Consider the following 137,973-nt stretch of genomic DNA (forward strand, 5'->3'; position numbering starts at 1 on the left):
AAATGTTTGTAAGTGTTGATGAACTTTCTTCACAAAATATACATGATGGACACACATGCAGTACATGGGTCTGCAAAGGTAGCCTAGTAATGTACTGGAATTTACGGTGAGCCCCGAAAACAATTCAATTCAAAATCTAACCGTCAAAAAATGTACTAAATGTTACCTTCCACTTTCAATACTTTATGGGAGTTTTTAAAATGATATTCTCTTCAACATACCACTGTATTTATACAACTCTTCATTTAAGGCGTGCAAATGGGATTCCCTACCTTTAAGGGTTTTTGTATGGGGGTAAAGATGAGGAGTCCTGATTGGTGTAGGGATGAAAAGTTTATTCGGGGTGAAGGGTGTTGACCTAGACTGACTGTTAAGTCAGTCACCTGCAAAATTGTCCAACAAGCCCAGATTCGCGTAAGGTCATGCTCTAATAAAGTACATGGCAGATAATACTGTGCATACAATGCATGCGCAAATACAAATTGTAGAAGATGATTAAAACTGTAACAGACAATTGTAGTGTGCATTAGCTGTGCTGAACTCTGTATCGTGACATGTAGAGTGGCACATTGTACATAGACTCATCAAGCACACCAATTTATTCTCAACAAGAATACCTCGTTTGACAGTCTGGTACTCAATGTAGTTTCATTCAAGGGACATGTCACATTGCCTTCGTTGATGTATGAAGCTGTTTCTTTCTGACAAAGCTGTTTCTTTTCCTATTTTTCCTTTTATTTTCCTTCTATTTGTCAGTTGTTACATTGACAATGGAATCCCTGAAATGAAATGATAAAGAAGTGGATGGAACAAGAAAACGCAACAAACAAAGACAGACTCATAAAAACACGATAATGGATGAGCATTTAATGGATAGATAGGCAGGATTAGGTAACTTGAAGAAGATAAGTCTTGGATATTTCTTTGTATTGTTTTTAATTCTGTTGATAATGCATTGTCTTCAGATAATATGAGTCTACAAATCTACTCTTATAATGTATCAAGGTTGCTTGATCTGAGATGACTTTGTTCTTGTTGTCGAGGTGATTACAGGAAGGCATTGTGTGGTGATGGTTGTAGAATCCTGCGGCTTTGGTTATTATGCGGTCTTGACAACTTCCTGTCCATGACCATTTAAAGGACAAGTTCACCTTCATAAAGATAAGGATTGAGAGAATGCAGCAATATTAGTAGTTTGAGGAAAATCGGACAATCCGTTGAAAAGTTATGAATTTTTGAAGTTTCTGCTCAGTCACTGCTGGATGAGAAGACTACTACAGCTGATGATGTCACATGAGTACAACAGTATAAAGAAAATTTAAAGAAAATTCAACATATTTTCACTTTTTTCGCATAATAAAAGAGCACTTGACTTGCCTCTTTCTGAAGGCAATGGGAATAATATTACCCATGACATATGTCAGTAACAAGTCATGGGAATGTGTACTTTTTTCAAAAGATGAAATTTTGTGAACTTCTCTTTATATTTTCCTTATATTGTTTTACGCATGTGACATCATACACTGCAGTAGTCTTCTCATCCAGCGGTGAATGCACAAAAACTTCAAAAATTCATAACTTTTGAACAGATTGTCTGATTTTCCTCAAACTTTCAATGATGTGTTCTACTAATATTGCTACATTCTCTCAATCCTTATGTTAATGAAGGTGCACTTGTCCTTTAACTTCAAGGTAGCAAGCAGCAGTGATAAGTTGGTTTCATAATGCATATTACATCTGTTGAGTGCATTTTTCCAACTCTTTACGACGGGCAATCTATATAAACTTGCCGTTGCAAAGAGTTCCAATGTTACAGGTAGATAAAATTCAGTCCAAATGATCATTTTCAAAACTATCAAAAAAAAAAAAATTGAGACTGCACTATGATGCTTGTGTATAAACATGTATCAGAAAGTATTTACTTTCCAATGAATGCAGACAGCAGACCTAATTATTTTATCCTTCTTACGGTAGTTTCCCTGTGGCATTTACCGTCAGTGTTACCATGGAAACTTGTTTTAAAGAGATACCATAGTGCAACACCTGATACATGTACAACAACCTCTTTTCTTTGGTCTGAATTAAACAATTAAAAATTCATGTAGTTTCATTGCCTTCAGATACTGATATGACAAATATGACAAATTCTTGTTATATACTGAATAAAATCTCCCAAAGTCTAAAGGACCTTGTACCGAGTTACTGGTGCACAGCCTACTTCTACTGCAAAACTTTTGCTCAATTTTAGGGATGTGGTGGAAACTTTGTGCAGGGGAAAGCCACAATATTCAGAGAAAGCGCAAGCGGGGAAAGATGATTATTCAGTAATCTGATACATGTTACCATATTACAAAATGATTTATCCAAGCTGTTTAGCCGGAGCGGACCCAACCCGCTATTTTGGTAGCCCAGTTATCCGTGACCGGTGTTTGATTGCCTGGCGCGAGCGTCGTTGGATCGCGTTTCACCCGTGATGAGAGGAATTACTTCGCCGGAGATAATGAGTCTGGTGCGTCCTGCGTCACAGCTTGTATTCACAGCCAACCGTGGCATTTCCCCCATTTTTTTTTTAAAGGACAAGTTCACCTGCATGTGCATGTGGAATGAGTGAATGCAGCAATATTATTAGAACACATCAGTGAAAGTTTGTGGAAAATCGGACAATCCGTTTACAAGTTATGAATTTTTAAAGTGTCTGTTCGCTCACCGCTGGATGAGAAGACTACTATAGTGTATGATGTCATATGCGTACAACAATCAGGAAAATATAAAGAGATTTTCACATATTTTTATTTTTTGAAAAAAGTGCACATTTCCTTGACTTGTCACTGACGTATGTTAAGGGTAATATCATTCCCCCTGCCTTCTGAAAGAGGCAAGCCAAGCATTCTTTTATTATGTGAGAAAAGTGAAAATATGTTGAATTTTCTTTTCTTTTTCTTTATGTCGTTGTACACATATGACATCTCAAGCTGTAGTAGTCTTCTCATCCAGCAGTGACTGAGCAGAAACTTCAACAATTCATAAGTTTTGAACGGGGTGTCCAATTTTTCTGAAACTCTCACTAATTTGTTCTACTAATATTGCTGCATTCACTAAATCCACATGTCTATGAAGGTGAACTTGTCCTTTAAAGGGACTGTACAGTACTGGTTGAGGTAAGGGATTCATGTTTTGAACATTTCTAAGTGAGATAATGAGAAACCTCTTCTGAAATTTGAAAGAGCATGTAATTTTAAGAAGGATTCAACGTTTATTTGATGAAAATTGGTTTTGAAATGGCTGAGATATCCAAAAAAGTGATAATAATAAAAGGCGACAGGCCACAACTTTATTAGGATCTCTTTGTTTCACCTTGTTTTTGGATATCTCAGCCATTTCAAAACCGATATTTATCAAATAAACTTTTGATACCCTTTAGAATTGCATGCTCTTTGACATCTCATAGAGTGGTTTCTGAATATCTCGCAAAACGTTAAAAGCTAAATCCTCACCTCGACCAGAACTGTACACACCCTTTAAGCCATCCTGGTTGAAGAGTATCATAGGACAGGGAAAAAATCATTTTATGGTGTTTGATAGTGTTCCAAAATCAAAAGGGAAGTTATAAATGGAAAATACTACTCCGTGTTCAAGTTACACTGCAAAAAGTCCAGTGTTAAATAGTGAACACCGAGCTGGTGTTAAATTTTTGGTGCTCATTTATGGTGTTAAATTAACACCTGCGGGTGTCATTTCCAAATTTTAAACTGTTTTTTGAAGTGTTTCTTAGTAACTGCACTTCTTGTTGATTTTTAATTTAAACAAGACGATCAAGAATTTTACATTAAAATACTAGATTTTTGAAAAAATGTGAAAATAAATTTACACCAAAGTAACACCAGCTGGTGTGGTCTCTTATTGAAGCTGGACGGGTGTTAAACCATTGATATTAACACCAACAAATATCAAATCAACACCATGTGATGTCATTTTTGAATTAACACCAGTACAGTGTCAAAATAACACCAGGTACAGTGTCAAATTAACACCACGAAGTGTCAGGTGAACACTTTTCAACACCATCACAGTGCATTTTTAACACCTGTGGGTGTGGTCCTTTATTGAAGTTTGATCGGTGTTAGATTTAACACCTGTGGTGTTAAATCTAACACCGATGTTTTTACAGTGTAGATTTCATGATAGGCATAACATCAAAGATAATGTCTGAAGTTCATAAAGAAAAAAGTGGATTAAGATATGAAAGGACTTCATCAAATTTTATAGTTTAATTTGTTTTGCACCAAACAGTGATCAATATTACATGAAATTAGGTGTGGATACGTCTTCACCTTACAACTTTCTTGTTAGTTTGAAGGATCATGTGAAAATATTACTGCAAAGATAGTTTTTGTGTGATAAAGCAAAACTCTTAACCACCTTCTGAGTCAGTGATGCATATAATATATTTCTTTTAAAATTCTGATATAATCTAATACAATATGTTTTTATTAATTAGGGGGGCATTTCATGAAGCATTTTGGTCTGATATTTTTCTGACAAACTGTTACAAGCTACTGAAATCTTTGCATGTGATTGGCTGAGAGCGAATTTGTCCGACAACTTTGTCGGACAAAATGCTTCATAAAATGCCCCCCTTGTGTGTAGAAAGCAATATTAAGTGAGATTGGAGTGCAGGTCATTGGACTTGAGATGTGATGAAATCTTCACCTTAAATCAAGTTCTGTTGTTTGTTATAGTGACTAACTATTGGTGTATGAAAAACATGGTATGAAATGGTATTTAAACCAGACACACTATATCATGGCATTACCAATTCACCAACAAAAATGTTGTTGTAATACATTGTATACAATCTGTGGGCCTGTTTCTCAGATTTTCAGAGAAATAGGCATTCTTAGTTCTGGACTTGATTGAAAAATCTGATATTTTCTGTATTCATTTGACTATGACTTTTTCCATTGATGTTATTACAAACTTGTCCTCATTTGTTGTATACAATTGTATTTTGATATGTAATAATAGGTAAAGAGTCTTATATGTGTAGACTAGTCAAAGCCCATCACTTTCCACCTAATGGGCGTTGACCCTTATGTGTTGTAGTGGCTTGTCCCCCTTTTATGCAGCATCTGCGGCCCACTCTTACCTGGTCGTCATCATCATCATCACCGTAGCCATCATCCTCAATCCACAATCCATTATCAGGCTGGAAGATGGGGCTAATGACTGGAGGGGGGGGGGGGGGGGGCAGGAGGGGTGCTACAGAAGTGAAAAAGAGGACAGTGGTATTAAAAGAAAGCCTCAGAGGAATGGAACCATTCTAGACAATGAGGAAGATAGTGAGACACAACGGGACTGAGGAGACTTTGAATTTGTAGGAAGATAAAGAGACAGACTGCAAAATAGAGAGAGAGAGAGAGAGAGAGAGAGAAAGGGGGGGGGGGGGAAGAAGAGAGAGAGAGAAAAAAATGAATGCAGAGATACGAGTAATCAACGTTTGATTTTACTTTCCAACCTCCGATTCCAAAGCCAGACACTCCAATTACTTCTCGTGTCTGGACAGACAGGCTGGGTGCTGGATTAGTCTCATTATTCAGACATTTGATATTGCTTGATCTAATTTGACTTCCTATTTTACAAAGTGTGTAACAAAATCAAGGCAATCTCAACCCCCCCCCCCCCCCTCAAAAAAAAGGAGAAAAAAAAGGCAAAAAAAAAAAGGAGAACAGATAACTAACAAACTGAGAATGTGCTTCTGGATTTGTTAAACCGGCAGAATTGAGGCAAAATTTTGCAGTTATTTGACAATTTCATGAGAAAAGGCATCAGATGGAATATGATGAGTAAACATTTATGAAAACCCATGCCAAGGCCAAAAATATTGTATGGGGCATACCTCTTTAAATAGTGTTGAGTCATGCGTTAAAGTTGCGACAGGAACACTATAAGAAGATGTATGTTTCACCTGGCATTTTTGTTGTGTTCCCATTTTAAACCTAGCAATGGTGACTTCCAGGGTTAAAGATCCCGTTTACAGTTGCGAGGCTCGGCCGTGTCACGGCCGCAGCCCAGTCCGCCTTCATTTCAGTGTTAACGCGCAAACGGCCAAATGCAAGGCCAAAATTGGCCTCGCATTCGGCCACGCTCTGGAGGTGGTCTCGGCCGCGGCTCGGCTGCGGCGGAGCCCGGCCTTTTCTCAATGTAAACGCAAACTGGGCCAAGTGCGCGGCCAATTTTAGTCTGGTTTCCAAACCCTCTGCCTGTACTATTTCGCTGTTGAAGATATTAACCCCCTCAACGTCAAAAATGAGTATAGTTTAAGGTGGTTTTGTCCTGCAAAGGATTTTTTCCTTCGGCAAAGGCCTTTACCCGAATGGCGACTTTGTTGCCATGGAATTCATTTGGCAAAGGGTCTGAAAACCAGACAATACCAAATTGCGTTTGTTTACAAGCAGAGCGCCACTACGACAAAATATCGAAAGGTTTGTGCTGGAACTGTTCTGACTGTATTTTGCTATCAAGTCAAATCTAAAGCCCTTTTGATACTCCAGTATTTTCATCTCCTTTTGGTTTTGCCTCATGCAACTGCCCAAAACGGTGGAGGTCTTGTCTGATTGGGTTGTGTATTATGAGGACTGTTGCGAGGGCCATCCTCGTCTGGCAAATCCCTTTTAAGATAGAAAAAGGTTTCGTTCCCCTGTTCACACTCTTTGTCCAAACACTGGGATGCCTGGAAATGTCACGGTGTTTCAGGCACGGATGGTTCATGCACAGCTCTGGCCGCTTGTATAAAGGTGACAACCACGCACAAGGAGACAAGAAATGTCGAATGTCAGAAGGAGAAAAGACGAGGCGATTCCATGCGACAGTATTTGTGCTTTGCACAAATTCACTCATTGCTGAAAGATGAAAGATCTCGATCACAACTGATGTTGTCTCTTTTATTATACTCCACCAAATCACACTGAAGACAATCATAACTCGTACAAATGGTAAGAAATAAATTCCACTGATTACTGGTGGAAAAGGTCTGCGGTTGGTAAGACTAGGGGCACACTCTCCCACTCCCCCCCCCCCCTCCTCCTTTAGTTTGGACGTCTGAAGGCCTGTGAGGTGAAATCAGACCAGACGTGCCGTTAATTTTAGATGTGCGGACGATAATTTGGGGTGTGAAGTATAATCGTGCTGGGAAATCTGAGCCTCGTTGCCTATGGTTGTATCAATTATTAAATCTGCTCTCCCCCTCGAGTCATGGTTCTGTCTCATTCACTTTCTCTCTCTCTCTCTCTCTTTCTCTCTCTCCTCTCTCCTCTCTCTTCCTGTCTCTCCATATACCTCTCTCTTACTGATCTCTTACACCATCACTTCATCTCTTTGTATCCCTTTTCCTGGTTTCTTTCTCTCTTTCCATAGCTCTCCCCTTCTCTCTGTCTCTTATACCATCACTTAAAGGGATGGTGTAGTTTTGGTTGAGATGGGATGTGAGGTTTCCAACTGTTTTTGTTTGTGAGATAATGAGAAACTTCTTATGAAATATGAAAAAGCATATATAATTCTAAAAGGAATTCAAAGTTTATTAATTTTTGATGAAAACTGGTTTCGAAATGGTTGAGAAATATCCAGAACAAAGCATTTCTAATAAAAACAGGTTGGACCTACCTTGTATTAGGATTGCTGTGTTTTTAAACATCTCAGCCATTTCACAAGCTATTTTCATCAGAGCAATTTAAGCTGAATTCTCATCTCAACCAATATACCATCCCTTTAATCTCTTTCTATCTCTTCTTTGTTTTGTTTTTTTCTTTCTCTATCTGTTTGTCTCTCTCCCAGCTCTTCCGTGTAATCTAATAGTCAGTGAGATTCAAAATGACACCGTGAACACAAAGGTGTTCAAACTATGTGTCTGCCTCCATGTTTGTGGTTGCTATTTCTCCCTCTCTTGGGAAGGATGTGAATAGGGCATGGTGTTAAGAAGATAAACAAAGAGACTCTTTTGCTGATGAGGAACATTTATTAACTGCAATATTTTGTTGTCACTATTGCTCAAATTCCTCTCATGGTCAATTACTGTATACGCTATAATTTTCGCGTACATAAATTTTCGCGAATTGCCGCTGTCACACATTTTCGCGAGTGGTTAAATTCGCGATTGGGGGACCAGAAAAAATATGAAGTGGCAAAGAAAGTGTGAATTTTCAACTTACTAGCAAATAAGAATGATACTAGTTATACACTGCATGAAAAAGACTTGCCAAACTCTGCGAACTAGTAAGTTAGAATTCAACATTTTTGAAGTGGTTAAGTCCATCGCGCTAGATTTCTGACGAGTAGTCCCCTAGATTTCTGACGAGTGGTCCCCTTGCAATAATGGATTGGCTCTCTATTTCGTAAGTAGACGTGGACGTGCGTAAACGAGCTTAGCCAGTATGGTCTGTTCGGTAAGCCGTGACATGGTATACTAGTACTGAAATGTTTGTATCATCAAGGCAAGGGATTCATTTTGGAAGGTAATATTTTCGCGTGTTGTTAATTTCGCGAATAGCTCCCGACTCGCGAAATTCGCGAAAATAAAACCCCCGCGAAATATATAGCGTATACAGTAACTCCCTTAGTACCATTGATGATTATTTTGTGTACAATGTCACTGCCATTTGGAGGCACTGCTCCTAAATAGGGTGTAGAGGCCTAAAAATATATTAACCCCAGTAAACTATGTTTCCTAAGGAGCAGGATTCAGTTGGGGTGGAGCAAGGGGTGTGGTAGGAGGGGGGTCTACCAAGCTGCCAATATCTCTGTGTGGAGATAAGCACTGTATTCTCTTGTGTTTTGATTCCAATCTTCCTCGAAAAGAAAAATGCTAGAAGAAAGAATGTGAACAGTCTTCTTGTTTCTGAAAATGTATCAACCCAAGTAAACTCTGTCTTAAGGAGCAGGGAGCAGGTGAGATGGAGCAAGGGGTGTGGTCAGTGGGGGTCTACCGAGTTGCCAGTGTCTGTGTGTGTAGTACTAGTATGTATGTTAGCATTCACTCTTGTTAATAATTTAAATGTCCCTTAAAACCAAAAAGAGCACTGGAAGAAACTGTGTGAGCAAGCATATTTCTGTTTCTTGCTTCTGTGTTGCCGTTGTTTTGTGTTTGTATTATATCAAACGCTGAATATTATCAAAGTGATGCATCTTGGAGTCTAGCAAAGGGACACACAAGATATTTTGCAGTGCCAGAGTGGTTTGTAATGTAGTATGAAATGAATGTAATGCCAGCATTTCATGTTGCAGGCTGCCACACACACAAAGTTCTTTCTGAATTTTTGTTCTGTCTCCATCCTGTCTACCAAGGACCCATGGATTTCTTTGTCTGCATTCCCATTTTCGGGGATGACTCACTAAACAGATCTGATGGAGCAGTCTCCATTTGCTTAAATATCACTGGCGGCACATAGAAATGCCATTAAAAATAGTATCATTTTGATTATTTCCTCAATGATTGTGGCCATAAACTAGATGCTATAGTGTTCAAGGTCTGTTGAATGTCTGTAAGTTTTATTCTACTAGCAGCACATAGAAATGACATTAAAAAGTGTAATTTTGAATATTTCGTCAAATAATTGTATGCCATTTAAAACCAGATGCTATAGTATGCGAGGTCTGTTGATATTTGAGAACATAATCAAATATACTCTTTAATGTAATTTTTATGTGCTGCTCGTAAGATGAAATTTGGCACATATTCAACTTGAATGTCTGAATTCTATCCTACAAGCAGCACATGAAAATTACATTAGAGATTATATTTGATTATTTTCTCAATTAATTATGCCGTAAACTATACACTAGTACTGTTCAAGGTATGTTGAATGTCAGTGAATATTTTTGAGTAAATCTAATATCAACCACTTCAGTATTTGAGAACTTACACTGAGAAAACCCCCTTTTTAAGTAAATAGATGAAATATGATATATTTACTATCTTTCTTTTGTGCACTCACATATCAAAGAAACTTATATTCATTCAAGAAGATTTAAAAGTTATTCATATTTCTCTTCTTTCATTAAAGTTGAAGAGTATTGAAGTCTAGTGTTTGTTGACCTGTAGCATTGGACATCCATTGTTTCACCTTACCCAATGTGTTCAACATATGTATTCATTTCTTTTCCTTTATGCCACTATTCTTCCAGTGGTATGCTCTGAGATTAATTGACTTGACCAACAACTCTTTTAAGGAATATCAAGATAGGGAAAAGTTCAGTTAAGGACCTGCTTTCTTATTTCTAACAGCATCAGTTGTTCTGCTAGAATGTAGTACTTCTACTTCTACCAAAGATATTGACATTCTATTTGATTATAGCATTCAATTATAATGACTTTTTTCTTTTTCTTTGAAGGTATAAAAGAGGATCATTTATGAAATTGTGATTGAAATATTACATTACTTTTAACCACTTCAATTTCTGTGTGATTTTATCATATTTTGATTGACTTAAAATATTCCATTAGAAGTAGAATGAAATTACCTGACGGCTGAAAAGCTTTGATACTGTGCCAATTTTTTTTTTTTTTTAACATTTCATTATTCAAGCTTATATTTCAGTATCATATTCATCTCATGAAAAACCACCATTCTCGCAACTGATGGTATTTCATTATCATATCAGCCTCATGGAAAAACCACCATTCTTTAGAACCGAATAAATGTCTTAGTGTCTCCCGTATGTCTGTGTCAAACTTTCTTGTTTAAGCAGTGCATTTTGTAGTTCAAACACATATAATATATGTCTTTAAACACAAAAGTGCAAAGTATCAAAACAGCTAAAACTTGGAGATACTGTGGCATATTCTTTATCAAGGGAAGTTGGAATATTCCCCTTCCAAGGTTGACTTAAGTCCCTGGGATTTATCTGAGGATGTTGTTACATACAGTATATATCTTTAAAATAGCTTTCTTTGTATTCTTTCTCAACAGAAAGGGAAGATCACCAGTACTGAGCTTCATTCTCCTTTTTATTTTGTTAACTTCAAAAGTACTTTACAAGATAAACACAGGCACATTTTCTCTGTGTGTACGTGTGTGTGTGTGTGTGTGTGTGCGGGCGCGTGCGCACATGATGGCGTAAGGGAAAGTTTGATATGAAGACATCATGGGCGGAAATATATATTGATCCAGAGGAAATCTGAGAGAATTATGATGTGCATTGTGCTTGGAATTAATACCAGTAAAGGGAAGGAATTTTACATGAGATCTTGTTTTCATATATATGGGCAACAGTTGCTTAATAATGTCCTATGGAGCTTCTGATGCACGCTGCAGAGAGGCTGGCTGGGCAGTTGTATTTAATCTGGGGCAGCTCCTTCAAGAACAATGGCATTTATATTCAGAAAGTACTGGCAACACAGACTTGATGATTTATGCACTTAATCTATTCAAAACTTGTAGTGATTAATATGAGCAGTATTAAATGCTAGTAATGATGAGACACCATCCACTGTGTCATTACATAATATTCTCTTTTTATACAGCTGGGCATTATTTGGAGGATATTGTCATAGCAACAGACGCCTGTACCATTGAGAGCTTGTGCATTGAAGGCATTATTTGTGAACATCAGGGAAGTTTGGCTTTGTCTTCTTGCAAACAATGGGAGTGGTTTTGCATGATGGTCTTAAGGTCTTACATGCTGGTAACACTTCAATATTGCCACTTGCAACCTGTTTCATTGTGTGCTAGCAATGCAGAACTCATAGATGGTAGTGTCACAAGATTTAGAAAATGAAAGGAGTTGGACGGTATGATATGAAATGATGCCTGCCACTTAGAGATGACCTTCTATTTCTTGTTCTCAGGGTGCGATTCTCTGTCTAGATAGACACTAAAAAGCTGTTATTCTATACTGTATAGTTATGACTGTCTGTACCAGGTAAACAGGCAGTATGGTTTTTAGATCATGTAATTTCTGCCCATTCACCTTGTCATAATATGCACATTTAAGAACATTGAAGTATCTCCTTTTCACTTGATGATTGACCCAAAACATGATTTTGATAATGTGCACTTACAAAGCTAAATTGAGAGCTGAAAGTTGATGACATTTGTTCAGTATAACTCCTAAAATACTTGTAGTATATCATGTTGTACTCTCTAAAAAAAAATCGAGTGAAAATATTCACTCTTAAAAGAGTGAATACAATTTACTCTTAAAAGAATGAATACAAAAAAGAGTGAATTTAGAGTGAAATTGGAGTGAATTTTTAGTGAAAATGTTCATTTTCACTCATTTTGGAGTGACCTCAGGGATCACTGGAAGATTTTGGAGTGATCCCTGAGGTCACTCTAAAACGAGTGAAAATGAACATTTTCACTCAAAATTCACTCCAATTTCACTCTAAATTCACTCTTTTAAGAGTGAATATATTCACTCGATTTTTTTTTTAGAGAGTAGATCAAATTTCTATCAAGCTAAGGAGGACAAGGGTAGAGTACAAGTTTAGAGGCTTTAAGAGTTAACCAGTGAGAATGGGTGACAAATTTTTTCCTGTGTTTAGGGTCAGAGGTCAAAGTAGTTAAATTTCTAAAACTTTGAAATACTGTGCATGTAATTTATCAAATGATCCACATGCTGGAAACATAACTAGAAATCTCACACACAGTTTCAGTTTCAGTTTTAATAGTTTACTTTGCACCAAGCATTAAAAATATACAGGACATACAATAAAACAAGAAGACCACACGTACAAAAAGGTACACATGCACACACTTTCCAATGTGAACCTGGTCTTGAATGAAATGAAATTTATTCCTCACCTTTCATATGCTCAGTAATCATCCCTGAGCATGAACATGTGCTTGCTTGATGAATAAATACGCTAGATATTGAACTGTTACTGTATTTGAGTCGACTTTTGCTTTTTATTTGAAAGTTATATCTTCTGTTCAACGTGAAGAGTAAGAGGGTTTTGTAAATGCACTGTACAAAGTCAGTGGAGGTTAAAGCCATGGTAATGTTGGAAGCATGGCTGGTCCCATTATAAAATTGATCTTCACTCACTACCCACCAGGATGTACATTAAAAAACCATGAACAGCACTTGCCGGCTACAACGTGTCAGCAAATAAATGTGTATGGAAGCGTACGCTAATTGGTAACAGTCAACCCCAGTGGAGATTCTTGGACTGTGTATACATGTATTTACATAGAAATCAGTGATAAAGCTGTACGCAATTTGTTACAGGGATTCTTGATGATATCCGAGCTGGGCAAACCTTCCCACTCCATGGTATCCCCTTGCTACCGGATCTTGCATTAACGCCCTTCTTCCACTCATGGTAATGACCACAGCAGCAAGGGTGATGGTCGATTCAGGTGCCACTTCCAGCCGATCCGAATTTGATGCGGTCCCCACGTGACACTTTTAATATGTGATATGACATCAGTTGCACTGTCGAAACTCATGACAGAAACAGAGTCAAAATCTGATTTTGCGCTTGACACAGTTTGATTATCTGGTGATGTCACCTGACTTTAATATTCTTACCCCCCCCCCCCATCTCACAAAAACAAAAAATAAAATCATCTTTGGTAGCATGGCACTAGAAGGGAGGTGTCATCAGCACTTTGATGCACTTTTCGAAATCTTGAGAGCAGTTACATTGTAGCTTTACAGCCTGTATGCTGTGGAGTGCAGTAAAATGCCCTATTAAAGATGGCCCTTGTATTCAACTAGGAGGGATTATATGAAATTTTGCCTTGATGATGGCAATGGACTTTATGATGACTCTTTGACGTATAAAACAATGATTTCATATCTACATGTAAATGCCACATTATGCTGATGTGAATTTGCCAGCGATGTTAACCCTTGCTGCGCTTTGTTCACTGATTGCGAGTTCGCACACAGGAAACTAAATAGTTGTCAGTAAATAGAGATTATCTAATCCCCCTAATCCCAATTGTGTCACCATGGCCTCCCTGCTGGACTGAGGCACATTGCAATGCCTGAGTGGGCACACTTATCCCAAACCAAGTCAAATTTGAATTGATTACTACTGATTTTACAAAAGTAGTTGATGAATAAGCTTGGCAAGTTACAAGCGTTAAAGAGGTCTGAGAGTTTATCTACTTTTGCGCATCTTTGTGAAAGCATATAGTTACATTATACATATAGGAAAATTCATTGAAGATGATATGGCTTCTTAAATAGGCGCATTATTGACAAAATAAGTACTGAAACTATCAAGAGTGTGCAAAAAAAAAAAAAATAATTCTGATTACTTTTGATCAAATCAGAAAGATATCCAGAAACATCTGAAATGATCCCACATGTTGATATTCTCTTTTTCTTGAAGTTTTTTTTCTTTCTAATTACATGGATGTATTTTTTTTTATTAGAATGTCTGAATTTGAGTTTTTTTTTTTCTTTTTAGCAGTATTGCCATTCAACACAGAGCCATTAGAGAACTAGTATGCCCATTTCAAATACCAGTTAGGAAAAGCTAAGCTAAATTAAGCTATTCTAGCTCCAATAGACTCCCATCACCAAAATTGTAGCAGACCTTAAAGCAATAAGAAAACATATTGTAGTCTGCCCAAATGGAAGACAAAGTGATCTTTTCATTTTGTCTGTCATAAGAACATAAGAGGCAGGTTGATGTCTGTGTAAAGAAATGAATTTCTTTACATGATTATCGGAAATGTTATTAAGTTTACTCTTTGGTGCCATTTAACATGGCATAGCATGCATAGCTCCACATAGTGACTCATCAAGAAAAAAAAAGAACAAATTGTAAGATCGTTAAAAACCAGCTGGAATGTTACACGTTGATTGGGGAGACAAATTATCTTTACCGCTTTATGATATGTAAAGCTAATGATGTAATTAGCATCTAATGACCTGAAAATTCTGTTAAGTTCAAATTTCCTGCTCTACTCATTTTGTCAGCTAATATCTGTCTGTGTGTACGTGTGTGTGTGTGTGTGTGTCTGTGTGTGTGTTGCATGACTTCTCTTTCCTCGAAGAGCCTCGCGTTATCGGGTTGATGCGCTTTTCGGGGCAGCAAAAATCTTGTGTTTTTCTCATTTTCTGCCTGGCTCATTACGGATGCCTGCAGAAGGTGATACGGAATACATCGGCAGCTACAGCGTACCTACCTCCGCCGAACCCTGCAAGCCTGCAGCCGCAAGACCTTTTCTGGGATGGCGTAGTGACGTGCGCCATGGAAATGCAATCAAATTTTGTCTGCGTGTCTTTGCATCAATACAAAAATAAGAAGACGAAAGAGAAGAAAAGAGAAAGAGACAGAGAGAGATAGAAAAGGAGAGCTGAGGAAAAGCAGTAGAACATGTAACTCTTTCCAATCGGACACAAGGGGGGCACGCAAAAGTTTCAGCCTCTTGAGGTTGACATTTTGATTCGTTCATGTGAAAGATTTGTTTGCTTAAAGGGATAGTACAGTTTTGGTGGAGATGAGAATTGGGTTTTGAACTTTTTGCGAGATACCAAGAAAACACTTATGATATAGTACAGAACATACCATTTTAAGAGGAATTCAAAGTTTATTTGACGAAGATCGGGTTTGGAATGACTGAAACATCAAAAAACAAAGTAAAACAAAGCGATCGTAATAAAGTGTGGGTCCCACACTTTATTAGAATCGCTCTTTTTTGATATCTCAGCCATTTCAAAACCAATTTTCATCAAATAAACGTTGAATTCCTCGTAGAATTACATGCTCTTTCACATTTTATAAGAGGTTTCTCATTATCTCACCAAAAAATGTTCGAAACCTGAAATTAGGTCTCAACCAAAACTGTACGATCCCTTTAATATCTTTCTTTCCAGCTGTTGGTTTCTTAAAGGGATCGTACAGTATTGGTTGATCGGACCTAATTTCAGGTTTCTAATATTTTTTGGTGAGATAATGAGAAACCACTTATGAAATATGAAAGAGCATGTAATTCTATGAGGAATTCAATGTTTATTTGATGAAAATTGGTTTTGAAATAGCTAAGATATCCAAAAAGAGCGATTCTAATAAAGTGTGGGACCCACACTTTATTAGAATCGCTTTGTTATACTTTGTTTTTAGATGTTTCAGTCATTCCAAGCCCGATTTTCATCAAATAAACTTTGAATTCCTCTTAAAATGGTATGCTCTGTACTATATCATAAGTGTTTTCTTGGTATCTTGCAAAAAGCTAAAAACCCAATTCTCATCTCCACCAATACTGTACTATCCCTTTAAGAGGCCGTTGAATAGTTGCTCAGTTTTATGAATTCATTAAAGCAGTATTAATGCCCAGTCAGAAAGCAAATTCATCTGCCAATGACAAAACAGAACACCCCTTTCTACAAAAAAAAAAAAGGAAAAAGGAAAAGAAATATCTAAAAGTTCATTGCAAGTTCAGGCAGAGAACATTTGTGTCTATGTCTGTTTTAGTGTATGTGTGTGTTTTGTCTCTGTGTATTCTCTAATGCTTTCTATAAATGTTTGTTAGTCTCTCTTGCCGTGCATTTGCTTCCCCATGTATGATATTCATGTTTTATTTCACTTGTTGTTGTTCTCTGCATAGCTTGCTGTATAAAGAAAGCCTCTTATGGGCACTTGTCTTACAAGCACCCATCAAGTCAGTTGAAGAGACAGGGGGTTTAACTGGAGTGTGGAATCATGCAAATTGTATGGGGGTCATTGCCCTTTCTCTTTTTTCCTGTGGAATGATAGCTGAACTCTTGGAGAGGTTTGAGTCCTCTGGCTTCTGTCTTGTGTATTAAAGTGTTTTCTTAGCAGACATCAAGTTCTTTGCCAAGAATACACATGATTTGCATTATTTTTCAAATTGATTTTTGAACGACCTGGACTGAGGTAAACAAAACACCCAGCTACGAGTTTGCCAGGGGGATGGAATTGATGATCTTTTTTATTTTTTCAGACTGATCAGATTTGAAGCACCTTTCATAAAAGAAAAAGTGATTGTGATATTGATGGCTGCTTTAGTTCAAGATATGCAAGTAAACTCATTTCCAAATCTTGAACAAAAGAAATCTACCTTGTAACTGCGTCAGCATGAAACCACACTACAGGAGGACAATATGAATATGTGATTACTAATCGTAGATAGACACAATATACAGGGAGACAAAAACCAATGTGACATATCTGAGTGTTTTAGTACAGAGCATTCTGGGGATCATATTTATAGCAAAAGGTTTCTGTCTCGGGGGTTAAAGGTTAGTATTTTTATAGTATACACCTGAAAAGGTATATCATAGAGTGCATTGTTTCATCTGCATTGAAGTTTATTCAAGTCGTTTGTAAAGAAGGTCTGTGTGTTTGGTTTTTTTTTCCACACAATCTTAATGTTTTGATGCAGTGAAACCAAATGTCTATCCATGTTTTAGTTTACATTTGCTGTAAACACTATAGAGAGACATAGTGATTATCTTTCTCTTCATTCTTTATCTCCTCTCTGCAGAGACGGTGCAGGAGATCACGGTGACTCCGACGATGGGCAAGTATCACAGTACCTTTGTGCCTGCTACCATGGCGACCAAACTTTCAACCAATCAGCCACCACACTCTCCCCAGCTTCTGCCTTCCTCCAGCCCATCTCTGCATGCTGCATGGACATCATCCACATATCATTCTATGCCATCCACCCCTTTCCTCCCGTCCCGAAGTCCGGAGGAACCTCCCGAGAAAAGACCTTCTGAGCTGATTGGAACCCTTCTCCCATCCTCGATTCTTCATTTACACTCCTTCAGCGTGCATGATGTTCTTGTTGCCAAGTCGGTCAGCTTGCATGACTCTTTAATCTCGCATGACGTAACCAGCCGACATTCAAGTTTGACCATTAATAGCATGGTTCCAACCCGAACCCTTTCGGACAGTTGGACCCACAGTCACACGTTAAAACCCTTGTCATCGCATTCAATCAAAGACACTGGAAGTACTTCCCCTTCCTTGCATCATCCAATGAGATCAGTCCTTTCAGACAGTAGACCAATCAGTGCTAATCCACAAACTTCAGCCATGCATTACACTCGGATTGCAACACAGTCATTAGACACGCCCACAACTGTAGCTCCCTCACTGATGATGCCAATTTCAGTTCTTGACGTTTCTTCTAATCCGACGCATGAATCTTTGCATGCCTTTTCTCATGTCGAGCATACCCGTCCGTCCTCTGCCGAGTTGCCTGTGACTAATCGCTTTGCTTCTTCACGTTCATCCCCGACTAATTACCTCACTGTAACCGATATCCCCTCGCAATCTGCCACAGGAGACATATTGTTTCTTGAGAGTTTCCCCTCAGAGCTATCGCCAACATTCCAGCCAATGACCAGCCCCGACGTATTCTCCCCTCGCTTCCAGTCCACCAAACGGGCCAATAGTGACCGATCTATCATTCCCACCCAAGCTGCTCTCCTGTCAGATGAGACAAGCATCTCCGCGTCATATTTGCAGCCCTCAGTCGATGGAATTAATCTGACCCGAAAATTCTCATCCCAGATAATGACTTTGTCAACAGGGCTTGCGACTGAGAAATACATCTCTCACTCATTTGTAACACCTGTCCCATCCCCGGCGATAATTGCCAGTACCCCCACTCGAGCCCTCCTGTCATCAAGAGATACTCTGCTGCCGGCAAGTCCACCCAATCCCTCATTAGATCACTCATTGCCATCCCTTAACCACCACTCAACTCCGGTTGTTGACACAATGCCAACTCCTCTTCAAGTCGGAACTCTCCCGGTAACCACCTCTGCCCTGTCCCCATCCCAACTCCTCTCATCATCTTCTCCTCAACCCTCATCTTCCCTTGGGGACGGCCTCTCCTTTACATCACTCCTCCCCACGCAAAATTCTTTTGCCACAGTCCTGCAATTGCCCACTGTGGCAGGCTTCAATCATTCATCCAATTTTGGCTCTCTGAGTTTTGTTGCCATGGCAACTGTTTCTTTGTCATCCACTGAGGGTGTTCAATTCCCACACCAGATTTCAAATAGCATGCACTACTCCTCAAACACAAAATCCTCAACGAATGTCAGTGTTCAGAAGCCTTCACAATTTCACACATCCAGCACTGTCCTTTCATTAGGACAGATATCATCCTCATATCTCTTTGCATTTTCATCATCATCATCATCATCATCGTCGTCGTCATTGTCATTCTCATCATCATTAGCATCTCTTGGGTCACTTCCTCTGTCACTCGACATTTCAGCATCACTCCCAGTTTCCTTGGCAACTTCATTTGCAACAGTGCCATCTAGATCTGCCAGGTACTTTCCTGTATCGGGCATTAGCTCATCATTAGACACGCATGAAATCATGCCTTCACCACTTGCTACCCATGTTACGTCTGCTTTGCCAGTCGTCCATGAAATTTCAACACTTTCTGCTTCGGTCCCCGCATCTAATTCCTTTGCTCTTCGACCCAATAGTGACTCCGCATCCCTGGAAAACTCTTCCGCTTCTGCCACACACCCTCTCACTCTGACTAATGCAAATGTTCCTCTCCTCAGCCCAGAAGCGCATGCATCTGTGGCTGCCACGGTAACCATTAAAACCACTGGTCTGAACACTCTCCCAACAAAGCCATCCACACACATGTCATTCCCTGTCACCTCACCCCATCACGTTCACACTGCAATGCCAAATGAGTATCCCTCGTCTCCTGGTAGTACTCCACCCCTCCCAAGCTCCAGTTATGCGTCCTCTCTCTTGACGAGGCATGAAGCCGCTTCATTGCCTTTTTCCGGCTCATTTACACATAAAAGCAATGGCTCCTCATCAACTCTATCTAACATGAGAGATTTGTCATCACCATCAATGATGCCCTCTTTCCAATATCATATCACTTCTTCCGTTCCTGCTGGTCCCCTCACCGTAACTAATTCTCCCGTCTTCTTGAAACCAACTGTAGACCACACCCATACTCCTCTGATAGAAGTATCTTTGCTTGATACAACCTCTATTCTTTCTCCTTCCCCCACATCACCATCATCATCATCGTCATCTTTAATATATTTCTTGTCTGATGTTGTCATGGCGACAGGAGGCCTCATCACCAGTGACTCGAACCTCTTTTTGGCAGACGCTGCTGTCAGTCATCAGACTTTGACTAGCTCGGCAATCTCAAGTGTGAACATTCCCCAAGCATCTGCAATGGCCAACTCCCCTCTGTTTCCATCTGCCTCCTTCACACCAGCACAATTGTCATCAGCAAGCGAGTCAAGTCTGTTGTTAAATTCTTCAGTCACAGATGGCATCACTGAGCTCTCTCATTCCTTGAGGACTCTGAGCAGCACACCCGAAAGTCAGCTGTTCTCCACCCTCTCGAACCAAACATCGAGAGTTCATATGACGGCAGCAACTCCCTCACAGTCGCCATACACGTCAATGTCATACAACTTCCAGACTTTATATTCCTCATATATAGAGGATATTACTATTGCATTTCCCCCTATTTCAAGTGACTTTGTAGTGCCTTCTCCATCTGTGGTAATACCAAAGGCCACAAGTGTACTAACCATGTCTCACCCACCAGTGACTGACCCACTAACTCCGGCATATTCTTCTAATGTGCTTACCCTTTCTGTTCCTCATACATCAACAATAACCTTGCAATCTGGTCCTTCTGTCATAGAGCTTATTTCAACAATAGAAGAAACATATTATCAAATAACAAATTCCAAACAAACTTCATCAGCTAGCATGCAAATGATGTCAAGGTCTGCCATTGTGACATCATCATTATGGACAAGTTATCGCTCATTCCCTCTACCCGCTTCGCATTTCCCTACTGGGCTTCCCGCGACAGCTGCCCTGTCGCCAGGGTTCACCCGATCCGTCAATCCCACCTCCCGCGAGATTACCCCATCGCCAAGTACGTCCGGCATGTCAGCTTCACGCATTCCTGGCCACGGGTCAACCCGCTCGATGCATGCTTTGCTTTCGTCTGTAGCTAGAGTAGCTAGTGATGCCTTATCCCCATCCAGCATGCCCCTCCCGGCTCCTGTTTCCACGGAGATGATTATGTTAACCCTGACATCTGATGTGACTGTTGATGTGACATCTCCCTCTCCACCTTCGTCTGCATCCCGCCTATTGGTTAGGACCTCTCTTGATTATGATCTTACTCTCTCATCAACAGAGCCTGCATCACCTGCGACTATTCTGCCGACGCCAATGCCAGATAGTGAACTGATGCATTCTCCACCTTCATCGTCATGGAGATGGGCATCCAGTGAGAGTGTGGGTGCCACGCCCACTCCTTTACCACCCTCCGGCAGTTTCTTGGAGTCCACCCCATCAAGTAGCGTCACCCCAGTGCTTTCATCATCTGTGCAATATCTCACAAGCAGCATTATTTATTTTGAAAATGCCACCTCACCTCTCCCTACGCTTACCACGAGCGTCGCCGATGAGACAAACTCATCCGGTGTGCCATCCTATGCAATGACCTTGACACCTTTTGTCGTTCCGCCAGTCAATAGCTTGAAAAACTCAGATGTCGTTGGGACAATTTTGCCCACATCAGTGAGTGTGAACTCATTGCTCTCGTCACCCGTCATACTATTGCAGACAAACTCAGAAACTTTGTTTTCAACTGTCGCCCCCATGTCGGCGACCGATCTTGCTCCAAAATCACCCATTGCAAGTCGCAGTGTAGAAATTGTTCCACTCTCATCATCTGGCTTTGAGGAAGCAGTCCAAACATCGACAATCATGTCGTCATCGACTTTGCCGACTCCATCATCATCATCTGCTGGTCAGATGACTCCCCACTCCTCATCAATTGGAGGAGGAAGTCCCTCTCCATCCATCTTGCCACCGCTTGCCCCGACACCTTCATCAATGGCATCATATGCCAGTGGAGTAGCGGATGGTGCCACAGCCACGCCCAGTCTTCCAGCACCAAACAGCATCCTACTGCAGTCAGTTTCCCCAGTGTTTTCAATGTCAGGCGTTGGCATGACAACCCCATCAGTGCAACCGGAGTTTTCATCCACTTACCCTTCGGTTGTGAGTTTACCCATACTACACTCACTTTCATTTACGCTCGCATTGACATCTAGTGCAAATGCTCCAATGAGTAATGGAATTATTGTTTCAGAGTCTACGGTCGCAACACCTTCGGCAGCCATGATGGCCTCAGAGTCTCAAACTTTTCCACCATCATCAACGATGGCTGGTATCACAACCGAGTCCAATGTTGCAGAGGAATCCTCAGCTCCTCCAACAACAACTGGCCCGCAGTCTGCGACATCCATTTCATCGACCACCGGACTACGGACAACCGACTCACCAGAATCTCCTTCCACAACGGAGAACCTGCAGCAGTCATCGTCTGTTTCCTTGGCAACTAGCTCAAATCCATCGACAACTGCTTCACAGGAAACTCCTACTGTGACGACCAGTGGGCCAGCGCAGGCAACACCTCCTTCTGTCCACGCAGAAACCAGTGCGACCACCATCCCAACAACCGTCCGGACGACCAGCTTTGTTACCACCAGGAAGATGTCCACCACACTGGATACGTCATTTGCAACGAGCCCTTACTGGTTAAAGATGGGTGAGTACAATCAAAAGTTATAGTATCAGTTGAAAGTGGGTGCTCTATAGAGAGACAGAGTGAAGCTGAATTTCATTTCATCCATTAAATGCACAAAAAAAGAGTAAAAGTGCAATGCCACAATGAGTTCAAGTTGGCTTCATTCCATAGTTTACAAATTTACAAAGTTTTTATTGACCTGCATAAAATCTCTACTCAATTTCCTTGTTTTTGACATTAAATATTGAAAGTGAAAAAGAGTTTGTATCTTTTTCATCAATCATTGCAATCTTGTAATAGCCTTGCAACTATGATGTTTGAGGGAATGGGGTTTTAATTGCAAAATTATTCACCAAAAATTTTAGGTTTAATGATATTTTGCGCAAACCAATTTGCTTAATGTGGTTGTTCCTGGCACCATTGTTTTGATGAAAACATGTGAAGTATTGAAATCCTCTAACTTTGTCATTTGTCTTCAGTCGTTGATGAAACTTCTTGCATTTTGTTTTAAAAATAATCCGATCAGACTCTTTTCAGTAGAGTCAAGTCAAGCATGGCATAGCATTTGTGCTGTAATGGCCTCACCAGTACATGCATGGACATCCATCCCTTGAGGCTTTGTGAATATTTTGCAGACTTTAAAGGGGAAGGCTAGTAACTGATCAGTGGGAATCAGTGGAAATGCTGGGAGATGATTGTTCCAATCCTTATGGGATTCATTCAAGAGTTCATTGTATATCTATTGTTGTGTGAAAATGATTTGATTCAGAACGGTCTCATATTCAAGTAATGTGCAGATTAATGCTCCGTCACTGACCAGGGACGCTAACCTGGAAGCATTAAACTGCACATTACTTGAATATGAGACCATTCTGAATCAAATCATTTTTACACAACAATAGATATACAATGAACTCTTGAATGAATCCCATAAGGATTGGAACAATCATCTCCCAGCATTTCCACTGATTCCCACTGATCAGTTACTAGCCTTCCCCTTTAAAGGGATGGTGCAGTTTCGGTCGAGATGGGGCTCCATGTTTCCAGCATTTGTTGATGATGATTTTGAAGATAATCAGAAACCTCCTATGAAATAAAAAAGAGCATATAATGATTTTCATCAGATAAATTTTGAATTCTTCTTAGAATTGTATATTCTTTAACATTTTATAAAGTGGTTTCCAAGTATCTCACAAATGGTTCAAAGCTGAATCCTCACTTCAATTTATTCTATACCATCCCTTTAAAGGGATTGTATAGTTTTGGTTGAGACCTAATTTCAGGTTTCTAACATTTTTTTGGTGAGACAATGAGAGACCTCTTATGAAATATGAAAGAGCATGCAATTCTATGAGGAATTCAAAGTTTATTTGATGCAAATTGGTTTTGAAATGGCTGGTATATCAAAAGAAGAGCGATTCTAATAAAGTGTGGGACCCACACTTCATTACGATAACTTTTTCTTTAAACTTCGTTTTTGGATGTTTCAGTCATTCCAAACCCGATTTTTCATCAAATAAACTTTGAATTCCTCTTAAAATGGTATGCTCTGTACTATTTCACAAGTGTTTTCTTGGTACCTCGCAAAAAGTTAAAAGCCCAATTCTCATCTCCACCAATACTGTATCATCCCTTTAATGTCCGATAATAGCACAACCCCATACCCTATGGAGACGGACAGTGATTGTCCGTCACCTGAGAGCTTGTGGCTGCAGATGTTGTGGTTCTTCCTTCAGAAGCAACCAAATTTTGCTATTCACCTGCCTTGCTTGCGGTCAAGCCAGGAGAAGATATTGATGGGGGCGACATTTTTTTGTGTGTTTGTCCTGACTATGCACCATTTGCTGCTTTTTGTATTTCTCTTTTTGTTTTTTGATTTTTGCATTTTGAGACTAGTCTTCTGTCAAGGATAAAGATTTTTTTTTCATGTTTTGAAGCACATGAAATGCGTCAATGCTCTCTGTATGTATTGTAAGATGCTTTTCTGCAGAAAAAACTGTACTTTTTTGTGTTTGTGTTTTTTTTTTTTTTATTCAGATACATTTATTCCAATCAGGTCTATCACAAAATACAGGGGTACATTTATATCTATAACATGATAACCAACAGTAATTTGATGAGGAGGCTGTGGCTTGAGAATTTACACATAACATAGTTGTATTGTACCCTTATGTAAAATAATAGTGTAAATAGAATTTATACAAAAATGACGCACACACACACACACACACACACACACAATTAGAATAGAAAAGAAGAACAAGAAGAGAAAGGGCAAGATACATGTTCACAGATTTCCATAGAATTAATGTACATGTATGTGTGTGTGTGTGTGTGTGTTGCCTACCTTGAATCAACAATTCTGGCAAATCTCACCTTTTCAAACGATGTAAACATGTCTTAGTCTCATTTCAATCTATTCCAGTGGAGATATTGTTTATCACTTGGACACACACCTCCCAACAATATATTATTAATCTTTTTTTTTTTTTTTACTGATCTTTCTTATAATGTCCCTTCTCTCCTCCCCCTCTCTCTCTCTTTCTGACTTCATTAGATTTATCATGTGTCAGTAAAAATATTGCCACTTCACACGCACACCCCCGGAGTGGCCAAGTCTCATTTTGAGCACGCAAGGCCATACATTGATACGTTGTAATTGAATCTTGGGAGTGAGCTAGGGCAGATTGATACTGTTTGAGACTGTGACAAAACATGCCGTGTAAAATCACGCCGAGCACGTCACCGTGGATTTAGCCGAATCCCTACCGTGGGCAGGCATTGCAAACGAGCAGGATTGCTAGTTATGTAATTGGCCATGAGATTCATTAAATATGCAATTGTTTTGTTCTTGCTTTTTTTGTTGTGGATTTTTTATTTCTTTTTACCATCAGACAAATAATCAGTGCTTGGTCAACAACACTGCTCTTGTATTTAATACATTCGCAAAAGTCATCCACGTATGTCCTCATGGTATTGATCTCATACTTCAGGCATGATTTCTCCAATATCTGACTTGATTGATTTTTGAGAATTTATGTAACCCAACCGGAGGCCACATTTGGGCAATGTATCATGAAGATATGATACTCATATGGATGTACTATATTTGCAGTGAGGCTGATTATTCATATGATCTTTTCCATTTATCATGCTCCCGCTGGGAAAGACAGGATAATTGAGTAGGTATAACTCTGTGTGGCTTTTATTGCGTGAATACAAAACAAAACTTAGTGAGGATCAGAGACCATAGTGTGATGTTTTGTGTATTAAAAGAGAGTTAGAAGAAGTTGGCATCCAACAGTAATAAAATGACAGCTAGAGATATGAATCATGGGCATTACATTCTTGCTCCCTCTTTGATTTGATTTGATTTGATTTGATTCAGAGGATGCATTAATTGAAGAAATGTTAGGACCATTTTCAAAATGTGCCCGTTTTTCCCACTCGTTGGAAAAGAAAAATCAGATAAATTTAATGAACAAATCTCAAGTTCCTCTGTACTTAATTGTTTTTTTAGTATTATTATGTGAGTACCAAATTGTGTGCAGTCTTTCGTGGAGAAGTTGTCCGAATGATTTTAGAGATTCTGCTGTTTTTAAAGTCTTGTTCATTTACATACTCCTTTTCATTTTACATCAAATTCACATGCAATAGGGTGACATTCTCATGAATAGCTGCCATTATTACCAAACTGCTAATATAGGTGGTCATTAATCAGAAGAAGTAATTGGAATAATTGGATGTGAAATGTGGTTACCTAGTGGCAAAATCAACAAATATTCATTTTAGTAGAAGTATGTTTGTATTATATTTGAATACATAAATGCTGATGCATGTAAGATATGTCCACAATTCAGCCTGCGGGCTGCAAGGGATGTTATTCAATAAAATACCTTTCAAATCAAATCAAATCAAGTCAAATCAAAAGCATGTTATTTATGAATAATATTTTGTAGATGGTAACATAATGGCAAAATCAATAGTTATATACATTACCCAAAATCAAAGCATTTTATTTAACCTTACAAATGATATTTCTAGATCAATCTTTTCAATCCCGGGAATTGAATGGTGCTGTGTGTCAATGGAGCAGGTCTGTTTGACAGGCACTCTTGTATGAAATGTCTCACAGCTACCGGGAAGTTATGTAGACAGTGTCTGGTATTAATGTGTATCAAAATGTCAGATTTGCAAACAAGGTTCTGGTAACTGTCAAACCAGCGCTGAAAAATACAGAGAAAAACAAAATCAAAATGCCCCATGCCTTCAGGTCTGATTGGTAAACCATTCGAGTCCATATCTATGTCCTACTTTACCCCCAACTTGCTGCCTTCCTAGACCTACATATGGCACATTATGATGATGTTATGAACATTTATTTTTAGATACCATACTGTGGAAGCATCGGTGATACAGATTAAGAGAGGGAAGGGGTATGGAGGGTGGGGGAGGGGGAGTGGGTGAAGATGAAGAGGGATAGATTGTTGGAGTGAAATATGAAGGGAGAGAAAGAGATATGAAGATGGGAATGAGAGAATATAAGAATAGTAGTGGAGAGACATATAATGGGGTGAAGAATGCATAAATATATAATGAGAGAAAGAGATAGAGACTGAGTGTAGATGAAAAGAGTAATAAAGATAGAGTGATAGAAAGAGACAGTAGAGTGAGGACACTGCAGAGATGACTGAGAAAGAGATGGAGTGATAGAATAAAAGAGTGATGAGTATAGAGTGATTAGAGAGAGAGAGATAGGTCGGTATGGAAGAAAAAGAGTAATGAAGAATGGGCAATCAATGGATATAGATATAGATACAGACTGTTTGGATGAAGATATTGAAGAAAAACAATAAGGTATAGAGCAGAGCATTGGAGGAAAAATGATCAAGGGAGATTGATGGAAACATATATGGTAGGAAGGAGAGATATAGAGAAAAGATGAGAGAGAGATATAAAGCTCAAGTAGTACTATAAAACTCATGAAGTCATCATCGCATTACTCAACAATCACGTAAGATGGTGATATGTCAAAGGTCCTAATGTTTTCTCAGCAGTCTCTTTTTTTAGATATTTTGTTGACTTTCAGTGTAAGTTGACATTCACATATCAAAGTCATCAGATTTTCTCTGGACTGGTGCGTGTCGACGTCACTTATGTGAGGTTTACTGTATATGCAAAGAGTGATGGAAATAGCTAGAGAGTGATGTTGAACTGAAAATAGAATGTTAAACAGTCAGAGGTGAAGATTGGGGGGGGGGGGTGATGAAGAACGGGGGTAGATGTGATACCGGTATATGGTTGATAGAAACAGGGAAAGCAAGATGATGATGAGAACGAAAAAGAATTTGAGTGATAGATAATAAGGAAGAAAAGATGTGATATGTAGTCAGGAATAAGAGAAAGAGGAATAAATAGAGAGGGGGGGGGGGAGAGGGCGGAGATCAATTATGAAAAGGATGCTGAGAGAAGAAGGGGGCACAGGTGTTGGAGAAGAGAAGAGATATTGGGTGCTCCATTAACCCCATTGTAGCCAGAGGCACTTAGCATCTTCAAATGACTCTCGAGAGCAGTTGGCATTGAATCTTAAACAGATCAGGGACTGCCTTCTCAAAATACTACTGACATTGTGCATAGATGAGCTGCAGATGGAGAATATCAAACTGTTTATAGTTAACCCATTATTTACTGAAGCAGGGTGTGCCATGTGTCATTCCCTGTGGCAATTACAACATCTATTAAAGAAGTAACTGGTTTAATATGTTGAATCTGAAATACTTGGGACGTGTTGATTCCCAAAAGATTTGATATGTATACATGGCAGACATGATTTCCACATGCAATGGGGGGAAGTCAACATTATGATAGTGCAAAATCTTTACAAAACACAAGATCCTGCAATGGAACTTAAATCTGAACAGTTATAGTCAAGGGTCCTATGATGTGAAATTACCAAAGAGAAAAAAATTCTGCTTACATTTGCTAACCATGATAAAACTAATTGCTGTTCAATCAAAAAGGACCATTACTCTGAAAAACCAATGACTTCTCATGAATGATGATTGCTAGTGATAATGTTGGTTGCATTTACCGCGTAATTCAGTGCTATGTTCAACTTGAAAGTTTGATAAGGGGAGAGTGAAACCCAGCAAAAAGTGTGTGAGCAATATTATGGAAGTATAGACATGAAAATAAAGTAATAGAAATTCAATGTTCTACAGTTTTTAATGGAGTCATACAAATGTTAATTTGGCATCACATATGCAAACTAGCTGGGGTGATGATGTCATCAATTCAAATCTCTCATTGGTTTATAGATTCACAGATATATTGAAGAAAATAAATCAAGTTTTTGGTGGATGATTTATCAACTACAACCCTTCGCCTCCTTGGGTATTGCAGCAAGACGTAAATTTAATGTAAGCAATATGGGTTTGTCTTTCTCATTTCATGTCTGAAAGGGAAATTTTCTGAGGATTTTTGTATAGGTTAAAAGTCATTGAGAGACTCCTGAAATTGTGACGTCACTACCACAAATCGAAGTCCCATGACCAGGATAGCTGTCAATTTAATTGTTTCATGGAAAAGTGTAAAACCCACAAACTCACAAATTCCTCCTACTTTTCAATTGTGGGTCCAATTCTGAAGAAATCTGTAGTGTTCTTGTTCCCTTTGTCTGTAGTTTACTCTATTTGCTGAAACCAACTTGAACCTGGCATAGAGTTGCACTTTAAAGGACAACATCACATGATCAGTGATGGGACTTGTGAGCTATGTGCATCCCCCTTTAAGTCGTCCCATCTCTCGGCGCATCATATCGGCTATTTCAGACATTGGAGTCCTTCCCTGATTCATCTCAAGGCCTTTTCTTTCTACCTGGTGTGCTGCTCATCGCTTATCGGATCCCTTGAAGTAGGGGGGAAAGCGTCGTACAAGGCCAGCGTGGCGGGGGCTTTGTCATACAGGAAATTGTTTCTGCATACAATCAGATTCCGAGCGAGTAACCGCCGTGGGGACGGAGGAACCCCCCAGATAGTTAGCTTGACCGACATTCAGGCAATGAGGATGGAAATAGAAACTCGGGTGCAATATTTATAGAGTCATCTACAATTGATTCCATTCTTATCATAGAAAGTTGACATGTCCTATATGTTACATGACTCTAATATCTGTTTTATGATGCCCATTGTCGATCCCAATCATCACATCACTTTTTTTGACAAAGAGAAAGATATCTCACTTTAAAGATAAAAGAGTTACTGTTATATGATCTTCATCAGTTGATTTCCCAGTTACCATCAGCTAGTAAGTTTGATATCCTATCTTCACAGTTACATGTGTTTTTGTTGTTAGTCAGCCTTTATCTTTTAGATATTAATCATAAAGATACAAAGATCTTTGTTTACCATATTGCTTTCCTAAAATATGATCTGTCTCATAATTCATTTCATTGTGATGACTGGTATTGTCATTGGAAATAAAATGTATTTATGGTATCCAATTCTATTATTGGGCTTTGTGGAAAAGTCGTGGATAGTGACAATAAGTTTAGATACGGGTCTCTCAGATGTATGCTCCATACTAGCAATGCTGGGCATCTTGTGTAGGTCTAAACATGTGTGTAATATTCTGGTGTCTTAATGATTAGACAAATGGTAAGGATGATTGTGGTTTATATTAAGTCACTTTCCATACCACTCAGCCTGAGAAAATTTTAGGCTCCACTGTCTTAAGGGAACATTATATCTGGAGCCCAAGAGGACAGGGGGACAGCCCCTCATGCCAATCACACCGTTGTGTTCTCCTGCAGGGGAGCATTTCATGAAGGAACTTGTCGGATAAAATATCCGACAAGTCTCTTTTATCCGACAAGTTTTGAGAAATTCTTTAGTCTGATTGGCTGATTCCTCTGAACTTGTCGGATATAATTGATTTGTCGGACATTTTATCCGACAAGTTCCTTCATGAAATGCCCCCCTGGTCTTCACACGGATACCTCGACCCCTGACTTAAGTTCTTCTTCGTGCGAATATTGAAGTATGGCATGTTTACATATATAGATGGTGTCTACTAAACACTGCTTTCTTCAATGCAAGGAAAAAAACTTTTTAAAAAAGTACATTTTCAATAGTATCGTTCTCATACCTTATGAGGCAAGATGAGCCAAATCCACCTGTTAACCCGTTGAGGACGGACTGATTTTGCTACAACATGCATTTCCCATTCTTGATATTTTCCTTACATCATTCTACACATGTGACATCACAAGCTGTAGTAGTCTTCTCATACAGCAGTGACTGAGCAGAAACTTCAAAAATTCATAACTTTTGAATGGATTGTCCTATTTTCATCAGACTTTCATGATGTGGTCTAGTGATACTGCTGCGTTCACTCAATCCACATGTCTATGAAGGTGGACTTGTCCTTTAAAGTATTAAACTCTGAAATTTACTTGGCCCCCTTTCCTACCATGTACCTGGTATCGTACGTGCCTTGCTTCTCACTCAAACAGACATCGGCATCCCGACTGACACCAACGACAAGGATCCGACGTTCCGTCTGGAGCTGGAGACGAACCTGGCCAGGATGTACGCCGAGGCGGAGCGGAGGAACACCCAGCGCGAGGCGGAGGTGGAGCAGCTTCTCCAGGATCTCAACCCGGAGAACAACCCCGCCCTGGGCCCCGCCCTCCGCAGGAGGAGGAGGGCTGCCACCGTAGACTCCAGCACGGCACAGGTGTGTTCCTTCGTCTACAATGAGCTATCGTGTTGTAAAATATACCCATCAAGTCCTGGGGTGATTTTTACTGTGTCACAGTAATAAGATCACATTTTCTTCACAATATTATTTTTTTTTTTCATTTTTCCATCTGGCAAGTTGGCTTGATAACTGTTCTTCCATGGAGTCTACTTATATGTACAGGACTTGGGGCAGACCACATTACTGAGTTATGCACCCTGCTCTTTGCGGTGAATGAATGAAGTGGGACCTTTTTACTTGCACGAGTTGTAACTCTGTGACACACAGGATCCCCATTTTATGTCCTATCTGAGGGATAGTTGGCAACTTGAAATTTTATTGTGAATCCTGTACTGAAGATATGTGGAACTGATTAGATTAATGGAACCTGCACAAAATCACTCCAAAATAATAAAGAAATTTTAGAAGGAAACATAGTTATTTTAATTCAATTTTGAAAAGAAAAGAAGATGTAATTTCTGAATTGAATAGTGAGATCATTTATTGGGCGAGGTGACTTTATTATTGATTTAGTTATTTAGTGTATATCATTAACCTGTGAGGCAAAGTCCAGTCTACATGTGGCACTCCATAGATATATCAAATTAAGATTAACCATTGGCTTCAGTTTGACTATCTCTCTTTTTTTTTTCTTTTTTTTTTTTGGGGGGGGGGTGTGTTGTTTTGCAATGGAGGCATTATGATTCTTCTGCAAACTGCATCTCTCCTGAATTTTTCTCTCGCAGCTAATGTAGATAACATTTCATTTGAGATGGGATAAAAGGGGGGTGGGGGGTAGCAGGTATTAAAAGGAAAGAAGACACCCATGCAACTGCAGTGAGTTACATATCCGATGTGTAAAGGGGAGTCTCTGATTACATCTTAATGGAGAGATGTGTCATCGGCAATGATGATGCACTCAGCAGGCGGTGATGGTTTTTTTTCTTGTCCCATAAATATATACCTCGTGTGCTTAATATTTCTTGGTGTAGTGTACTCTAGCGGCATGTTGTTTTTTTCTTCGCTCTCCTTTTTTTCCCCTTCTGAGTGCCGACAAACTTTTCAGTCACTCATCGATGATTCGTCACCTTGTGATTAATCCGGTGGGGCTAATTGCACCATATTATGGTGACAAAGGATAGGTTGATGTTTTCTTAGCAGGTGAGAGAGCTGTGGTTCTAAAGAGAGAAAGAGATGGGGGGGGGGGGGTGGTTGGGGAGATAAAGTTTATTCATAGTTTTTAGAGAAACCACGCAGTGGGACAATTCTTCTTTAAAGGTAGTGTTTACCATTGGGAGCAGTGATTAAAAAAATGTTATCACATTTGATGTATATATTATGTGTTGGTCAGTTGTATCACAAAACATCCTGCCATATAGATTTTGTGCAATAAAGCCTAAAATATAAGGAGATATCACTCTTTCTCATTAAACCATAAACTGTAAATGGTTTTCGTAAAACTATTGTTCACATTTTGTATATTCAACGATACTTAACATTGATCATACCGATTGACATTTTTACATTGGTTGCTTCTATACCTAGCTCACATTTTAGAACTATTTTGAGCCACTAAAGTTTTCTTTTTCATCTGCCAATAGTAAATTTTGGGGAACATATGGCATATGTCTATATTTTCTCAGCTTCTTAACCAGATTTTCACCAGCATTATTTTTAACAAATCTTTTGTGGATGTATGGAGGGTTATTGTTCATTTACCAGTTGTGAAAATGATGAAACATTAAACTCACGCAACTGTCTTAGCCAAGTACAAATCATCTTACATTATCCTCGGGAACTATAGGCCTATGGCTTGCACAGTATGCAAGTAACTACATGTAACGTTATTGTAGTGTTATTTTCAAGTAATTTTTTGTGGATGAGTGGAGGGTTATTATTCATTCACCAGTTGTGAAAATGATGAAACATGAAACTCACGCAACTGTCTTAGCCAAGTACGAATCATCTTACATTATCCTCGTGAACTATAGGCCGATGGCTTGCACAGTATGCAAGTAACTACATGTAACCATTCAACGACCCTGGATGGCTATCAATAAACAAAGCTGACGTGGAACTATCAAAGTAACACATGATATGTCAGCGATGACACGCAAATGAAGTGGGCATGATGAGAGGCCATATTGTGAGCGAGTGGTTCTCTAGTTTCACCTACGACTGGGGCATCAATCAGGAAGATTGTGTATAACTCATCCTCTATTCAAACCTGTAGCATTTCCTTGCATATATACACATTTTGTACACTTTGTACAAGCCTTCCTATACATGTCTTGATTAGTAGTATGGCATGCTCAAAAAGGGGACCTCTAGATGATTTTCAGACTTTTACATCTTTGTGAACAACTATGAATAAGTTATAAAGTCTCTTTTTTTTTGTGAATCGGGACTTCCCAACGATTTTTCAAGTGGTTAAATTTGCAATCGTGGAGTACAGTACTGACCAGGGAGAAATGTATCCATGTACTTCACATTCATGTTGGGATCAGAGTCAATATTTTTGCGTGTCTTCGAATTTGTGAATTACACCTGATTTACTTGCAAAATTTGTGAAAATAACAACTTTGCAAAATATTCAGCATTTACACTTATTTTTGTCCAGAAACTACTGTTGGACGATTTTGTTTCTGACTGTTACAAGTCACAAATAGATGAGGACAAATTGAACAAAAACATAGTATGCATGATATGCAGCTCTGTAGATGAATAAATTAAATAAAGATGTAAAAATATGAATACCAGTATATGTGAGTTTGCGTCTGCAGAAACTGGCAGGCCATTGCTGTATTCATTAAAGGCATAATTTACCATTTGCAGACGAAACAAAAACTCGGCTTTAGTGCTTCAAAATAGTTCTAAAATATGAGTTAGGGATAGAAAAAAACCGATGTTAAAATTTGAATCAGTATAAATAATGTTAAGTATTGTTAAATTATACAAAATCTGAACCATAGTTATAATAACAATGTTACCAAACTAAACCGTCAACAGTTATGGTTTATTTAGATAAGAGTGACATCTCCTTGTATATTAGGCTTTATTACAACATTTTTACATGGTAGAATGTTTTATGATACGTATAACTGACCTACACACATATGCATCAAATGTGATATCTCGAATTTTTTTTAAATTTTTACTGCTTCCATTGGTAAACAGTGCCTTTAATGAACTGCTCTTCTGACTAGGTAGAGTGTTAACATTACTACATTTTCATAAATGAAGACTTCCTCTAGAGGGTTTCATGTTACCGCACTGTGGTGAGCCCCACCTGATCTCACCACAGATGATGTTGCAGAAAGCAAATTTCCCCTAGGTTGAGAACCACAGATGAAAGAAGAAGAAGAGGCAATGAAGTAATTATTAAACGCAGGCATTGAGGCAAAAGCTTTCTGATATTTGGATACATCAGAAACTCTTTTCTTCTGTTTCTTTTTTAGTTTAAGGGGCTTAGATTGGAAACACCTGCTCTCGGTCAATTGTCTATTAATTTGTAAGATTACCAGGTGAAGGTATTAGTTACTTTGTATTAAGATTTTTAAAGTTTATTTGTGCATTTCTTTAATTTAAGATGTGTTTTTGTTGGTTGTGCAGTTAGCATTTTGACTTTTCTGTTTTTTTTTGGTTTTTTGTTTTGTTTTGTTTTGTTTTGTTTTGTTTTTTTTTTTTTGGGGGGGGGGGAAGTATAAGAATAATTTTACATGATTAAGTTCCACTGTTTCCATGTCTGTGACCCACCCCCTTGTAGATAATAGACGTGACCAGGAACACACAGGATCCAGGGATGGCCACACTGATCTTCTACATGGTGCAGGACGGAACCAAAGTTCCCGCGGGGGAGTCCAGCGTGGTTCTCCAGGAGTTGAACATGCAAGAGATGACACTGTACCTAGGAGTTGCTGTATACACTCTGCCAGCAGGTGACTCAACTTTTCTTTAAACTTTTGAAGTTCTTGTTAACCCATCTAGTCCTGGCAAGGGGAAAGTTAATGCAAAGTTACTATCTTGGCATCATTACTAAAAGTTGGCACCTCTTAATTTTCCGCTTATCTCTTATTGGAAAAATAGTTGATGGAACTGGTTGCGTTGATTAAAAAATCAGGTAGAAAAAAAAAACACAACAACAACAAACAAATAACAAAAAAGAAAAAAAAAAACAGAGAGAAGCAGTAACTGTAATCTTCTTTAATGTGTTGCCAATTTGAAATTCAATCGTGTAGTGATCACAGGCTTTTCAGAATTCTGCATCAATTAGAAAAGAATATATAATTGTGACGTGTGTGAAAAACAGAAGGGCTGGAATGGAAAACTTTTGTTTCTGTACCTTCTGAAATACTAACAATAGATATAACAAAAGAATAGAGAATATGTATGAAAGATACAGCAACAAATCACAAAAATTTGTTTTTAAAGACTTGATGTGGTCATTTCATATCATAGCTGGAATGAAAGAAATGTTTGTCTGTACCCTAACAATAGATTTTTTTTTTTTTTTTTTTAAAGGAAGAAGAAAATATGTATGAAAGATACAGTTGTAACAAGTCACAAAATTTTTTTTTTTTCAGATTCGATGTGTTCATTTCACATCATAGCAGCAGCTGTTTATACTGAGAGTATCTTCTCTTGGTCTTTCAGTTTCAGTATTTTGTTTAGTTTACATCTACATTTGTTAAAAACACCACAAAGAGAGCATACATGATGCAGAGAAAAGAATAGAAAAGAAAAGGAAACTCCCAAATGAATACAGACAATTATTCAATGAATATTGTGGACCTTGGGGAGATATTCAGAAGTGTGTAAATAGAGAGAACTATGGCATAGGTGTTCACAACTAATTGCAAATACTTGTTAGGACAGAAATTTAATCATCTTGCAATAATGCAAAGAAAAAAATAATTAGAGGAAGTAAATCAGTAAGAATTTTTTTTTGGGGAAAAATCAGACACATGAAAACAAGTTACGCATTGTAAAACTTTGCAGTAAGACAAATTGGCAACTCCATGTGATGTATTGTAGGTGTTGAGAAACTCTCCATTTGTGTTGTGCACAAAATTTCACTGAATTTCATTATTCTCAAATATTTGGACATGGACAGAACTAATCTGCTGAGGGGGACACAAAAAAGACCAAAACACACACACACACACACACAAAACAAACAAACAAAGATAATGTATTGCTCTTATCATATACCAAAACAGGATGGAAGAGATTTTTTTTTTCCCCACAAGAAAAATAACCCTTTGGCACTCATTTTTTTTTTTTTTGGACAGAATATGAGCCGCAGACCACCGAGATGCCAACGGCTCCTCCAGACAGGCGGCTGTGGATCATTGGGGCCGTCCTGGGCCCCCTGGCTTTCCTCATGCTGCTCTGCCTCTGCTGCTGCTGCTGCTGCTGCAACAGACGCCCCACGAAGGAAGAAGGACCCATGGACCCAGACACTTTCAAGATGCTCCAGTTCAAGGCAAAAGTAAAGAAACAAAAGAAGGGCAGGGGAACATTAAAGGGATAGTATAGTATTGGTGAAGATGAGAATTGGGTATTTAACTTTTTTGCGAGATACCAAGAAACCACTTATGAGATAGTACAGAGCATATCATTCTAAGAGGAATTCGAACTTTAGTCAGTGAAAATCGGTTTTGAAATGGCTAAGACATTCAAAAACAAAGTAAAACAAAGCGATCGTAATAAAAGGTGGGTCCCACCTTTCTTTAGGATCGCTCTGTTTTGGATATCTCAGCCATTAAATGTTGAATTCCTCTTGGAATTACATTTTCTTTCACATTTCATAAGAGCTTTCTCATTATCTCGCCGACAAATGTTAGAAACCTGAAGTTAGGTCTCAACCAAAACTATGCGATCCCTTTAACTGTTGAAGATGAGTCCTGAGTATACTCGGATAGGTGTCTATGGGGGGGGGGGGGGGTCTTTTGGCACCCCTTCAGATCTCGGTCATGGATCGCGTGATCCTCGCGAAAATTTGCGCTAATGTAGAGGCCAATGTAATCTACAAGACTGTATAGTTAGATTTTTCAAATTTCAATTTATGTATTTCATATTAATTAATTTATGCTAATTTATGCAAAAATATTTTTTTGCCTATAAATCAAAAAATAAAGCTCCAAGACTTCTAATGAATTTTTGATGAACATATTCTTTTCAATATCCTCAACAATAATATTGAAGCAAAAATTTGGCTCCAAAATTATTTCTTATGTATTTTATTGTTTATTGAATTTCTTATGTATTTCTGTTTTTTTTTACGTTTTGTTTTTGTTGTTTTTTGTCAAAATTTGTCACAGAAACTTTTTAAAGCATAATCAGGCTAAAATAAATCATTATTAGCCATTGAAAGTAAAAATATTTATTTTATTATGAATTAATTGCAATTAATTACATTTTATTTGTACACAAAATCAAATTTTTGAGCATTTTTTGGGTCAATGAATTTATTTCAAAGGAGCGTGGCTTCAAAACAGTATGCCCGGGAGCAACAAATTTAGTCTCAAAAGTTGCACAATACTTGAAAGAAAAAAGTCATAAAATGTCGCGGCGAGAGCATCACGCGTTGTGGAATAATCACGCGAAACGTCAAGGGGGGGGGGGGGGCAAAATGCCCCCCCCCCCCGGTGGGAATAGGGTTAAAGCGACACTCTGCTCTCCATGTGCACTTTGACCTAAATTACTGTAACAGAGTATCAATAAACAAGAAGACCAGTGAATAAGTTGTTCATTTCGAACAAAACATGAAAAAGTCATGGAACATTCCAAGTTGCACACGTTTTCTTGAAGTGATGATAATTTGGTGCACATGTACAAATATGCAAATGAGATGAAGTGATGATGTCATCAGCTCACAAATCTCTCATTGGCTGGTGCAAGAAAATTTCAAACAGGTTCTCTCTTTTGTCTCTAATCTAACAAGTAGCAGTATAGAGTACTGAAGTGTGACATCATACATGCTGTAGCTGTTTCATTGCCATGAAAACTGGTTCTGAACAACCTCACGTAGTACCCTGAATATTGATGAACACAACTGACTACCATAAACCATGCTTGAGCAAAATATTGTGACATTGTCCTGTCAGTACTCTTTGATTGTCTCTCAACTTCCCACATTCTGGTATACACGTTTATGTCCCCTAGTGTTAATTTTTGTCTATATACAGATGTATGTCCCTTAGTATTAATTCTTGTCTAGCTATGTCCCCTTTATGTTATCCTCCTTGGCTAAATTCTATTATGTGGTAAAAAGAGGAAAAAGAAAGAGAGAGAAATGAAGGAAACCATATCACCCTGAGACCATTATCCCAGTTAAGCAAACTGCTTTGTATTGATGAACGCCTCTTCCGCCTATACCTTAAAGGTCCAGTTTACATTTGGGAGCAGTGATTTAAAAAATGTTCAAGATATCACATTTGATGCATATGTGTAGGTCTGTTTTATCACAAAACATCCTACCATATAAATTTTTTGCAATAAAGCCTAAAATATAAGGAGATATCAGTGTTTTTATCAATAAAGCGTAAGTGTAGACGGTTTAGTCTGAAAACATTTTTATTATAACCATTGTTCACATTTTGTATATTTAACAACACTTAACATTGATTATACAGATTCAAATTTTTACAGGGATTGTTTCTACCCCTAACTCACTTTTTAGAACTATTTTAAAGCACCAGTGCTGGGTTTTGTTTCATCTGCAAATGGTGAATTATGACTTTAAAATACCAAAATATATTCTCGTATAAACATACCAAAATCAATTCCTGTATTAAAGTTTCATTATTTTTATTTTTGATGAGGTCATCATTTTATACTGTATTTGTGATATGATTCATTCATACAAATGGAGAAATTAAACAAACAGAAACTGAAACTATTCTGTTTGTTTGGATTTTTTTTTTTCTAATGAAAGTCAACTTAGACAGGAAATGGAGTAAACTACCAAATACATTTCTCAGTAAATGAGGCAATAGCATAATATCCTTGTAGTTTCTGTTAAAATGCTACTGTCTCTAAAGGTGCAGATACAGAGAAGATAATTGACTAATCATTGTTAGGTTCTAATTTTTGTCTTTGTTTTATTGTTCGTCATAATGAGAAAACTTGCCTCAGCCACGTTCGACATACCCCTGTATCGTGGTCTGATTCATTCCCCACGGAGGCCGCTTAAAAAAAGCCGAAGGTTATCCCAGCTTTTCTAGGCTCGCTATTTCTGTGTTTGGATTTTATGAGCTGTTGGGTAATATTACCCAACTCTAAAGTAGGGCTACATAAACTTGTAGTAAGATAGAGAGGATTGTATTTTCATCGACTCTTGTACGTCATGTAATTAGCGTCAATAAGGGACGAGGCAAATTTATGTATAATGGCATAGATTTGCTTTACAGGCATGACAGTGATATAATTCAGACCCCACTGCATATCCAAATATTCTTCTATTCTTGTGTACATCTACATGTATTTTACTGATTCACCAACATTTTACATCTATTTCTATCTTTTTAACCATTTTTACATAAATAATTATCTCAAGACATTACATTTCATCCTCATTTTGCATGAAGAGAAAAAAAATTAAAGTGCAGTTTTGCATGTGTTTGTAACGTCCCCCTTTAATATAATTTTCGCTGCTCCCCACGTCTCTCCATCTGTCCACAGTATCCATACAGGCCCTACCCTCCCAGTCAGCAGGATCAGCATCTCCAGCCGGTGCCCAGGGGGTTCGACGTCGTCAAGCAGGACTACGCCAACAGCGCGTTCGGCATGGAGGGCGGCACCACGGAGAGACAGCGACGGAATGAGGAGACGGAAGTGATGATACAGAGGGAGCTGCCGCCAAGGCAAGGGTGACCTTATCTTATCCCTTTCTGTGCCGGGGACTTTGGACAGTGTGTACAACGCTTAAGGTGGCCTCACACTATGCGGTTTTTTCTTGCGACTGCTTGCGGTTTCGAGATGTCGCACGCGGTTCTCGACCGCATGCGACTTCTCGCGACTTGGAGGCGTCCACAAGCCTTGCGACCTCCTTGCGGCTGCTGTCAAATTTTGAACATGTTCAAAACCTTGCGATCGTCTGCGGTTGCCTCTGTGATCCCTTTCGACCGGCTGAAATTTCGCAAGCCTTGCGGTCGTTGCGCTCACACTATGCGACTCGATGATTGCGATCTGGCAACTGCAACTGATCGCAAGCACTGCGATCGAAAAAAACGCATAGTGTGAGGCCACCTTTATGGGTTTTTGTGCCAATCAGCACTCAATTTAAGCACACAAAGGATTAAAGGGGATCAATTCCGAATTCAAATTTTTCATTGATTTTTGTACAAAAACCGACAAAAATATAAATTCTTCTGCTGTAAAAGTGTGAAGCATTAATGTTATTCCCAGCAGAATAACTTCAAAATAATGATCAGTCAGATGTATTAAGATTTGTGATTTGGGACATGATTGCATTAGAATTATCTCACATTCTGTGTGGTTGTTTTGTATATATTTGGGTGTAAGCACTCAGGATTACTTTAGTGCGCTGAAAATTTCTTAATAGTTTGTTTGTTTGTTCCATTCCTAACAACTCTCAGACAGATTCTTTTGATACATTCATTCTAAAAATTGTGCAATGACATGTGTCATACAGGACTTGCATAAAATGTCAGCTTTTATAATGTGTTATCCACATTGATAACACGACATTAACTCCTGCAACAATGTTCCAGTCATATTTTCTCCAACGACTTTGGTTGGGGTTAGGGTTGTGCTGGGGCTTTTAGGTTTAGTTTGATGTGAGGATTAGGATTAGGATTAGGGTTAGGATTATGTTTGTGGGTAGAAATTATGTTGATTTTTGAAGGAAGGCGTTTGCATGGTGTAGTACATAAGATATACTCAGTTTGCGGTTCACCATGTGTAGTCCTTAGGACTGTTGGAATGACAGGAGAAAAGAAGAAAGAAAGGTCGGATAAGAGGTAGGAAATTGAGTGACAGTATTCTTTCTTGAGTGTGTGTAGTCCTGAAAAGGACTGTAAACCGAAGAGATAGAAGAGCTTAAGAAATTATGTTTGGCTTTAATAATAGAGTGCAGATATTTCATGGGAGCAATTGTCGCAGGAGCGAATGTCACGGAACCATCTGCATCAAATCGCAGTGTGTTGAAAATGAAAGCGTGAGTTTATATGCGTTTCAGTCAAACAATTAGATGTGAAAGGTATAATCATTCTACTGAGCAGTGTTGAGCGAAACCAGTGTGAGGAACTGAAAATGAACATAATGGCCTTAATCGATTCCTGGAAGCATGGGAAAATATGCTCTGCTTTATTCAATCTCTGTTGACCAATGATTTATTGCTGTGTTCTGAGAGAGCGGCTGCCTTTGGTGTCACAAATTCTCATCAGCTGGCGGTGTGTGTTTGATCTCGGAGGGAATTTGACGCTGTGCGTGCAGAAGTCACATTTAGTTTTGGTGTGAGGTGTGAAACACGAGCCATCGTCGGCCAGCCCGAGCAGACAGTGGATGTACTGTTGTGACACTCTGTCAGTCTGTCTGTCTGTCTGTCTGTCTGTCTGTTTGTCTGTCATAACACATAGCGGTATTAGCCTTGTTTCAAGGAGCAATTCATATTTATCCACTTGTGCTGTGAATATATATGAAGAGCAAAATACTCTTTTAATAAAGTTTCCTCAGTAGCCAAACAATTCAACATGGAACACTTTTGTCTGAATATCAAAATGACATGATAGACGTACTTAATTATTTTGAATGAGTCTGCTCCCTCTGACATGTTGAAATTATGAATATGGTATGTAAATGAATTGGAAACACCAGAAAATTAAGTCATGAATGACAGTGCAAAAATTCTTGGAGGGAGCACTTTGAATCTTTGTCGGTTTAATGTTCTGTAAAATTCCTGTAAACTTCCTGTAAGCTTTCACCATTCAGTTTGTTTCGATTTTACCTTGGTACATTGTAAGTCGCCAATCTTGCCTCCTCATAAAAAATGAAGTGCCTCACTGAGACCCCTTCATTGTTCCTCTTCTATCTTCCCCCACAGGTCAGTAGAGGGTCACAAATCCCCCATCTTACACCCCTCCAAGAACCACTACACTGCCAGCCACTCCCCCACGCCAAGCGGCTCTTCTAACTCATCATTGGTTCCGCCCCTGCCCCCCAAGGTATGTTGGAGTGCACACCTTACAAATGAAATATTCTCTATAGATTCTCATTATGTCCGACTCAGTCACAGAAAATACAAATATCATATTGTCGCTGGATTGACAAGACCTTGTATCTGCAATTTGGTGAAAATGACTTTTTTTGGATTAATGGTCAGTTAATAATCAGTAAAGTGACGTCCTGTCCAAATCCTAGCTGTCTTACCCCAAAAATGAAGCCACCACAGCACATCAAAGGAAATGATATCCCATTGGATGTAGTGCTTTGGCTGCCATGTGTTTTTGCACTCCTGAACAATTGACAGTTTGTAGATACGAGGTCTTGTCGCCCCAGCGACGATATGTTCTGTGAATACTGTTCTCATGTGGTGTAATTGTATTACAGAGAGTAGAAATTCTAATTCAGCAAGATGTCATATTGTATGCAGAATACCTTCACATCGTAATTTTGATACTGAAGAACATTTATATTGCATAGCTACTATAATGATATATAAGCCTACTCTACTGCGCATTACAAAATAGTAATCATGACATGCATAATTGAAACATTATATTGATGTTTTTGCTTTGGTATCACATTGCCTAAAACATGCTAGTACTTCCATATATAGCAAAATATTTCATGTAAAATATATGGCATTTAGGGTGAGGAGCGGACAAACTCAAATTTGAGTACTTCATTAAAGGGATAGTACAGTATTTAATAGTGGGGATGAGAATTGGGCTTTTAACTTTTTGTGAGATACCAAGAAAACACTTATGAAATAGTACAGAGCATACCACTTTAAGAGGAATTCAAAGTTTATTTGATGAAAATCGGGTTTGGAATGACTGAAACATCCAAAAACAAAGTAAAACAAAGCGATCGTAATAAAATGTGGGTCCCACACTTTATTGAATCACCCTAATTTGGATATCTCAGCCGTTTCAAAACCAATTTTCATCAAATAAACGTTGAATTCCTCATGGAATTACGTGCTCTTTCATATTTCATAAGAGGTTTCTCATTATCTCACCAAAAAATGTTAGAAACCTGAAATTAGGTCTCAACCCAAACTATACGATCCCTTTAACAGAACTCGCTATGAAATGTTGCAGTTACGACATTATGAAATCGTGGAGTGTATTTCAGTCACAAGCATTCAAAATTCTGGGTGAAATTGGGAAGAACAAGAAGAAAATAGATTATTTGAATAGCAGCTGCTCATCAGTACGTCGTCCTGTTGGAAAGTGAAAATGGCAGCGGCGTCATATTGCCATGATTTCATTGCAAGGCCTCCTCTTCACATATTTATTTCATACCTACAAGGAGCAGATGTATGATGTTTTTAAAAGAAATTATTCTTAAACACTCTGTTCTTGAGTACAGGGCAATTTTTTCATCCCATTTGGTCTACCATGAGAAATATAGCATTAAAGTCAAGATGAATACACATTGAATATGTGACCCTGCACCACAAAACAAACAAAAAGTCGCCGGACATGAATTTTTAGATAAGACCATATTCTGAAAGAGCAGACTTTAAGCTTTAAAATGATGTATAAATCAAATCAAATGGACTCTCCTAACCTATCTAAATATTTGAAAGAAAGCACAAACTCAGGAAAAGTATGAACTGAGAAAAGAGGCCCTGAAGTACAGTGTCTATTCAAGCGCTTAATCTTTACCAAACCGTGCTGGCTGTGCGATGAATGGGACAAAAAACAGGAAGTAAACCACCAGAGTAACAACAATGAAGGGATTATCAGATTAAACTGAAACACATTCTGTCCATCATTAACGCCAACTTTCAAAGCAGTAGCACTATCCTTTCAAAAGTTATTAGAGTTGAAAGTGAAGAGTGTGTGCAAGGTTTTTAAGAAATGAAAATGGAACTCTAAAGACACACCTAATCACTCAATTCTACCAAAAATGTTCGAGGTAAACTGATAAAAAATATACTTTTCCGCCCGTTTCATGATACCAAAGTTTAGCATAATGTAAAAGAAGACCTGCTCTTTAAGAAAATATGAAAAAGTCAAGATCGGCTAGGTTGAACAATTTCACTTATTTTCAGTCCTCACGCAAAATCAGTGTGCGCAACTTTATGTTCGTTTTGTGGTGCACGGTCACATATCACCTTTTGTTTATTAGAAAAATGTTGTATTTCTTTGTGCGGACACTGCCATGGCGTGATAGATTTTAAGTACCTGGTATGGTAGACCACACAACAGAGTGTAGAGCCTAAATATAGGCTATGACATTAATCACATAGCCAGGTTTAGATGCAGATATTTTTTTTTTTCACATCAGCAACATCAAATAATCTATAAAATGTCCTTGTGCACCCTAGTTTTTTTTTTTTCAAGGGTCTTTCGCTATCATTGCCACCTTCAATTTTTGCAGTTGCCCTGGCAGCAGCTATACAACAAGCAGTCAGTCGAGAGCGTCCCTGTTATGGCCATGGTAACTGAGACTGAAACTTAGAATAGTTGCTAACCTCTTTGATTTGTTTTGTTTCGTCTTGTTTTCATAAAGAGAGGCTCTGTCATAGAATAGATTAGTCACCCTACATATGTACATCGGATGATTAATGTGTATGCCCTGGTATCAAAAGTGAAAAATTTCCTTCAAATAAATGCCATTCAGTCTTGAATGAGAGTAATCATCTTTGGCATGTTCCCCCCCCCCCCCCCCCCCCCCCCCCATTGATGTTTGTACACTCAGCTGCACATGTACAATGTGGTTACAGATTTCCTGTGTAGTACAATACACATTCCATTGTTATGTTTTACTCATGTTGTCATAGTTACAGTATCGATGGTGAATGTTTAGCCTAGATGTGTATTTTTAATGCACTGATAGTCTATTGTGGCCTTACTTGAGTTGTGTGGTTTTCTGACTGCCATTTCTTTTGTTTTCCTTATGACTGGCCTTTGACCGAGAATAAATTCTTGGAAAGAAGTTAATAGGGGACTTAAGAAATAAATTCGTTCATGCCATACCTATTCTAACTTATGAAAACTTATGACTCATTTACAACTTACAGTGTACTATTGGAGTATAATAGTAGTGGAGAAAAAAATAGCAGATCGTGTGAAATGTTAACCCACTGAATACGGACTGATTTTGCTACAACATGCATTTCCCATAGACAATTGCCAGAGTATACTCTGGACTCGTCCTCAACGGGTTAAAGTAATCAATTCATTCAAACTTCCTCTAGAGGTTTCCTACAGGTGTAAATTGAGTTAAGGTCTTGCAGAATGTTATTTTCTCATTGGAACACACACACACCCAAACCAAACAAACTCAGTGCACATTCAAACGAAAATCTAAGTAAAGCTTGTTAGGACAGTCCTTTGGTATGCCAGTGCTGGTAAAGAAAAAAAAAAGGATCTCTGATACTTCAAGATGAGTTAATCTTCACTTCAGTCTGTACTATAAAGATAGTAACTGTCTTGGAGCAGTAAAGCTAACATATTAACTGTTGTTTTTCTTGTGAAATATTACACTGCCAGCCCTCCCCCCTTAACTCTTCAAGTCCCAGAAAACACACGTTTGACCCTTAACCCACTGACTTAATGAACCCTTTTGCAGTTCTGTGGTGACATTCGCTTATTATCTTAGTGGGTAGAATGCCTGTACCACGTCTGATCTCTAGATGGCAGCCTTCCATTTTGTCAATACTGAGCGGTTGCATGTCTAACACAAGCCCATTCAGACTGCTCTTTTCCCATGGGTTTAATCTTAAACCCGTTGAAGTAGTTGCAAGGGTTAAAGACCGCAACATCACTAAATTGTTACATCACCAGGATGATTTAATGTGGACAATTTTATTTTTTTCCCCTTCTTTTATTCATTTCTGTTGAGGAAATTCAGCAGAAGTTATCATGCAAGTCTGTGGGAAAGTCTTACTGGGCTATGATGCCATAACAGGAACTTATTTTAATGATTAATACATTGTTGAATGATGCTACCATTTCTGGAAAACATGTCATTTTTTTTTTTTTAATGCCTCCGCCCGAAGTGTGCTGGAGGCATTATTTTTTTAATGATTTTGACCAATTTTATAAAAACTTTCACAGTCCTGTTTTGTTTTTTTACGTCAGATTTTTTACGTCAGATTTTCACTCCGTCATGTCAAAATCAAACTAAGATGTAAGACTTTAAGTTTCACTTCAATCTAGAGTCTTGTTTCTCTGCCTGTCGTACAGACAAAGGTGCCACCACAGAGGGCGCTAGACTCAAGCATGAGTGGGAGCGAGGCTGGGGAGGAGCTGTACAAGCAGAGGAGGGAGTACATGGCTGCCCAGGAGGAGATCAGCAGGGTGCTGGAACCAGAGCTCTTCTCTTCCATGGGGAGAAAGAGGTGAGAAAGGAAGGAGAGGTCTAAGGGGGGGGGGGGATGGGAAAGCTTTAAAGCGGAAATCCGTAAAGCGGATATCAGTAAAATATTTATGAGTTCAACGGTATAGATTTGATCAAAATCGGATGAAAAACAAGGAAGTTATGACATTTTGAAGTTTAGCTAGTTTTGGGAGAAACAGTTCTTGAATAGGAAATATGAATACATATGCAAATGGCAAAGTGAGCATGTCATTCCCTTAAAACTCACTTGCACCATATAGTTTGTACATACAATTTTTGGAATTTCCAGGTTTTCATACAAACGCAATTATGCCCGAGGCTGAAATCCTCATATATCTAACTGATCACTATTCTGAAGTTATTCAACAAGGAATAACATGTTTCAGACTTCAATGACAGAAACATTGAATTTTCGCCATTTTTTTTTTGTACACGATCAATGGAAAATTGTGAGGGTATGACATGATTAGCTCACTCATTTTCATATTCATACCCACTGTACAACAACTGTTTTGCCAAAATTACCAAAACTTCGAAATTTCATAACTTCCTTATTTTTCATCCGATTTCAGTCAAATTTTTGACATTGAACTCATAAAATTTTACTCTTTTTTATCAGACTAACTTATGTTTGGACTGGTTTTCCTCTTTGAAGGTATTATTTACCATTTGCAGATGAAACAAAAACTCAGCTTTAGTGCATCAAAATAGTTCTTAAATGTGAGTTAGGGATAGAAACAACCAATGTAAAAATGTTTATCCGTATAATCAATGCTAAGTATTGTAAAATCTACAAAATGTGAACATTAGTCATGACAAAATTGTTTCTAGAATAAACTGTCCACAGATATGGTTTATTGAGAAAAATAGTGGTATCTCCTTATATTTTAGGCTTTATTGCAAAATTTTTATATGGTAGGATGGTTTGTGATACAACTAACCTATACATATGCATTGGATGTGATAACTCGAAACATTTTTAAAATCACTGCCCCCAATGGTAAACAAAACCTTTAAAAAGAGGAAAGTGGGCAGAGTGGTAGGGGTGAGGAGGGAAGAAATGGATCTAGGGAGAGAGAGGTATGAAAGAGGAAGGAGTCTGGAGGGGAGGGGATGATGCGAGAGAGGTGAGGAGGGGAGGAGAATGGAGGTAGAAGAGGTACAAAGGAGGAACGGGAGGGAGAACATGATACAGGAGAAGGAAGAAGTATGGAGGAAGGGATCTGAAAAGTGGAAGGAGGAGGAAGTGATGGGGGATGGAGAGAGTAAGAAACGAAGAGGAAAGGGACTGACGGTAAGGGTTGATGAGGTTAGGAGGAGGGGGTGGGGAGGTATGGGGAAAGAAAGAAGTATGAAGGAGGAAGGGGTCTAAATGATGCAGGGAAGAGTCTGATAAGAGGAGAGGATATGAAGAGAGAAACAAACAAGGATGAAGGGGACTGAAGGTGAGGGTTCAGGAGGTTAGGAGGAGGGGCAGAGGGAGAAATAGGTATGAAGGAGTCGGGGTGAAGTAATGGGGGAGTAAGTACAGTGTAGTATTTCAGAAGGAGGAAAGAGTCTGGAAGGTGGTGATGGAAGAGCAGAGGGGATAGGAGGTGATGAGGGGAGGGGTAGTGGAGAGATGGAGGTAAGGGGGAGCGAGTGGTCCAAAGGGTGGGCGGGGGGTGAGATGGAGGCCAAAAGAGGTATGAAGGGGGAAGGAGTTTGAAGGGTGGAGGGGGAGGAGGTGATGAGGAGAGAAATGAAGGGAGAAAGAAGGAGGAAGGGGTCTGAAGGGTGGAGGGGGGGGGGGCAAGATGGAGGCCGAAAGAGGTATAAAGGAGGAAGGAGTTTGAAAGGTGGAGGAAGTGGGGGTGGGAGGTGATGGGGAGGATGGAGAGAAAGAAGTAAGGAGGAAGTGTTCTGAAGGGTGATGGGTGATGATTGGTTGGAGGGCAAGATGCAGATTGAAAGAAGTATAAAAAAGAAGATGACAGAGGAAGGCGTTTGAAGGGTGAAGGGGAAGGAGATGATGAGGGGGCAATGGTGGAAGAAAGAATGAGGAAAGGGTCTGAAGGGTGGAGGTGGGTTGGGGATGAGCAAGATAGGAATAGAGAGAGAAAAAAGGTATGAGGAAGAAAGTGGTCTTGGAGGAAATGAGGTCAGGGATCACAAAGAAAAAAAAATGGAGGGAGAAAGAGGTAAGAAGGAGGAATTTTCTGAAGGATAGAGTTAAAAATGAGGGGAGGGGGGAATGATGTACTTGATTTACTGTCTTTGGTTACACAGATTTTCTTGTCTTTTTTGCAGCCAAAAAAGCAAGTCCAGTGCCAAGAAGGGTGCCGTGCAGAAGTTGAAAGACAAGAAGATCGAGAGCGAGCGCATCGGTGGCCCCGGCGGCGGCGGGAAGGGAAAGCTGAAGAAGATGGAGTCGTTGCCGGACAACCACTACGCACGGGGCGGAGTCAATTCACAGGTGAGGCATAAGACATCCCCTGTTGTGTCAAAAATACCAATTATATTTGACTCTAAGATTGATCTCTGTGCGGCGCAGCATACAGTGGCTTAAACCCAAAGAGGTTATATCTTTACTGCCTATAGAGGGCGAACTGTTTAAAATGTCTGTTCTCAAGGAGGATTGAAATGCTCTACTAACAGCAGACTTCACTCCGCACGTACATGTATGTGTTCTGCATGCTGGCCGAACAATTGTACAGGGCATATTTTAACTTTTTAACTTTTATGCGAGTCCACGCTCTTGGATTTGGCTGCTGCTTGTATGCTACCAAAGAGCACTTTTTGCCATTAGGGCTAAGCCTAGCGCCTTGCGTTGCTCCGTGCACTCACAGTTGTTGTGGCAGGTTTGACAGTAGCAAGCTCATAGATCTGCGACCTAAACACTAAGACGACGCAGCCTTCCGGGTTGGACAATGGAAACAGTTGTCTCGTGCACACGCAGAATACCATTTTTGGCCTAATTGTCCCCGCCGAACGAGTTCGAGCAGGGGACTATGAAACGGGCTCCGTACGTGTGTGTGTATGTGCGTCCGTCCGTGCGTCCGTGTGTCCGTCTGTCCGTCCGTGTGTGCGTCCGTGTGTGATCAAAATGTTCAATTTGCTACTTCTCTGTCATTTGTGAGCCAATTTTGATTCTGTTTGCTTTATATGATAGCACTACATGGGAGCTTTGAAACTTCTACACAAAATTTCAGTTGTGACCTTTGACCTTGACCTTTGACCTATATTGTACATTTTGCTACAAAATGCTACTTCTTCGCCATTTCTAACCCGATTTTGATTCCGTTTGCTTGAAGTGATGGCACTAGGTGAGGGCTTCAAAATTTGTACACAGAATTTTGACCTTTGACCTTGATTTTTGACCTATATTGTACATTGGCTACAAAATGCTACTCCTTCGCCATTTCTAACCCGATTTCGATTCCGTTTGCTTTATGTGATGGCACTAGGTGAGGGCTTCAAAACTTGTACACAGAATTTTGACCTTTGACTTCTTTGACCTTTGACCTTGATTTTTGACCTGTATTGTACATTTTGCTATAAAATGCTACTCCTTCGCCATTTCTAACCCAATTTCGATTCCGTTTGCTTTATGTGATGGCACTAGGTGAGGGCTTCAAAACTTCTACACAGAATTTTGACCTTTGACTTCTTCGACCTTTGACCTTGATTTTTGACCTGTATTGTACATTTTGCTACAAAATGCTACTCCTTCGCCATTTCTAACCCGATTTCGATTCCGTTTGCTTTATGTGATGGCACTAGGTGAGGGCTTCAAAACTTGTACACAGAATTTTGACCTTTAATTTCTTTGACCTTTGACCTTGATTTTTAACCTACATTGTACATTTTGCTACAAAATGCTACTTCCGGCGGGGACATATATTACGCATCGCGTAATTTCTACTTTTCCTTGTTAGCGTTTGCATTGCAGATCTAAAGTTCGCTTGTATATACAGTCCTGTATCTAAAAAGAGAGAAAGATAGTGTGTGTGTGAGAGAGAGAGAGAGAGAAGGAAGGGGCAAGATACAGAGGGAGAGAGAGAAAGAGAGAGTCAAGATTTTGTCTCTTGCTGTGGGAAAAATTTGTATGTCTTGCCAAAGTATTGTGTGTGTTTGTGTGTTGCGCAATGTTTACCTTGCAGTTGAGACTGCCATCTTCCGGGGCTCCATTTCATAGAAAGCTGATTATGAAACCTGCTCTGTCTGCAGCGACAAGTGTTGTGGTTTAACGACAAGAATCCTGCTGCCTGATTGGCTGCCGCTAGGAGAAGATGCTATTCCAGCCAGAATTGCTATCCTAACATCTGCTATGTAATGAGACCCCATGCACTCCATCCAGGGTGTAGCTAGGCTGTCATTCAAGATGCATGATGTTTGGCAGCGACTGTAGTCGTGAAATCTGTATGGTGGCCCTGAAGGGACATCGTAAATTTGCCATATTGAGCGAAACATTTCACAGAGTCAAGTCATGTACTGTCAGCCAGAGAAAACAGACGTTGATTGTGGAAAAATTCAATACCAATGTCTAATCCTCACAAAATTATTACATGTATGTGGGTTCATTCAGAATAAATGCAGGAAATTTCAGGAGATGCCAACGTGAAGACTGAGAAAAAATTGGATAATCCTTTCAAGGAATATGATTTTCCAAAGTTTTGATTACACATTCAGTTGATATGGCACCCTTAAAGGTTTGCAACATTAGGGATGTACTCTTCTCTACCAGAAATTCATACACAAAATTGACAGAAATGCATATTTCTTCAGAAATACAACTTGATTCTGCCTTTACGTTATATGCATTTGAGTAGATTAAGAATGAAAGCCTCCAGTTTTTTTCCAAATTTAATTGAATCAGTGATTTTACCGCTTGCTTGGTACAAAAGAGAAGCAATTATTTTGTGAAAATCTACACAATGTATTTGAACAACCAATGTAGAGCAGGGCATCCAAGAGTCTTCGAATCATTGCCAAATCAGGTTTGAATGGAGTAAGGATTTCATGAAATACAATATGTATCTCTCTAGTGGATTGTCAAATTGAATTTATCGTATTTATATACATTATTTTGCTTGCGTTTGTGTCCTCAAATATTCTGCTTGTTAATGAATTCACATACTTTCTGATGACAGTGCTGCTATAACTTAAAAACTGTTTCTGGAAATATTCTTACTCCATTCAATGAATGGTTACTTTGAAAAAAAAAAAAAAAAAACATCTCATAATGGATTGTCCAATTGCATTAGGATTTTTTGTGATTGGATTTCTTCCCATATTTTGTATTTCTTGAATTCACACATTTTGTGAGAACTGCATCCTCTTCAAAACTTCATTAGAGCCGCTTATGGGATAAACAGGAAAACACAAAAACACATTTAAACTCCATTCAATCACTTCCTCATCTTGTCTGTAATGAAAATGAAAGTCAAATGCCCCATTGTGTGTAAAGGTCATATGAAGTCATTGGTGACAAAGAAATTCTTCAGGCACTGTTGGTTGGATGTTGTGGTAGCTCAGTCTTGAACATTTCAAAACATTTTTCTAACTTTGCTGACTGAGCTGCATGCATTGTTTTCAATTTCAGTTTCGTTCTATTTCTGCAATTTTTTTTTCAAGACTACAATGTCTAATCTGTTGAGGACAGCTTGATTTTGCTACAACACACATTTCCCATAGACTCTTGCCGGAGTATGCACGGGACTTGTCCTCAACGGGTTAATGAAATTACATCAACAACCTAAAGATTTTGGTGAAATTAGATTGTAAAATCAAGTTTTACAAACAAATTTAGTACATGACTTAGATACAAAATACAGTAAATTGCATTTTTTGTTCCATGACATGTTCCATGTTACGGGGGCTGTCACAACAAACATACATAATGATGCTTAATGTAATGGCAGCCCTTTCCTTTTGATGATGTGCAAATGAATTTAAAAAGGATACTCAAGCATGATTTTTTTTTTTTTTTGGTGAAAATTATGCAGACACCAAGAGATGTCCATAAATATTGAGCATGGTAAATCTGGTAACCCAGAAGTTTACACTCTTTTTCCAGAGCATTTGATACTCGTTTAGTAAACACTATTGGTATTTTCTCTTTGTAGCTCTTCATCTATGTACTACAATACTGGAAACACAGGGTAGCATTTCTTGCATTAAAGACTGCATCCAAGACTTCTCAGACTAGACATATTGTAAAGCAACACCCCTTTAATATTGGTAAATATTTCAGAGAGCCATTAAAAGTCTGCAGCGTACGTTGATCCGTATGAATGCAGACACCAAGAAATCCAAACAATGTGCAGACATTCTATATTGACATAATGCAGGTAACAAGTGGATTGGCAAGCATGATGTGTTTTCTTAAAGTGTCAAGTTTTATTTACATGTACAAGCAATCAGGAATTAATCCCAAATCTCCATGGCAACACTTGCAAAGAGATTTGAATCATGTGTGCTGTTTATCGCTCAAACACTTCAGAGAAAATTAATTTTCTTGAAAAAACAGTTCAGAAAGTATGGAGTGTATCTCTGACAAAGTTTGCAATTCTATATTTTTCCAGCCAACTTTGGCATTTCCATGGCAACAACAGTCAGCATTGTTGATAACTTGTACTCATGTTAATAGTAATCAGATCCTTGAATGCTGTTTGCACAATGGACAGATCGAAACAGCTTTCAATTTTTTTTTCACTTGCTTCCTGAAATGGTTCCCACACCTTTCAAAAATTATGTCAAAAGATGTCGAGCTTCTTGCACATACAGTGCCAAAAGTGAAACTGTGATATTCAAATCTCTGTGCTACAATTTTCTTACAAAAAAGAAAGAAAAAAAGATGAAATGTTGTGGAAGTCAATGTGTCACAAAAAGAAATCCCGTACCTAGAAGGATAAAAATTTTAACAAGCATATTTCCACAATAAGATAGCAGAAAGTCCAACCGCAAGCTTCTCTTATAAAATAAATATGAGATTCTTCCGCTGGGTAACCCCTGGCGAATTAGAGACTCTGATTGCACAAAAGCATACTAAAAATATTATGAGCTCATAGCACCCACTAACCAACACAAATTTGAGTCGCAATGTCCCTTGTGGCTGGGGTCTTGGGCCCACATCGTGGCCCTGGGAGCTCAAGCCCTTATCGAGCCTCTCTGCTGCTATCTTAGCCTTGTTGTTAAACACATACATGTATGACTATTAAAACTTAAGTTTGGCTTCAGGAAGCTGATTTTTAAGCAGGAGAATTAATCATCTCAAAGGGATGGTATAGTTTTGGTTGAGATGAGGAATTCAGATTTTATGTATTTTTCTTTTTTGTGAGATAATCAGAAACCACTTTTGAATTATAGAAAAGCATACAATTCTTAGAGGTATTCAAAGTTTATTTGTTGAAACTTGGTTTCGAAATGGCTGAGATATCCAAAAACAAAGTAAAACAAAGTGATACTACTAAAGATGGGTCCTACCTTTTGTTAGTATCACTTTTACTTTGGGTATCTTAGCCATTGCAAAACAAATTTTTATCAAATAAACGTTGAATTCCTCTTGGAATTGCATGCTCTTTCATATTTCATAAAAGGTTTCTGATTATCTCGTAATAAAGTTGTAAAGCTGGAGTCCCCATCTCAAGCAAAACTAAACCATCCCTTTATTCAAAGCTGGAGATCAGACATACAGTGTACACCTAGAATGGGAGAAATTCAGACTTGAGCGGGAGATTTCGAGAAAATTGGTCTCAAGGCGGAAGAGTTGGAGTCTCAGAGATGGACATGAGAGGCAAGTTTTACATCTGGATTTTGCATTGACATTTGCAAGAGGTTGTACACTTGACAAGCACACCACACAAAGGAACAAGGTAAAAACCTCAAGGTCTAAATATTGCTTGTGAACTTTACAATGTCGAGGAGTGTGCTGTGTGCACGTATCACAACTCATCACATGAAGACACGTCATAATACAATAATAATACAATACATTTATTACATAACCAGAGATAGAGTGACAAAACCGACGGATCATAAAATACATTTTATGTTATATAACGTACATGAAAATATTTTCTCTTCTGCTCTCTCTCTCTCTCTCTCTCTCTCTCTCTCTATGCGTACAAACATTGATATAATGTCAATGTTTTATAGTTATTCTTACATGTATATTACTCTTTTGTATTGCCTATCATGTCAGACTCGGTTCATGCAGGTTAAAAGTGGTCACATGTAAACTATTTTGAATAAAGCAGGCTGTTATATTCTCGTTATGTTTTCTACAACACTATAGCAAAGGTACAGTGGCCTTACTGTTCTCCTTGGTAGTTTTGTTGTTGTTGTTGTTCTCACTCAAAATGAACCTTATTATACAAAATAGAGAAAGGCACTTGAACCAATCCTCACAGTACATTTCTGTTCTCACAGTCAATATTGTGCTCAAACACAAGCTCATCATGGAGGAGGGGGCTACGGTATGTCGGGGCTCAGGGGCGGCCCGTACAGTATCGTCTCGATCTCCCGGACGTCCGCATCGTATGGCCTTGCGCCCCTGGCGCCCTCGTTGGCCACTACCCTGTCCAGCACATCCTGCAGGGCCTGGCTGCAGGCCGGAGTCCCTCGGACCAGTCGCCTGATCTGGGTCTGAGGCATGTTGGTCAGTAGGAGGACCAACAGGGCCAGGTCCTGTCGGTCTAGGTCCCGGTTGTTGGCGATGCGCGGCAGGTTTTTGCGCAGCTCGGTGGTATTGCTGCTACGGAATAAATGGTAGAAGTCCTCGGCTTTACTCGACGAGTTGTTCATGATGTAGCAGCTCTTCGTTCTCACCGCTCACAGACGCACACAAGAAAAGCTGTTGATGAATGATTTCCCCAAGTTTAGAGAACCAATTGCTGTTACTTACAACTACACACAGTCCAGGAGAGATTAATATCGTCGACCCTCACTCAAAGGAAGAGTTGATCAGGTCGGAGTTGTCCTAGAACTAATATGTGCGGCAATACGATAGCAATAGTAGCAGCACTTGTGGCAGCAGTTAGTAGGCTTGCTTGATTTAGCCGCAACACTTTATAGACAGTTCGGTTTGTATGGACTCTTTAAGAAAGCCGATGTCGATTTCAGCTGCAGACATGCATCCCTGGCAACAGAATTCCTTGAGAACGTATGTGCAGCCGACTGAATGCGATGAGAAGTAAGGCTTTGAAGTTTGGCCTGCAGATCTGAGCGCACACACCCTTACCTGCCAAGTCGCCTCCCACCCAATCCTACCAGGTGCTCAAAGTGTCACGTGAGGCGTGTCTTGTTGCATGGGTAGTGATGTTTCTGAAGAAAGAAAGAGAAAGAAATTGGAGATAATCTGCAGTCCGTGACCAAAACTATTCAACTGTTTAGCTGTTTGAAAAAGCTAGTCAAGTCGGGAGGTGATGGTGATAGTGGTGGTGGGGGGGGGGGGGGCAAGCAACTACATTGGCATCTATTACCAGCAGCTGCCCTAATGTCTGGTGTGTTTTATCGTATGTTACGTCTTTTGAGTTTTTTTTTCCACTGTCTTATTTTGTTCGATGCTCTGCTGCACTTCCTTGGACAACAGGAATGTCTTATGAATAGAAAGCTTTGTAGTGGGTTTCACATGTCATTTGATAGACTCAATAGCAATAAGACTACACTTGTTGCTATAACTGCATTTATGGGGAAAACATAGAGGTCTAGCTAATTCATTACATTTGACCAAAAATCAACCATTGGAACACTATTAAAATTCCTTGTTTGTTAGTGGAGAGTTCAAACACGAAACAAGATATCCTAACAAGCAACCTAAGTATCAAGATCTTGTTATGATGCAGCTGTTAAGAAAAAGCAGAAGCTAATGTCAAGTGAGTGTTTACAAACCAGGTTCCATTCGGCTAGTAGTTGAATAGTGCTTCCAATATCAACAATAATATACTAATACATGTATAAACTGCCACATTCTGTGTAGTATATTTTCCCATTTGCTATCCATTCTCAGATATCGATTTCAGATTAAAAAGAAAACAATCGAAAGGAAAACAAACAAAAACTTAGCACCACAGTTCATTAGAACAATTTATGAATATTTTTGTTGGTTTGTAGATAGAGAAACTGAAACAGATGATACACATATTTATAAGTTCTGATTTGCTTTGGGAATTCCAAATTAGCTGAATAGAAGACTACTAGCATGTATCAAAATCAATGTAAACTTCAGTGCAGGAATGTTGTTTAGCTTTGATATTTGAATAGGAGATAACATTGCTCCGCTCATATCTTTTTTGGTGTGTGTTTGTTTGTTTGTTTGTTTGGGGAATCCCAGAATAAGTGGGGGTGTGATTAATGCATGACATATTTACGACCAGTGGGCGTATGCGGAATGATCTAGAATCCCGAGAGAATGATGGTCGATCTGGTGCTTGTGACCTTGAAGCGTGAAAAGTCTTCTGTGATGCAAGATGTGGAATTGGGCAATTGTGGAATTCTTCTCACCCCTTATTAATCCTTATTGGGATTTTTTTTGCCATTTTGCATGCACACTGGAGTGCTTTATTAACCCATTGAGGAAGAGTCCTGAGTGTACTCGGGCAAGTGTCAATGGGAAATGTGTGTTGTAGCAAAATCAGTCTGTCCTCAATGGGTTAAAATGCTGCACATTGTATGTAAAGTTATGCATTCTGCTTGTAAATGTACAGAAAATTGAGTTTTAGCAGCAAAACTTCTTTTAAACTGAATAAGAGTGCATGGAACTCTTCGTCTTTGTGCCTGAAATGTGTTGCAGAAACATGGTGAAGAGGATGACCTGCTGAAAAAAGAATCACAGAATGATCAAATCAAGGGATATATGATATATATATATATATATATATATAAATATATATATATGTGATCGTGCACCTCAAAACGAACAAAAAGTCGCACACACTGATTTTGCGTGAGGACTGAAAATAAGTGATATGGGTCAACCTAGCCGATCTTGACTTTTTCATATTTTCTGAAAGAGCGGGTCTTCTTTAACATTATGCTAAAATTTGGTATCATAAAACGGGCAGGAAAGTGCATTTTTTAGCAGTTTATCTCGAACATTTTTGGTAGAATAGTGTGATTAGGTGTGTCTTTAGAATCCCTTTTTCATTTCTGAAAAACCTTGTCCACACTCTTCACTTTCAACTCTAATAACTTTTGAAAGGATAGTGCTACTGCTTTGAAAGTTGGCATTAATTATGAACAGAATGTGTTAATGAGGCATGTTTAATTTCAGTTTAATCTGATAATCCCTTCATTGTTGTTACTCTGGTGGTTTACTTCCTGTTTTTTGTCCCGTTCATCGCACAGCCAGCACGGTTTGGTAAAGATTAAGTGCTTGAATAGACACTGTACTTCAGAGCCTCTTTTCTCAGTTCACACTTTTCTTGAGTTTGTGCTTTCTTTCCAATATTTAGATAGGTTAGGAGAGTCCATTTGATTTGAGTTAGTTTTAAAGCTTAAACTCTGCTCTTTCAGAATATGGTCTTAACTACAAATTCGTGTCTGACGACTTTTTGTTTGTTTTGAGGTGCAGAGTCACATATATATATATATATATATATTTTTTTTTTTTTTTTTTTTTTGGGGGGGGGGGGGGGGGGAGTGGGGCATTGAAGGGAAACTCTATTTTGTGTTCTAGGTAATGGTGATATAGCCCAAAATTTACAGATGGAATGGCATTCCTATTTGAGGGGGAAAACAAACACACATTTACAAAATGTACAGTCATAAATGTGTGATTACTTTGAAAACAATGTGTGGAATATTAATAAGCTTGTTGATTAAATGAACCCGCTTATAGGAACCAGATGAGGCATTTTTTAAACTCTTTTATTGAGTCCCAGAAACCCCATTTAGGCGCTTAATGTTGTATCTGTTTGTTTTAATTCTTATCATTCATTGCAAGTATTTATCAAAGGGATAGTATAGTTTTGGTTGAGATAGGGATTCAGGTTTAAGCTTTTTGTGAGATATGATTTAAAAACACTTATATGAAATAAATAACAGCATACATTTGTAAGAGGGATTCAAAGTTAATTTGATGAAAATCACATTCTTTATATGGCCGAGATATACAAAAAACAAAGTGATTCTAATAAAAGGTGGGACCACTTTGTTTTACTTTATACTTTGTTTTGTGTATCTCAGCCATTTCCAAACCGATTTTCATCTTGTAAACTTTTAATTTCTCATACAATTGTATGCTCTTTCATATTCCATAGAGAGGTGTCTACTTTATATTGCAAAAAGTTAAAACCTGAATCCCCATCTCAACCAGAACTATACCATCCCTTTAATGAGGAAAAGATGAAGAAGAAGGAAAGTTTCATTTCAAACCTATCTTGATGTCTCAGATAGAAAGAGCATTAGTATCCAATCTGTTGCCTCCAAAAAATGGCAACTTTGAAAAGAGCTTACCCATCAAGTCCTGGTGTGCTTTTGTGGCATAAATTGTTGTCTTTTCCTCAGGACTTGATGGTTTGAACTCTCTTCAAGGCTGCCATTTATTGGAGGCAGCAGATTGGATATTAATGTTCTTTCTATGATCTGAGACATCATAATAGGTTTTGAATAGAAACTTTCCTTCTTCTGTTTGTTGTTAGTCTATGAAAATGTATCAAAGCTAGCATAAAATGTGGAGCAGACTTCCCCCGATATGCTCACAGGAGATGCTGTTAAATGTAAAGTAATTATCCTTCAGAGCTCCAGCCCAGAAATGTTCCCTGTCAAATTCTTCTCTTTTCAGCATCACTTCCAGTCTCTCTGAGGAGACAAAACATTCTGTGATATTCTGGACCCCAAAAGTCAGCCCTTTTTTTTTTTTTTTTTTTTTTTTGGGGGGGGGGGTTCATTTACAGCTTCTGCCTGTTGAGTTTAGTCAGGATATTGCTGAAGGCAGATGGAATGACTAGAACTAATATTTCAATGCTCTCTGATATTAAGGAGAGTAGAACAGACCTTCACTGCAAGGATGACCAGTTGATTATGAATCATCCGATGGTCTACCCTCTCATGCTGTCATCAATATAAACAAGAAAACTTTGGCATCTTTCAGCAGTGAGGTTGTAAGCTACAATGTATGTACTCCAGCATATGGAATGGGGGTGGGGTGGGGAGTGGGATGGAGGGGGGGGGGGGGGGGTAAAGTAACTCAAGGAGAGAAAGACAGCATGGCACAGTTTTTCACTAGGCATGGGCCTACAGGTTTGGGAAGGGCATACAATAACTACATTATATATGCTTTGTTGAATATTAAACAGAAAGTGCATCGCTTCAACAGATTGGTGGTAATGTGAACCCACTGTTTGAAGACCTGCAGATAATAATAGCCATAAACAACTCGGACTTTGACACCGAATGCCTGCAACATGGCATGACCTAGGTTCAAGTTTGAAAAGGTCCCTTTTTTTTTTTCAAAGTTTACCCATTGAAATGGGGAGAATGGCAAGCAGTGACTCGGTTGTGAGATTTTTGGTACAACTAAAGATGCTCTGGTAAACACAAACAAAATGTAAGAAACGTTCTGATGCACCCTTTGGACTAACTTTACATTCGTATCGCTGTTATTGCATGGTTGGTTTCTTGCCTGTTACATATCGTAGCAAATTCATTCACATATTAGTGCATATGTGTACAAAGAGAGGAGCTGTGTGGAATTGATGCACACAGAGCTGCCATGTCTACTGTAAAATGAGGAATGTTTTGGCATGCATTTTAATTTCGCGAATTTTGCAAGAGCCAAGATTCGCAAAATTGAAATGCACATGAAAAGTTCTTGTCTACACTATACGCATTGAATGCTAGAGGCAACTCGCGAAAATTTCATGCCATGAAAAAGGCCGTCGGCTCCAATATGCGAAAATTTCATGCCGCGAAAATATTGTGTTTTACAGTTTGATTTTGCAGGAGGTACCCTGAAAATGTAGATTTAAACTTTTTAGTGCCTTACGAGAAGAGTACAAAAGGCCCTTCTGATTTGGGAGTAATTCCATGTGCCTACTGAGATGTATGGAACATGCAAGTACAGTCAACCTTGCCTATAAAAGTCAAATCTATAATTTGTATTTGGACTGAAGAAATAGCTTCGACTTATGAGGGGTTAAAATCAATAGAATATAAAGAGAAGAGGACTTGAAAAGACCTTTGACTTAGGCGATTATTTGACTTATGTGAGGTCGACTTTTAAAGGGATAGTACAGTATTGGTGGAGATGAAAATTTGGCTTTTGGGCAAGTCCAGCGTCACGGACATTACATTTCAGACATTTTTTGACACTTTATGAGGTTAGTTTTAAAAGAGAAAACATTTATTTGAAGCTAATATTTGGTGATTACACACCACTCATCTAGATAAAACAACACTGTGAATATAAGAAAAAAATATAAAATAGTTGTTTCATTATGACAGAAAATGTTGTGCGTCACGGACATTACATTTTTTGGACACAACTTTTTACATGCCGACAAATAGTTTACAAACTCTGTGAGTTTGATCATCTTAATAAGACATTTTTCCTTTACAATGAATGTTTTGATATTGCTGTAACATATTTTAAACAAATTTGAATAAAAAAGTGTTTCAAATGACAATGATGGAAAGAAATCTGGCGTCACGGACATTACATTTTGAGTGTCACGGACATTACACTTTTGTCCACTTATTAAAAACTGAAATTAAGTTCAGTGAAAAACTATTTTTTCTACTTTTTCTGAAGCAAAAGGAATGTAGGGTACATAAAGATACTTTTATGTCCATTCTGTGAAATAAACAGTGTTTTTAAGTTTCCATGGCAACAATAAACAACTCAATATTATTTAATAAAAGTATATAGATATGGTAAAATGAAAGTACGTTCACAATTTAGACTATTCTACATGGTATGTCTTCTACAATCATCTAAGAATACATTTGCACTGTCAATGAAGCAATCCCTAAAACTTAAACTGAAAAGAAAACTCAAAGAGAAAAGTCTTAAAACGTCACGGACATTACAATCTTATGTACTTTGAAAATATGTGAAATATCAGTCAGTTAGTTACTTTCTTTTTCTTTTGTTTTCATTTTTTCTCATTTTTTTAAACATACAATGCCATGAAATATATCATGTCAACTTTAAACAATTTCTCTGAAATATTTATTTCTCCTCTTTTCACCTTTCAAGGTAAAAATAAACATGTTATATGAATGATGCAATGACACATGTAATGATACAAAAATGAAATGATATCAAACTAGAAAAGCACTCTGAGAGTGCAGACCTCCGCCAAGCATGCAAATCATTTTCACCACTGATCTTGTTCTTCCATAGAGATACATGTATTTCCACCCATGCTGTGCTGAAAGTCGCCGATTTCCCAATATAGAAGCCTTTGTTATGTCATAAACACTCAGCTGCACAGCGCGCCTCACCTCAGCAGAAACTAGAGCAAGCGCACTTTAGTGCCCGCATGCAAACCTCAAATACGCGCAACCTAAACTCCCAAGTTCACTGACCCCCCCTGCCAAAATATCAAAAATCCTTCATAAATTCCCCCAAAATTCTCGGATCACTACCAAAAGTCAATCGTTTGTTACTCGTGTCATTCTCAACCTTTCCTGCAAGTTTCATCTCAATCCGTTGTCTACTTTTTGAGTTATTTTGCGCACAGACGAACGAACGAAGGAACGAACAAACGAACGAATGAACAAACAAACCAGCAGTAACGAAAACATAACCTCCTCCCTTGGCAAGGTAACAATGGCTCAATACTGACAAATGAAACAATCTTCATAAGTAAATCATAACATGAAGAATACATAATCAGTAATATTAATATTTATCTCTGATTTTCGAATGATATTGATGATACATGTACAACCTTTTTATATATAGGAACAAGCCTATGAATGTTACAGATATTACACCTTTGATGAACCTTGAACATAATAAGTGATAAACTTTTTGTTTAGTTCTTTCTGCTGACATCTTTTTTGTATGAGCTAGCTTTACAACATCTCTTTGATACATGATTTTCTTTAATAATATAATTATAAATAAACCTGAATGTACAATCATGGTACAATACAGACTACAATTTGTAATCTAAGTGGTTCATTATACCACAAAATTAAGTACAGTTAAGAGAACACATATTAACAAAAGCAAAAAATGCCTAGATGGAATTCGTCTACAGAGTATATTGTGAGCTACTGCTACTATTTTGTGAAAAAGTTTGTTTATTCAGCTTCAAAGTTTTGTTGAACGGAACATCTATTTCGATTGTCCATTGTTGGAGAAGACAGACACTCAATAATCTGTGTCTTCTCGATGAAAAACTCTTCTTCATTGCTATAGACGAACAGATTAGATGTACCCTGTCTTTTCATGAATATAATCAGTGTTGTAACATTTATGTCTTTGCAATCACCTTGCAATAACATTGTGAGGTTGGTGAGATAATGAAAGTAGAAACATATTAAAGGCAAGGGTAAAGATTTGATGAACAAGGTATTACCCCCCCCCCCCCCCACACACACACACATACCTGCCCCCCCCCCCCCCCCATATACATGCCCCCCCCCACACACACACACACCCACACACACATTCACACTAACAAAGAAAGATTACAGGCAATATTAGAAAACTTCATCATTATTTACAGGTTTTTCTACATTTTTCATACTTCGTAATGTCCGTGACGTCTATGGGATTTATAACATTGTAATGTCCGTGACGCATTTTACTGGAAAAGTATTCATGTGTTTCAAAATTTAATTGATAGTCTTGTGTAACAGATTGATTAATAATCAGAAAAACATTGTGTAATTGCAAAACTTCAGCATTTTTAAAAAAGTATTTCTAAATTTTTGATACTTGGTAATGTCCGTGACGTCTATGGGATTTATAACATTGTAATGTCCGTGTCGCATTTAACTGGAAAAGTATTCATGTGTTTCAAAATGTAATTTGTAATCTTGTGTAACACCATATTCTAGCTTTGCAAACCAAATTTTAACTTACTTGGATCAATTTTAATCTCTGTATAAAAACTTTTATACCTAAAACGTCACGGACATTACACTTTCAAAAAGGTAGAAATCACCAAATTTCAATATGCTGTGATTTTCTTAATATAATATATTTTTGAAAAATTCTTTTTGTTTCATTTAGTTCATTCCATGGACAATAGAAAAAAAATAAAATGCAGCCAAGATGGGTTTAAACATTCTAATTTTTCTCTCATTAATAAAATGTGTGCAAAACAGTGCTTTTGAACACTACATTCAAAATGAAGCTAAATTTAGTTTGACATGGTGAAAAAATCAATTTCGCTAGATTTTCCCCAAATTTTCTTTATATTTATCTAAATATAGACTTTTTTGAATACTTTGAACATAAATTCAGTTAATGTCTGTGAAATTTATTTTTTCCCCTTGAGGTAACTTTTTTCATGGACATGCCCATTTACATTTTTGCAAGATACCAAGAAAACACATATGATATAGTTCAGAGCATACCATTTTAAGAGGAATTCAAAGTTTATTTGATGATAATCGGGTTTGGAATGACTGAAACATCCAAAAACAAAGTAAAACAAAGCGATCGTAATAAATGTGGGTCCCACACTTTATTAGAATCACTCTATTTTGGATATCTCAGCCATTTCAAAACCAATTTTCATCAAATAAATGCTGAATTCCTCGTAGAATTACATGCTCTTTCATATTTTATAAGAGGTTTCTCATTGTCTCACCAAAAAATGTTAGAAACCTGAAATTAGGTCTCAACCAAAACTATATACGATCCCTTTAAGCAAGGTTGACTGTGTCTCCCTGATTACAATGTGTGAATGTTGGTAGCTACTGTGTACACATAATATGCATTTCAATACTACATAATATGGCAACCACCTATAGACAGGATTATTACGTCATCACACCAGGGAGGTGTGAGAGCACCTCCCTGATCACAAAGTGTGTGAAAATTTATTCTGCGATGCCCACCAGTATGTTGGTTATCCATGCGCACGTACATGCAGAATTCCTGACATCATGCTGTGGTAAAGAAATGATACTCCAGTGAAATAATTAATGCATGTCCTCGGTACATACTATAAACACACTCACCCGCATGAAACGTACTTGGTTGTTCCTAAACTCTGCACACAGTGCTCGTTGGCAAATGCATGTACATAGTATACATCAATATCAGTACAAGTGTGACTAAATTATGGATGCTACATGGTTCGTGAAATACTCATCCAAGCATCTTACCGTGAAAGGGTAGGAATCTCTTTTCAATTTGTTTGGTGATGATTTGAGCACTGTACATGCGATGGGTCAATCTGTGATGAAGAAGAACCCGACAGCCCATTGATGGATGGACGACAGTCACCGTACGATGCAGACACTGCTTCACAATGCTTGGTTGGAGTTCTCCACCGCGCTGAAGCTGCAGCGTCGACCCTCGTCCTCTCAGTGTCGGATACTGAAGTGGAATCTTGTGCGAGCGACCGGTCCTATTTATTTGACTCGCCTCGGCCGTGCGTCCGCATCAGTAGTCACCATCAATGGATGAGTTTTTTTTTTTTTTTGTTGTTGTTGTTGCAGTTTGTATAAACCACAGAGAGCAGCCGAAGTTGCTCAATAGTCGGACTCTTCCGTTGAACCCATGCAGAGGATGAAGAAATCAGAGAAAAAGAATGTTGCATTTTTCTTTTTGTTTGCCAAATTCATTTCCTGCCATCATCCACAGAGGCTGCGTACCCAGGCACGGCGAGAACGCCTCAGTCGTTGTTGGATGTGCCTTGACAGGAGATGGTACGTCGAGGGGAGACTGTTGTTTGTGTGTGAGCTCTGTCTGATGACTGGGTTTAAAGTCCCCAGTTACAATGTGGATCTTTTTCATGCAGAATGTGTGCTACAACCATTACAGCCGTCGCCGCCGTCATCAGTGGGGGCAAAAGTCCGTCATATGTTCTCGTTTGGCTGGCTGCTAGTCTTGCATTTTCAGCCTCTTCTTGCTTGTTTACACCCATACAGAATTGAGACCGAGGTACCCAGTATCCCACCACAGATGTATCAAGTTACTTTTGATAATTTTCCTTTCAAAAGAATCTCTCTTCCCCCCCCCCCACTTCATTTCTGCAGGCTGAGAATATTATTCCAGTTAGAGTATATTTCCATTTATCTACCATTCATTATCCTTCAAATTGTTCTCCTGTAATTCTCCCCCTTCTACTGTATACGCTATAATTTTCGCATACTGTAAAACGAGAAATTTTCGCATGCATTTTAATTTCGCGAATTTCGCGAGCGCCAAAATTCGCGAAATTAAAATGCACGCGAAAGTTTTTGTCTACACTACATGCATTGAACGCCAGTGGCAATTCGCGAAAATTTCATTCCGCGAAAAAGGCTGTCAGCTCCAATTCGCGAAAATTTCATGCCGCGAATATATCATGTTTTACAGTACATAAATTTTCGCGAATTGCCGCTGTCACACATTTTCGCGAGTGGTTAAATTCGCGATTGGGGGACCAGAGAAAATATGAAGTGGCAAAGAAAGTGTGAATTTTCAACTTATTAGCAAATAAGAATGATACTAGTTATACACTGCATGAAAAAAACTTACCAAACTCTGTGAACTAGTAGGTTAGAATTCAACATTTTTGAAGTGGTTAAGTCCATCGCGCTAGATTTCAGACGAGTGGTTCCCTTGCGATAATGGATTGGCTCTCTACAGTATTCGTAAGTAGACGTGGACGTGCGTAAACAAGCCTATCCAGTACACTATATGGTCTGTTCGGTAAGCTGTGACATGGTATACTAGTACTGAAATGTTCGTATCATCAAGGCAAGGGATTCATTTTGGAAGGTAATATTTTCGCGTGTTGTTAATTTCGTGAATAGCTCCCGACTCGCGAAATTCGCGAAAATAAAACCCCCGCGAAATATATAGCATATACAGTATCTCTCTCCACCCTATCTTCCTTTGTGTGTCTGTACATACATTTAGACGTGTATAATCTTCAATGAATTTATACTTTGTTTCTAGCCACCTGTAATGTTAACCTTTCTTGGTATTTCTATACTGCATGCACTCAACACACACACACACACACACACACATGGAGATAGAAGGGGTATACATGGGTGGGGGGGGGGGGAGAAAGTGAGAGGGTAAGTTAGGTATTTATATATGATCTTTTAGATGTTAATTATGTTCATTCTTTAATCTACCAGTCTGCCTACAGCTCTGCCATTTATGCAGGTGATGCTCTCCAACCGAAAGTTTTTAGTTCTTTTTTTCATTTCGTTTTGTTTCATAGCCAAATTTTAAATGCAATGTATGTTCAATTCAATTCAATCATAGTTTATTTCAATTCAACGAAAATCAAAAAACATAGTACAAATTTCCAATCAACAGAAATCAAAACATAGTACAAAGTATACATGTCATGAAATGATATTGTTCAAACATTTGCAAAAGATTCATGTAATATCCGAGATAAATTACATGTATATAACAACATATGTTTATATATATATACAATAATACATATATACTTCGTGGACGTGTATGTTGACACTACCCCCCTTGATGATCTCATAATGCACTAGCGTACATTCATTGCACAATCTGTCATCGTGTTTGCCGTTGTTGCGCTCGTTCTTCCATCATTTGTGATCCAGTGGCTCACACAGATTCACTCAACTGTCATGGGTCTCATTTCGTAAAAGATGCAACTATGATAACACTTCTTGTTTAAGATTGGCATCTTCTTGTAGTAACAGCCAATCAGGCAGCAGTCGTTCTTGTCGTTAACCATGACACTTGCCATCGCAGCCAGAGTTGCTATCATAGCCAAAGAGACGGCAAGGTCAGAAAACAGGTACATTTGTACATGTGAGAATTTTGTAGTGTATCGGCCAGATGGGTGAGGGTGCGAGTGGGTGTGGGTGGGCGTCCCCTCTGAGAGTTTTAAGGAGCTTTAAGATATTTAAGCTGTAAATCATGCGATCTGGTGCATACTAAATGTAATATTTTTGTTAAGTCTGATTTAAAAACAAAAATGTATTTATTCAGATGTAATTTTTTTTTTTTTGGGTGGTTGATTTTTTTTTGTGTGTGTATACTGGTAGGCTTAGTAATGTGTTTGTTTGTTTGTGTGTTGTTGTTGTTGGTTTTTTGTCCCCGCCGAACGAGTTCGAGCAGGGGACTATGAAACGGGCTCCGTACGTGTGTGTGTCCGTGTGTCCGTCCGTCCGTCCGTGTGTCCGTGTGTGCGTCCGTGTGTGCGTCCGTGTGTGATCAAAATCTTCAATTTGCTACTTCTCTGTCATTTATGAGCCAATTTTGATTCTGTTTGCTTTATATGATAGCACTACATGGGAGCTTTGAAACTTCTACGCAGAATTTCAGTCGTGACCTTTGACCTTGACCTTTGACCTATATTGTACATTTTGCTACAAAATGCTACTCCCTCGCCATTTCTAACCCGATTTCGATTCCGTTTGCTTTATGTGATGGCACTAGGTGAGGGCTTCAAAACTTCTACACAGAATTTTGACCTTTGACTTCTTTGACCTTTGACCTTGATTTTTGACCTGTATTGTACATTTGGCTACAAAATGCTACTCCTTCGCCATTTCTAACCCGATTTCGATTCCGTTTGCTTTATGTGATGGCACTAGGTGAGGGCTTCAACACTTCTACACAGAATTTTGACCTTTGACTTCTTTGACCTTTGACCTTGATTTTTTTACCTATATTGTACATTTTGCTACAAAATGCTACTCCTTCGCCATTTCTAACCCGATTTCGATTCCGTTTGCTTTATGTGATGGCACTAGGTGAGGGCTTCAACACTTCTACACAGAATTTTGACCTTTGACTTCTTTGACCTTTGACCTTGATTTTTTAACCTGTATTGTACATTTTGTTACAAAATGCTATTTCCGGCGGGGACATATATTGCGCACCGCGTAATTTCTACTTTTCCTTGTTTTGTTTTTTTTTTTGGGGGGGGGGGGCAATGTTGACCTTGTGCGGTGCAAGGAAAAGCTTTTTAGGAGTGTGAGCATGAGAGAGACCCCTGTGAGGTGGGAGACTCACCCCTCCTGCATTAAACTTGGTAGCTCCATAGCAGCTTCATAGGGAATGGAGCCCTGATGAGAGCTAGGGCATGCTGTAATTAATCTATGCAGAGAGAAAAATATGTTTTGTAAAAGCTGATTGATGTTCTTTGCAACTTGTGATGATTTGCTAATCAGCACCAGAGCTCAGCAATCATGCCTTACTGGAGCCTACACATATACATGTCTTTCACTACTGCCAGCAACCTAGGTATGCCCAGCGGCAATGGCATGTCAATATAGTGGCCTGCAAAGAGTTAAGATGATTGCATCACTGCAGGAACAAAGCACATCATTGTACAAGAGTTCACCAGAGGTCACTTTGGGAATAGTCTCAATGAATCAGACCCCATTGTCTCTGTGGACGAGACGATGCCCGAAATATTCATGGAAACAAAGATAGATATATTTACTTTTAACTTGTCATGTTGTGCTACTGAATTCTCGGGTGGTTCAAGCTCGTAGCAGAAGTTTGCTTGGTATTATGATTTACCGGAAAAAAAAAGAAAGAAAAGAAAAAAGAATAGCAAGTTCTCGCGCAACTTTTGACTGCTGTTTGTGGTTTGACTTTCAGTCAGATTTTTGTTATGGTAGCATGAACAATGTGCCAAGACAGTTGCTCTTTACGTTATGACATGAAAAGCAAATGTCCAAACACACTTCCCAAGCATGCATGCATCCAATCTGAAAAGACCACTATGTTGGCAAATGCAGGGTCTGGCAGTGAAGACTAATGTAGTGTTTTGGTCTGCACTTGGTGTCAAACTGTTGTGATGGAAATTGTCTGTTGACAGAGCAACCAATCAGGGGAGGGTATGGCAAAGCCTCACCCTCATGAATATGCATGAGTGTCTGTGTTTATACACACATGTGTAAAGATGTGTGTACATGTGAAAGGGACAGAGAGAGAGAGAGAGAGAGAGGGAGAGAATGTGAGGAATTGCACTGATGTCTAGACATGTGCCTTATGATTGCAAAATGTTGAAGGTAGGCAGTTGACTGTGTTTACCAATGAATTTACCATCACTAATGTCTCTCTCCCCCCTCCCTTTTCTTCTTGAATTGTAAATATCAAATCCGTTGGGATTTTTTTTTTTTTGTTCAAATATATCTTCATCTTGTTGTCAATAAAATAGTGTGCAAGTTTGAATTTTATTGCATATGTTATATGGGCAAGAAAAAAAACCTCCATTCTTGTTAAGTTGAGATATTTGCTTTTAAAGCTGCAAAAAAAAAAACAGACCCAAAGTACATAAAAATAAAGAAAATATGGGATTTTCGTACTATAATGACTTCAAGAATATTCCTTTAAATGTGACAAGTGAGGTACATTATGTATCATTGGAAAGGTCTTATTTTGCTCCATCTGATGATGGACTTACTTCAAAATGTTTCAAAAAGGTGCTTAACCCATCCTGCAATCAAATTCTTCATAAAGTGCAAACTAGAAAAGCACTCTGAGAGTGCAGACCTCCGCCAAGCAGCTACTTTCCACCGATGATCTTGTTCTTCCATAGAGATCAGTGATTTCCACCCATAAGTAGGCCTATGCATGCTGAAAAATCGCCCGATTTCCCAGTATAGAAGCCTTTTGTACGTCATAAACCCTCAGCTGCGCGGCACGCCTCACTCTAATGCAGAAACTAGAGCACACACTTTAGTGCGCGTATGAAAACCTCAAAAAATGTGCAGCTTGACCTCCCAAGTTCATTGCCCTACCTGCCAAAATATTGAAAATTCTTCGTAAAATCTTTAAAAATGTCCGGATCACTACCAAAATTTAATCATCTGTTCCTTCTGTCATTCTCAAACCTTCCTGCAAGTTTCATCCAACCCGTCCACAACTTTTTGAGTTATTTTGCACACAGACAAACAAATAAACAAACAAACCATCGGTAATGAATGTAACCTCCTCCCTTGGCGGAGGTAATTAGATGAGGCTATGATGTCATGGCCTCACAAGTCTTCTGAGGAACTACACAACACTGATCTTCATGAGATTTTCCGAGATTAGAAATAGAAAAAAGGGAAACTTGTACATCCTTTGCATAACATCTTGGTTGCTCGGCCATAACTTTTCTCTCGCGAGTTTTAGGGGGGAAGGGTTAGTTGTTGCCAAATCATCAGCCAAGAAACTTGATTTTTATGATACTTTTGACGGACAAAACCATCGGGAGGGGTTGTTATTGTTCTGATGAAACCCCCACCTCATCGGAAACTCATGCACATGTATGTGGTGTATATGGGGGTTTTGACTATTAGTACTACTTACATGTATATATCTTTTATTGCGGAGCCACCTCAAATGAGATGTAGAATATCGCTCTAGGGGCCTTGCGGTAACCTACATTTCTGATGACCTACATTTCCCAATTGTTTGTTCCAAAAGAGCGGGCAATCAGTTTTGATCTCATTACGCCTCTTCCTGAACATAACTCTGACGCAAACATTTCTATATGTTGTATACAACCCCAAATTTTGTCATAAATCATGAGTTTTTATGCCAAGTGAATAGGACACATGGCTTCTTTGCATTTCTTATGTCTTTTTTTTTTTTTTAATTTGATGTGCAACATTGTTGCTATGATAGCTCTGTGTTAGTCAGCGATGTATTTGTATGACCATACAGGGAATGAACCAGACCTGCTGCTTGCACTCTTAATCTGTCAGAGAAATTGTGCATTTTGTTGAACATTGAGTACATTTGATTATATTATGAAATAGCTTTATAGTTTCAAGGCAGAACAGCTTAAAAAAAAGATAAGAAAAAAACAAACAAATAGACAGGGCCCTGCTGTGTGAAACTTTGAATTGCTGCTCATTGCAGCTTTTCATGCAACAGTGCCCACGATCATGGAATTTATTATGTCATGAAAATGCAAATCCTTCCCATCCCCAGCAATTAATGATGATATGCTTAATGTTCTTCCGAACTAATGATTTCTTCTGAAAGGAAGCTGATTAGACGGTACAATGTATTGTGGTTGTCCGATTGAATTGATTCTCAATCGCTGCCTGCCATGTCAGGCACATTCAAATACCTTGACTCGCACAGACCTGCTATAGAATACAATTGTCTGTCAGCAAATATGTGCAATGTAGCGAATTACAGCTGAAATCCTTCACAGAGATGAAGTTGGGCAACAAGAAGTTTGTAGCCCCTCAACATCTTCTCCGAATGGGGCTGCTTGCAAGAGACAGCTGTGGGTGCGTTTTCCACAGAATTAGAGGGATTCCCCAATACATTCTGAGTCGGGCCAATTTTTGCAATATATACTGTCAGTCTCCACAAGATACAGTCCCTTTAGCTGTCAGTGTTGGTTTGAATGCCCACTGTGTGTAATTATTATTATTTTTTTTTTTACATTTTTTGTTTTTGTAAAGTGTTTGTGTACCTAGAGACATAAGCTATATCTACTGGACGTCCCAGTCAAGCATAGAAAAGCTTATGACGGCCCAAACAAAAATGCATATTACATAACATAATTATTCCATGAGCAAACCAGCTACATATTTTTGTGTATATATGTATGTAATGTGTTTGGGAATAAATTAGGTCAAATCCAATCCAATCCAATCCAATCAATCAATCAAGTCAAATCATATATTTTCTGTTGTTTACGTAGGAAGAAGAGGACATCCAAATGGAGCCGCTCCAGGAGACGAAACAAAAGATGCACGCCCTCATCGACGAGGCCTTCTCATTGGTCGGGAAGACCAGTCCGTCGAAAAACGCGGTGGCACCCACCAGGGCCAAACTGGCGCAGATGCAGGTTGGTGTGAACTCTGTATAGTATCTTCAGTTTGAATAGATGTAAGTAGATTTATCACTGTGGATATGTATTCTACTGTGATAATACAGTGTCATACCTTATTCTTCCCCTCGTCAGAAAAAAAAAGAGATAACGTTATGCTAAACATGTGTACCTAACTAATGTCAGTAGTTTTCATACATGTTGAATATGTTTATGTTGTGTATTACGACGAAAAACTTATTTTGAATAGTTTTTTTTTTAGAGTAGAAACTCATTTGTATTTGGAAATTTATTCTGAAAGTGGTGTTAAACTTTTGATCTCAATACGGATTATTAACCTTCAAAATTTTCAACTGTCAGTGCTACGGCCTTCATCTGCTGAATGACCAGTGTTCGTCTTGATCATATGATGGTCGATAAGCGGATCATAAGCAAGTCATAGTCTGTGGATCAGTGGCGTCTTCAGCTGTCACAAGTTTGCTGTCACTGTTTTTTATCTGTTTGTTCTCCAATTCATTTCTCCTCTAAACCTCAGGAACTTAACAGCAGCAGAAGCGAAGGCTGGATCTCCAGCAGAGAACAGAATCACGTAGAGTAAGAAAACCTCATAGTTTGATTTTAACTCTGTATGTGCCACATTGGCGTGCATGACTTGGTCAATGGCTTGCTAACTTTGAGTAGATATGCTCAAATGCACAAATCGATTGATAAATCGCAATTATGCCGCCAAACATGGTAGTACTGGTATCAGAGCCATCGTTCTGTCATGAAATTCACATCACAACTAAGCTTGCAGTTTTCTCTACAACTTTGATGGAGTGCACATCTAGCATGAGCGATTATAAAATATGGTATTAAAGTTACATGGCTCTGAAAAATAGAATGTTTTCTCAAAGCGCTCATGCATTGTGGTCTCAGTACCCTTCACTCAGAATAATGTGAAACACAAGAGAGTTTTCATCAATGGCACACAAAAGATGAGTTTGGAGGAGTGGGATTGGAATTCACATTGTAGTCAGAATGAATTCTTTGAATGTATTGTATATAAAAAGCTAAAAAGAATATCATTTTCACTTTATTCAAAGCTTTTGCAAAGTATCAGAAGTTTCTGAAATTGTTCATACCTACAATGCAAATTTGCAGGAAAAACTAAAATCTAACCAAAAAAAAAAGTTAAAATACAATACTATGATTTAGTCAACTTAGTACTATCTAGTCACATGCATAAGTTTAGATTTTCTTTGTCAACGTTAACCCGCTGAGGACGAGTCCCGAGTATGCTCTAGCAGATGTCTATGGGATATGCGTGTTGCAGCAAAATCAAACCGTCCTCAACGGGTTAACTGAAGTGAGAAAAAAGGTAGTTTTCAAATACCATATGATTTTTACCATGTTTTGGAGAAAGTGTCTTCTTTCGTCCTCCTTTGGTGTTTGAGTTGAATTCTCTCTTCAGCATTTTATTATGTAATGACCAGGAATTGAGGGATTTTTTCCTTCAGAAATTGACTTATCAATTCTGAATATACCGTACTGTTACCCTACTTTGGATAGAGAAGAGATGGGCTGGTTAACTCGATAAATGTGGACAAAATCCAGAAAAAATGTATACAAATATCTGCCAATGTGAGTCAGAAACATTACTGCTACTCTTCTAAAATTTGTTGCCAATTTGAAGATCAATTATGAATTTAACATTTTAGACATTTTTGATATCAGAATTTGAACAATGAACAGTGATATGTGGACAAAATGAGACCTCAATGAAATATAGGTTTTTAGTATAATTTATGAATTATCAACAGTGAATGACAAAGATGAAGCAAAAAGAAACGGTGTCAAACCACATAAACCTGGTTTCATGGACCTGATGGATTTTAACCCTATCTGTACCAGGGACTTTGAACAGTGTGTACATCACTATGGGGTTTTCTGTGTCAATCAGCACTCAAATCACACAGAGGATTGATCATTGTTCTAAAGCCATTAGGAGTCATTTTATTCAAAGGCATATGGCCTTGACAATGAGATATGTGCAAGGTCTGTAGGAAAACAATGTGGTAAATTGGGATGTTGAATAACCATAACTCTGCTTATACGTGCCAAATTAAAATGAGAAACAATTGGTACGATTTTGAGTGGGCTGATCAAATAGCTCATCTAGCTGTGCTTTTATGCAGGGTTTCTTCCTGTTTAAAGGTTTGCTTGTTGTTGTTTTTTTCCCCATCTGCAGGCAGGCCAGCGACTACGTGGTGCCAACAAGCGCAAAACGGAAACAGAAAGATGTGCTAAGAGGTAGGTAGACCTACACTGTAGTAAGAGCAGTAGCTGTTTTCAGTCTCGTGCATCATTATGGAAGCAAACTATGTAGTAGGGCCACATTAACCTGTTCCTTGCAAAATTCCTGAAATCCCCATAGGTTTTGTACAGTGCCCAGCAGACGCCAACAGACATTGGGTTAAGTAGGGGACAGATGGTTAGTTAGAATACTGTACTTGCAAGCAAGACGGCCACACTATATTTCTTCTAGAAATTTAAAAGCAGTAAGTTTGGAGTTGAAGCCTATACCGTAGTTATGGGTGGACTCAGCCTAGCAGGTAAACTCGGCCCCCAGCGCGCGCATTACAGCTAGTTGTAATGCGCGTGCTGGGGGCCGAGTTTACCCGTTATGTCGAGTTCACCCATAACTATGGTACGTCACCATAACCCAATCATTGTCTTTCCAACTCAACAAATTTTACTGCGTGTCCTAATACTTTATATTTGAGAAGTTAGACCAGTAGATTGGACTGGGTAGAGTCAGTATGTCTACACAATAACTTAGAAACCAAAAATTCCAAAAATTTGCCAGTTTAAGACAAAAAGACAATGTTAACTTTAGTATTAAAAAATATGTTGCCAAATTAAAGGTCAGATGCAAATTAAGCAACTCTGAGGATTTTAATAATTCTGCAATGGATGTTACTAGTGGTAAGCTAGTGAATTAGGGCTAAAATTAAAGATTTGCACTCGTGCAATGAATGTGAAAAAAGATTATACAAAAAGATAACAACAAAAAGACACCAGATGTGTGATTTTTTGGACTCGATTGGTTGAAGTACAGCTCTAGCAAAGATGTCTTTATATTCAACATTAGTCAGGATCTATCTCTAGCCCTTTAACTTGCCATTGGTACCGGTACATGTAGTTTGTGGCCTGTTCACTGTCATCCACTCTTAAAGAGGTACCCCTGATTTTTGGTTTTTATTTAATCCATGTCTGTCCAATCCCACAGACGGAATGACGCAAACTTCGGACCTGAGCAACACCAGTCGAGTGGTGGTGGTCCCTGTCAGCAAACCACCTCAGGAGGGCAGCAGACTAGTCTGGAGTCCCTACCAGGCCGGCGATGAGGTGGCCAGACTCTCTCCATCACAGGAACCGGTGGGTTCACAGCATTAACCCTAACTAGGCCGGGCTATTTAGGTAGTTGAAAGAGCCGGGGGGGGGGGGCCTCCCAGCCTCTAGATCTCCGCCGTCGACTGCGCGATCGCGACAAAAATTGGCACACACATTGCCTATGATGTAATCTAAAATACCATGAAGTTAATTTTTCAAAAAACTATAGTTTTTTGCTAAATTATGCTAATTTATGCATAATGATGCATGAAATCAGACTATTTGGTATAAATCACAAAATAAAGCTCAAAACAGGCACATTTTTTGTGTAAATATTCTTTTTAGTGTCCTTAGCAAATGTAATAAAAAGAAATTGTGATGTGAGAAAAAATTCTTAAGTATTTTATTGGTTTTTTCAATTTCTTATGTATTTCGTTGTTTTTTCAACTTTATGTTTTTCATTGTTTTTTCGATGAAATTTGTCCGCGACATCGCTCCAAACAAGAAAATATGTTATTCATTGATTTTAATCAATAAAACCCCCAAATAATCATGCTTTTATGAAATTTGCCTGTAAGCACAGTTTGCATTGAAATTGTACACGAATTCACGTTTTTGAGCAATTTTTGGTCTGACATGCATGTACATATTTATGCGTAACTTCGGAACCGTGCGCCCGGGCGTCGCAAATTTGGTGTCAAAAGATGCGGGAGACTCGAAAGAAAAAAGTCATGAAACGTCATGATAGCTTTTTGCGATTGCGATACACCGCACGGAACGTCGAGGGGGGGGGGGCCTCGGAGGCCCCCCCCCCCCCGGCCTAGACCCCCCCGGCCTAGTTAGGGTTTAAGATAGGAGTGTGAACGAGGTGCAAGTACTGGAAGCTTCCTGTGTAAAGTTCAATCATTTTTTACAGGCTATTTCCTCGCTCTCTCTTCCTTCCAGTTCACACCAAATTTTAAAATCTGTTAAAGGTATTATGTACGCCTGTCCATGTATCAAAGGTTAGCTTTAATCACTTTTGATCAGAGGAGATCAAAGAAAAACAAGAGAAGTGGAACAAACAAAACAAGAGTAGGTAAAAAGCATTGCTATTTTTTTTTTTAAATCAGAACTTTCTTGGCTCTTGTATTGCTGTGTCTCCCTCTTGCTCTAATACAGAGCTGCCAAGTCTCCCTGATTCTGCAGGAGTCTCCCTGAAAATGTCAAAATCTGTTCATGTCTGAATAAGAGAATATTAAAATCTCCCTCACGATCAGTTGGGAATTATTTTCACCCATTGAAATGCATGTAACACACAGATATCTCCCGGATTGCTGTGTGGCATCCCCCTGATTTGGATGTGGGAATGTTGGCAGACCTGCTAATGTAAAAGAAATGCATTTGTCAGTACTAAGTAGCATGTTGCTGTTGCAATGTGACTCAGTGGGCAGGAGTGGAACATCATCTGAATGAGCTGCATTATGACTGATATCCTTTCTTTTGCCTGCTTGGAAGATGTTGGTCTTACTTGTTTTATGACACTGTACTGTTGTATTTCTGCTTCTATTACAAGAAAATAATTTCTGTGTTAAAGAGCGCATGCAGAATTTATTTGTTTTTTTCTTGTCATTTTCACTTGCAGGCTTCCATACCGGGCGGGGTCAACCCGTCTCCAGAGTCCCCGAGGTCGTTGCCAGGTCATCAGTTTGGATCGGCGACGGCCCAGGAGCGTCGTCCTGATGGGGACAGTCTGAGGGGGAGACAGGGGGCGGTGGAGCGCTACGCAGACATGCTGAAGGACATGTTAGACACGCAGAACACGGAGCAGCAGCCGAGCCCCGAAGTCTCGACGAGGGCGCCCTTGCGGAAGCGCAGCGTGGCTCTGCTGGAGGGTGAGCCCGACTACGAGTGGTCATTCGACCGCAGCGTGACTGGGTCACGGGGTCGCGGTTCCAAGCCAGCGGCCCGCAAGCCAGAGGCGAGCGTCGCCAACGTCGCCAAGCCTCCTCGGACGGAGAGATCGCTCAGTTCGGAAGCCACGCCACCAAGCGAGGGGAAAGTCAGAGCGATGCTCAGCAGCCGCGAGCACGGAGTCGGGAAGGCGGTGGACAAGTTTTACGATGAGCTGGACGTATCAAGCAACTTGAGGTACCCAACTGGGCAGTACTCACCCCAGGTGACGAACGCAGTGCGCGAGGAACTAATTCGGCTTACCCGACGTATGGGAGACGGGGAGGAGAGTGTACTAGTATGAAGACTTCGGCCTGTTAGCTTTTCTCTCTTACTATCATCGACAATGTGGTCCAAGCGCTGTCCTCCTCTTGAGGCGTGTACTGTAAAAGCAGAAACTTTCGCAAATTTCTCGAGCCAAGATTTGTGAAAGTAAAATGCAGGCAAAAATGTTTTTGTCTGCACAGTGCATTGAATGCCAGTGACAATCCGCAAAGTTTCGTGCTGCGAAAAAAGCCATCAGCTATGTTTCGCAAAAGCTTCATGCCACCAATGTTTCCGGCTTTTCGCTCCTAAAATCCCACCTTCGTTATTTGAAACCCATTTGCTAAAGGGAAATTCAAACTTGTGTGTGCCAGTCAGCACTCGAAGCACTCAAAAGGTTAACAGACAGAAGACATATTCTGCTTCTGCAGGTACAACTTGTATGATGTCAGTGTACAAGAACTCCTTCCCCTGTCATTTTGAAGAATGTATTACGCCTTGCATTTGTGAGTTACAGGACTTGTAACTTCCTGTATTTCCTTGAGTTTCCCCGACTGGAATTCCACAATTTTTCTTGCCAGTATAATCCGTTCCATTCCTCGTAGTTTTAGGCACTTGACGTTAATAAAAGGGTTAAGTGTGATTTGAATCACATTTTTAATGCCCAAGTGAAATATAAAATCTGTGTACTATATTGAACTGCGCCAATGCCAAAATGTAGGAGGCAGGTACAGTTTACCACAGAGGGCTGTATTTATTTATTTCTCGTTGCCAAGGAATTTTAAAAAATTCTATCATTTAGGGAGAAAAAAATCAGCAAATGACAATCGCCTATCTTGCCTAATCAGATCGCTGTTCATTTGAAAGATGGAAATCCATAAAGTGTCAAGTTTTTGCTGTGCTTAAAGTGCATAGTTTTTAAAGTGAAGGATGCATTCCAAAATATTTTTTTCTTTTTTATTTAAGGCAATACTAGCAGCTTTTTCTCTCAGTGCAATTTCTAGAAGTGCATGCAACAGACAGGCCTACAAAATAAGATTCCCTTGGAGAGGCAAAATGTGCTATAATCCCGTTCTTTTTATTGGCACAAATACTTCACCGTTGTTATGTGAAAGCACTTGTGGCGTGTTGGCAATGACTTTATTCTGTGCAATGTCAAGAATTAAAAACAATGTGTATTTTAACTCACTGAAGAGGTGTGGCTATGTGAACCGTACCCATTCCACGGGCAGTATTGTGGAGATGAGAATTGGGCTTTTAACTTTTTCTGAGATACCAAGAAAACACTTTTGAAATAGCACAGAGCATACCATTTTAAGAGCAATTCAAAGTTTATTTGATAAAAATCAAGTTTGGAATGACTGAAACATAAAAAAAACAAAGTAAAACAAAGTAAAACAAAGCAATCATAGTAAGAAGTGGGTCTCACACTTCATTAGAATTGTTCTGTTTTGGATATCTCAGCCATTTCAAAACCAATTTTCATCAAATAAATGTTGAATTCTTCATGAAATTACATGCTCTTTCATATTTCATAAGAGGTTTCTCATTATCTCACCAAAAATGTTAGAAACCTGAAATTAGGTCTCCACCAAAACTATACAATCCCTTCAAAAAACAGGGAAATGATGATTGATAATTAATGATGAATAATAAATGATTCATAATTGCAGGGAGATACTGTAATAATTCATACATGACCCCACAATAAGCTCTTAAAAATCTGCTGAAAATGTGCTAAGTCTAAGTCAATTATTACACGCGATCAGATCTCAAAACAAGAAGTATAATAAGAGAAAGAGTGTCTGAATCTGCCCCAACAAAGCTGTATTCAGGCATGGTCTTACCAGATGAGAAGAAGGCCCCACGAGATCTGAAACAGGTTCAAACTTTTTGATATAGGAATACCTCCACCAAGGATGATCAAAAAGAAAAAAATAGCCGATGACTTCCGAATGGTGATAAATCAATTTCACCAAAGTGATATAATGCAAGAAATCACACAAAACCAAAAATAGCCTCCCATTAATCATTCTTCACACTGCTTTTGATGTCTAATGGTTTTCATTTTTATTATTTGATAGCCATGTAATTGGGAAAGTGTTAATTTGATTTCATACCAACCACTGTATGGTTTGCAAGTACAAATTCTTCTTTCAAAATTTTTATTCGTTTGATTCTTCTTTAGGGTGCACTGAAATCATAATTTTATTTTTTCTTGAAAGAAATACACTCGGTAGAATATTCAGTGCTCAGGATGTTTGCATCTTCAAAAAATGGAGGAGTTCACTTTTTTATCAAAATTGTATGAACATTCATGTACTTTTTTCCCCTCATTTTCAGACAAATAAATTGATAACTATGCAGAAGTCATTTATCATGTTACCAAGGTCAGCTGATGTCAACAGCCAATAAGAATCCAAATAACATGAAATATGAATAATCACACTAATTGATTTTTTAAATTACTCGACCGCTTTCTCATGTTTTCACATATCTGCTTCTGAAAATATGTCGTTTGAAATAAGCCATCCCTCTTGAGCACAAGTTATCTATCAGCGTGAAAGGGATTTTTTTTTTCTAAAAAATGTATGTGAATCTAGTGAATGTATCACTGAATTTTGAGGGAATTGGACAAAAAAAGCATTCTTAAAGGTTTGGATTAATCCACATGGATCGTTGGATGGAAAGGCTACTAACAGTTTGTCACATGCGTGTAATGATAGTAAAGAAAATAAAAGAATTGATATTATTACTGACATTATGTTTATGCTAATATTACTCTCCCTGCCTTCTGGAAGAAGCAAGTCATGTACTTTTTCATATGCCAAGATAATGAAAACATTGTTTGACTTTCATTCCCCCCCCCCCCCCCCCCAAAAAAAAGGGCTGCAAGTAACTGAAGGTGATGCCAAACTTTTGTTTGTTTGTTTGTACATAAGCCACTCATGCTTGCCAACAAGAAATACGAACAAAACTTTGTGCCTGAGCAGAAGAAAACGCTTGCCAAAGTGTGAGAAATTGTACCCATTTTGAAATTTTTCATTCATGCTGAAAAACAGTGCTGGCCTATTCCTGTGTTTGCTGCCGTTAAGTTCCCTAGGAGTATTTATTTGAGAATGGCTAGTCTCAAAATTAACCTCTATTGATTAATTTGAATTACTGAAATCATTAATGAAAATATCTTTCTTCTTTCTTTATTTATTAAAAAGTTTAGAAAGTAATTAACATTTCTGTTTCTTTAATGGAAGGTACAGCATCTACCCAGAAAAAAAGCTGCTGCTAGTACCATCACATTGTTCAAACTTTCATCAGGATTTTTGTGTTACGGCTTATCCTTAATGCTAAAATAATCCAACTTGACATTATGGTGAGGAAAAGCAGGGCTTCAATCTATTCTCCTCACTGTTCCCCGTGCCCTGTTCACACCATGGAGTTAAGCATATCTTGTTTTTATTCAAGGACTCACCAGGCACAGTGTAGCAATCCTTTACTTATGAACAACCTTTTTTTATATATATAAATTACTAGTATTATTCCTTGTGTGGTTCAAGATCAATATCTTAGCTATATTTACACATATGTGTTTGGTCTCTTAAATAATGTGTCACATTTTTGTGATTGTACATGTATATGAAAACACTTCTTTATGACCAATGTTGTACAGTGTACATCCTAATAACCTTATTTATTAATCATAGCAGTGTTTGCAAATGATGAGAAATGGCAGTTTGTTGTTTGTTTGTTTTTTAAAAAGGGGAAATGAGAATGATGCAGTGATATTGCAGGGAATGAGGGCAGTCTTGAGTTCTTTTGTTGTTGTGTGGACATTTTGAATGCAAGCAAGATTGTAAAAGTTATCAGATGTATGTATTTTTCAAAACAAAATTACACAGAAGAGCAAAGAAGTGACCAGTTTGTATTGTGTTTTCATCTTGTTTCATGTGTGGATGACGGTTCTTACCATGCGCATTTAACATGAAGGCGGACACACACACACACACACACACATACAGCTATCTTCCTCTATAAACTAAAATAAACCCACATAGTGGGGCAGATATGTGAAAAAGATGCTCACATCCGGCGGAAAGTATGAAATTTTGCATATAGGGGTATTTTGAGGCGCTGATTTCAAAAATTGCCGGATCCAAGAGGTCTGACAACGGGGTCGGCCGCCATTTTGAATTCCAATATGGCCGCCGTCAAAGATCCTTATCTTCACTTTTGAATGACATTACCCATTGGAACTTGATATATTAAAGCATGGTGATATGATGACTTCAATAACAGACTTATTTGATTTGTCTGACAAGCTGCACGGCAGCCAATTTGAATTTTTATACATATTTGCCATGTTGGAGTGTTGAAAATCTCTATCTCGGGTTTGTAAATTAGGCTACCTGATTGAGCGCGCGTTTGTAACTGATAGAGTGCGCGCTGCTGTATTTACATTGTGACGTCAGTGAAAGGTGCATTATGCTTCCTTTTTGCTGCACTTTTTGACATGCCCGTGAATGTTAGTCATGATGTTTGTCTTCGTAGTCACATTGGAATTCAAAATAGCAGGCATTGCGTTTGTCAGACACATCACATCAGTTAATATTTTAACTCAGTATGATGAAAATACTTGTTTACCCCTAATTTCAGGGTCACTCACCACTGAGAAATCGAGATAGGGATTTTGAATATTTCGTCGAGGCGGCCATATTGGAATTCAAAATGGCGGCCATTCGATGTTTGTCAGACACTCCAAATCAAACTGTCATCAAATTCAATGTGTCAAAACGCTCATGTGTACCAAATTTTGGTGTCACAAGTCATTCAGAACTGAAGATAGGGATCTTTGAATTTGTATTGTGATGGCGGCCATATTGGAATTCAAAATGGCGGCCAACCCCGTGATCAGATCTCTTGGATCCGGCAATATTTGTAATCAGCGCCCAAAAAGACCCCTATATACAAAATTTCATACTTTCCGCCGGATGTGAGCATTTCGACCAATTTTTGTTACATATCTGCCCTACTAACAGAAGTAAACCAGAGCAAGATAGTCTGAAGGCTATAAATATGATGCCCAAACACAATAACCACTTCATAACAGCAGAACAAACAATATAGCAGAGATGGTATATTTTTTTTATTAGTACATAGTACACACAAAAAAAAATATTCGCTTATAGGTAAATGCTTTTCCATGTAAATGCAGTGTTCATATCCACTCAATATGCTTTGAGTTTAAATTTGTGTAATGCTGGTAAACGTTTTTCTGATTCCAGTAACCAGGAACTAAAATATACAAACATAGACTGCTTTTCGGGGCATGGTTCATATTATTGCCCCAAGGGATGTCAACTCCATGGTATGACCCGAGGAGATTGCTCTGACAGTCAAAGCATGGAGTTGAGATCCCGAGGGGCAATAATATATGTATCAACCATGCCCCAAATAAAATCAGTCTTTATCTGTTTTATATACTGAACAAAAGTAAAGTGAAATCGAACTTGGTCAATCGCGACTGCACTAGCCAGTTTACACATTGTGACCATCAGGCACTTTTGCATAGTGATTGCACTGTACATGTACTTGGGCAATGCATGCAGTGGCCACGTACTTTTGTACATAGTACAATGTACCTCTCTCAAACACAGAATGAACAGTCATTCATAGAAAAGAAAAGTGTGGTATTCCTACACTTTCATGACAACCTGGAAAAAGCTCTTTATAGTTCTTTATCAATGTGAATGCCATCACACATTGTTATAGCACAGAATGCCAAAGTTCAATAATCCAAACTGGAATAATGACCTCGACGCGTTGATATCTTCACCCTCTAGGACATATTTTGGCTGATGACATTTTGACCCAGGAGTATCTCAACAACCCAACAATACATGGGTACCTTGCTTTACAGCAGACCCACAAACCATGACAATCACTGTGTATTACTATATCAGGGTACAAAATACAGAGAAATATTAAGTGGTACTTGAAAGAAACCACTTTGCTATTATTTTTTTCTATTATAACTACCCTTTCAAATAGGTTCCACCGTACCGCCATTTTTAAATCGAAACTCTTCACACTGACCATTCAGTGTTTTTTTTTTTTATGTTGTTTATTTTTTGCCTCTGTCCAGTTAATGAAAAATACAACTTGTGAGTTTTGACATTCACAACTCCTACATTTGTTTCTTCAACCGATAATGATACAATTATAATGATGGTGATGTGCGTACCTGTGTAGCCACATCTAAGAACTTGAGTAAATTGCTTGTGGGATATTCTGGCATACATGTATGTATCAGCAGTGTACGTCCACTCGAGAATGATTGTGAAGGTTACCCATCTTCATGTCAACAGAAAGCAACCAATGCTACATACAAGTGTAACCCTTGCTCTATTAAAGGAAGTGATAAAGCCTCATCATCTTCTTGTTACTGGTATCAGAAATCCAGTTACACCTTGTATACACCATTCATACTGCCGCCCACAATTCAAGACGCTTCGAGCTGCATTGAAGTGACTTATAAAATCGCTCGTGATCTTCAGGATTGTCCAACATGTGACTCGGCGGGTTGCCCAAATATGATGAACATGATTCAATCGGTGTAGCCAAGATGTTGACACACTGCATGCATGGAGGTCCCTGAGGTTTTCCAGAATGGTTCAAATAGTCCCACATACTGGCTATAGTGTTTGTCATGGTTGTCCACACCTCACTGCCCCCAGTGCCTCGTGCTCCAAGATTGAAGACAGTACAACGGACGTCTTCAAGGCTGAGCCATGAATCTAGACAAAAAAAAAAAAGGATATAAAAAGAAACTTTAAAACTTCAGGGTAGAAAATATCTATATTACTTTGTTATAAAAAGAGTTGGCCATATGAGCATTCTTTACATTGAGAGACCACCATATATGAAATTGGATTTCTTGATCTTGGTGAAAAGAAAGTTCACTGAAAGTATGCCATGTCTGCACACAATGATTGTGATTTCACAAAGACACAGGGACACATACATTAGCGTGGGTTGGAGTGCATTCTTTCTTCCACTAATAGGCACTGCACTTGTTACCCATATGTCAGGATTAACCTGTTGAACAGTAGTCACAATACTCGCATAGGTGTCTACGGGAAATGTGTGTTAAAGCAAAATTAGTTCGTCCTCAGTGGATTAATGCCATAGCTGCTGCATCTTGGCCAGGTGTACACACACCATTACAGTGGAATCTCATTAAAAACAGGTTGGATGTAACAAAATCCTCTTATAACAATGTCACTTTGCAGGACCAAACTCTTTTAATATATTTCCTTGTTTTAGTATCCCCATAGAGTGAGACACATGATATTACACAGGCTGTTGTCATGGTTTTGAGGTAGTTGTTATAGATGGAAAATTGGGATCACAGAATTCACCTCGTTAAAAGAAGTACAGGCGACTCCCGTTATAATGAAGTCCTCAGGGACTGGCAGTTTTCTTTTGGTATATCAAAATTTTGTTTTCGAACAAATTAAGTGTATAAAGATATCCACATGATAATTTTGGGCCAGGAATTTTACTTTATTGCAGCCTAAATTTTGTTATAGCTGCGTTCGTTGTAATGGGAGTGCACTGTACCTCTTGTAAAGAGAGCAGCTTGTTTTAAAAGGGTCTACCTATCCAAACATCTACAGAAGCTTATACACGTACAATTGTACAGGCAAAATATTATGGCCTGTGGTTATGCATCCAAAAATTTGCATTATGATCCGGAAAGAGCATGTAGTGTTTTGACACCATAGCAGGGGTGGATCCAGGAATTCAGTAAAGGAGGGGTGCCTTTACAAAAGTAAGGACGAGGGGATGCACGCATTCCCCATTCTTCTTTTTATTTCTTTTGTTTCAACAAAAACTTAAGGGGGAATGTGCCTGGTGCAACCCCGCCTGAATGTGCCACTGTAAGTAAAAATTGGGTGGATTCCAAATTTACACAGCTAGTGGCGGTCACTCTTACCGTGTGAACAAATTTGCGCCGTCGGCTCTGTGCTGCGCTCTCCCTGGGGTTGGCCGGGTAGCGGATCTTCAGCCGTCGGCTCACGTAATCCGTGCAGCTGCACACACTGCCAGCCTGCATTGGGATCGGATATGACCAAAAGATTGTGGTTATAGCCATTACTGGATAAATTATTATCATCATTATATCTCAATCGCCATGATGAAAATGTGGTGTTGTTATAAGACAGCTGGCAAGATATTGCCCACTTGCACTGGAACCAAATATAAAACAAAGAACATCGACTATTTATGGTAACATGGTCATCATTAGCATTAAAATCATTATACTTATTTTCTTTACAACCAGCACTGTCATCACCATTATCATCATCATCACCATCATCATCATCAATGATAATCACTTCCACAATCATCACAACCATTATCATTTGTATTATAATCATCACCATCATCAAAATGTGGCATTGCTGTTATGTATACTAAAACCCAGCTGACACCAATTTTTATATTGCAACTGATTGACAAATTGCCCTACATCGACATTGTCAATCAGTTGCAATGAAAACATCTCGACGGAAGAATTTCATGAATTTGAATAATTTTCATATTGTTTTGTTTTTCTTTTCAAACTCAACTAATACAGCATTGATGAACACAGGCACAAATAACTATTTTCAATTCAATATGATTCAAAATTTATTCAATTTTTCACCAAAACACAAATTAAATGTCCTTTTTTTCTAAAGAATTTTGCATTTAGGAAACAGTTAGCATCAATAGTTGATTGTTGGTATACATTTGTAGTGGTTAGATATTTATGCGAGATGTTGGTTTGGAAAGTTTACATCGAGGGCAAAAAGACCTTCGATGATGACAAATGAAATGAGCCTTTAACCCACAGAAGACTAATCCCCAGAATACTCAGGCAGGTGTCTATGGGAAATCTGTGTTACAGCAAAATCACTTCATCCTCATTGGGTAAACAAACAAATGGCACTGCATCCGGAGGAGTGTACACTTCAGCAAGTAGCTCTGTAGGATAAGTACTCACTTCAACGTAGCCTCCTTGACTGGGTATCCACACCTGGAATGCTTGCTTTCTGTGCATACTGGGCAGTAACTTAGCACCACAGACATCCACAATCCTTGGGGGGAGGGGGGAGAAAAGACAGAATAAATAAACTTTAATTACATTTGGTACATATCAAAGTATGTGTGACTTTATCACGAGTTAATATCAATTTTCATATTCACCTGTCAGACACAGAAGTACTATACATAAGCGGCAAAATCAGATTCAACACAGGAATGATCAAAAAAATGAGGTAAGAGGCAATAATTTCCCCAAATCAGACATAAAAGCCTAAAAAATGTGTTACAGAAAGTCTAGTGTAGAAATGAGAGTTGATAAGAGTTGATACACCACTGGACAACCTCCCCCAACACATCATTATGGTATTGCAAGAAAGAGGCAAGACACCCCCCTCCCCCATTTTGTGAAGTAGTACTGTATACGCCATAATACCTAGTTTAATTTTTCGTGAATCTAGTCTTCCCAACAATTTCGCAGGTGGTTAAATCCATGATTGTGGAGTACAGTACTGAACAGAGAAATTTCATGCCTTCACATCACTTTCAAATGTCGGAATCAGAGTTAATATATTTGTGCATTTTGAAATTCACGAATAGCACCTGACTCGCGAAATTCGTGAAAATAAAAACACCAAATATTCAGCATAATTGAATGGTTGGTTTGTTGTCATTACATATTTTATCTTTAGCAATATACGAGAGAGAACACAATACCTCATGGTTTGTGGTCCTTCTTGAAACAAAATTACACATATCTGAAAGGTGTAACATACTACGATTGCTTTCTAGTGTCATCGTCTTAATGCTTAGAAAAAACAACAACAACAACAACAACTTATTTCACATACAAAGATTATACACAAAAATCACGTCGGGGCTCAACACTATTAGTTCACACATGGGCTGTTGAAGCTAAATTCTGTGTTTACCTGAAGGGTACGCCGAAGTCGTTGAAAGCTCGCCGCAGAATCTGGGCATACTGCGAGAAGACTGCACTACTTGATGATTCAGATCCCTCGCACAGACCAAACATCTCCACCTGGTTTATAATGGAATAATGATAACACAGTGGTATCTTGTAAATTTATCTAGAGATTTCTGTTAAAGGGTGTGTACAGTTCTGGTTGAGGTGAGGATTTAGCTTTTAACGTTTTGCGAGATATTCAGAAACCACTCTATGAGATGTCAAAGAGCATGCAATTCTAAGGGGAATCAAAAGGTTATTTGATGAAAATCGGTTTTGAAATGGCTGAGATATCCAAGGTGAAAGGTGAAACAAAGAGATCCTAATAAAAGTCGTGGCCTGTCGCCTTTTTTTATTATCACATTTTTGGATATCTCAGCCATTTGAAAACCAATTTTCATCAAATAAATGTTGAATCCTTCTTAAAATTACATTGCTCTTTCGTATTTCATAAGAAGTTTCTCATTATCTCACTTAGGACTGTTATAAACCTGAATCTTCACCTCAACCAGTACTGTACAGTCCCTTTATCAATACACATGTGATTTGTTTTTGCCCCTCAGGCAACACATCATTTGACGTCACGGAACCTCGCTACATAACAAGGTAATTGTCATGGTTTTCAGGTCCTTGTTATAAAGAGGTCCCCCTCAAGCATAAAAGAGAATTACATAGTTACATGACTGCCCAGTCACTGGAAAGCATGAAAGATTCCTCCAACACCTCCAAAGCAGAATACCACACGACTTATGACTGCCATCAGGTGAACAAAGCTAAGCCACCATTTGTGATTCATGTAGCTTCACCAACATTTAGAAAATAATCACGTTTTCTGTAGACATTCTTGAAATTACGTAGGGTCTAGGCTCTCTCTACTTTTGCTGTGTTTTTTATTGGCTTGCCTTGATGGAAAGGAGCAATTATCCCATCCTGAAGCAGAGTTCAATATCCAATTGAATGGTAACTGACAATACTACAGCCCAAGAGCTCTTGAAACATAATGCAAATGCCATGACATAATAATAATAACAACTGCAATAATAATAACAACAACCATCACCACCGTCACAATCACAACCACAACCACAACAACCACCACCACCACCACGACGACGACGACGACAACAACAACAACAACAACAACAACAAGAGCATACATGATAGAATTTTTCTAGCAAGTATGTGCAAAAGTTTTGTGGGTAGAAAGCCACATCACTGCATGGAGAATTGTGAGACTAAGCCTTAGTCAAGGGTCTATATACTTTGCCTTCTATGCTCCATGCACATTTCAATCAAAAGCATGCATGATAAACCATCTGGATCTAGTTTCTACTGCTTTGGTCTTGAATGAGGCTAATTCTCATGACCTACAGCAATGAGCAGAGAGATTATCAACAGAGACAAGACAGAAAGCGACAGACAGACGGTAGAGAGGGAGATATGTGTTTTAGCCTTCTTAAATGTCTGCTACATTTATCAACTTAGGCCATTGGTAGTGCTCACCTGTGATTGTTGGAACTGATGATGTAAACCATGGAAGGTTAGAGATTCTGTGGATTGGATGAAAAAATGAATCACTGCCTTTTATTAGGATCACTTTGTTTTACTTTGTTTTTGGATATCTCAGCTGTTTCAAAACCGATTTTCATTAAATAAAGTAACTTTGAAGTCCTCGTAAAATTGTATGCTCTGTACTATTTCACATTAAAGTGGTTTCTTAACCCTAAAAAGGCGGGGGGTTGAATCAACCCCCCCTCGGCATTTTTCGCGACTACTCCGCCACGCGAAATTTTTTGACCGCGCCGTTCGCTGACTTTTTACTTTCAAGTCTCGCGCATCTTTTGACACCATTTTCGCAAAAATCGTGCATACCATTATGACGCTGCATAACGTTTTATGCATGTCTGTCAGACCGAAAATGGCTCGAAAACGTGATTTTGTGTATAAAGTCTATGCAAATGGAGTTTTCTCTTCTTATTCATAAAGATATGATTATTTTCACTTTCATAAGCTGAAACTAATTAATTTTAGCATAATTATGCTTGAAATAGGTTCTGTCATAAATTTTGCTTGAAAGAAATGATAACACAAAAAGTCGAAAACACAAAGAAATACATAAGAAATTCATAAAACAATAAAATACATAAGAAATTGATTTTGATACCAATTTTTTTTTTCAAGTACATTGTTAGGAATGCTACAAAGAATGTTTTCACCACAAATTAGGATTCCAGGAGCTTTCATTTCTGATTTAGAGCAAATGTATGATTTTATGCATATATAAGCATACTTAATTATTATGACAAAAATTTCCATTTCTTTTTGTATAGCTTGGTAGATTACGCCACAGGTAATGCACATGCCAAATTTCATGGCGATTGCGCGATCGACGGCCGAGATCTCTTGGGGGGGGGGGGGGGGGGGGGGGGTTGAATCAACCCCTCCCCGGCCACAGAACACCCAAAAAAGCCCGGCCTGGTTAGGGTTAATATCTTGAAAAAGTTAAAACCTCAATCCTCATCTTAGCCAAAGTTATTATCATCCCTTTTAATAATGATGAATGACAAAATGATAATTTCTGAAGCAAATTCCCCATGACTTTAATGGGTTCATCATAACAAGCAAAAGAATATCTTATGTTTAAAAATTCCAGACTTTTCATAGTAAAGGATTTCGGGCAAATTATGTCGTACCTTCTGACGGATCATACATTCTTCCTACTGCGAAACATCTGGTGAAAAGAAACACACAAACACACAATCCAATAAGGACACCAAAATGAAATTTGCCTTATTGGCATTTGCTCCTCTGACAACTTCCAAGATATCTTTGGCCGACATGCTATTTAATGAATCGCAGACACACCAGTAGTAAAATTTGTAGATAATATTCTAATGGGCTTAATGTGATGACAGAATTTCATATCTTTTTTGTCATTCAAATTTTTGGTGCTTTGTTTAATACTACAGTGATCTGTTGCCACCGAAACCCTAGTAAAGTTGCCAAACATTTTGAGGTTCTTGCTTTGACATCGATCAGGCTTTCAATACACTATGCTCTCTAATGATATTTAATTCTTGAGTGTGAACACAGCATTCCTGATATGCATTGTGATGCAAAAATCGGTCCAGCTTCATGATGCACAGTAAAAAGTGAACATTCAATACATTCTTCCAAAGTCTGGGAAAGCGGTTTCAAAAATGATATTTTTGTGATATATCATGCAGATGTCCTACATTTTCCATAAATCTGGCACAGTATTTCTTTGCAACGCTATTTCTTGGTCATACATGGTCATAAATGGGGGATTGCTGCTTTACAGCTGCTGATCAGCTTCCTAAAAGATAATGAACACTCTTGAAAAAGTCACATTAGGAAAGGACATCGACTGTAACAGTACTTTTGTCAGCTCAATTCATCCCACAATTTTCTTAAACATCTCCTGACTGCTCTTTTCACAGACATTCACTTCATATCAACGATTTACAGCCATGATGTTCACTAGTAGTCTAATTAGATATTTTTTATATCATCATTACTTCTAGTAAAGTGACAAATCAATACAAAGGTTGACCTACCTCTGTGGCAAGTCTGACGTCTCAAGCACAGTCATCATGTAATAGGCTTTAGAGAAAAGAGGTAAAAAAGTGAGCTAGTTTGTCAGAGAAACAATGCAAAACTTTTCACATGACAAGTTTTCAAATTACATAATATATTTGCTGCTGAAATATCACATGCATACTAGTCTTGAAAATTTCAAGCCAGATCTCTTGCTGTTGTCGGCTTCAAATCTGTTAAAATGCAACAAGGGTCTAGACTATTATTTAGCTATTGAAGAGAGAGAAATTAGCACTTCATTATCACAAGTGGAAAATCGATTCATGTACGTAAAACTCTTAGCTGTCTTTTTTTTTTTTTTTTGAGGGGGGTGGGGGTACAGTCATATACATTACATATTGTTGCCTTGTACAATAAAGCATACATGTTACGATATTGTCATTGTTTTTTTTCAATAAACAGTGAAAGAATAAAAGTGGTAATACATGTATGTCACAATTCAAACATATGCATCATTTGTTTGCATATGTTCCAAAAGTCTTTATATTTTTAAGGAATTCTGTGTTGACCTTTTCTAAAGTCTTTCAGTTTATTGAAGATCCTTTGTTTACTTTTAGTCTTTAAGAGGCCTCGAATGTCTGAGGCAGTTTGCATTGAGATTTATTGCTTTATGAGGATCTAAACACTGAGTAAAGTTTGCTCACCATAAAACCCCACAGCGGCCGTCCCCGACAGGTGCATGACATTCTCACTCGTTTCTATGGCATATGTCTGCAGGAGAGATTCATGATAGGTGAAATCATATACTGTATCATATCTTTCTTGTAAAGCTTTCAAAGTAAAGTAAAGTAAATACAAAACTCACTTCACAGGCCAAAATTGGGGACAATATTGAACTGCGTCACTGTCTGGAGTTTCAAGTCATAAAGACGTGTGACGTATTAACATACAAATTATGTGAGCTTTTTAAAATCATTATTACATAAAAGAGGAGCAAGATTTTTAATATTGAACTGTTTAAGTACAGTAATCATTTCCAGTGATAAGATTGAATAATCTTAGCAAGTCCTTGGTGTATTGGTTTATTTGGAGGTTTTTGTGAAGGAGTGTGTGTGGGCTTTGTTGTTGTTGTTGTTTGTTTGCTTCTTTTCTTAGAAACTGTTTGCTTTGTTTCTTTTTTTCTTCTTCATTACTTTTGTCAGTGTGTTGTTGATTGGAGCCATCACTGAATAAAATCACAATTGTGTGTGATGAGCTGAACTGTGTTGCTTATATGCAGTAGCTTCCTTTGCCCCCCCCCCCCCAAAAAAAAAAAAAAAAAAAATGGATAGGATACAGGAATAGTTATCACCTTAGGCTGACGGATAGTGACTCGTAATATTTTCCTTGACCAAGTTGTCACAGGATGCAAAGGTATCACAACTTATGCCAAACAGAAAACAACAGTGGTAACAAACAGTGCAAATACACTTAGGGGAAATGGAGTTTGTGTGCACATTAAAGATAATCACTAAATAAATAAATAACAATTATAATAATAATAAATGCAATAAATGGAAATTGACCATCTCACCTGATCAACATTTTCTGGACTCATTCCTAGGGCTTCCTGCAAGAACAACATATCATGTGGGTGGGACAATAAAAATGGTAAACTTGCGCACACTCTGTGGATCAATATATTGCACAAACTCATTTTGGCAAATCATATATTGGACATATATGGATAATATGTACTTGTAAAAAAACATATTGTAACTTTAACACAAGATGTTTCTTTCCCTAATGCTGTACTTTCAGTGACTCATCAAATGCTGGCAGCATTTCTTTCCCTTCTTGTTTGTTATGATGTGATGATTATTAAGTAAGTATCACTGGCACGCTATGATTTATATCATCCACTGACAAAAAAGGGCCTGGAGAAAAATATTCAAAGCTACAGTATACAGTTTGTACAGTTAATTCAGTGACATTAGATACATTCAAATGTTTCATAGCGTGATTCGGATGATTTAAATACTGCATTTCACTATTACCCGAAGACAGAATAACCGAACGCAAAATATGGCAAAGTCTCAATTGAAATTGGACATAAAAAAGAAAGTCATGGAAATTTTGAAATTCTTCACATTTACACAAAACAATTTCCCTTCCCCATATTTATATGCAGATTTATGCAAATTAGAGGAGGAGATTAAGTCACTGCCTCAAAAGTCTCTTATTGCATCATACTTCAAAAGATCACAAAATATATTTTTGTCAGCAATCATCCACCAATTCATCAGTGCTACAATAGTGTCAAGTCTGGAATAATATCACAAGGATATAACAGAGATCACTGTTCTGGGAAAATGTGTGAAACTCTCACATTCCATAGTCCATATCAGTCTCATAGTTTCAAAGCTGAACAAAATTTTCACTCATCTGTTCTTTTGATATAACTCTCTACTTTCTCGAGGTAACCTTGTAAAGGGGAGCTGGTTTTTACTGAGTGATACAGCCTTGCAGTCTACACTACATGATGACTCAGACTTGTTTTCTTCAGGCGGCTGTTTTAAAACGACATGCCATAGCCAACGATTACTTGAATCGCATTCAAGTACGTCTTTGTTGACACAGAATTTGTCAAGCTTGTAAACAGATGTGAGATGACTGGAGAATGCATGAACAGAGGCTTTTCTATGATAAGTTTGAAAAACAAACAAAATATGCACACTCATTAAAAAGAAAAAGCAGTCTCCTTGAAGTAGACTTTGTCTGGTATTAAAAAAAATAATAATAATAATAATTCTGCTATAAACATGCAAAATGATTGCTTTAACTCAACAGTTTGATGATATTTTTGTAAATGCAGTGTAAGGAACGCTCTCTGCAGGAAAGGGAGCTGAACACAAGTACCTGTACTGTAAAATGAGGAATGGAACGAGGAGTATTGAAATTTCGTGAATTATGCGAGAGCCAAGATTCGCGAAATTAAAATGCACACAAAAGTTCTTGACTACACTATATGCATTGAATGCCAGTGACAATTCGCGAAAAAATTTCATGCCACAAAAAAAGGCCATTGGCTCCAATTCGCGAAAATTTCATGCCGCGAATATATCATGTTTTATAGTAATTCGCCAATTCACCACTCACGAGGGCAACTGGCTTGTACATGTCTGGCAGGGAGAACCTGGAGAAGCCCTCATTGCTGAGCTGTCTTGAGACAAGGGAGACCAGGTCCATCTCTCTCAAGACCAGGTCTCCCTCAGTGTAGGCATAGCCTTTGTGGACCAGAGGGTGACTGGAGGAACACAAATTATAATAATAATAAAATGTAAAAAAAAAAATCATGAAACATCACTTTTGACAACTGTGAATGGCTGGAACAAAGGCATCGATACCAGAAGTGTTTGGTATACTGCACCAGAAGTGAATGTTCTAATTCACAATTGTTTAACTCTTTATGTGCCAAGTTCGCATGCCCGACTCAGTCGACGACGTGCCAACTTCGCATATTCTACTCAAATGCACAAACCCGCCGATACCGATCGATAAATCGCCAAATGCCAAAGTACAATGAAAGCGTTTCTTGCGATTCCATTCCTGTCACATGTACAGCTTACAGTTTATGTGGTGAGTTGACTTTCAAGTGGTGTTTCCTACTAATTTGCGAGTAAATTCTATGTTTCTGTCACTGTTTTGTGTGCAGAAGTCATGCCTCTATACAATATTATAACTACTTGTCATTTGAAAGAGAAACAATGATTTCGTCATACAATTTACATCAAAGCAAAGCTTGGCATTTCCTCTACAACTTTTCTCATCACATGTACAGGGAAACAAAAATCTATAAAAGTTACATCGATTTGAAGAACAGAATGTTTCCCAAAGCAAGACTATGTTACTGTCTCAGAATAATGTGGCACACAGGGGGTTTTCTCTGTGGCGCATCAAGCGATGATACAATGACTTGAGATGACTTGTTAAAACTTAACCCGTTGAGGACAGACTGATTTTGCTGCAATACGCATTTCCCATAGACACCTGCCCGAGTTTACTCGCGACTCGTCCATAACATGTTAAGAGAGGATGCAATGAAACTGGCATGTTAGTAGTTTATCAATATCTTACAGTGTATCATACATTCATTGCTCATCATACTCTCATGTTCTTTGGTTACCTGACTCATAAGAAAAGACTGTGCACTTGTTGTCCATCTTGCAACAACTCTACACTGAACAGCCAAACAGTCGTAAAAGCACAAGTTTGAAATTTATAACTGAATTTCTTCAACAATTTTAACAGACACAGTACAGTAAAAGGTTTATTTTTGAGAGGTGATCATGAAAGACTATCAGCAATACAGCACAGTTTGTTGCCATGTTCTTCATATGTTAATATGTACAGATAACAGCAGCAATTTGCTTACAAATACTAGTACGGGTTACCAAAACATCAAACATGAACATTTTGCTAAATCATCAAACACAGTATTGACACGGAGGAAACTCATCATGTAAGAAAACATGAATTGACTAGAGGAAATAATCATGAAGACCAGCTTTGAAAACATTGCTCGAATGCAATGTGAAAACACTGGTTTCCTCGTTTCTGTGTATAAACTATCCATGCATACTCACTCTGAGGAAACACCACTATGCTTTATGTCAGCACTTGATGCATGCCTCAGTTCACCTCCTACTGTTTCAATCACTCTGTCCTCACTCCCACGAGGCTGGGTAGAAAAAGTAGAAGAAGAAAGAAACAACATCAAATGACACATCAAATGAATGAATGAGAAATTATCATTAGGGAATGAATGCATGAATAAATGAATGACTGAATAAATGAAAGAAAGAATGAATCAATCAATCAATCTATCAATCAATAATCAATCAATCAATCAATCAACCAATCAAACAATCAATCAATCAATCATCAGAGTGAACTATGTTTGAGATTCACCATGTCTTCAACAGATTGGAACTCACAACATTGGGGTGAAGGTGGTTTGGCAGGGCCAGGGCAAGTGGGTAAAGGCTGTTCATCAGGTCAGACAGGGAGCTCTGCAGGTGAAAAAAATAAGACAAATTGTTGAACATTTCACAAGAAAAGAGATTTAATACTAGGATATCCAAGCATCAGCTTTATGAAAAGTTAATGAGTTTTATCATTACAACAGGCTGGGATACATTTGTAGGCATAGACTGGTATTTAATAATATGGAAGAGAAATCTCTGAAGGGTTCTTTTAAAAAGTGCTTGATAATTAATGGGGTACGGGCACTTCATCATCATTCATCTTGATACTTACCAAATTTTGCTATGTTCAAATGTAGTTTCCATTACATAAAGGGCACATCACACTATCAACAGTACGAATGCTCCTGAAACAACTGTACATACTTATGTAAGTCTGAATTAGAGTATGAATGAACACTTCATATAAAATTTACCTTAAACAACAGCTTTTCCGTCCCAGACCACAGAAATATCATCAAAAGAAACTTGTACAATTGAGGAAAAAAAAAAGGCATTCTGACAACTTCAAAAGTATTCAAGTTGTGATTCATAACACTTCCAAGAGAAAGAGTTTTCATGTAGGCCTATCTATTATGATTTTGTCTTACTCCTATATTTCACAGCATGTCACTGCATCACTGCACATGGTGAGCAAACCTATTTTGTTGTTGTTTTGGTTTTAGTGGTATGTATCACTCTGGAGTGAGAATATTAACAGAGACTTGTAGTCTTACATTCAGACCCTTCAAGTCTTCTCTGAGTTGTCTTCCTTTGTGCTTAATCTCCTCTTTCTCTGTCTGATCGGCTCCTTTCTGTTTGAAAACAAGGAAAATAATATATTGAATAAACCACAGTAATACATTTTAAAGTAAAATCCATTAAACAGGAATATCAAAATTAGAAAGACTTCAAAGTTCTGTATCACTCTCCTATGGTACAGCAATTCATCACATGAAGTCTACAGGGAAACCCTGCGAGGAACAGTTTGCCGAGAATGGCCATTTTGCCCAAGGACAATATTACCGGTACATCCCTGTTAAAATGCACTAAAAAAGAGATATGGAAAATTGGGACCACCAAACTCATCTCATTAAAAGCAGCACCTTGATGTAAGTCAGCTCATTTTAACTGGGTTTCCCTGCATTATTAGGCAAGATTTCTTTCTTGGTGACAGTTATTTTAACTAGTCACATATCTACCTGTCTGCTGAGCTCCTTCGCTCTTGAGTTGAGAGATTTTCTCTCTGTCTCCATCGCCTTCTTTCGTTCTTCCAGCTGGCAGACATCTTGCCACAGGCTCAACTACAAATGAAACGCATTCCAAGAATGAATGGTGAAGATGAAAACTGAAAGACCGGATGACAAAACAAACAAACCAAGATATCACATTGTAAAATGGTTGAAAAACAGATTTTACAGAAATTTCATTATGTCTCAGAAACACAAATTTCTAACCTTTTCTATTTCAAACCTTTGACAAGATCAAAATATCGTATTTTGCACTGAAAGGAAACCAAACCCCAAAGAGAAATGTGGATTGCGTGAAAGCAGCAACATTGGTAGAACACATCAGTGAAAGTTTGAGGAAAATCGGACAATCGATGCAAAAGTTATGAATTTTTAAAGTTTTGGTGTTGGAACCACTGGATGAGGAGACTACTTGAGTTTATGACATATGTGTGGACAACAACTATTAAGAAAATATAAAGAAAATTCAACATGCTTTCACTTTTCTAGCAAAATGAAAGGGCACTTGACTAAGCAGTTTCAGAAAGCATGGGGAATAATTACTACCCTTATATATGTCAGTATTAAATTGATGGAATGAGTCATTTTCATGAAAAATGAATTTTTGTGGAATTCCCTTTATATTTTCTTTATATTGTTGTCCACACATGATGTCATAACCTCTAGTAGTCTCTTCATCCAGCGGTTCCAACACCACAACCCGGGACTACCGAACAACTACATCATCTTCGAGTCTCGTGAGACAGCTTAGATGGGATCCTTTGCACACAAGTCGCCTCCTTGCACAATCCACAATGCTCTTCAAAATACGGCAGGAACTTGTAAATATCTCCTTCCCAGGTTTCATAACACCAGCAACATACATCAGCAGACACGACCACAGCCTCAAGCTTACAGTACCTGTGGCCACCATAGATCCCTACAAGTTTTCTTTCTATCCTTGAGCCATCCGTATATGGAACTGTCTACCACATCAAGCAGTAACAGCACAAACCCTGGCTGCTTTCCAAGAGGCTGCCCTTCCAGCGTTTAGAAGGATGAAGCCTCCCATTGGTGACAGGATGCTGTAATTCAAGAGCATCTTTTACTTGCAGTTGCACATGTATCACGTTTTAATTGTACATATCCTGATATAATCAAGTGCACCAACCCATCCCAGTCTAGCTGTGCTTGCAGCTGCTATAGGAATTACTCCATCAAGACTCAAGACAACTTTAAAAATTCATAACTTTTGCATCGATTGTCTGATTTTCCTCAAACTTTCACCGATGTGTTAGAACTACTAATATTGCTGCTTTCACTCAATCCACATTTCTCTTGGGTTTTGGTTTCCTTTAATGATGTTGTGCTACATTTCATCAAGTGGACCACAAGTCAAACTATTCAATATACACAGCTCCAGCTAGAGTGCTGAAATCACAAGATTATGAAGGGCATATCATTGTAGACTCAAATTACAGACATGATGTAAATTTAGCAACTGACTCACAACTGAACACATTTAAATCAAACACCATGTCCATGCACCATACACTCACAGGGACACATCACTAGACTAGTTGATTCTACACAGACTAATCTCACATACAGTTGCAATGCATTCATTCTTGAATTATCATTTGTCTATTCTCTCCCTTGTCAACCTTTTACAATTACTTGGGTGTTTTGTTGGCTCATTTTACCATATGGGAAATATCAATTCCTGACATATTCCTGGCTAGTGCACTCTCCTCGAGTTGCGTTCGCTGATGCAAGAGAACATCAAAGTCTAGCTCAGGTTTTAATACAAATGGGAAGTTTTCGCCTTCAGCCGGTGGAGTATAGAGTGCCGACGTTGAATACGAGACCGAATGTTCGCATGAGAATGCTGTCTGTGAAGTTGGTCGTCTGTTAGTGTTATTACAAGTCACTCCTGATGATGCCGGTAATTCAGCTGTCCCAGGCAAACGGAGCGTCGTATGTCCCCCGAACCTCCGGGGCACCTTACACCTAACGTGCCGTGAAACAGCCGGCGAGTCTGAACAAGCAAAGTGCAGCTTTCGCCATCTCGTTCCTGAGAGAAAGAAATTCATGTGTCGGGAAGAGAGCAAGCTATACAGTCTTGTGCTTGCTTCCATTGCTCTTACTGAACTGCTTGAGTCTAAAAGAGGAATAAAGAAAGTTTCAGCAAAGAAATCCTGACCACTATCGCTGATCCGCTCTGCAGCACCGACAACACACGTGCACAGTGCACACATGTACTACGTACGTACGTAACTGAAAGTGACACTACACTACAGTTCCCCAATTACGTAGGACAAAGGTCAAAATTGTACCCAGCTCAATACTAGTTGTCATGCATACCATGTGAGAAAAAAAAACAAAACACTGTTTTCTCGAACAATGATATATTTGGACTGAACATCAGGATACTTTGAATTAATGCATACAATATCATGCAGAAAAAAAAGTTTTCAATTTTTTTTTATCACTTTAGTTCTTGTACACACACAAACGACTAAGGTGTAGACTACGCCGAACACTTCACTTGTTTGCAGCTGATTGATCGAGAACGGCTGCGGCTGGCTGCTAGGACGTGAACTGTCTGGGGATATCGACAGCGTGCGTGCGGGCGACCCACTAGCAAAAGGGCGCGGGCCATAAACCAAGGCAGGGCCAGGGCGCGAGGGTGGACGTCGGATCCCCGGATCACGTCTCTACATACATGCACGTGGCTCATTGCTTTATTTCATTGCAGGTACCAATACTTCTCGTATTATTAAACTGTAGCAAAGTGTCGGTAAAACTATATGCGATTCTTTGTTGTGTCGGTATCTCACAGTCACATTACTCACATATTATGTCAGTGAGTGGGGTTGCATATTTCGTGGTTGTGTGTGTGGTTTGTTCATTGCAGCCTTGTTCGTTCCCCATGTTTTCGCATTGTAATTTACTTGTACAGTGTACTGTTGTAGGCCGTAGGGATGGATGGGTGTGCAGATCAGGATGACTATTTAATTCCATTCATGAGCGCACTGCATCTGTGTCGCTTGATATGAGTTTGACCGAAAGATCGGTCTGTATCTGTCCGTCGGGGAATGTTCCGCGGAGACTGCGTCTGGCTTCATGGATCCCCTCCGTACGGAGGACAGCGTTAATGGCAAAATATAAAAGAGTCCTCTGGACAGACGGATCTTTCTGTCTAGATATGGGTATGCATGGAGCTGTTAGTATTCATGAGCTAACGTTACTGTTGCCACTATGTGTACTGCTCTGTCTGCAAGAATCTTATGACTTCATCCAGCAGCTAATTGAAGGAGACAGGCTTGAAGAAGAAGAAGTTGAAGAAGAAGCAAGAAGAAGAAGGAGGAGGAGGAGAAGAAGAAAGTGATGTTGATGATTAACCACACCAGCGCCAGCGACCCCAACCCGTAGCTGTACCCATACCGAGTCGGGTTACAGCGCCCCGCGGCGCGGCGGGGTTAGGTAATGATGCTACGTGGCACGTCCAACACAATCTGCAATGATCTGTTCAAAAGTACAAATGGGTATTTAAAGTTTCTGTGGCAGTGCAGCCATCTCTGCTGGATGAAAACTATTGTAGAGGATACAGGCAGTTTGTGAGTCACGTATACTATAGCTACGTAGATATGTGTACAATGTCAATGATACTGTATGAGCTGAAATTTTTGTGTACAGTTATACTACTAACGCCAATAACGGTTACAGATATTTTCGCGAATTGGTACTTGGAGGACATTTTCACGTGTTGTTAATTTCGCGGTTGTGAGGGTCTACCTGATGAACTTAGTTATTTTTGTGTAACGTGTAAAGAAAATATAAGAATGCTTGATAAAGAGTATACGCTGTTATTTTTGCGAGGGTTTACTTTTCGTGAATTTCACGAATCACAGTTGGATCGCAAATTTAGCAATGCGAATATGTCTCCATGCGCCCTGTTAATGCATTAACGTAAGCGTCGGCGTCATCTTAACAGTTCGCGAAAACGACATCTTGCGAAAATGTCTATGACTACATGGCCTCGTCATTCGCGAAAATATCTGTGTGCGAAAATAACGGCATATACAGTATACTTCTTTCAAATCAGAATTCCAATGTTTAGCATCATCTGTTTATATTGGCGAGGGCATGTAACAAATGCAGATAAGAGTTCCATAATGGACAAGCTGTACCAGTGGTAAAGCTATATCAAGAATAATAATATCTACACCTGTACACGTGCTATAGAGTCTAGAGATATGCTCTTTCAACACTTTCAACTACCAAGGTAAACTCTATGATTTGTATTTTCATCACCTTGTCTTCACCCAATCTCCTGTAGGTGCCTACAATGGATGGAGAGGAGATATTATCAAAACTCCCCAGAACGTGGCACAACCTCTTCACGAAAGAACGAGTTCCAGATCTTCTCCTGGGCTCCACGGAGATTGTGGAACGATCACTGTTGGGGATGGGAAGTGACGATGGTTTCCATGGTAACCGAGTATCATCACATGACCGGCAACATCATCCAGATTGGATACATTTGATCAACGCCCTTCTGGAGGAAAAAGTTTGTGCATCACCAAATGAAGAGACACATTCAGAAGGAAAGAGGTATACCATTGTTGCCAGCATCATCAACCTGCAGTCATTTCAACCAACTCTTGTGTTTACTTTGCATTTGTTTTTGTTTGTTTGTTTGTTTGTTTTTTTGGCTGATATGTTGCTCACAGTATTATCTGGGTAATTCCATGGGGTTGGGACTGAAATTGTGACATACAAGTTGAAAATTCAAGTTGGGTAAATTGAAATTTCCTTTTTCCCCCTGATTTGTTACTCCCATTCTTCAACATATTCCACTAGAAATCTGTTTATTACTTCGCACACTTTCAGTCAGCATGGGTAAACAGGTATGGCAAAATACCTATGTTACACGGACTTCATTTGTTGACATCCTTCATCATTTTGTGTTCTGAAATGATAACAATGAACACATCCACGTTTTTTTTTGTCCATAGCACATCAACATATTATTTAACAGGCGCATGAGATCATTATTAGTAGGATTGTATGTTCTGATGTCAACTGCAAGCCACTTTTATTAACATGTTTTTTTCTACAAACCATTAACAATTTCAATCAAAGGTTTAACTTTTTCATCGAGAGTGATACAATGACAATATTCTTAAAAGCACCACAATTGAAGCAAGTGATTTGTATGGGTATTCAAGTGAAAACATGATTTTATTGTTATAATCAGGGGTTTTCAGACAACAACCTCGCTTACGGTGTACTACCTATGTTACACGGACAGTATGTCTTTGTAACATAGGTACACTACGACATATCAACTGATTTCCTTTATTGTGGTGTGAGATGTTAGAACCTACACATATAGACTTTATGTATGTTCCCACAAATAACACTATTGTAACAGTTCTTTGGAATTATATCTATTGCACACTTGTGGAACAATACCTATGTTACACAGACTTCAATTCTTTGTAACTCTGATATGAAAGAAGGCAGACTTAATCAGAAGAAGAAGAAGAAAGTGAAGCTTTACACAATTTGACCTAATATACACTAACAACATCATCAACTAGTTGTCAACTAACTAAGAAAACTAATAAAGAGAAATCAGACAAGTCTTCTCCATGTTCTTTGTTTGAAATTAATTTCTCCTCTTTTGTCCAATGTCCATTTAGCCCTTGATTTTTGATTTTCTTCTGTCCATTTTCCCTCTGTGCAGTTTTCTTCTTTTCTAGTTTGTTACATTCGCTCTTCTTGGGTGTTGCTTTGTCGACTTCCTCTCTGTTTGTGGAGTGCTGTGGATGTGTCCTTTTCACTCTTTCATGTAGTTTAACACATAGCGGTGGTAGAGGAGGAGCCATGGCAGATTCATCAAAAAACTGAACAAAAGGTGTAAAGAGAAATAGAATAAAAAAATTAAAAGAAAATTTTTGTCGGGGTTGACTATATATTCCTGTTGATGTATCTGTGTGTTTATGAATGGAATTAAATAATTTTAACAATTTTGCTTACATTTCTACCTCTTGGAATACCCATTAGCTAGAGTTCCATGTGTACCTCCCACCAAAATTGAAAAAAAAATGGGTTATGCTTAAAATGATGTAAATATTAATAATAATAATATAGCATGTAAAACAGGAAAATATCATTTTCATACTCTATGCTAAAAACTTGTTTTCAGATGCAAGCTACACTGTAGGAAGGGCAGGTCGCTGCCCCCAGTGTCCTAGCTAAGGTTAGGGCTAGGGTCAGGGTTACGTTTACGGTTTAATATGGTCCTTAATAGACTCCCAAAATAATACTAGGCCCTATTTTATATTCATCCCCCATCGAAATTGTCGCCCTCTTTTTGAATGATAGTGTAGAGCAATAATAGTCCAATTTTGATTGGGGTTCATAATTTCATTGAAGCCTTTCCTACCCACTACCCACCCAAACTGAATAGGACACTGGCATTTTAGCTTTGAGACTTCACAGTGGGTGAACATGGAATGGAAATGGTGAATCCTTGTGAAATGTTAACAACTTCATCAAAGCATCTAACAGGTCAGTGAAATCTTGGAAGGAAAACATTGACATTTTCGAAGTAAATCTGTTAAAGAGAAAGAATTTCACAGCTCCTAGTTCCCTCAATATCACCAGCAAAATAAGGCAAACTCTATTTCTCTAGTTCAGATGCAGTCTGGACATCTACGTTTTCCAACTAGTATATACATGTAGTGATTGATACTAACTCTAGCACGTCTACCTTGGTAGATACCTAATGACAAAAGGGTCCAAAAATTCACAATAATCGGGAGGTAAAACAATTTTATATTGCAGTGAAGATACACTGATATACTTTTGTATGGTTTTCTAAGAGAGGAATATATGCTCCTTTTGCAGAGACCGGCATGGACGGAAAATTTGGCAATCAAAATTATGAACATGAACCTGTAACAAATATCTCAGTATGTGGGACTACAGTATCATCGTCCACAGTATTTATGGCCAGTTCAGAGGTTTAGATGTCGTTTTTTTTCCTCTAATAGAATTACAGAATATGACAAATGTTATTATTTTCGTAAAATAGCGTAAAAGCTTACCAATTGACATCAGAAACATTAAAACTCCTGTACCTACGTTACATGGACAACGGCAGAAAAACAGATCTTGCGCTGTCCAGGTAGGTGTATATTGGCTGTGAGTAGTTTTTCTGCCATTGGGGGAGGACTGCCAGTGACATGAATAAGATTGCTGAAGTTAGTAGCTCTTCTTTTTATCGCGAGACGCGTCTTCCTTACCTACGTTACACGAAGAGGCCGGACATCGCACTGAAGTACAGTGATATGTTCCGTATTTTCTCGTTTATTTGGAGGATTTTGATGCTAATTTTTGGATAGGAATACTCCTGAAATATAAATCTCATTATAGAAATAAAGTTTCTAATCATATTATGATTGGAAGTGTATGTAAAACCATGCTATACCTATGTTACAACAAAAATTGCCATGGACATCGTTTGTAACATAGGTATGAGGTTGCTTGAAGATGCTCTGGTGTTCTTATTTTGTTACAAATGTTTATGTGCCTTATAGTCTTTGTAGAAGTCACCTTGCCTCTCTTAATTATGATACGCATAATGCTGAAAGGTTGTATATTCCTGTTTTACATTGCCATGAAAATGGCATATATTTATGTCACAACATAAACCACAAAAAACCATGGGACATCATTAGTGAAACAGTCATAGACAAAATACATTTGTACACAGGCTTGTTTTTTTTTCATCAAATAATTCTTCACACATTTCTCCCCCAGAATAACTGCAAACCACGGACAATTATTTGATAAATTTTTCAGAATATGACTTTTATTCCCTACACAACATGAAAATCTAGAGAAGACCCAACCCCATGGAATGACCCATCTACATTGTGATCACATTGACTTTGATATAATCCATTAAAACCAACGCGATCATGGTATGATACTGTATTGATACCCAGTATCGGCGTAATTCGGGATCTGTGAACAGAATTGCAAAATTCTGTCAAAATCGGACTTGGGAAAACAGATACACGTACTTATAACTGAAGTTCATGAAAAGTTTCACATGATTCCACCGAGAAGTCAGTTTAATGGCAAGCATAATATTGTAACTGAATGTAAGCAAATTAATAGCTCAGGTATTGTGATGATGTCCTTGACACATCTCTCTCCAACTGGTTTGCACACAAAAATACCAAGCCATGTCTTTATTTGATAAGTTTTCTACAATCTGATCATTTTAGCCACCCTTGTTAAATAGGCTACTGCTACACAGCAAAATAATTTGATGAAAACAACTATTTTTCCTTTTACTATGTTATGTCATGAAAAGGAGGTTAATTTTTATGTTTGTCTTTTCTTTCTCTCATACTTGCTTTCTGCATCTGTCTCTGTCTATCTCTGTCTGTCTGTCTGTCTGTCATTCTCTCTCACTATCTTTGCAGTGAAAAAGCTCACATCTTTTGCTTGCCACTCCACATCAGACAAGTTCTTCTTGCAGTCATATCGCACCACGCTGTAGAAGTCCCTCTTCCATTGCTCCAGAAGTTGACGAGATGCCTGCAGGACGCACAACTGACCGACCACTGGAGCCTTCATCATGTACACAACCTTCAGAATTACGTCGCAACACACATCCCGTCCAGGCAGGGTCAAAGTTCAGGGCTCGGATCAGCTCCCCATGCTGGCTTCATCTCGAGCAGGTCACTGCCTTTGTTTGAAGACGTCTGCAAAGCCATCCAGAAGAAGAAAACTGTAGAAGATCAGCAGAAAGCCCCTTCAGCGAACATTTCCTTCCCGCAATTTGGAGGTTTCCAAAGTTTTGTAAAGCTCTTTCAGAAGGCAGAGGAGCATCCAAGTCGGACAAGCCCACTTATAAGTAGCGAAAGAGTGCCAAGTTGCTCCAAGAGAGGTGAAAAGCGCGTCTTGGATGGACCGATATTCTCCAGGGCGGAGCCGGAAGCGAAGAGAACAAAGATTGGGGAAGATGCTCTCAGTGATCGTGATGATGATGTAGTGTTGGTTGCACCTCCCCCTGAAATTGATGGGAAAGCCCTTGATGTGATTGCATTGGATGTGCTCTTGCCAGAGGGGGTACAAAGCAATGGTGGAAGGGCTGACAGTAGTGGTAGTGATGATGTCTTTTCAGTTGAAGAAGTCCACACTGATGAGGACCCAGTGATGAAGGAAGATGGCGCACAAGAGCCACCAAGTAAAAGCGCCTCGGAGAAATCTTTTATATGTAGCCTCGGAAGTGACATAAAGGTGTGTGTGTGTGTGTGTGTACTTCCATATCGATATTTTTGTCCCCGCCGAACGAGTTCGAGCAGGGGACTATGAAACGGGCTCCGTACGTGTGTGTGTCCTTGTGTCCGTCCGTGTGTCCGTCCGTGTGTGCGTCCGTGTGTGCGTCCGTGCGTGATCAAAATCTTCAATTTGCTACTTCTCTGTCATTTATGAGCCAATTTTGATTCTGTTTGCTTTATATGATAGCACTACATGGGAGCTTTGAAACTTCTACACAGAATTTCAGTCGTGACCCTTGACCTTTGACCTACATTGTACATTTTGCTACAAAATGCTACTCCTTCGCCATTTCTAACCCGATTTCGATTCCGTTTGCTTTATGTGATGGCACTAGGTGAGGGCTTCAAAACTTCTACACAGAATTTTGACCTTTGACTTCTTTGACCTTTGACCTTGATTTTTGACCTGTATTGTACATTTGGCTACAAAATGCTACTCCTTCGCCATTTCTAACCCGATTTCGATTCCGTTTGCTTTATGTGATGGCACTAGGTGAGGGCTTCAACACTTCTACACAGAATTTTGACCTTTGACTTCTTTGACCTTTGACCTTGATTTTTTGACCTGTATTGTACATTTTGTTACAAAATGCTACTTCCGGCGGGGACATATATTACGCACCGCGTAATTTCTACTTTTCCTTGTTCCTCTTGTATCAATTCCTTTTCTTCTGTTTTAAATGCATTTTACAGCGTGTATTTCAACTTTGTATTTCCTTTGATAACATTTCATTATGGATCAGTCTGTTTAATTTCTTTTTCACTGTAAATGAACTATGTGATATTTTATGAATAGGTATGTAGATAGGCACACATTTGATTATGGTTGTGGACTGTTGAATGCTTGGGGCAACATTACACACCACTGACGGACAGAGAAATTTGCATGGTTATAGAAACAGTTTGTCCTGAGGTGTTGTGGTTTTGGTTTTTGATTGGTTTGTTGATGGGATGTCAAAGAAGATGATTTGCCAGGGAGGGATACTGCAGTAACAGTAAAAGTGTGTTGCTCCAGAGAGCAATTTAGAATTCTGTTCGTACAAGGCACAAATAGTTTGAGTCTTTTTCCTCTCTGAAACAGTCCCAACTTGACCTATTGAAGGGAAGTTGGCATGATGGTGCCGCGCGACAATCTGAGTCATGCAGTGAAGCTCTCCAATACATGGCAAGCTGCACTCCAACTCAGGTAAGATCCATGTACAAAATGTAACTCACTTAATGTAATGTTAATGAATTTATTGTCCCCGCCGAACGAGTTCGAGCAGGGGACTATGAAACGGGCTCTGTACGTGTGTGTGTCCGTGTGTCCGTCCGGCCGTCCGTCCGTGTGTCCGTCCGTGTGTGCGTCCGTGTGTGATCAAAATCTTCAATTTGCTACTTCTCTGTCATTTATGAGCCAATTTTGATTCTGTTTGCTTTATATGATAGCACTACATAGGAGCTTTGAAACTTCTACACAGAATTTCAGTTGTGACCTTTGACCTTGACCTTTGACCTATATTGTACATTTTGCTACAAAATGCTACTCCTTCGCCATTTCTAACCCGATTTCGATTCCGTTTGCTTTATGTGATGGCACTAGGTGAGGGCTTCAAAACTTCTACACAGAATTTTGACCTTTGACTTCTTTGACCTTTGTCCTTGACCTTTGACCTATATTGTACATTTTGCTACAAAATGCTACTCCTTCGCCATTTCTAACCCGATTTCGATTCCGTTTGCTTTATGTGATGGCACTACAATAGGTGAGGGCTTCAAAACTTGTACACAGAATTTTGACCTTTGACTTCTTTGACCTTTGACCTTGATTTTTGACCCATATTGTACATTGGCTACAAAATGCTACTCCTTCGCCATTTCTAACCCGATTTTGATTCTGTTTGCTTTATGTGATGGCACTAGGTGAGGGCTTCAAAACTTCTACACAGAATTTTGACCTTTGACTTCTTTGACCTTTGACCTTGATTTTTGACCTGTATTGTACATTTTGCTACAAAATGCTACTCCTTCGCCATTTCTTACCCGATTTCGATTCCGTTTGCTTTATGTGATGGCACTAGGTGACGGCTTCAAAACTTCTACACAGAATTTTGACCTTTGACTTCTTTGACCTTTGACCTTAATTTTTGACCTACATTTTGTTGTACATTTTGCTACAAAATGCTACTCCTTCGCCATTTCTAACCCGATTTCGATTCCGTTTGCTTTATGTGATGGCACTAGGTGAGCACTTCAAAACTTCTACACAGAATTTTGACCTTTGACTTCTTTGACCTCTGACCTTGATTTTTGACCTATATTGTACATTTTGCTACAAAATGCTACTTCCGGCGGGGACATATATTACGCACCGCGTAATTTCTACTTTTCCTTGTTTACTTTATGAAAGTATGTGCTCTGTTGATACCATTTGTTGAATGTTGCCAATCCTTTACCACAAATGGTCAGTATATACAAGGTCGATGGGGTCTATAGATCACAGCTTTCATCACATTGTACGTTGACTTTTGCCTCCCTACCATTCTAGGAGATTGTTGTCAGGCAGTCTGCTCTTCAATTTGAACCACAATTTATTTTTTTCTTCTTGCCCTCTCTCCCCCCTCCCAACTCGCTTGCATGATATGCAACGCCAGCTTGCAGATATTTGCGACTACATTGGAATTGCAGCTGTATCTGTGGCCAATTTACCAGCCATCTGCCAGCTCTTTATTCCGCTAGCAACCCAGTTTAGCCTTTCATCAGCAACTGTCCTGGCAGAGCAACTTTATCTGAAGAAGGTGCGCATTGCGACAGTTCTATTTTCATTTCAACCTGTAGATGATGTTCAAGGCTGATTCAGAATAAACTCAAATATAAACGGAGTGCTTACATATGTATGGGAACCCGGTGGGTCTTGTCCAACTTCTGTACGTTGTAAAGTGCACTCCCGTTATGATGAACACGGTTATAACAAAAATTCCGGTTACAACAAAGTCAAAATTCAGGCTGCAACATATCCACTCTATATATTCTTATTGTTTATTTGCTCGGTTATAATGAAATTTCGATGTAACGAAGGAAAACTGCTGATCTCAAGGACTTTGTTATAGTGGGAGTCCACTTTACAGCAACTTATTGTGTAGAATCTCCAGTAAAGCAACTTCATGCAATGTGTAGCTACATGTGTACATTGTAGATGATGATTTACTGTGTTGAATAACATTACAGCTGGCTTTGTACAAAGAAGCATGTGCATTCGAGAGTCCTGTTAGCATTTCTGCTTCTGAGGAATATTTTAATAGTATACAGCGGTATATAGTCACGAGATAACAGTATAGTAGAAGATCGTGACTTTCATATTTTTCTACGTAATCTTTAGCCATTCTATCAACAGTGGAATATGGTCCTATGTTTATCAGAACGGGTATTAAGCATATTGCCATCATACATGTAAGTGTCTATGTTGTCAATGCAGCGCACATAAAAGTGTTATGTTCATGCCTCAAAAAGCCCATGTCTTAATACAAAACAGGAGGGGAAAAAAAAAAGCCTTTCAAGCCTTGAATCTTTACGCTTTCTATGCCAATGACTGAAATGTGCACAATTTCATGCTCATACAGCTGAACCGTGTATCTATGGACGGGAAATACTATGGCACCCAGAGGGTTAAAGGGAACGCAAACCCAAAGAGCAATGTGGATTGAGTAAAAGCATTAACATTAGTAGAACGCATCAGTGAAAGTTTGAGAAAAATCGGACAATCAATGCAAAAATTATGAATTTTTAAAGTTTTGGGGTGGGAACCGCTGGATGAGGAGACTACTAGGGCTATGACGTATGAGTGGACAACAATATAAAGAAAATATGAAAGGAATTCCACAAAAATTCACTTTTCTAGCAAAATGAAAAAGTTCTGGACTAACCGCTTTCAGAAAGCAGGGGGAATAATTGCTACCCGTAACATTTGTCAGTATCAAGTTGATGGAATGTGTAATTTTCATGAAAAATGAATTTTATTGAATTCCCTTTATATTTTCTTTATATTGTAGTCCACTCATACGTCATAACCTCTAGTAGTCTCCTTTCCCAGCAGTTCCAACACCGAAACTTTAAAAATTCATAACTTTTGCATTGATTGCCCGATTTTTCTCAAACTTTCACTGATGTGTTCTACTTTATGTTACTGCTTTCACTCAATTCACATTGCTCATTGGGTTTGGGTTTCCTTTAATGTCCCTTTTTTCTTGTGTCCTTTTCCCTCTTATGTGTAGATGAAAGATCTCACTCAGACAGCTCCCAGATCTCTCTTGACATCCCTGTCCGATTTCACCAGGGCCTTTCCAAAGCCAACCATAGAGGGCGCACTCACACCATGCCTGGTCCACCCAGGATCTACCCATCTCCAGTTTGACCTCGTGGCCAAGGTCATCAAAGATGCCCTCACCAATGACCACATTGTGTATCTTATGAGGTAAAACACACTATCTTGATGAGGTGAATGAACTTCTGTCATTTCTTTCAGCAGTGAGAGTGCTTGTGTGCTGTTGATTAGGCTATGAAATTTTGAAAGGGAGATCCTACTATTATTATCATCTTTGTTATTACCGTCAGCAGTGCTGTTGCTAGTGTGGATGGCAGCGAAAAAATGAATGACGTTAATCAGCTTTGATTGCGTAAGCCCTGCAGGCTGACATGAGTTCAATGTAGCGGACTGCATGATGGTCCATTATACCCTCATTCCACAGAGATTTTCTCTCATCGGTCGCTCATCGGAAGCCAAGTTTATCGCTTCCGGCCGTGCAGAGAAGTGTATCGGACCGCAGTCCGATGAATCCGACTTGTGTTGGTCGACCATCAGGTCAGTGTCAAGCAGGTCGGGTGTTATCAGATGAGGCAAGATTGTCCGACGAGGATCACGCACGACATGTGTGACACTCACCTGATTCTCGACCAACCAATTTAGATTCATCAGACTGCAATCCGATACACTTTGATGGATGACCGGAAGCAACAATCTTTGCTTCCGATGAGTGACCGATGAGAAAAGAAATCTGTGTGGAATGGGTGCATTATCTGGCCTCCTGAAGTGCAGCTACAATGTAAGAAGGATATGATGCTAACAAGAGGCCTTCTGTGATAGTACTGACATTTTAAGTGAAACAAGACTGATAATCCTTTGAAAATCAGTCACAAAACTGGGGCATGCAGTCTGGTCTAAACCGTGAAGCTTGTCATCCTTACACTTAATTGAGTTGCCATGCACTGATCAGTGCTTTGCAAAAATCACAAGGGCAGACAAGAGAAGGCAATGGCTTTGCATAGAAATGTATAAGAGCACATTTGGATGAAATAATAAGAGCCAGACCAAAACCAGCTCACATGGAGAGGCCATGCACAGTCCTTACAATGTTAAAGGGATGGTATAGTTTTGGTTGAAGCCTACCTGATGGAACCTACCTTTTATTAGGACTACTTCATCTTACTTCTTTTTTGGATACAGGTTTCTCAGTCATTTTAAAATTGATTTTCATCAAATGGAACTTTCATTCCTCCTAGAATTGTATGTTCTTAGATATTTCATATTTAGTGGTTTCTTTCTCACAAAAAGTTAAAATCTGAATCCCCATCTCAACCAAAATTATTCCATCCCTTTAAAACCGTACCACATAATATTTTCATACAAAGTGACTATGTGAACGCAAATTGAGTGGTATTTTGGGGACAGAGTAAACCCATGGTAAAATAGTACTTTATATCAAAATCTCATCTTGCATGTTTACAGTTTTGCTATGAGAATGTTATTAGAATGTGTGTACTGATAAAATTTCAAATCCTCCTTGTGTTACTGTATACTGATTATTGTGTATCACTTGTAGTTCCTGCATTTTGGTTCATTTTGATTTTCATTCCAGACACATCTTTGTTAATCCAAGCTTCCATTGGTCAGAGTCCACAACAAGTTTCATTCAGAGTATCCTGGACTGTAAGGTATGTATGTAACTCTACAAATGGGAAAGCCTAAACTTAGCAATGAATTTCAGAAACATACCTCCTCCATATAAAGTGGTAAAAAAATAGCATATTTGTGAAAACAGGGTACACTAGTACGATTACATCTGTACTAGAACAAAATTATTACTTTGGTGCAGCCATAGGCTACCAAATATCAACCAATATACTAAGCATTTGTATGGTGTTGCATGCTGTCTGATGTATTGTCTCTAAACTAATGTATTTTCATGTTGTACATTTTGCATTTAAATATCCATGTCATGAAATTGAAATTTTCCATTCCATTTTCGAGCAGATAGTGTTGCCTACAAAAAGTAAGCAATGCATCATGTACTGGTAGCTAGCATCCTTAAAGAAAGCTTCCAAAATGCAAAGCATCTTCTCAATTTTCTGTCAGAATACAAATTCTGTATCAAAATTTGAAATAGCAATAGTTATACTTCCTGGCTAATTTACCTTGTTGCTTTCAAGTTTCAGTGTATTTACCCATAGGCCCTACGATACTTTGTATGTAGAAAAATGAAGTGGAAAAGAGTTGAAATGGAAGTTGAATTGATTCAAGGCAAAAAAAAAATGAATGTTTGTTGGTTTGAGTCTACTTTTCATTTTGTCTTGACTAGCTTGAGGTAGACACTAGCTTCCTACATCTCCTGGTGTCCTCACTGGAGCGTAATGCTGTCGTCCAGTCCAAGTGCAAAAAGTTTGCCAAGGTTCTACTGGCTGTCATCAACAAGTATGGAAAAGAGGTGAGTTTCTGACCAGCAAGATTGGCAGACCAACTTGGCTGACCAGCCAACTTGACCAACCTGGCGGACTGATCAATCTGACTGACCTGCCACCCTGACTGATTGAGCAGCCTGACTGACAGACCAGCCTAACAGAGTAGCCTGACTAGCTGATCAGTCTGACTGACTAGCTTGACTAACCAAAAAGATGGCGGTCTTCAGTTGTACACCCTACGAAATTCCCCCTCCCCATTCCATATTATTTTTGTTGTTTGTACAAGAAATAAAAAGGAAAACATTGGTCTATGCAAGCTTATTCTCTTTTTGAACATGAATTCCATAAATAGTTACGTCAAACATGGTTATGCATTGTTTTTCTTCGAAAAGGAGTGAAGTGCCTAACCAACGGAAAAAAAAGAAAGGTCGTTTTCTGAAATATACAGGTTAAAATTACGAATTGGCTAAAATTGAATGCTATGTTTGTGGGGATTGAAATCCTATTTCTGGGAGGATTTTATTCATTTTATATACCCTCTCTGTCATGATTGTTTAGAGGATATAAAACCTTCATCCCAAAAATTTCAATCCTGTCATATGGAATGTTCTCTATGTTCGCTCTTTCACCAGGCTTCCTCTCCACAACATGGTCCTCACAAATAAAGCAGTAAAATCCCTGACTTTAATAAAGTTCCAAAGTGTGACGTCCTAGGCATTCATTGCCATGGAAACTGGTTCCAAGCATCCTCACATGGCCTAAACATCTAACACATAACACAACGTACGTGTGCTAATAACACTTGGACAAAAGAGTGTGACATCATTACTTTGGTACTCTATCATTGTGCTACGTAAGCACTTGCCCAATTGCCCGGGGCAAGTAAAAATCAAAGTCAGGCAAGTATTTTGGAGCTATGAGAAAAACCGCTTGCCTGAATTGGCCAAGCAGAACATTTTGAAGCCACCTTTACTTCCCAACACTGAAGTGAAGAAGTCCAACTGCAATCCAGCACCAACACTCTATCGAACCGAGTTTGTTACTCCGCACATGTGCTGTTTATTCAAATGATTTTGCTTTATCAAGCTCTTGACATTACAAGTTATTTTTTATATCATTTTCTTACATCATTGGACTTATTTTTTCATTCAAATAAACTTCATGTTCGGGCAAGTGTTCTGCAACAATTTGAAAATCTGCTTGCCCGACCAGGCAAGTGGTAAAAAAAAAGAAGTTATGTAGCACTCTGCTCTATGACACTCCTCATATCATCATTGAGAAAGATAAAGAAAATTGTGACGTTGAGGGCTGCCTTGGTAGTGTCGTTTCTTCTGAATTAATTCTGACCCAGCACTAATCCTCTGCTGTTTGATTCTCATTCCAGTGTACTCCCGATCATGTGACCCGCCTCCAGAGATCGGCAGAGGTCAACCAGACATTCCTCAAAAAAGCCTGCTTGGCAGCCCTCAAGAAAGTGCAGAGATGAACCTGAAAAAGTTCTGCTGTGGATGGATTGAGTGGGAGCCACTTTAGTATGTGTAGCCTCCATTAAATGAAGTATTTAACATGACTAGAGTGTGACATTTATGCTGCTCAGCATAAGGAGAGCGCTCTGAATACTTTGTACTGTGACGTGGGTTAGTCAGATCCCAGCCAGCGGTTTGATAAATGTTATCTATGCGCTTAGAAATTTTGTATTAAGGGCATTACAAATGTAATGTATTATTATTATTATTATTATTATTATTATCATGTGATAGCAGACCATTTGTAATGTTTGTTTGTGAGGAGAATATTCATGGGATCTTCTCCTGGTGGGATAATTTGTGTGTGTGTGTGTGTGTGTGTGTGTTTGTGTTTGTGAAAACAAAATGAATGAGGGAAATGTAGCATAGAGATAAATGCACGGCTTTTAGGGGCAGTGTTGATATCATTGCCCTGAGGGATCTTAACTCCATGCTTTGACAAGAGCAAATACTAATGTAACCTCTAAACAAATGACATAACGTCGCTGGGGTGACAAGACCTTTTATCTGCAATTTTGGTGAAAATGACTTTTTTTGATCAATGGTCAAATAATGGGTTAAGTGATGTCCTGTCCAAATCCCAACTGTCTTACTCCAAAGATGAAGCCACCACGGCTTGTCAAAGGAAAGGATATCCCATTCGCCACAGTGCTTCGGCCGCCATGTTTTTTGGCTCTCCTGAACATTTGACACTTTGTAGATACGAGGTCTTGTTGCCCAGCGACGATAAAGAGGAGAAATTTTTCCAGTATTTCTAGACCCATAAGATTATGCGCTGCAGTAGTGATCCCCATTTCACCCCTCAATTTCTGCTCAGAGCATCATGAATTCAATTATTTTTCATTTTTACAGTCCCTGAGACTGTAAAAAAAAGAAGAATGTAGATATTTGTAGGGAGCAAAACATAAGAATTTTACACACAAATATCCACATTTGATAACTGCATATATTTGCAGTTTTGCACTTCTCCTCTAATTTATACCAAACTGGTAGTAACATATCAAATTTGGGTCAACATTTGATTTTGCACATATTCTGTTTTAGGATCAACTATTAAACTGTACACTCAAAGACTGGAATTACATTGGAATTGTCTCGGCACTTTGCTCCATAAGGTTTGCTCACAAATCAACACTAATTCATATATAGCCCCAGGTTTAAACTTTGTTTGACAATTGTATGTGGTATGAAAGAATATGATTATTATTTTAGAATGCATTTTGTTGCCCTACGTTACACTGCCATCTCCGTACACTTGTATTTTGTATCTGCGGCGAAGTGCAGTAGCCACAGGGTTCATGCTAAGAATGCTCTCTTGTACACGATGGCATTGAAGAAAAATGACTCTTTGGCGCAGTGCTCCCATAATCATTAATTGCCCTGCTCTGGAGCTGCTTTGCAGGACTTTAGAAACAATTCCATCTATTTCACTGTCCATTATGATAAACATGACTGCCTATTTTCATGCCTAGTTCACTTCTTCTATTTTGTAATGTTCTTGCAGAAATTCCAAAGCTAGAAATTCTCGTTGAAGTAAATCCCATCTCATACCAAACTTCAATATCCTTGGCTGCACAGTGAGTAGTTTGCCTCCACTTTAACGGTCGCTGGTTGACAAGTGAGAGCAACTTTCTTTGGTAATAGCCATCCAGCCGTGACAAGACAAAGTCCAGTACAACTTGTGTAGTTGTGGAATGTTGAATGCCTTAGTCCTGTTGAGGACTGAATCTTTCTGTAGTGACATCTATCCTTGGATGGCCAACTGTTCTAACTTCCACAATAGTCCGTGTTGCTGTTTGATTATCTTCTCCATTTTGCAAATGTAAATTATGTCCATTGTCAGAAAATAAAATATATTATGACTATAATAAAGCTTAGTGATTTTCATGAGCAACTAATCAGAGCATGGTATTAAAGCAGTTCTACGCATATGGCGTCGCCGGTCTGGGTGAACATTATGGCCCTGTTGCGCCCGGGAGCATGCAAAATCGAAACATGTTTTAGCATGAATATGGCTAAGCTGTCATCTCATCATACGATGAAGGCAGTCACTGAAATTGTTTCTTGGCGAGGATTTAGATGAACTTAAAGATGACATGAAGGTGGAATTGCCTTTTAAATGGATTGGGATTTCTAACGATAAAGTCTCTCTCCGTCTCGTCGATCAGTGCAGCCAAACCCCCTCTCCAATTATTCCATCTTCTTCCTTCCCCGGTCTGTCGGTCTCTTTCCCAGCGGAGTTGATACACCCTGGTTGCAAGTCGAAATGCCAGGTTATTCTCATCATCGCGTTGGTCTGGATGTGTTCAATTGTAGTGCCAATTCATATCCCATCGGTCTTGAACTTCGATGTTGCACACTTTACACTGGATAGTCGGGGTGGTGTTATGTATGTTTTCAAGGTGGTGAACATGGCCCACATGACTGATCATCTCTAAGTCGCAAATCTCGCACCTCATCTGGAAAAGATGGAAGATGATGGGGAAATAACAAAAACAAACAATTTGAAGAAGCAGCATTTTCTAACAAACTGCTTGTCATAGCATAGTAACTTCAATATGTATGACATATATTCCTTGAAAATAGGAAAGAGTGAAATCTTTAATTAAAGAAAAATGTGTATATTACAATTGGTACATGATTGCAAAAAACGTAAGTAAAAAAATATGAGGAAAAGAGAAGGGGAGAATATAAAAAAATTATAGCATAATCAACAATATGTTTTCATCAACAATATGTTTATTAAGTTGTAGTGTTATATTAATGCATTGATTAAAATGCAATTAATTCATATTAACATGTAAAAGATTGAATTGTAAGGGTAACAACCTTATAGGATACATGGATGCATTTTAGATGTAAATGCATCAACACTGGGGTAAATCTTAAAGGGTGTGTACAGTTCTGGTCGAGGTGAGGATTTAGCTTTTAACATTTTGCGAGATATTCAGAAACCACTCCCTGAGATGTCAAAGAGCATGCAATTCTAAGGGGTATCAAAAGTTTATTTGATAAAAATCGGTTTTGAAGTGGCCGAGATATCAAAAACAAGGTGAAACAAAGAGATCCTAATAAAGTTGTGGCATGTCGCCTTTTATTATCATCACTTTTTTGGATATCTCAGCCATTTAAAAACCAATTCATCAAATAAAATGTTAAATCCTTCTTAGAATTACATGCTCTTTCATATTTCATAAGAGGTTTCTCATTATCTCACTGAGGAATGTACAAAACATGAATCCCCACCTCAACCAGTACTGTACAGCCCCTTTAATATCAACAGAAAGGTAATTATGTTCCTCAGCATATCTGTACTTAAAAGATCATTTCTATATGCAGCTCTTGGTTTAAGTAGTTTTAATCTATGTCCTAAATGGGAAGGATAAGGATGAGTTACAGCTTCGAATAGCTTTGTCAAATAAAAAGGTGTCAAATCCTTAATTATTATCCTTTTATTATTATCCTTAATTATTATTGTTTTATTATCCTTCATTATTTTAAATGTAAAACTACAAGAGACTGATCCTGTCTTCTCTGATGAAGAAGTTGCCATTTGTTAATGTTGCGTCAAACTGAATTCACTGTACGTGGCATGTAACACAGCAACACGGTAAACATATGTTTATAATTAGTGATGATTATAATTAATATCCCGCCCCCTTGGGAAGCAAGGAGGGGGGGGGGGTTCCTGCACTTAGGTGCTGTGGGGGCAACTAGTTTATCCAACTACTTTTCCAGGAGTCAACGATGTAACTTTCTCAGTGCTTCCACCTTCACTCTCAGAGCCACTTGTTCAATCGTGAGTTTTTGTGTGCCTGAACGAGCTGACTGCTAGTCTCCTATCCAGACTTTTTTGCTGCTGACTTCTTCCCTCCTTCAGTCTCCTCCAACACCTCTACCACTTTAGGTCTGCTTTCCAATTTCTTTTTCAGCAGATTCTGCAAGAGACCCTGCTTTGCTTTGTCAATGGTCACTTAATTCTGCTGTTGTAATTGAGAGCAAAAAGCATAATTACATCATTGCATAACACGGGACAAAGTACTGTTGTGCCCAGAGTTAGGCAGAAAGTCTACCCAAGACTTTTAAAGTCTGTTAATGACATACTTGAGTATGACAACTTCTCACTCTACGTGTTAGGAGGTCGGCTAACCCTGGCTGTCCTCTGCCTAGATTTAGTTTGTGTCGTCCCCTCCGTGAATCCGTCCTGATCCTTGACTTCGGCCTGATCGTGATGAGAATCGTGGATTTGTTGACGTCGGGTCGTTACTGGCATGATCCCACCGCTGCCACCATTGTGGCGTTTTACGACGCGAGTTAGTCAGAGACCAATGCGTAGTTGAATCACCTCCTTTATCTCATGGTTCTTCTTCTATCTGGCATTGTTCCCTACCACGCAGAATCAAAAAGGTGACTAGCTTCTCTCTCTTCTCTTGATCAAGACCATCCAGGTACTTACTAGCCTTGTTTTTCTTGCGCCCGAAGGTTGCCATGTTCAAACTCTCTGGATATTTTGCTGTTAGCAAGAATCCTAGCATCGTGGGTCCCACCGGGCCATCTTGCCACAACATAGACGATCTTGAAGTCGGCAGAGCAGATCAATTGTGTGTTGATTGAGTACTTTCCTTTACGATTTACGTAGACATGCTCATGTTCACCAAGCTTTGAACCGTGCAAATTGACGTGTGTACAGTCAATACACCCAGTGATGCTAGGAAAACCAGCGACACCAAAAAATGCCTCTTGTGCATGAGCAATTTCTTGGTTTGTTCTTGGAAACTTGATGAACTGCAAAGGGAAATGAAATGAAAAAATTAAAAAAACAATTACAGTCTTTATATATATTTACAGTATTATGCACATTATTATGTACCTATTGCATATGCTTGCTTTTGATTTTTCTCTGTGACTGTGTCAAGTTACACTTACTGATTTGACACTTAATGAGATGAAATTACTTTCTAATTCTATGTTAAATAATTGCGAATACATATTAATATAGTGATCTCTGATAATTTTAGAAGTTACATTTACTACTTTGTCAGGGATATTGCAACAATGTCAATGAATTTCTAAATCACTCATAATACTGTTTTATGAATTACAGCTATTTCATAAAATCAACAGCACTGAAATAATACATAATAGCTGCAAGCCCCCAAATTATTTTCACTATAAAGTTATTATTGTGTTTTTTCTTGCATTCATGGGTGCACTAGAGCCAAACGCAATATTATCAGGTAGGAGGCAAATCTCAGGAAAATAACGCTGATGAAAATCATTATAAGGATTTCTGTTTGTACTGTAACTTCCAGGGAGCTTTAGGCTTTACAACCTATGTCTATATGGCAGAGGAAAAGTGCGAGGGGATGGGTTGTCCTGAATTCATAAATTTAACTAGAATTTGCTGACCTCTTAAAACCCTATTTTAACCCCCCCCCCAACCCGTCGACATTTCGCGCTACGATTCCGCGACACGCAAAGATTTTGCTGCGTCGTTTCATGAATTTTTTCATTGAAGTCTCCCGCATATTTTGAGACCAAATTTGTGACATCCGGGTACACTGTTCTAAAGTTACGTAATGGTTTGCATATTTTATATGCATGTTAACCCGAAAACGGCTCAAATTCATGATATCGTGTGCAAATCCAATGAAAAATGTGTTTTCTTTTTGTTGTTAGATTGATATGAATTAGATTATTTCAACCTTAACCATTGAAATTAATCAATTTGAATGTAGGTAAGCTTGAAAAAGTGCCTGCAACAAATTTTGGGCAAAAACAATAAAAAACAAAAGGTCGAAAAAACAATAAAATACATAAGAAATTAAAAAAACAATAAAAAACAAGAAACTACTTTTGATTGTGCTATTTTTTTTTACAAGAAAATTGTTGGATGTGTCTTGAGAAATTCTGACACAAAAATTCAGTAATCCTTAAGTCTTTTTTAATGGGGTTACAGGCGAAAATATTATTTTATGCGTACATTTGCATAATTAATTTACTAAAAATATAAAGCCATTATTTTTTTATTATATGACCATGTAATCTTGTAGTTAACATCCAGCTCTATCTTCGGGCAAAATTTTGCGGTGATCGCGCGATCGGTGGCCGAGATCTGAAGGGGGGTCAAATTGACCCCCCCCCCCCCCAGTAAAAACTTGGTCTCAAATAGCCCAGTTAATATAGGGTTAAAATGACAGTGTCTGTATTTTTGTAGGTAAAGTTTCAGTTCCGAAAAGTGAAGGAGTAGTGATTTACTTGTGATCATTGCTTAGGACTTTTTGGAGATGCCCAGCCATGTATAAAATTGTCTGCAAAGGCAGAGAAGAACAGGTGAAACATCTCCTTTGTCACACCATCAAGATCCAGGCCCTTTTCATTTTCCAGTTCAACATCCAGTTTGTGATGTTCAAGTTCTAAGTTTCCTCTATAAGCTTTGAGGACCGCTTTTTTCTCCTGATGACATAACATCAGGGACTGCGACATTAGGAAAAAGTCTGTCATAACCTTAAGGTGCACCTGGTAAATTAGAGACGGAGAGCGACGCGGTGCGACGCTTCCGCAAATTTCTTTCCATTTCTGACATCAAGGGACACCCAACGACGGTTAGCGACGGTGTACAATCACTAGTTTAGACTGCATGTCGGCGGGCGCCACCGAGCGTCGCGAAGCGTCGGCTAACTCCGAAGTATACTTGTAAAAGACGAGCCCTCACAAATGGACCGTTGTATGTACAAAAAGGCGCTTACCTGGTGGCCGTCTCGCGACGTCCGCAAAATAAACTCCTTCCCTCATACCCTCCCGATGCGTCCCGATGCGTCTCGAGGTGTCCCTCGTTGAATGGCGACTATTGTTTCGTAATGAATAGAAAGCTAAGTGCTACTACTAATGCTAAGCGGAGAAGCCATCGGCAATCCATGATATGGGGCCACGTACTGTTTTGACATGAAAATTACACTTACTGATACATGTATTTTAGGTTACAGAAATGAATTGTGGCATGATTCAACTCCTCGGCAATGCAACTGGGTAATTCCATGGGGTTGGGACTAAAATTGTGACATACAAGTTGAAAATTCAAGTTGGGTAAATTGAAATTTTCTTTTTCCCCCTTATTTGTTACTCCCATTCTTCAACTTATTCCACTAGAAATCTGTTTATTACTTTGCACACTTTCAGTCAGCATGGGTAAACAGGTATGACAAATACCTATGTTACATGGACTTCATTTTGTGACATCCTCAATAATTTTGTGTTCTGAAATGATAACAATGATCATATCCCAGTTTTTTTCCACCATAACACAAGCAAGTGAGTTGTATGGACATTCAAGTGAAAACGTGATTTTACTGTTATCATCAGGGGTTTTCGTACTACACCTTGTCCACAGTATACTACCTATGTTACACGGACAGTATATCTTCGTAACATAGGTACATTACGACATATCAACTGATTTCCTTTGTTATGGTGTCAGATGTTAAAACCTACACACATAGACTTTATGAATGTTCCCATGAATAACACTAATGTAACAGTTCTTTGGAATTATACTTGCTGTATACATTTGGAACAATACCTATGTTACACAGACTTCAATTCTTTGTAACTCTGGTATGAAAGAAGGAAGACTTAATAATAATAATAAGAATGATGTCGAGCCTTACACAATTTGACCTTACACTCTGACTAACAACATCATCAACTGTCAACTCAACTATGAAAACTAATAAAGAGAAATCATACAAGTTTTCTTGTCTTCTCCATGTTCTTTGCTTGAAGTTAATTTCTACTCTTTTCTACAATGTCCATTTTCCCTCTGTGCAGTTTTCATTTTGTCTAGTTTGTTATGTTCGCTCTTCTTTAGTACATAGTAGCGTGTGGTATGGTAGAGTGTACATAGTTATTAAATCTAAGCACTGAGATTGGGATGAAATTTTATGAGGCCCATGTGGACAGTAGTTGTGAGAGGTATAAAAAGCATGAACAAATGCAAGTTCCCGCCCGATCCCGAGCGAGCCGTACGCAAATTTGCATTTAAACGAAAGCAAGTTCATTGCTAGACGGATCTCGAAAAGCCGCTCCACCATATGGGCACCTGTTTTTCTGCGAGCAGTAACAAATGCCTCCTCCCACAGTTGAGGGGCCCTTACCATGGGGTCCGGTACTCCAAGGGTTTTGAGACCTTTCTTTTTTCTTCTGCAACCTCCGCTCTTCTGCGCTTTTTTTCTCCTGATGACATATTGTCAGGGACTGCAACACTAGTAAAATTCCTTGATATTATAAGGGTACAAAAATCTGTCATACCCTGAAGCTCCTAAGAAAGTGTCGCCAGTATGCAAGGCACTGTCCCTCCTGGCAGCGCTTGTGTGCTCCTTGCGGTGAGAACTCCACCTGGAAGAGCCACTCCACAGTATGTGCATCGATTGTCCTGCGAGCAGGAACAAAAATGCCTCCTCCCACAGTTGTGGCGCCCTCACCATAGAGTCCAATACTCCAAAGGTTTTGATACCTTTTTTTTTTTTTTTTAGCCAACAGGAAATGGTAAATATTTAGACATAAAAAGTGCTAAATTTCCATCACGTATTCATCACTGCTTTATACAGAGATGGAGTCATAGCTCTTGATTTTCTTCTGTACTTTTAGGAGAACTATGTATTGTGGTGGAGGCAAACCAGTCGCCATAGCGACATTTGTATTTTTTTAAATTCTGATTTGACTTTATTACAAATTAGTGGTCTTCTCTAATTTAATTTTCTTTTATTGAGTGATGCCCATCTAGATCTACTTTTTGGTAACAATCTAAAACAAGGAACTATAAAAACTAAACTATGTCAATAGCATAGTCACAACTCCCGTAATGATATTATACAAATTATGAATTTTTTTAGATAGATTCCTCTTCCTCTCTTTCTTCTTTTCTTCTCTTCTCACAAAGTCGTCAGTAGCAGCCTCAAAGGTTAGGTATTTATATTCGTTTCCACCCTTCGCATAGTTTCTGCGATAGTGCCGTGTGATTTCTGCATGATCTGTACACATTTTTCCTGTGACGTATTCTGCTTTAGCAAAAGAACATAAGAATATTTCCCACTTGAGATTGCAAGACATAGAAATAATTAGGTATATCCAAATGTTGTTGGAAATTATATCCAAGTTACATCCGTCGGCAAAAAGCACAGTTCCTTCACGTAAATGTGTCGGTTATTAGGGTGATGAGCTGGAGGACGACGGTGTTGTCAGCAGCTCCCACAGTATGGAAGTTGCCCGCTGAACCTTCTCGCGCTAGGATCCAAGCACGGTGGCGAGAGTGTTATACTGTACCATCCCTGAGGTCGTTCTGGAGGTGCTGGGCGCATACGCGACTTATCATTTCCAGCATCTACCCTTTCTTCTAAATTAATAAGAGCACTCCGGAGACCAGCTACCTCGCCGCAGATGGACGCCAGCTCGACTTTGATGCCATGTTCCAGGGAAGTTGCCGCCTTGAGAACTGCGCTGTCATGTCGGCTGTCCACAGCCTCCTCTCCTGCCAGGTAGGCCTACTTTCGTTTTCTTGCTGGTTTGCAAATTCCACTTGAGGAGCGGGGTCGGCTGGAAAGCCATCCCAGTCTGAGCGGTGACGGGTCGAGAGGGGCCTGACTTCCCCAGCAGATGGTGGTGGGGTAATGGGGGAATAACCTGCTTGCAGCACGGGCTTGTCATACGGTTGACTTATTGAGTTCTAGATAGAGTGTATTATCAGCTGCCTCTCCTCGTCTATTACGGGGTTCCTGGGTCGAGAGATGAGAAAAAGTTGTGAGTGTAATGGTTATTAGACGAAATGGTCCCACTACTGTAAGGAAAACTTTCCGACAATGTTCCCGTGGCGAAAGCTAAAAATCAACTGATGACAATTCTCGGGAACGACCCATCACATCAGGCTATATCTTTTCTTGATTGCTGTTCTACTGGAGGAATGTAGGGGAGGGGAAGCAACATGTATCGATCGTATTTCACTCACTTGTTTTCACAGGTGGAGTCTGTCGGGCTTTTTAGACATAATAAATACCTTGTAGGAAAAACAACTGCCGTTCCAGGTTTTCCCGAGTGGCTCTCTCTTTTGTCAGCGATCCATGTAACGCCTCATTTTCCGTCTTCAGTTTTTCAACTTCTGCTTTCATTCTTTCTAACTCCCTGGAGACGTCGAGGGGTATATATGGAGAGCATCAGCCATAAACCAGTTTCTCATGTGGGTTGATATTCCTTCCGGAGCATCGCGGCATGACCAGATCCTTATCTCTCGTCTGGGTAATAACATGACGCCTCGCAGGGTCGCCCATCAGCTTCAATTTTGCGGAAATGTTTTTGGCCCACGCCGGAACTTCTGCTGACGTGTACGGTTTCAAATGATCATGATGTAATACTTTGGTATTTCCATTCTGACAGGTGTGAATTTCAATCTTAAGGTCACTTGATCGCCGGGTCACTACACAAGGTCCGACCCACTTGTGAAGATTTAGCTTGGGGGAAAGTCCCTTGCGTCTAGATGAATTGAAATAATAGATGAGGTCACTGATATGGAAATTATTTACTGATAGGCGAGAATCATAGTTTTTCTTTTGTCTAGCCATTGTATTGCCTAGGTATTCCCTCGCTGTACGGGATGCCTCCATCATGGTGGCGACAATGTCAGCGGCGTGGTCATTTGGAGATTTTCCCTCATCGTCTGGCCTGCCTATTCCAAGTGTGACCTCAATAGGGGTCCTAACTTTCCTACTCAGCATCAGAAGTTAGGGGAAAACCCGGTTGACTCCTGGGTAGTGCTGCGGTAAGCGCATGTCGGCATAGGTAGATTCTCATCCCAGTCGGTTTGTCGCCTGTCGAAGAACACCGTGATCATATCCACTAGTGTTCGGTAGAACCGCTCGATCATGCCGTTGGATGATAGATGGTATGGGGTAGTCCGAGTTTTAGAAATTTGTAGTAATTTACGCAAATCACGAAACATATCTGAATAGAAATTTCTGCCCTGATCTGTGTGTATTTCCAGTGGTGTACCAAATCGTGATATGGCAGTGTACATTCGTTAGAATAGCATCCTGTCGTCCCATTGGTCAATTTTTTATAATTTTTGATAAATCTTGATAACTCTCGATAGAGATGCCAGCGCTGTTTGGCTTACGTCTATCGGAATGTATCGAGATTTGGGAGTCTTACGCGTGATTCTCAGCGCTACCTTGTCTTTGCTTACTCTTCCCCTCTCCCTCTCTTTCTTGTCATCCTCTCTATTCACGAAGTCGTTAGTGGCAGCCTCAAAAGTTAAGTAATTATATTCGTTTCCAGCCTTCGCGTGGTTTCGGCGATAGTGCCAGGCAATTTCTGCACGCCCCTCATTCTCATATGTGCAGTAGTCGCATTTGAGTGTTAGGGGGTAGTCATGTTTCTCATGCAGGTGAGCCTGCATGGCTGCCTTATTGATCATCTCCCTCCTACAAATTTGACATGAAGGCATGGCATTGGTTCTGCATTTGTGAAGAGTAAGAGAAAAGGAATACAAAGGATCACCCTTGATGCTGTACTTCTTGTGATGCCATGGGTGGTGGAGGTAGTGTCAATGACAGCCCCCAGTCGCGTAGAAGTTCAAAGCCACGAATACTTGCTGGCTTGGACTTAATGCATGGTTCCTTTGGGTTTGGTGTCTTAGGGATTCTAACAACATGTTGATTATCTTTAATACAACCTTCGCGAGTAAACATACTTCCGAAAGATTTCTTGTTCATCGGTATACAAGTCCAGTGGGTGCTGCCTATCTTGGAAAACCCTCTCCCTCCTCCTTGCTCAGTTCAACTCTTCTGCGAAGTACACAATGCGGGCAACATCCTTGCTGCTTGCCGTTGACTTGCTTTTCCTTGACTTCTGTGAGATCGGCCAATTCACTAGAACCTCCCGAGAAAAATTCCTTCTTCATTGTTGATGATTGTGTCACCCAATATGTTGGAATGATGATCGTCTTCATATAAACAGAGAGTATCAATGAGGTCGGTAGCTCCAATCTCAACGGATCCTTCTTCGTAAAAGTCGTACTAACAATACTTCATTTTTCAGCAGTAAGGTGGAGAGAAAAAAAGTGAAATCTGAAATGTAAATCAGAAGTGAACGTTCAGGGTATGACTAGACATTGGTCATGCTGCTGCGAAGTAGAGCTACGGTTTGTAGATGTGTTTGTTGGAAGTTATGATTTCACGTAACACACACACAAAACAAATGTTTGACAAGAGAAAGTGAAGTATGTAACTATTGTTTACGCATGTGGTTGAATTCAGCCTTGGCTATCTTGAATTTGTTTTCAGATATGCGAAATAATCCCCAAAACTGTTGTTCAGGAGACCACCTTTACTCTTTCCTGTGGTTCAGGCGTAGAACATAGTATTGTATCTCATCCTTTACGCTTTTAGCAGTGACAGAATCATACATGTACATGGACATAGCATAGTGACACTGCTTCTCACCCAGTTTGTTTTTAAAGTGGCTACCTCTGCACTGGGAGAGTCCGACAGAATAATATGATGGTGTACATCATTGTCTCTTGCTGCATACTACATGTATTTATTCAAAATTCAAATTATGCATTATCTTCAAATTTGTCAGAGATGCAAGTTTACTTATTTCAAAAACAAAGTAAGCATTCCTCCATGTACTCATTACTCATTATTTTGAGGAACAGCACCATGGCAAGTTCGTTTATTATGTCCAGTTTCTTTTCATGAGCTGCATGTATTCCATTTTGGTTTAGGTTTGTACTTTGGGCTTGATAATTGAAGCCTATGGCTATTATTTGGGCCATAGAGTTGGAGCCAAAATTTGTGGATCTATGGTACCACTTTGTCACTAAGTCATTTACTTTTTCAAGTCCTTGCTGGCAGAAATGGGAAATATTGCCATGAAGTCTCATATAAGCTCTGGAACATGACAAGACAGTACATGCATGTACGGGGTAATATCAGTGCTGCAGTGGGTATCATAATACAATGATACCCATGCACGAGCTGATGTTTCAAACCTACTAATCTCTTCATTAGTCAGATTATATTCCATCATTTTTTAGCAACTCTGGAAAATCTTTCCACAATTTCTTCTGGTTTGTCAGTTTCGGGTGTGATGGAATTAGGAAATCCAGGTCAATTAATTTTCTCAAACTGCTCTTTTGATACAGTTGCTACACTTTTCCTTTTTTGTTTGTTTGCTATTTGAAGTCGTTTGTGATTACGCTGTATTCGCTTCAGGTCAGGATTACTGTGTGTAGTTTCATGAATTTGTTGCTTTTTCTTCAGATTTTTTTAGTTGTCTTTTCAAGTCTGAAATTTTCATGTCTTTCTGATTCATACTAATCTTCTTCCGTTTAATATCCTGTTTGAGCCGTTTCATTTCATTATTTTTTGGAATGCTTTCGTGAAGTTTTTTAAAGTTTTTTATTCAGTCTTTTTCATTCTGATTGTCCTTTGCAAGAAACAAAGTTTAACCTTTTTTTCAGAGCATGTTTCCTTGGAGTTAAGTGTCCACGTAATCTTGCAGATGAGCGAGACGGTGAAGTCATTGATGGACCAGCTGGAATGTCAGCTGGAGTAACTGCATCTGTGCGATCTCTGGTAGTTGTGGGCAGGGGCAGGTTTTGGCTTTTCTGCTGGTTCTTGTATTTTACATGTGAACACAAATGGCTTTGCACACATATCTAGAAAATTATTCTTTTCACTTTGTCTTGCAATGTTCTTGAGTCGGTCACTTTTGTTAATGATAGGGTTCACATTACTAGGTGTGATAACAGCTGAAGCAGGAAGAATTTCACTAAGGAAACGAATAGTAGATGTGACCGACCTATCATTATCCATGTGAAGGCGCAGAATGTGACCAACCCTCAGGCTTTGGTGACCCTCTGGGATGGAACCATAATTGTCCTTGAGAAGTTGGTACTTCATTCCTGGCTTTGCTGGGCGTGGGGCTGCACGCTTCTTCTTCATGTTGACAGCTGAAGGTTTCTGCAATTCCTTTGTTAATTTTGTATTAGATTAGTTCTTCATAGATATTAATATGATATACTAGTAAGAATTAGTTGAAAAGAAAAGAAAAAGAAGTGTTATGTGGTCATTTCTTAAATTCTTTCAGGAAAAAAAGCCAAAACTTTAAGGAAAAAAGAAAATCACTTTCAAACAAACATAGTAGAAAAACATAAGTGACATGTACAGTATGTCATGCCCATCACCTATTTATAAACACAACCCCCACCTACTCACCCCTCCTTTAAAAAAAAAAAAAAAAATCAAGGTTTCAAACGAATATAGCAGAAGAAAAACAAAGGTGACATGTATACTGTATACGCTATAATTTTCGCGTCCATAAATTTTCGCGAATTGCCGCTGTAACACATTTTCGCGAGTGGTTAAATTCGCGATTGGGGGACCAGAGAAAATATGAAGTGGCAAAGAAAGTGTGAATTTTCAACTTACTAGCAAATAAGAATGATACTAGTTATACACTGCATGAAAAAACTTACCAAACTCTGCGAACTAGTAAGTTAGAATTCAACATTTTTGAAGTGGTTAAGTCCATTGCGCTAGACTTCTGACGAGTGGTCCCCTTGCGATAATGGATTGGCTCTCTAGTACAGTATTCGTGTTAGTAGACGTGGACGTGTGCGTGCTATATGTACGTAAACAAGCATAGCCAGTACACTGTATGGTCTGTTCGGTAAGCCATGACTTTGTATACTAGTACTGAAATATTCGTATAATCAAGGCAAGGGATTCATTTTGGAAGGTAATATTTTCGCGTGTTGTTAATTTCGCGAATAGCTCCCGACTCGCGAAATTCGCGAAAATAAAACCCTCGCGAAATATATAGCGTATACAGTAGTACGTCATGCCCATCAACTAGTTATAAACACACAGCCTCCACCTACTCATAACTCACCCCTCCTAAAAAAAAAAAGAGAAAAAAAAAGAGAAAAAGTCTATTATGACTGTTTTTCTGGCTTGCTAGGGTTTCATATCTACTTCACATCATATCCAACATAAAAAGAGTGAAAAAATTCAAACACCATGAATTCACACTTTAAATAAGTAAACATTGACATTTGACAGTCCACTTTCAAAAGCACATCCAGTTTTCAAATGACGAACATGACTGAACAATCACCATTTGCATTTCCACCTCCATAGAGCCTGGTCACATTCCAAACTTCTTTTTCAATGTCTGTGGAAGGGACAGAGGCACATGTAGTCTGATCACCATTCGGAACGCAACATTCATTCGTCATATTCGGAGTGCTTTTAGCCACATCAGCCCAACTTCTTTGTGTTTTTGCATAGATTTGCTCAGTGTATTTTGCCATAACATGATGTGACTGAACACACATTGAATATACACGTATACATTCAATACAGATTCAGTATACTGTACCTGGAGACTATCATTTCGTTGTGTGTCTAAGTTTGCATTCACATTTTGCTTCACGAGTTTACCAGGTTCTTTTTCCTTTGTTTCTACTTTTGATTGAAATATAGACGATGTTTAAGCTCAATGAAGCCTAATGCAGCGCAGTACTTATAGATTTAGAATCTTGCTTTGAGACATACCAATTAACTACTACATAGAATAGGCCTACCTTGGAATTCGGCGTCAAACGAAGAGTCGTCTCCACGCCGTTGACTGTCGTTCTAACAACAGAAGTTAGGATCATTTTTGTGAGTGGTTTCAGCCTCTGCAACTTCTCCGCTATTGCTGACATCTCAGCCCTGTCCACGTTGTTGACATAGCAATTAACATAGCGAGTAGCTTTTCCATCTCCAACCACTGTGTGGCTGGCCTGTCCTTGAAGTGGGGACAGCTTTTTCCCTCCAAGGAACTGTCCCTCAAGGTTGCTGACCCCCACACTGCCACGGCAAGATTTTTGACAAACAAAGAGTTTGTTGACGAGCTCCTAATAGAGGAGAATGCCTCCTCTGCGATACTGATGCCAGATCCCATGGTCATCTATGAAAAAGAAGACAATTCACAGCTCCATTATGCAATGTGTAGATGCACAGAGTCAACTTTGCATATATTGAATCTATAACAGACGAATCCTACAATTCCGTGATGGGTAGTAGACATAATGACAGCGAGTAGCTTTTCCATCTCCAACCACTGTGTGGCTGGCCTGTCCTTGAAGCGGGGACAGCTTTTTCCCTCCAGGGAGCTGTCCCTCAAGGTTGCCGACCCCCAAACACCCGGCAAGATTTTTGACGAACAAAGAGTTCGTCGAGGAGCTCTTGATAGAGGAGAATGCCTCCTCTCCAATGTCTATGAAAAAGAAGACAATTCACTGGATGTCAGATCCCAGGGTAATTAATCTATAAAAAAGAAGACTATTCACAGCTCCATTAAGCAAGGTGTAGATGCATATAATCAACTTTGCATATGTTGAATCTATGGAACAGAGATGATTGGTGGATGAGCAAACTTGACAGGAGTTTCATTGCTCGTGGATCCGCAAAAGTCAGTCTTGTTCTTCCGGACTTGACTGAAAACTCTTTCACATTCTGCATTGGTATGAAGTATACTGAAGATTCTTTCAGACTTCTGTGTTTGTTTGTTTGTTTTTGTCATTTCTTTTTTCTTCTACTTGGACCAGAGTTTTGGTCCTATTTCAAGTAGAGCAAGATTTTCCTGACACTACATTCTTACTTCATCCTTCCTACTTGTTTTCTGGACGAGGCCTCTCATCAAACTTCGTTTGGAGACGATTGCTGTACTTGCTTGGACGTCAACAACCACAGTCAGATTTACGTCAGTATACTCAGGTAGATGCTATCCAGTAATTCAGTGAGTTGAAAGTCTTATCGGAAGGAATGGACACCTCGGACTGGACTGAAAATATGAAACCACTGATGGATGTCAAGAGGCCTAATTTGTCTGTCATCAAGAAGAAGTACCAGGAACTCTAAAAGGAGTTCTTTGGAGGACTGGAGGACCTTCGCGAGATGTCTCCAGGGGCTCTGAAATATGACATCTATGGAAGAGACACGGACTGGACTGAAAACATGAAGCCACTGATGGATGTCAAGAAGCCTAATGTGTCTGTCATCAAGAAGAAGTACCAAGTAACACGATTTTTGCCCCACTTCTTCTTGACGAGTGCCCATCGACGAAAGGCAGATTGAGCTGAGTCAGGGAGGTGTAGATTTAGAGTGGATTGTAATATTTTTTTAGTACATTTTATACATTTTATACATTTTATACATTTTTACACATTTAGGGTCGATATTGGAGATAGGGTTTAGGTACATTTCAGGTTTATTGTTACATTTGGCGTTACCTAACTCTAAGTTAAAAGCTGGACGAAGCCTCTCATCAAACTTCGTTTGGAAACGATTGCTGTACTTGCTTGGACGTCAGACAAAATACAACAGTCAGATTTACATCAGTAAGTAGATGCTATCCAGTAATTCAGTAAGTTAAAAGTCTTTACGTTAGTACAACTCATGAATGTCGTGATCAGTTTTTGTTAACTCTTCATATTAGTTCATGTGCCATGGATATGGACATGGGATTAGGGATTAGGTATAAAGCTTCAATATTACATTTAGTGTTGAAATTGAATACATTTTATAGTCTCAATGTGTAAAACATTAAGGGTCATTATTACATGATTATAATATGTATTAGATTTATTGTGCATATTACAGTTACGGTAAAGATGTATTGCATTTACAGTGTGGATGATACATTTAGGGTGGATTTTAGAGTTAGGGTTTAGGTATATTTAGGGTTAATATTACATTTAGTGTTAAAATTTAATACATTTAGTGTTAAATAGTAAAACATTAAGGGTCGTTATTACATAATTATAAGATCTTTTAGATTTAGAGTGGATATTACAGTTACGGTTAAGATGTACTATTGCGTTTACAGGGTGGATGATACATTTAGGGTTGATTAGGCTACATTCAAGGTTATTGCATTTAGGGTTAATTAGGATGGATATTAGAGTTAGTGTATAGGTATATTTAGGGTTGATATTACGTTTAGCGTTGTTATTACATTTAAGGGTGATACAGCACTGAGTGCCATCAAGGCCTTCAACAGATACCAGCTTAATGGAAAGAAGGCTAATACCCAAATGAAATAAATGACATAATAAAATGAGAGAAATATATGAATAAATTATGATTACAAATTTTGATAGCAGATAATAAAGAATTATGAATTTTTGCATGTATAGTAGATACTGGTTGCTTGTTCTCTCCTATCGTTTCCATTTGCATGCGGGATGTGTTGTTTTCTTGAACAGCTTCAAGTAGACGGGCAAGATGTTCATGCACTTTCTTCTGTACCCCACACTTTTTGCACTGGCGATTGATGCATGCTTTGTTCTGTGAGCAGATTGTAAGGTTAGAACAGTGGAACTCATCTTTGATTTGACATTCAGAGAGACCATGATTCCTACATCAACTTGATATTCTAGCAAATCTCACATAGGCAACCCCTCGTTTTGTTTTTAGCCATTGGTTTGATGTGAGTTGGTCTAGCCATGATGAATGAGGTAAAGCTGTCTGTATTATTATGTAGGGCCTACATCTTTACATCGGAAACTAGAAGAGTTCCACTTCATTCATAAGAACAAGATTGGACTTACTCATTTTTCATGTATGAGCACGAGAAAAAGTATGCATTGCACCAACCTGAAATCTAAAATTATGGGTACATTAATTTCCCAATATATTGTACCTTTAATAGCGAGCATGCAGATGTTCCATCTCCAGCCACTGTGTGGCTGGCCTGTCTTTGAATTGGGGACAGGATTTTTCCCTCCAGGGAGCTGTCCCTCAAGGTTGCTGACCCCCACACTGCCACGGCAAGATTTTTGACAAACAAAGAGTTTGTTGACGAGCTCCTAATAGAGGAGAATGCCTCCTCTGCGATACTGATGCCAGATCCCATGGTAATCTATGAAAAAGAAGACAATTCACAGCCCCATTATGCAATGTGTAGATGCACAGAGTCAACTTTGCACATATTGAATCTATAACAGACGATTCCTACAGTTCCGTGATGGGTAGTAGACATAATGACAGCGAGTAGCTTTTCCATCTCCAACCACTGTGTGGCTGGCCTGTCCTTGAAGCAGGGACAGCTTTTTCCCTCCAGGGAGCTGTCCCTCAAGGTTGCCGACCCCCACACTGCCACTGCCAGATTTTTACCAAACAAAGAGTTTGTTGACGAGCTCCTAATAGAGGAGAATGCCTCCTCTGCGATACTGATGCCAGATCCCAGGGTAATCTATGAAAAAGAAGACAATTTACAGATATTATGCAATGTGTAGATGCACAGAGTCAACTTTGCAGATATTGAGGAATCTATAACAGAGCAAACTTGACAGGTGTTTCATCGCTTGTGGATCCACGAAAGTCTGTCTTGTTCTTCCGGACTTTGAAAACTCGTTCACATTCTGCATTTATGTGGTATGGTGAAGATCCCTTTTCAAACTTTAATATGCTGTTTTGTTTTTCTAAGCTTTTTCTTTTGCACGGACCAGTCTTTATCCTATTTGAAGTAGAACAGGATCTTCCTGACACTACATTCCTACTTCATCTTTCCTGAGCTTGCTCAGGATTTTGTGAACAAACTCAAAGTCCAAATCCTCATGACTATCTTTCGGGGGATATTGAAATATTCATAGTAGGCTGGCGTGCATCGTTGTTCTCCACGCCTGAAATCATTTGTGATCATCTTCATATAAATAGAGAGCATGAATGAGATCGGTTGTACCGATCTCGACGGATCCTTCCTCAAAAAAGTCATACATTTTACTTCGTTTTTCAGCAGGAAGTTGGAGAGGAAAAGTTGAAATCTGAAATGTAGATTAGAAGTGAACACTCAGGGTATGACTAGACATGCAGCTGCAAAGTAGAGCTACAGTTTGTAGATGTCTTTGTGAGAAGTTATGATTTTGAAATGAAGCGTTCCGAAGTTTACGCGTGACCACTGCAGATTTGACTCAGCGTAAGGGTCGATGGTGGAACTTTATAGTCTAAAACAAAAAGTCTCAGAGCCTGTAATCATAGAAAAAAAATGGCACAGAAATGACTCAGACACAGACAATTCAGGGAGGTGGGAAAAGAAGGAGGGGAATCTTTTTTTACGATCCCTCCGGGGATCTGAACCGAGTGTTAATCTGTCATCGACACGGGTTAAATTGCTGATAAGATCGCTCTCCCACTAGACTTTTAGATCTAAATTACATTTTTATCTAAGTTGAAAAGTTTGTATTTTCTAGTAGACGGACATGAACAATAATCAAATGAATCTCTCTTTCTACGTCATTGTCGATACTTTCTTTAGTAGGTGGGCTCCATGAAGATAGCTATCGTAGGCAAAATTCACACATCCAGTCATTGTCTTCACTTTCAGGCTCACTTTTTTAAAAGTTTTCAGCCTTATCTAGTTCCACACATTGTCTGTGATACCATACGATAGGACAGTTTTCTCCAAAGCATCTCACGAGATTTTCTATGGATGGTACACCACAAACACAATATGTATCCCCTTCGTTCCCAACTTCCCATCCCTCTGGTTCAAGTATCAACCCTTCTTCCCGAAATTGTTTGTTTTCCTGATCAAACATTTTAAATTTTGGTGCAAGATACGTAAGCGATATGGCGAAGGAACGTTCTCTCTCACACCTCCCTGTTCAAACGCTAGTTGCTGGTTAAAACACACTCGATGACAAATTTGATCTCAAATCTATACTTCAATATGCACATATGGGATTACGCAAAATGATAGGCACAATCGCACTCGAGCTGTGCGAGCCGACCGTATCGGAAGAAGATTCTCATGTAGGTCACGTGCCTTCGCAACACCGTAGATGAGTGTTGCTGTCAATCATGGTTTTGCAAGCGAGAGTGTACCGGAGCAGCGGTAATTTGATAAGTTGTGAAAACAAATATGGAACAAGATAGAAACCAAACAAAAACAAAGACCAAAAAGAAAAAAAAACACCCTGCAAAATACAAAGGGAGAGCAGAGAGAACAATCATAGGACAATTGCTTTCAATACTCCAACCCATCAGCATAGTAAAGTTACTTAACATCATATACAATAACTACATTATGCAACATCGAATTCCGACATCAGGTTTTGGTTAAGCTAATCACCACCTCGGTTACCTAACACACTAATAGGCTGCTCACACAACATGTTCAATAATTAACACTCAATCAGATCTACAAATTGTACATAATTATGTAATATCTAAATAATCTGGATATTCTCATGAGACAGAATTATGTTTCAACCTTAATTTTTGCCAGCACATCAACTCCAATTCACACCTTTCTAATCATATCATGTTAACTCCAGTCTAATTACTCAACAAATGAACAATACTACAAAATGTGGGAGTTACATCTTCCGACAAAAACAGTGTAATACCTCAGTAATACCTGACGTATGATAACTCTAATATAAAAAACATCAAACATCATTTGGCACTCTAGCAAGCTCAGCCATCCTGACTAACTTACCCTACTCAGACATAGCCAAACGATATCTCACTCTCTCCAAAAACCAATTCTCCAAGTTGCCCGCATTGCAAACTATAAGTGCCAGGTAAGCTGATCTGCTTCCTCATGTGGCTCGATCCACCAACACTTGTGGCCGACACCCACGTTCTCGTGCGGTCCACCTCAGAACCTTTCCGATTAAAAATGGTTGACAGTGGCTATAGTATCTACTTCAATACATGTGCAATAATACAAAACTGTCGTTGTTCACACTATTGACAATATGATATTGAACTTCAGCATGCATTTGTGATTTAGGGCTTGCCCTCTGCACATACAACTCACAATTTAGCCACAATTTATCTTTGCTGCCTTGAACCAATTGCGACAACATCCAGTATGTCTTCAACACTGATTGTGCACCTAATCATCCTCAAAATGTTTTTGTATACACAGTTAAACAACAAATACCCACAGTTAGCGGTATATGATTTGGTATCTAGTTCATCTTACTAATATCGCATCTACAGCGTACTCAAAATATCACAACTTGGTATAAAAATCCACTCACCCTGACACAATTATTATTTTTTCATGTGCTTTTTTTTTCTTTCTGAGATAAAGATGATATGAACTCAATTGCAAATGAATATTACTTCTAATGCCCGAAGTGCTTTGAACAACCTCCAAAAATGTCTGATATACATACT

General features: G+C 38.8%; 3 protein-coding genes across 3 annotated transcripts; 1 reads left to right on the forward strand and 2 right to left on the reverse strand.

Moving 5' to 3' along the window:
- The first annotated feature begins 21,613 nt into the window (after window positions 1–21,613).
- LOC139723963 (uncharacterized) lies at window positions 21,614–78,335 on the forward strand. The gene is made up of 13 exons (XM_071635162.1): window positions 21,614–22,568; window positions 31,060–31,283; window positions 35,053–35,224; window positions 36,578–36,777; window positions 39,972–40,153; window positions 42,355–42,475; window positions 46,676–46,830; window positions 49,119–49,284; window positions 72,596–72,742; window positions 73,260–73,318; window positions 74,955–75,016; window positions 75,996–76,144; window positions 77,724–78,335. Exons 1-13 carry the CDS (start codon window positions 21,614–21,616, stop codon window positions 78,333–78,335), a joined length of 3,204 nt encoding a protein of 1,067 aa, XP_071491263.1.
- On the reverse strand, window positions 54,286–55,668 carry LOC139723976 (uncharacterized). Its single transcript, XM_071635175.1, has one exon. The coding sequence runs from the start codon at window positions 55,614–55,616 to the stop codon at window positions 55,284–55,286; it is 333 nt and encodes a 110-aa protein (XP_071491276.1). The 5' UTR covers window positions 55,617–55,668; the 3' UTR covers window positions 54,286–55,283.
- A 6,647-nt stretch (window positions 78,336–84,982) lies between the features above and the next one.
- Window positions 84,983–100,229, reverse strand: LOC139723964 (serine--tRNA ligase, mitochondrial-like). Its single transcript, XM_071635163.1, has 15 exons — window positions 99,840–100,229; window positions 98,110–98,211; window positions 97,645–97,722; window positions 96,881–96,955; window positions 96,530–96,624; window positions 95,043–95,190; window positions 93,478–93,513; window positions 92,609–92,675; window positions 91,925–91,970; window positions 91,040–91,077; window positions 89,850–89,896; window positions 88,312–88,421; window positions 87,342–87,435; window positions 86,289–86,402; window positions 84,983–85,086 (listed from the first exon to the last, which is right to left on the reverse strand). The coding sequence occupies exons 1-15, from the start codon at window positions 100,227–100,229 to the stop codon at window positions 84,997–84,999; spliced, it is 1,530 nt and encodes a 509-aa protein (XP_071491264.1). The 3' UTR covers window positions 84,983–84,996.
- Window positions 100,230–137,973: the final 37,744 nt, after the last annotated feature.

The sequence above is a fragment of the Diadema antillarum genome, unplaced genomic scaffold, assembly GCF_040938485.1.
Source record: "Diadema antillarum isolate AM-2024a unplaced genomic scaffold, OU_Dant_1.0 scf00000204, whole genome shotgun sequence".
In the NCBI taxonomy this organism is placed as follows: Eukaryota; Metazoa; Echinodermata; class Echinoidea; order Diadematoida; family Diadematidae; genus Diadema; species Diadema antillarum.

Bases quoted from the DNA above. Each gene is read 5' to 3' on its own strand.
- LOC139723963 (XM_071635162.1), top strand. From the start codon at position 21,614: ATGTCGGCGACCGATCTTGCTCCAAAATCACCCATTGCAAGTCGCAGT. The intron at 36,778-39,971 runs GTAAAGAAACAA...ATCTGTCCACAG, and splicing joins TGCTCCAGTTCAAGGCAAAA to TATCCATACAGGCCCTACCC. The intron at 76,145-77,723 runs GTGGGTTCACAG...TTTCACTTGCAG, and splicing joins TCTCTCCATCACAGGAACCG to GCTTCCATACCGGGCGGGGT.
- LOC139723976 (XM_071635175.1), bottom strand. From the start codon at position 55,616: ATGAACAACTCGTCGAGTAAAGCCGAGGACTTCTACCATTTATTCCGT.
- LOC139723964 (XM_071635163.1), bottom strand. From the start codon at position 100,229: ATGAATTTCTTTCTCTCAGGAACGAGATGGCGAAAGCTGCACTTTGCT. The intron at 96,956-97,644 runs GTAAGACTACAA...TTTCACCTGCAG, and splicing joins AAGACTTGAAGGGTCTGAAT to AGCTCCCTGTCTGACCTGAT. The intron at 91,971-92,608 runs GTGAGCAAACTT...TTTTCTCTAAAG, and splicing joins GGCCGCTGTGGGGTTTTATG to CCTATTACATGATGACTGTG.